Source organism: Squalius cephalus (genome assembly GCF_949319135.1).
Source record: "Squalius cephalus genome assembly, chromosome: 8".
In the NCBI taxonomy this organism is placed as follows: Eukaryota; Metazoa; Chordata; class Actinopteri; order Cypriniformes; family Leuciscidae; genus Squalius; species Squalius cephalus.
Genome location: NC_137129.1, coordinates 19894313 through 20038491, shown reverse-complemented (window position 1 = coordinate 20038491; position 144179 = coordinate 19894313).

Genomic DNA, 144179 nt, shown 5'->3' with positions numbered 1-144179 from the left:
ATCAAGTTTTAAATATAATTCTTTTGAAGCATTGGTGCTTAATGTAAAAATATATAGTGTAAATGATAAATCACGTTTGAGATTTATGCTGGCTACTGTATACAGGCCACCAGGGCACCATACAGACTTTATCAAAGAATTTGCGGACTTTCTATCAGAATTAATATTGACTGCAGATAAAGTACTAATTGTTGGTGATTTTAATATACACATCGATAATGAAAAAGATGCATTGGGATTGGCATTTAAAGACATTGTAAATTCAATTGGAGTTAGACAACACGTGTCAGGACCTACTCATTGTCGTAATCATACTCTAGATCTAATATTATCACACGGAATAGATGTTGATGCCGTTGAAATTCTGCAGCAGAGCGATGACATCTCAGATCATTATCTAGTCTCGTGTAATTTGCATTTAGCCAAGGCTGCAAAGCCGACTCCGTGTTTCAAATATGTGAGACCTATCACTTCTGCTACTAAAGATTGCTTTATTAATAATCTTCCTGATCAGTTTCATCATCTCAGCATCCCAGATAGCTTAGAAGAACTAGATATTACAACAGAAACGTTTAACTCTCTCTTTTCCAGCACTTTAGACACAGTTGCTCCGTTGCGCTTAAAGAAGATTAAAGAAAATAGTCCAACGCCGTGGTACAACGAGCACACTCGGGCCCTTAAGAGAGCAGCCAGAAAAATGGAGCGCAACTGGAAGAAAACAAAACTAGAGGTATTTCGCATTTCATGGAAGGAGAGCTCAATTACTTACAGAGAGGCTTTAAAAGCTGCTAGATCTGCTTATTTTTCAATCCTATTAGAAGAAAATAAACATAATCCTAGGTATTTATTTGAAATGGTGGCTAAACTAACGAAAAATAAAGCTTCAAGCCCAGAAGTTTCCAAGCAACACAGCAGTAATGATTTTATGAACTTCTTCACTTATAAGATTGATAATATCAGGGACAAAATTATAACTATACAACCGTCTACTACAGTATCGCATCAGGCAGTGCATTGTAGTCTCCCTGAGGAAAAATTTGATTCATTCGTTGCTATAGGAGAGGAAGAATTTACTAAACTCATTAAATCATCTAAATCGACAACATGTATGTTAGACCCTATACCAACTAAGCTACTGAAAGAGATACTTCCAGAGGTCCTAGATCCTCTTCTTAATATCATTAATTAATATTTGTCTCTAGGATACGTACCAAAAAACTTCAAGCTGGCTATGATTAACCCTCTGGGGTCTAAGGTGTTTTTGGGGTCCTTGAGATGTTCTGACATGCCCTGACATTTTTGCTTTTTTCAGTTGCTTATAAACATATTAATGGCAAAAAAAAATTACACACTATTTAGCACAAACAGGACTACCATGAAATGTGAGCAACAAGAATGTACATGTCTGCATTTTTGAGAGAATAATGTTTATGCGTGGTTATTGAAAAAACTAACAACTAAAGTTTCTGAAATAAGGCCATAAAACACATTCTAAATATGTGCCAATAAGACTATTGTCGAAAAGATGTCATCGCCTAGTGTTTTTTCTTCAAAATAAAGTGAAAATCACCCTGCCTTATCATTCACATAACACAATACATTGATTTGAATTTTGCAAAGCACTTTCTGTTTGGAAAGGCCATATGCGGAGTGGGCGTCAACGGTCATGTATATGTAGTGGTTCACACCTGAGGAGACAATGGGGCCCGCATACTTAATGAGCCATTCATTCAGGTGAGTCACTGAGCCACAAGAATGCAAGAGCAACAGTTGGAACCATCTCAATTCTTTTTTATTTTTCCTCATATTGTGCTTGCAATTTGGCCTATAATATCCAAGGAAAACATGTCTAGTAATTGTGCAGTTAATTCTCATACTGTATTTTCAGTTTTGGAATATTTATGCTCTCCCCAGATTTGTCAATAATAAAACACAATAAAAGTTATTTAAAGAAAAGGCTTATATTTACCTTTTAATAGTTTGTTTACATCTACCTTGTAAATATATTTTTTTATTAAAAAGGTTACAATTACAACAACAATTCAAGTGTAATCTTTCTTTGTAAAAACTAAAGTATACATTTTATCATACATATTTCAAAGTTAAGGATTTGATTGATTATTTGATAACTTTATTTTTGACAAAACATATTATATTTAACATAAGCAAATATTGGCAAACAAAAGCTTATTTGAGGTGGCAGATATTTTACATTAAAAATGTATAATCTATCCAAAACTAATCAACGAAATGTTGTCTTTCATATGTCTGTAACATAGGTCTTTCCATTTTATTATAAGAAATATAAATGTTAATTTGCAGTTTAAATCCAGGAAATTTGTTAATGAAAAAATTATTAAAAGTAAGATACAATTGATACAAAACGAAATTCGTTTTAAAGAAAGGATTTGTACTTTCTGTTTTGAGGTCTCTGTGAAAGATTGAAAATCTTTTAGTGCTTTTTTTAGAGCGCTCACGTCCATAATGGAGAACTGTCACGTAATATTGTTTTTTCCTCATACATGCGAACACGAAAAATAAAAGACAAAAGACTTTTAAGTAAAACTTACTCCGAAATTGTGTTCTCGGCGGAATTTGCTCTTCAATATGCTGCCGTTCGTCGTCTGAGTTACAATCTTCCTCTGAGGAAAAGGTGCATTCTTCCTCGCTGTCCAGAATCATCTAAAGGGCATCTTTATTACCGGAGAAGCGTGTCATACTCAAAACACGATGAACTATCAGTAAGTCTGATGAAGAAACTTTTTATGGCATTGATCGAGGGGCGTATGCGATGCATACTAGATCATCTAACTATTTACATGTGAATCGCGCCGGGGGCGGAGCGGCCTCAGCACATTATAGAGATAATGAAGCAGAAGGAAAAACGGTACCTCTCCTTGCTTTCAAACGGATTACATGAGTTGAAAACATTAGTTTTTTATATAAATTACTTCATTTAAAAGAGGAGATTTCAAGCTTCATAAAGACATATCTCACGTGCCTGTGTGAGAAGTATTCGCTGAGTTATGATTCATTTTCGGACGCGTTTCAGAATGGACTACACAGACAGAGAGAAGGCAGAACTCGCTTCGTGTTTATTTTTCTTTATTTGGCGAAAAGCACAACACTTTGTTTTTATTGTGAGTGTACACAAAAATAGTACACACTTAACAGGATAGATTGATGTATAACACAAGCATATAAGATAAAAATTTATATTTTTATTTTATTATTTTTTTGCACTCATACGGAAAAAAACGAGCCTATCGCGCCGGCGCGATAGCCGACCTCAGGGGGTTAAACCGTTTGTTAAAAAAACGCAACTTGATCCTACAGAATTAGTCAATTACAGGCCGATCTCGAATCTACCTTTTCTGTCAAAGATATTAGAAAAGGCAGTATCTTCACAACTGTATTCCTTTCTTGAAAGAAATGATATCTGCGAGGATTTCCAGTCCGGATTTAGACCGTACCATAGTACCGAGACAGCTCTCGTTAGAGTCACAAATGATTTGCTCTTATCATCCGATCGTGGTTGTATCTCGCTATTAGTGTTACTTGATCTTAGTGCTGCATTTGACACCATTGACCACAACGTTCTTTTAAATAGATTAGAACATTATGTTGGCATTACGGGAAATGCACTAGCATGGTTTAAATCATACTTATCTGACCGTTATCAGTTTGTAGCAGTAAATGATGAGATGTCTCATCGATCACAAGTTCAGTATGGCGTACCACAAGGCTCAGTACTAGGACCATTGCTGTTCACTCTGTACATGCTACCATTAGGAGATATCATTAGGAAACATGGAATTAGCTTTCACTGTTATGCCGACGATACTCAGGTCTATATTTCTTCAAAACCTAACGAAACTTATCAATTCACAAAATTAACGGAATAACGGATATAAGAAATTGGATGACTCGTAATTTCCTACTTCTAAATTCTGAAAAAACAGAGTTTCTAATTATTGGACAAAAAACTTCCTCACGTAATAACCTAGAATACTGTCTAACACTCGATGGCTGCTCTGTTAAGTCTTCGTCGTCGGTTAGGAACCTGGGTGTGCTCTTTGATACCAATCTTTCATTTGAAAGTCACGTGTCTAGTATCTGTAAAACTGCATTTTTCCATCTTAAAAGTATATCTAAATTACGCCATATGCTCTCATTGACAAATGCGGAACAATTAGTTCATGCGTTCATGACCTCAAGGCTAGATTATTGTAATGCTCTACTGGGTGGTTGCCCTGCAAGCTTAATAAACAAACTACAGCTGGTTCAAAACGCAGCAGCTCGAGTTCTTACCAGAACCAGGAAGTATGACCATATTAGCCCGGTTCTGTCAAAACTGCATTGGCTCCCTATTAAACATCGTATAAATTTTAAAATATTGCTGATTACTTACAAAGCACTAAATGGTTTAGCTCCGCAGTACTTGAGCGAGCTCTTAACGCATTATAGTCCTTCACGTCTATTGCGATCTCAAAATTCCGGCCAGTTACTAATACCGAGAATATCAAAATCGACTGCTGGCGGTAGATCCTTTTCCTATTTAGCACCAAAACTCTGGAACAGTCTTCCTACCATTGTCCGGGAAGCAGACACACTCTGTCAGTTCAAAGCAAGATTAAAGACACATCTCTTTGACCTAGCATTCACATAATACATTATAGACTTCTATAATTTAATGTTAGGCTGCATAGATTAGGTCAGCCGGAACCGGGAACACTTCCCATAAATCCTGATGTACTCGTTACATCATGAGAAGAATGGCATCTACGCTAATTTTAGTGTCTGTGTTTATCCCGAGGTTTTCCTGCAGCCTGCCGGATCCAGGCCGTATCCAGATCTGACGAAGGACCTTCGCCTGGACCGATGACAACGCAGTGCTGAAGTGCCAACTAGTCTCTCCCTATGGAGGATCCCTCTACCACTATACAGATAAGGCGTTGTCGGGAAAACTCGTTTTGCGTTCCTACCCCAAATCAACAAAATAAAATTAAATTCTTCATCAAAATTTATAAGGAAAGACAAGTACTTTGTTTAGGCTTGGCTTGTAGGGAATTCCAAACCTGCGTATTTTCAAACGCACATAACTATAGAACCCATTCTAAATGCGCATGTGAACGCCATCAGCGTTTCTCACAGGTTCGCGTTTAACCCTCTGATGGTTTATGGGGTCTTTTGGGACCCCAAATGACTTTTGCTCAAATTAAAAAAAAAGTTCCCTTTGTCCAAATGGTATGAAACCTTCTACGGCTCTCAACACTTTCTAGATCTACAAAAATAAAAATAAATTGGAATGATATCTGTTTTTATGTTAGCGTGACAAAAATTGTGACACTCGTGGTCTTCGGGGTCTCTGGAGACCCCGCAATCAAAATAGACAAAATTCATCATCAAAATCAGAAACAACACAGAACACATCGACAGAAATGGCACAAATAAAGTGGCACACTTCCACCAATGCAAAAAACATCCACAATGCTAAATTATATTGCTCACAACACGTGTGTATACACACACACACACACACACACACACATATAGAGGAATACATTTTTGAGACTATAAAAACTGTTCTCTTATCATTTGTAAAATAAAATCATCCAAAATGCAATACCACCACAAAAATAAATTGGTGACACTGACACATTGAAAATGTACACACGCACACACACACACACACACACACACACACACACACACACACATTTGTAAGGCTATAATTTGTCAAATAAAATCATCCAAAATGCAGAACCAACACAAATATAAAGTGGTCACACTGACATCGACAATGTGTACTCACACACACACACACACACACACACACACACACACACACACACACACACACACACACACACACACACACAGACACACACACACATTTGTAAGGCTATAATTTGTCAAATAAAATCATCCAAAATGCAGAACCAACACAAATATAAAGTGGTGACACTGACACCGACAATGTGTACTCACACACACACACACACACACACACACACACACGCACGCGCACACACACACACACACACACATTTGTAAGGCTATAATTTGTCAAATAAAATCATCCTAAATGCAGAACCAACACAAATATAAAGTGGTGACACTGACACCGACAATGTGTACTCGCACACTCTCTCTCACACACACACACACACACACACACACACACACGCACGCACGCACACACACACACACACACACAGGAACATTTGTAAGGCTATAATTTGTCAAATAAAATCATCCAAAATGCAGTACCACCACAAAAATAAATTGGTGACACTGACACATTGAAAATGTAAACACACACACACACACACACATACACACACACACACACACACACACACACACAGGAACATTTGTAAGGCTATAATTTGTCAAATAAAATCATCCAAAATGCTAAACCACTTCAAATATAAAGTGGTGTGGTGACACTGGCACATCGACAATGTGTACTCACACACTCTCTCTCTCTTTATCTCTCAGACACACACACACACACACACACACACACACACACACACACACACACGCAATTGTGTGTGTCTAGAATCTAGAATTAGATTAAAAATAAATGATTGAAATAAATGATAAAATCTTAAGACTCCAACATTTCTCTTTGTAACATTTTGTTCAGGTTTGATTCTAATCATAATGTAACATTATTGAAAAACTGGGGGGTTTTTTGGTACAAAAAAATGCTAAACTTTGACAAAAATATTTTATTTTTGTTATAATTGTGATTTTATAATATTTAGATATGAATCCAACTGAATCCAACTTGTGAAAAGATATCTTTCAGGTAGTCTAATAGCAAATAGCATATAGTGGAGCTCTATAGCCATCTAGTGGTTAAAATTATTATTTTTTATTTTAAAACTGCATTTTCCAAAAAATGGGCAAAAATGTTACATTAAACCATTTAAAATCATCCATGTTATCCCCATGAATGAAAGTTAGAAATCTGGGTCTTTTATAAAGTGAATTTTACATCAAATGCTGTTTTTTTGTAAAAAGGCTATTTAAATATTTATTTATTAATTTATTTATAGAAATTTAAAAAATATCATAAATTCTCCAAAAACTGCACAAATGTTGAGTAAAAACATTAACAAACAGAATAAAATTACATTTGTAAAAAAAAAAAACTATTATCTTGTTACAAAATTAAATGTTATTTTCTGGGGTCTCTAGAGACCCCAAAACCCAGAGTGTAGACATAAATAAAGACCATCAGAGGGTTAAAGTCTGTGTAGAGGGAATGGTGTCGTCTTAGCGGCCCCTGGTTTAATAACAAATGATCGTTGCGACGGAAGCAAATCAATCAAAACTAGCTTTAGATGGAAAATAACTCTGCTGTAAAGCCAGAACAATCTCTGTTACCTTAAATTATACGCTTATCTCTGTAAAGCTGCTTTGAAACAATCTACATTGTTAAAAGCGCTATATAAATGAAGATGACTTGACTTGACTTGACTTAACCGAGACGTTCCCTCTTCTAGAGAGAACCGAGGTTACGTTAGTAACCGAGTACGTTATGTTTACGCAACTCGACCCCAGGACATGACAAAGGTCTAATTCGAACACCACAGCTCTGACCTTTTTACCTTTCAAAGTTTACATGTTAAATGCTTTTGTTAATTAATTATAAAATAAAGGTAACATGAAGGTAAGGGTTTGTCAGTTGTCTTATTGTAGTGGTGTGAATTCATTGACCCAACCAATGTACTTTTGTTAACCATTCAAAGTCATGTTTAAAGCACAGCAACCAAAATTGTTACTTCAGTCCTCAGATCTAAGAGTGGTTTGTAGTCATGAAGTTATGAACAAAGGCTGTATGCCCAAAACATATCTTGGTGACTTGAAGCAAATTAGCTCAAAGGGAAATATGAATAGTTAATTATAAATATCTGGATCAGCTAATATAATTAACTTGATGTAACAGAAATAATATTACAATCAAATAACCTGTTAGTCCAGGCGAACACTCCGTATTAATCATCTATCAGCTCTCAGAAAAGTTATCTTTACGTGGCCACATAACATTAATGGTTTCTTACTGGGTACAGTACTAGTCAGAGTATGTAGCCAAACTCTACATGATTCAGAGGATCTTTGATGAATGGAAAGACAAGGCCACAGCCTGCCACTTAGGGGTCCTTAGGAGACTTCTAGCTCAGCATCATCTTCACGTCAGAATTTCGTGGTCCTGTGATCAGTGATCTTTTAAACCAGAGGTCTTCAATCCTGCTCCTGGAGGGCCACTGTCCAGGAGCAGGATTGAAGACCTCTATTTTAAACCCAAAATATGTCACACCTCCAGGGGGGATCAGTGAGCCAATGGTAACTTAAAATTTTGGAGGGAACGTTTATGATCCTTTGTCTTCGAGAAAACCAGCCTTATCTTGATGATTTGTCTTTGTTACTATGGTAACGAGTACCTGGATCTGCCTCTGAGGCGTTTGTTGCTCTTTGGAGGCAGTGCCTTAGAACCCTACATCATGGCTCGCTTGTTGGGTGAGAAGAATTGTGTGAATACTGTGGAAACGTCCTTTCAGTCTCTGGGACAGACTCTGGACTTTCAGTCTCTGAGACAGACTCTGGACTTTCAGTCTCTGGAACAGACTCGGGACTTTCAGTCTCTGGAACAGACTCGGGACTTTCAGTCTCTGGAACAGACAAGGATTTTCAGTCTCTGGAACAGACTCAGGAATTTCACTTACTTGGCTGGTGGCTGTGGCTGGCATGCTGGCATGCTGGTTCTCTCCTCGATCTCGCTGATGGTAAAGGGGGAAACATTGCAGAGGAGTACCCAGTCCACGTACTCCCTAAAAGCCTCTTGATGTCCGTGTTCGGGAAACAATAAACACAATCACTCAGGAACAAACCCTTTGGCAGGAACAAAACAACCAAGTTTAGCACAACAATAACAGACAACTGAACTGAACCAAACACAGGGCTTAAATACACAGCAAACTAATCAAAGAAACGAGACACAGCTGACATGACTAATACTAATATACAAGTAATTAACAAGAGTAATTAACAATACAACAGGTGAAAGGGATACATCAATGAAACACACTGGAAAACTGGGTCAAACAGGCAAACAGAAATTGAACACAATGAAAACTAAATCGTAACACTTAACTACAAACTTTTGTTGTGGTGCTTCTGTGACAATTTGAGTGTCTGTGATATAAAATAAACACATCATGCGCCTGTAAATACTGTTTGTGTAGCTAGTGTAAATATGAATGACAGCTGCTTATCCAGCTCACCTCTTTCTCTTTCTGTGTTTTGTTGTGGAAATAATTCTATTTGAAAAGTTAGGAGGAAGGAGACAAGTCGAAACCTTTGAAAAGTCAAAGTATCAAAAAATGTTTATTTCTTGCAAGAAATTTTTTGGCATTCACATACAGAGAGCATCTGATATGAGAAGGCAAAGGGTCAGTCCCTTTGCCAAGGTTATATACCCTTAACACACCCTGAATAGGCTGCCTCTGTCTCAAAAAGATCGCCTTGTTTACCTTAAAAGGAAAACGTCTTTGTTCAAGATCTCTTGTCTAACATAAATTCTATCTAGACAGGACAATACCATGTCTGCTACAGGTTCCTGTTTTTTAGCTGCTGCTCAAATTCACACATTTGGCTTATCTCTATTTCTATCAAAGCTGCGCACATATTTTTCACACTTGAAGTACCCAGAAGGTCACTTAAAGTACACATTGTCTCTTTGTTAGTTAGTCTCCCCTATAACCCAGAACATTTTGTTTCAGCAAGCTTATCTTAACTTATGCATTTCTAAAACTAGGTTACATATCTTCAATAATGCACTTTAGCTTATATGGTTATATTTCTTTAAATGCTTATGAGTAAAAATAAATGTTCAATGTTAATACAAGTTAACACACCCAGAAGTAAAAACACATCTAAAAGTAAAATAACACATCTAAAAGTAAAAGAACACATCTAAAGTAAAAGAACACATCTAAATGTAAAATTTCCATTACAGTTTCCACCTCTTTCTGGCAGTATGTGATGTCACTGTACATTCTAAAATCCCATTTGTGGATGTTGATAAATTGACTCAATATCCTCAGTGTTTGAAAAACACCTGCATCTTGGGCTCTTTTACTGAATTTCCAATAGTAAGAGCACACTGCAAAACACTTGCCTAGCACAAATACATAAAGCTATGATCTATCTAAAACTGAGATCTATTTTCTTTATAATATTGTTGGTGAATGTTTATGTCCCAAAGGCATACTATTGAAGTGGTTAGCACCCTGTCTGTGAGTGTAGTCTATCATGATCTTCAATAGCTTGCTTAACCTGCCTATACTGATGTTGTGGAACATTGTGAAAAATAATTAATGTTATTTTTTTGTGCTTATCACAAAAGTAAGTGTAAATAAAGAGAGTGAAATAATAAAAGGTGTCGGGTATAAAAATGTCTGAGTTCAAGGTTGGAAATGTGGATCCTGTATAATGGTAAAGCTTCATCTTTAATAAAACCACATACTTGTAAAATTGACTAGTAATATAGTACTTGTAAATCGACTAGTTGTTGGGTGGCCTGAACAACTAGTAGCTACAAAATACAGACTATGTTAAGTTGACACACATCTTACAAATGCGACATTTGTGTCACTAATGCATAATAATGTATATGCCTGTTGGTTGGTGAAAAGACATTAATTGCATTAGTATTAAGTAGAGCTGTGAATCTTTGGGTAGACGGCGAATCGATTCGATTCACGATTCATAGGTTTTCGATTCAAGAAAGATTTTTGCTAATTCAGACCGATTCGATTCAAGACGATTCACATTAAAATCCGATGCGAATCGATTAATTCGATTCGATTCTGCATTTTTTTTTATATGCATTCATAGGATTATTGAAATGCCCAATGTGTCTTAGTGAGGGTGTGAATTATACAGCGGCCTTCGGGGGATCAGAGAGTGGGGAAAAAATAACAACAACATTTTGTCTATTGTTAATGTTTGTTCATGTTAGTTTTTAATGATGCTACTATTATTAACTTTATTTTAATAACCTATAAATTGGCATTTGTAGAAATGTACATAAGCCAAGATTTAAAAAGGCTTTAAAAGTATTGTTAGTTCATGCTAACTATTGTGTAGGATTGTGTTAATGGATACACGACCTTATTAAAGTGTTCCTGGTACTTTAAACATACTTCCATGGAGAGACTACCTAAAAATAACATGCACTTTCCCAACTAAACCTAAACAATTTTTTCCTCATGTAATAGTAGAAAAGCCCTCTTTGTTCTCTTTATACAGAACATTTTCCTAATGATTATGAAAGAAAACTCACCGGGTGTCTACTTTTGCAATAGTAACGAACGCAACTTTAATGCGCATCTGATTGATAGATAAACCACGCACTCTTATTTCAGTGTTATTAATGTTTTAGTTATTTCAGCAGTTTCCTTCGTACATTCAGTTTAACGACATTAAGTTAAATTTAATTTATCATTCATGATTCATCGGAACTGTGAGTATATTTTAGACACCTAAAATGTTTGCTCTTTCCATGCAATAAATGCAGGCCCTTGAATAAGTGGGGTTTTACTTCAGCTGCTCAGGACGGGTTATGTCAATGGTATGACCCATTTCTGTAAAACTTAAGTATTTTATCTTAAAGAAAATAATGGTGATGTTTCCACACAGTGAAAGCGTTTTATTTTATAGTGCCCTTAAAGAAAATAATGGTGACGTTTCCACACAGTGAAAGTGTTTTATTTTAGAGTGCCCTTAAAGAAAATAATAGTGACGTTTCCACACAGTGAAAGCGTTTTATTTTATAGTGCCCACGCAATGACTTGGCAGCTTTATCAAAGGTTTGAGCAGTTTGACTTGGACTATTGCTGTCTCAATAGAGAGCTGTCATCTGCTTATGGGAACAGCAGTGGCTGTCCTGAGGAGAGCTCAAACATGGACTGCTCAAAAATGTGTAGATGAGAGCTATAGGGACAGAGTACGAGCGAAATCCAGTGAAAGACAGTAAAGACTTGCACATGAAGTCATTTAATGTTGATATATTTTAAAGCACTGAATCATTAATTAGCCTAAATTCAGTTGCTATTTATTTTAAAATATAATAATCAATGCTCAAATAACAAATTGTATGCAAACATGTAAACTGCACATGAGACATAATTTGTATTAATTAAATGTAATTATATGTTTTACTCATATTCATTGTTGAAATATAATAATTTACAGACTGGCTGTCATTTTCATGACATATTTTAAACATACATTGAGTAATCAAGACATCACTAACAGGTTAAATAAAATATAATGTATATGTAGGTTAATACAGCGCATATATTTAGCGACGATGAAGGAGTTAATTTCTCTAGCTGACTAACCAGCTGTGGACACTGAATGACTTGCCTGAGGTAAATGTAATGTAAAAGACACGTGACATCGATGTGACTTGTAATGTCTAATCAGCGTCTTAAGTTTGCTTATGAAAAACCACGCTTGTGCATTTTTTTCTCTGATTCGATCATAAACTTGCGCATTACGTACCGTTTCACAGCATCATCACTACGACACGGCATTATTACGGCTTTTGTTCACACAGCGCACATTCCGGGACTAAACACGGCAATGTTACTAGGTCCCCAACCCGGCACCGATCCCGGCATCAATCCCGGGTCATGTTTGCGTTCACACAGAAGGCACTCTGGCAATTTGCCAGCAATTTCCCGGGTTCAATGCTCTGTGTGAAAGGGGCTTTATTGTCTTATGTATAAATGTATCAGACATACTGTATGGTGCAGAACAATTTTCCGAAAGGATAAATAAATCTCTATCTATCTATAATACGTTTCAGTAAGTTGTACCTTATCGTTCAACATACCTTCATTCATGTTTATTAGGAGGAGATGATCGCGTTGTGAATGGTGGTTAGGCTACAATGTCTTGTAGACATAAGACACACAGAAATTTGCGGGACCAATACATGTACACCCCTAATTACTAATCAAATATCAAGGAAGAAAAATTTGTTTTGTGACATAAGGTAAACCTCAACAATTGGCTAGGGCTGGGCGTGTTCGTGTACGCCATGAGAGTATTGCGATACGCACTGTGGGTGGTGTATCGCGTTTTCCGGGTTCGGTTATTGTTACACCCCATACATATATATACATACACACACACACACACACACACACACACTCAAGCCAAATATTATTCAGACACCAGAAATAATTTGATATTTTTTTTACTAGTGGGTGCAGGAAATAGTACATTTATGAGAATAGCAAAAGAAAGTAAACTGTGACATATTATACCCAAAAATTCTTCATACAGTGGACTACCATTAAAATGTATACAAATGTGGGACCAAAATTTAATCAGACACTTTGACCTGACCATGTTTTGCTTAAGTGTCCGAATTAAGTGTTTGCCATCTTGTCCGAAGACACAGGCGTAGAGACGGTCATCTTGTCTGAAGACACAGGCGTAGACACAGGTGTAGAGGCGGCCATCTTGTCCGAAGACACAGGCGTGAAGAAGGCCCTCTTGTCCAAAGACACGGGCGTGGCAGCGGCCATGACGGGACGAGACTCTGGAAGGGCGGCCATGACAGGACGAGACTCTGGAAGGGCGGCGATCTCAGGCAGAGATGAACTCAGGCGTGGCGGTAGCCATCTTGGCCGAAGACAAACTTTCAGGCGTGGCGGCCATCTTGGCAGGGAGCTCGCAAGCTGGAGCCGAAGTGTGTGCTGCCCACACACACAAAACAGCTGTGGTTATTTTCATGAGTGCTGTATCCTCTGGACCTGTTTCAAGTGCAGCGGCCACCTTGTCTGAAAACACAGGGACAGCTGACCTGGCGTGAACGGTCTCTGGCTCGGCAAACATGACGTGAATAGTCTTTGGCTAGGCAGACATGACGTAAACAGTCTCTGGCTCGGCAGACACAACGTGAACAGACTCTGGCTCGGCAGGCACGACGTGAATGGTTTCTGGCTCGGCAGGCATGACGTGAACGGTCTCTGGTTCGGCAGGACTGACGTGAAGCTCAGGTTCGGCAGGACTGATGTGAAGCACAGGCTTGGCAGGACTGACGTGAAGCACAGGCTTGGCAGGACTGACGTGAAGCACAGGCTCAGAGGATACTGTGAGCTTGCAGGGTTCTTCATCTGCAAAGCCCACAGTAAATGACAAACCACTCAAGAAAAGGGCCAAGTCAATATAATGCTCAAGAATCCAGCTAGGGTCATGTAATGGCATAAGGTAGCTGAGCGGCTCAGATAGTCCTCCATGAAAAAATATCATTAAGCGTACCTCGTCCATACAAGTCAGGTGAGCCAGCTCTAAAAAGTCCATCACAAATCTTTCAATGAGTCGATCTCCTTGACGTAGATGCATAATTTGTGCTGCTGGATTCATCTTGGTGGTCGGTCGTTCTGTTACGTCTGAGCAGGCATGAGATGGAGCGAGAATCCAAATGCAAACACAAAGGTTTATAAAGAAAACAGGAACACAGATAATCCAAGAACCAGAGCATAATCCATACAGAGCAGGCAGGAGAGCAACAACAGGAACACACATACAGGAGCAGCAACGGACAAACAAAAACCGAAGCACAAAGGTTAAATAGACTGGTTAATAAGGGGTTGACGAGGGATAGTTGTTTGGTCATTAATGTCACGGGAACTAATGAGTGTAACTATGGTGACAAACAAGGTACAAGGTAAAACAGGAACCAATCACAGGAAGTGAACACAGAAACAATGGGGAACGTCTCGGTTACATATGTAACCCTCGTTCCCTGAGTACAGGGAACGGAGACGTGTCGTCGGGGAGTTCCCTGACGAATTGGGATCACGCTAGGGAGCCAATTGCCTTCGAGAGAATAAAAACAAGCCAATGAATATTGGCATGCAAGATTTGCATTCCGCGACCCGCCTACTAGCGCGGGTATAAAAGGCGGAAGTAAACATTGCGCAATGCTTTTCGCTGAGGAGCCGAACAGTGTCCAGTCCTCCGCGAAGGTACAGCAACATGGCGACGGGGCGACACGTCTCCGTTCCCTGTACTCAGGGAACGAGGGTTACATATGTAACCGAGACGTTCCCTTTCGTCCTGGGAACTCCAACGTGTCGTCGGGGAGTTCCCTGACGAATTGGGATCCCAAGTAAAACGCCATGGTGCTGGCCCCTTCCAGCGCCCAGCTAAGCTACCCTGCAGCAGTTTCTTGAATAAGTTGCGGGAGCTAGCTAGGGAATCACACTGCTGTTCCGCAAGACCCGCACAGTGGATTTTGGATAACACTGGGAAAGCGTGCCCTATCCCCCAGGGGGGGGGGGGGGAACGCTGCGGAAGCCCAGCCCGCCTGAAGAAGGCCAGGAATACACATGTGTACTAACCCATTTGGGGTAGTGAAACACATGGCAGTCCCTGAGGTAGTCCCAATCCGAGGGAAGTGGGAGCGTACTCAACAGGGACGACAGAATGAGTCTGTCAAGGGGAAGACACGGCTGAACTGCACGTGGCATCATGGGTCACCGTAGAGACCACTGGAACACCCAGTCTACTAGCAACTCCCTACTGGAGGTAGCAGACCTGGCGCCAGGCGGTCCGCCACGCCTGGCACCGGAGGGGTGATGGAGGAACTCACGAGGCTCACTGACGTAGGGCGCCAACGGAGCAAAAGTCGCACGTATGGCGTAGCAAGCCGACACAACCTATTCCCTCGCACCACTGGCCGTAGCGAGTACTCAGGAGGAAACAGGTTCCACACGTAGACTATAGAACCTAGCGAACGTGTTCGGTGTCGCCCAGCCCGCAGCTCTACAGATGTCTGTCAGCGAGGCGCCTTGAGCCAAAGCCCAGGAAGCGGCAACACCTCTAGTAGAGTGAGCCCGCAACCTGGGAGGACAAGGCTCACCCAGAGACTCATATGCTCGGGTGATAGCATCCACTAACCAGTGCGCTAGCCTCTGCTTGGAGACAGCCTTCCCCTTCTGCTGGCCTCCGTAACAGACAAAGAGCTGATCTGAGGTTCTGAAGCTTTGCGTTCTGTCAATATAAACCCGCAGGGCGCGGACGGGACAGAGAAAAGCAAGGGCTGGGTCTGCCTCCTCCTGGGGCAGCGCTTGCAGGTTCACTACCTGGTCCACGAAGGGAGTGGTAGGAACCTTGGACACATATCCGAGCCGGGGTCTCAACACAACATGAGAAAGGCCTGGCCCGAACTCTAGGCACGATTCGTCGACCGAAAAAGCCTGCAGATCCCCGACCCTCTTGAAAGAAGCCAATGCCAACAGGAGCGCTGTCTTAATGGACAGGATATTCAACTCAACTGTTGACAAGGGCTCAAAAGGAGGACTTTGAAGAGCTCTAAGAACCAGAGCTAGGTCCCAAGAGGGTACAGAGTGCAAAACACGAGGTGGATTTAACCTCCTAGCACCCTTAAGGAATCTGATGATCAGGTCGTGCTTCCCCAAGGACTTACCTTCTACTGCATCGTGACGCGCTGCTATTGCAGCGACATACACTTTGAGGGTGGAGGGAGACAGCCTTCGCTCCAACCCATCTTGCAGGAAGGAAAGCACGACTCTGATCGGGCAAGTTCGGGGGTCCTCCTGACGGGAGGAACACCAATCGACGAACAGGTTCCACTTCAACGCATAGAGGCGCCTCGTAGAGGGGGCTCTAGCGGAAGTGATGGTATCTACCACTGATGTGGCAGGCCATCTAGAACCTCCGCGTCCCGTCCAGGGACCAGACATGGAGTTTCCAGAGGTCTGGACGCGGGTGCCACAGAGTGCCCCGTCTCTGAGAAAGGAGGTCCTTCCTCAGAGGAATCGGCCAAGGAGGGGCTGTCGCGAGGAGCATGAGTTCCGTGAACCAAGTCCTGGTGGGCCAATATGGCGCCACTAACAAGACCTGCTCCTCGTCCTCCCTGACCTTGCACAGAGTCTGTGCAAGAAGGCTCACTGGGGGAAACGCATACTTGCGTAGGTCCCGAGGCCAGCTGTGAGCCAGGGCGTCCGTGCCGAGGGTCCCCTCGGTCAGGGAGTAAAACAACTGGCAATGGGTCGTGTCTGGAGAGGCAAACAGGTCTACCTGTGCGACTCCGAAGACACTCCAAATCAGCTGGACCGTCTGGGGATGGAGTCGCCATTCTTCTGGCAGGGGAGGCAACCGTGAGAGCTCGTCTGCCACACGGTTGAGCTCCGCTGGAACATGAACGGCACGAAGCGACCTCAGATTCTTCTGACTTCATAGGAGGAGGTGGGAGGTGAGTCGCGACATACGACGGGAGCGTAGACCACCTTGATGGTTGATGTACGCAACGGTCGCAGTGCTGTCCGTACGGACCAGTACATGCTTGTGTCTGAGAAACCCCTTGAGGCGACACAAAGCTAAACGTACTGCTTGCAACTCTAGGCAGTTGATGTGCCAATGCAGCTGGGGCCCCGTCCACAGACCCGAGACTGCATGCCCTTTGTACGTGGCCCCCCAACCCATGGCAGAGGCATCCGTGAACACCACAGCATGCCTGGAAACCTGGACTAGGGGCACTCCGGCCCGTAGAAACCCAGGGTCCGACCATGGGAAGAAGGTTTGGCGGCAGCGCGGGGTAACTTTGACACGGAGCATATCGCTCTGCCACGCCCACCTCGGGACTCGATCGTGAAGCCAGCGCTGAAGCGGTCTCATATGTAACAGGCCGAGCGGCGTTACTGCGGCTGCCATATGCCCCAGGAGCCTCTGAAACTGTTTCAGTGGAACCGCTGTCCTGCCTCGAAAGGACTTGAGGCAGGTGAGCACTGACTGGACGCGCTCCTCTGTGAGGCGCGCAGTCTGGGCGACCGAGTCCAGTTCCATACCGAGATAAGAGATCCTCTGCACGGGGCAGAGTTTGCTCTTGTCCTAGTTGACCTGAAGCCCCAAGCGACTGAGGTGCCGGAGCACCATGTCCCTGTGATCGCACAACACATCTCGCGAGTGAGGTAGAATAAGCCAGTCGTCGAGATAGTTGAGAATGCGAACGCCTTGTTCTCTCATGGGAACAATGGCCGCCTCCGCGACTTTCGTGAAGACACGAGGCGACAGGGCCAGCCCGAAGGGTAGGACTTTGTACTGATACGCTCGACCCTCGAACGCAAACCGTAGAAACGGTCTGTGTCGAGGAAGAATCGAGACATGAAAGTACGCGTCCTTCAGGTCGATCGCTGCAAACCAATCCTGGGGACGGATGCATTCGAAAATGCGCTTCTGCGTGAGCATTTTGAACGGGAGTTTGTGCAGGGCCCGATTCAAAACTCGCAGGTCCAGGATTGGCCGTAACCCACCGCCTTTCTTGGGTACAATGAAGTATGGGCTGTAAAACCCGGACCTCATCTCGGCAGGAGGGACCGGCTCGATCGCGTCCTTCACCAGCAGGACGTGGATCTCTTTCCGCAAGACAGGGGCATCCACTGACCGCACACGGGTGAAGTGGACGCCCCTGAACTTGGGAGGCCGGTGTGCAAATTGAATTGCATAGCCGAACCGGATGGTACGGATGAGCCATTGGGACGGAGTTGGGAGCTCTAGCCAGGCCTCCAGAAACCATCCCAACGAGCCCACCCGACCCACCGGCGTACCCGCGGAGGGGCAGCGAGGGGGAAGACAGGGACCCGGCTCTGGAGGCATTGTAGCGACCGAGAGTGGGGTCTGGGCGTGGAACTTGACGCCAACCTGTTTCCCCCGGTGGGCAGACGGCAGAGAAGGCCCGTGGACATTCTGCTGCGGGCTGCCCAGTGGCGAGGGGAGGGGAAGAGACGAGGAATGAGGCCCTGCCTCCTCGTAAACTGGTCTCTGCGCCTCCGGGCCCAACCGCAGACAGGAGCGACGCACCAGAGGCTGCGTCGCTGCTATCCGCAGACTGGAAAGAGGGGAACGGGAGCGATGCTGCTCCAAGACGGCATCCACTGCCATTCTGGCCCTCTTGGGTGGAGGAGACTGTGTGCCCACCAGTCTCGACCGTGGATGACCTGAAGGAGGAGGTAGAAACTGCTCTTTTACTGAAACTTTGGGGCGGAACAGAAACAAAAGGGAACGAAAAATTCTCCGCCCGGCCCTCCCCCGGGGGAAGGAGGTGTGCAGAGGCACCCTCCCAAAGAGCAGCAGCCCGAACCTCCCTCAGGTCGCCCGTCTCAGGAACGCTTCCCTCCCTTCTTTTTACGGGAAGGGGCCGGGGGCGCCTGAGCGGGCTGGGCCGTCCTCTTGCGACCAGACTTCCGGCCTCCAGGGTTAGACTGCTGCCCTGAAGGAGGAGCTGGTGCAGGAGGACGCCCTCGGCGACGGGAAGCAGCCGAAGGCTCTACGGCAACAGTAGACGGGCCAGCAGCAGCCCGTTTCCTGTGCAGGACATGCCGTATTGCCTCAGACTGCTTCTGGGCGGCGGAGAACTCTTGGGCAAAGCTCTCCACCGCGTCGCCGAAGAGGCCGCCTTGGGATATGGGGAAGTTGAGAAGTTTGTTCTTCTCAAAATCGCGCATATCCGCAAGGGTAAGCCACAGGTGGCGCTCCTGGACCACCAAGGTGGACATCGCCCGACCCACCGAACGTGCGGTGACTTTCGTCGCCCGGAGGGCGAAGTCCGTCGCCGCACGCAGCTCCTGCAGCAGGGCTGGGTCGGGACCACCCGCCTGCAAGTCATGGAGTGCTTTAGCCTGATGGACTTGGAGCAACGCCATGGCATGCAGGGCGGAGGCGGCGTCTCCACACGCCATGTAAGCATCCCTGGTCAAACCAGAGGAAAACTTACAGGCACGGGAGGGGAGTGAAGGGGCACCCCGCCAAGCGGAAGCGGTCTTTGGACACAGCTGCATCGCAACCGACCGCTCCACTGGGGGGATTCCCTCGTACCCGTGCGCCGCCCCGCCATCAAGGGTGGTGAGGAAGGAGGAGCGAGGTTGCCTACGCCTGGTCACCAGAGGGGCCAGCCAAGACTTCCTCAACTCCTCATGCACTTCAGGGAAGAATGGTACTGGAGCGGGCCGCGGGGCAACAGCACGGCCCCCTCCAAGACACCAATCATCCAGCCGTGAATGTTCGGGACCCGGTGGAGGGTTCCACAAAAGCCCGACATTCGCGGCCGCCCTTTCGAGCATAGCGGCCATTTCTGGATCCGGCTCAGCCGCAGCCACCACACCCGAAGGGGGTAGACCCGCTGAGTCATCACCAGAGGATGACCGCTCTTCCTCCGATGCCGCGATCGACATCTGATCCTCAGGCGGCGCCCCGAAGGAAACAACCGGGACCGCACGAGACGGCCCCGGAAGCTCCGCCGGGACAACCAATGGCAACGAGCTACTAGAGGAGTGAGAAGCCCGATAGGATCTTTCACCAGTCGGAGCATTCGCCACTGTAATCCTCATACGCTCACCAGCAGGAATCACCGAAGTAGCCGCCTGCCGAACTGAACCGGCCGACGAACTAGATCGGGGATTCTCTGAAGGGACTCCCCCATGTTTCAGGGTTCGCAGTCTTGAACGCAGCATCGCCAGAGTCATGTTCCCGCAATGAGAACATAACTCATTCACAAACGCTGCCTCAGCGTGCCCTAAGCCCAAACACGAGAGGCAGTGTTTATGACCATCTTCCTGAGGGAGAAGTCGTCCGCATCCAGAAACACACGGGTGAAACGACATCCTGAAAAGGACGCGAAACGCCCGTGCTGCTCTTTTAGAAAAAGAAAGAAAATAGAAAGAGAGAGAGAGAGAGAGAGAGAGAAAGAGAAGAATGCTCAATATGCGCCGAAGCGCCGATGGACCACCGCGGCAGACACAACGGGGAAACTGCAAGCCCGTGTGCTGCACTCACCCAATACCAGCCATGAAAACGGCTTTTTTTTTTTTTCAAAAAAGGACTCGACCGGCAGCAGGACGCGGTGATCGCTTGAAGCGCCGTCACACCAGCGACAGAGGATCTTCTTCCTTTCTCTCTCCAATAATTCCTCTTCAGGCAAACACGGCAGCTCACACAGACACACTGGAGGCTCCGAAGCGAAAGGCATTGCGCAATGTTTACTTCCGCCTTTTATACCCGCGCTAGTAGGCGGGTCGCGGAATGCAAATCTTGCATGCCAATATTCATTGGCTTGTTTTTATTCTCTCGAAGGCAATTGGCTCCCTAGCGTGATCCCAATTCGTCAGGGAACTCCCCGACGACACGTTGGAGTTCCCAGGATGAAAGGGAACTAAGAATATACTATTCAACATAAAACAAGTCTTACAAAACTCAAGACAGTACCGGGATCGTGACACATAGCACTGACGAGGTAAGTATAATAGTAACTTATTTTATTTTTTAACTGCTATATGAACTATATACTATTTAACCATGACTATCTCACTGTATTACATTCTTCTTCTCTTACATTTCTTTCTCGTTTCCCTTTTTGCTCTTTCCCTCACGAGCGCCCTCTAGCACAATTACTCAGAACACAACCCCCCCCCCCCCCCCTTACATAAAGTCAGTTGATGACCCATTCAACATTCTAGCCACAAAACAATAAGTGCTTTAAGACATTAACAATAACAGTATTAATAACACTTATTAGAATACAAGAACATTATATCCCTTACTGTCAATGTGACAACTTAAATAAATTCATTGACCTAAAAAGTATTATTTAGAAATACAACCCTGAGTACCAATCAAATCTGTAGTAGCTAATCAAATGCTATAACACAACATGACAAGTTATGACTTTAAGTCACAATAGAACAGGCATATGCTCATTTTCTTTTTTTTCTTTTTTTTCACATTCACATACTCTGAACTTTGTCTTTCACATTCATGCTGTCTTTTGATTAACCCTTTCGCCCGTACGATCACACCGGTGTGATCAGTCTAGGCTGGTCCTTGGAGCGTACAATCACACCGATGTGATTAGAACGGTCAGCGCATCACGTGATCAACTGCTAAATTCAAATGTGCTTTTGCGCGTTGGCTGGCACTGAGCCAGAGACAGGCATGCTCAGAGCTGTCATATATCACAACTTTTCAGTGTTTTCAACCACATAATGTTTATTTTAGGTTTCAGACATATAAATTCACATAAGTACTAAAAAACAATACATTTAGAGTTTGTATGATACACACTGATGTCTATGGAAGAGGCAATAATAACCCTTTCTATTATAATTAGACATGTTTTATTCATATCAGATACACATTGTGTAAGTAACTTAAAAGTTTACTCTATTCTTCTCCCAGTTCACCAGCCACTTACTTTTATGTATTTCGGGAGAAGTGGATGAATTCACGTGTTGTAAATCCAACAGATTTACAGTTCTGTATTATTACAGTTCTCTGAACTGCGTCTGCAGCACAAACTAACATGTCGGCGCCCATCGCGCACACAGCTCAACAAATGCGATCGTTATAAAGGTGTTTAAACAACAAAACATTTCCACTTGCATATATTTGACAATCGGAATATCAGATATTTCACGAAAAATGACATAAAAGCAGATCATCATTCATTCAGTGCTGTTGCTGCTGCGGTGTGTCATGTGACAAGCAATGACGGGTCACCATGGAAACCATAAAGTAACGTTCTAAATAACGGTCACCTTGAAAAACTCATGCTGGGGGGTCAGCCAGAATATTTAAAATTTACTTGTGAAAGGGTTAACTTCTGAAATCCTTCATCCACACAGGTGGTTTAACATATCTTCTACTCCTCCTGGGAGTACTTGGGAAATCTTGAGCAGGCTGGTTTGAACTCTGAACAGACTGGTTTGATCTTTGAACAGACTGGATTGATACAGCTTCCTCAGTTTGACCCGGAAACTTGGTAAGTCTCAGTCCATTCCATTTCCTTCCATCACGGAGCAAGAACGAACTTGGTCCAATCTTTTCACAAATAGACAAGGGTAGGGTATACATTTGGGGACATGATCAGGCTTTCTGACTCTCACTTGTTCCCCAACCTTGAAAGAAACAGGCTTAGCTCTTCTCTTCATATCTGTGTATTTTTTGCTTGTCCTCTGCCTTTCCTTGAAAACATCTCGTACTCCAGCGCATTTGTCAATTTTCCCCCTCACAAGAAAAATATCCAGTTTCGTTCTCATTCTCCAGTTGTGGAAAAGTTCAGATGGGGATATCACAGTCATAGAGTGAGGATTTGCATGATCATTTTGCTAAAATTCTGCCACTGATGGTCTCCAGGCTTTGTGCATTTGTTCTGCTGATAGAGTACACTCTTTTAGTACTCTATTCCAGCGCTCGACTGTCCCATTGCATTGAGGATGGCAAACGCTCGTGCGTAGATGTTTGATACCTCTTTCAGAAAGAAAATCAGAAAAAGCAGAGGATAGAAACTGAGGCCCGTTGTCGGTGACAACAGACAAAGGATTGCCTTCTCATGCAAACACAGAGTGCAAAAATGAAGTAACAACCTCAGTGGAAACATACAAGGCGAATGCCAGTTCTGGCCATTTGCTGTAATAGTCCACCAATGAAATAGGGAAGCGACATCCTGATGCAGCATATTCAAAAGGCCCCACAATGTGAAGACCCAGTTTTTGCCAAGGTCCATCCGGGAAATCTACTGGTTGTAATGGAACAACTGTCTTTGCAGTTTTATCATTGAGCTGGCATGTTTGGCAGTTTGAAATCACTGAGTGGACTAACAAATATTTTTTTGGCTACCAGTACAGTTCATGTAAACTTTGCTTGGTTCTGACCAGACCTTGGTGGGTTTCGTGAGCCAGATTTACTAGAATTGAATGGAGGGAAACAGGAACAACAAAACAATGCTCACCTCGCATGATCAGTCCATTGTGCACTGACAACTTATCACAAATTAAAAAGAATGATGACAGGGCTGGATCAACATCCTTCCTGTTGTGTGGCTATCCCTTCAGTATTTGCGTGCTAAGCAAATTCAGCTCAGGACAGGACTCAGAAGCTGTTGTGAAGTCCTCTATGGACAGAGAGTGTAATTTCGAGGTCCTCAACATGCTCAACCATTACTGGTAAGGACATTCTCGATAAGCAATCTGCAGCCTGGTTTTGAGCACCAGGGCGGTACACAATTTCACAAAGAAAGACACAGCAGAAAACACAGCAGCCGAGTTGACCACCTCGCCACTCTCATTCCAGCACGTCCAATTCCTTTCATAGCAAGCAAAGTGGTTAGCGCTTTGTGATCTGTTCGTAGCGTAAAGTGATGCCCCCACAAGTAAGATCACCATTTCTCTACGGCAAACATACTGGCTAAAGCCTCTTTTTCTACTGTGGAGTATTTTCTTTCAGCCACAGTGAGCGTATGTAAAGCAAAGTTAACCGCGCATTCTACACCATCTGCATGGACTTGTGTCAACACCACGCCAAGACCAGTCTGATGCATCAGTTGACACGATGTTTGGAAGAGAAGGATCAAAGAGTGTGAGAACTGGGCTCTCCAGTTTATTAAAGCATTTGTCTGCTTCTGCAGTCCATTCAAACAAAGTCTCAGTTGCATTTCTCACAAGTGGTGAAAATCTCAGTGGTTCCATCTCTGTGGCAAAGTTTGGGAAAAATTTACTGTACCAAGAAATTAATCCGAGGAACGAACGAAGAGAAGGTAAGTCGTGTGGGGTTGGAGCATCGACAATGGCTTTGATGTGAGCTGTATGTGGCAAGATCCCATCTTTTGAGATCACATGACCCAGAAATTTGAGAGAAGTCTGATTAAATGTGCGCTTCTGCATGTTCAGTGTCAGGCCAGCATCCGTCAACTTCTGAATGACAGTGTGTAGTATTTTGTCATGTTCAGTCTGTGAGGCGGCGTAAACTATTATATCATCTAAATAGTTCCTTACACCAGGTACATCCTTTAGCACAGTCTCCATAATTTTTTTGGAAAGCTGAGGGTGCAGAGGCTAACCCATAAGGAACATGACAATACCTGGAGAGGCCCTCATGTGTAATGAATAGGGTTGGGTATCGTTTTTTTTTTTTTCGATACCGGTGCCAAATCGATACTTTTAAAACGGTACCGGTGCCTAAACGGTGCCTGAACCGATACCGAGAAAAAAATAAAAAAAAAAAAGCCTCAAACCGATGGTGAATGACATTAAAGAACGGCTTTTTTATTGAAAAATAATAAAATAGAAAATTATTAAAATCGAACATAAAACTAGATTAAAACTAGACTTTGATAAAACTAGATTAAAGACGCATCTCTTTAGCCAAGCATTCACATAATACTTACCTTTTATACTACAGCTGAATCAGATCGAATGCATTAATATTATGAACAGCAGCTGTGCTAATTATTTCCCATCTGCTTTTCTGTTGTTATCTCGGGACGCTAGTTCCCAGTTCGTCAGCTCCAGTTTGTATCCAGCCTCTCATGGAAACTTCAGATGCCCCAACACCCGTTAAGAGACAACTTGATGCCTGTGAAGAGACGACTCGACGCCTGTGAAGAGATGACTCAATGCTGGCGATATGTTATGCCCTAAATTAATACATGATTAACTAACTGTATTTTTCTATGTACATTTCTGAAATGCACTTTCTGTAAAGCTGCTTTGAGACAATATGTATTGTGAAAAGCGCTATACAAATAAATTTGAATTGAATTGAACAATATTTTCAAATTTAAGTATGCTTAAATATATTTAAATAAGTAGCCTAAATAGAAAACACAACAAATTCACAATAAAACCTAAGACACCTAACCCAACTACAATAATTTAACACTAAATAACACTAAAAAACAGTTACAGCACTAATAACAGCTAAGTAGTTTGTATTCTTGGATTGCTACAAACCAGCTTTACATTTCAGCATTTCTTTTGCAAAAATATGACCACATTTTTATTAGGATATTAGGATAGAGCTTAATTTAGTTTATTAGGATAGATTTCAATTTCATTTTTTCATGCAATATGTTTGTCTCCAAGTTTAAGAAATCACTTGTGATTTGGTGGGAGTGTAACTGCCTCTGCCGCCAGTTTATTTCTGTATTAGCACTTTTACTATTTTGTTTCTTCTGAATTGAATGTTAACAGCAAGACGGAACTAATTATTGGTTTTCCGGCCGGAACACCAGGGAAAGATGCTGTATGTTATAGCATGCTAGGGCATATGAAAGATGTGTCACTGGAGGTAGTATTAAGGCTGATCAATATGATATGGAATGCAGGTAGAATTCCACTTGAATGGAAACAGTCAGTAGCCGCGTTTCCATTACAGATTTGCGCAAATGTTTTGCGCTATTATCTAAATATCGATAAAAAACTATTGCGAAATGACGGCGTTTCCATTAACCGATGTTATGCGACTAAAACGTATTTTTTTCTCTCGCGATAAGTCATTCCAAAAATCACGGCAACGGACGTTGGTTATAATATCACAGCCACCGCATTAGACATTATTATTATTATTAATGGAAGGAGACATGGCGTGTTATTCAAGCATTAATAACAGGGAAAGACCCCCGAACGACACATATAAGGAGTTTCTGGGTGTTTTGCCCTCATTTCTGCTCCGAGGATTTGATTGTGGCATTTCTTTGAGATTTAGAATCCAGTATTCCTATAGGCTAATTATTGTTTCTTTTATGAATTTAATAAAGAATTCTGTATTCTGTCCAAACGATCCATGTAGGCTACTTTTGTGTCTATTTGTTTTTCCTTTTTTAACCCCTAATTGAAAAACGAAAAATTAACGGTTGTTGTCTTTTTAAAACGCAAAGTTGAACACCAAAATTTTAATTTGAACTGGCTACACCAACTGCTGCGCTTTGTTTATGACTTTTTGCCCCTTTATAAAACATTTAAAATATTCACAAAATTAATATGGAAAACATGTCGATTTTACTGGTTTTCTAAGGCCAAATTAGAAACTGGAATTGATGTCTTTCCCGCAGTGCTGAATGAGAAGAGCCATTAATATAATTAATAAACTATTGTTTTCTAAGTGTCGGCTAAAATCACATCTCCATCTCCGCTGTTAAGCAGATGCGCTTTTAGAGAGAAATGCAACTTTCATACGGATTAGCCTACATAATCAGAAGGTATTAGCTTTCGATTCGAATTTGTTCGTTTTAAAGTGGACATTTCAAGCTTTAGCCTACATAGGCTATATTTTGTTTCAGTTCTCGCGCTCCAGTTTACGGAGATCATGAAAGTGCTGATTGTTTTCTTTTATTTTACAAAAGCACAGCGTTTTCTTGTTATTGTGAGTTTACACAAATAAAAGTGGTTGAGAATAATGTATTATTATTTTCTGTCTGACCAGAAATGATAGAGTATTTTAAGTTGTTTCCACTGTTGATAGGAAAATGCAAGTGTTCGCGATCGCGCCTCCGTGCCATACAGTGCGCGCTCCACGCTCAGCTTTGTTCCTTTTTTGCATAAAAGCGTCTTATAAATATAGCCTATTAAATGTTATAATAAAATAATATAAAATTATTATTATTTGCGTAGCTATACATGGACTTCAAACACACTGCGTCTTCTAAGTCAGGTGACTGTAAATGCGCAAAAACTGTTTCCATTGCAGTTTTGCGAAATATTCCTTTTTCGAATTGCCTGAAAAACCACCTCATGAGAGCGTAAAAACTTTTTTGCGATAAATGGGAGTTTTTGCGAAATTGACGTGTTTCCATTAAGCGTATTTTCAATTCGCAATTTCAATTTGCGCAATTTGAAGGGTAATGGAAACGCGGCTAGTGATAGTGCCAATACTCAAACCCGGTAAAAATGCGGTAGACCCGTCAAGTTATAGACCTATTGCGTTAACATCACAATTAGGGAAAAGTGTGGAAAAGTATGGAAAGGATGGTAACAGATAGGTAAGTTATTATATGGAAATTAAGGGTCTTTTTTCAGCGTATCAGTCTGGATTTCGTAAGGGTAGGGGGACAATGGACTCTATTTTGTGCTTAGAAGCAGAAGTTAGGAAAGCACAAACTAATAAGGAAAGTGTAATTGCTGTGTTCTTTGACGTCGAAAAAGCGTATGATATGCTGTGGAAGGATGGACTACTTATAAAACTTGACAGATTAGGAATAAAAGGTAAATTATTCGGGTGGGTATTAGACTTCCTAGACAGAAGAACAATAGAAGTTAAGGTTGGTACAGAGTATTCAAGTAGGCATATTGTGGAAAATGGTACACCACAAGGTAGTGTTTGCAGCCCTATACTATTTAATATTATGATAAATGACATTTTTGATCAGGTAAGCGGAAGTGTAGGTAAGTCACTTTATGCAGACGATGGAGCACTCTGGGTTAGGGGTCGCAATGTAGAATATCTAAGGAAAAAAATGCAAAATGCAATAGAGAAAGTTGAACAATGGACTTATAAATGGGGATTTAAACTTTCAATCTTAAAAACTCAAGTTATATGTTTATCTAAGCACCATAACCCTCTGGGCTTCTTCATAATTGGGTCACACTTAGCTTCCTCCCGCCCGAAAACGGGCGAAGCCTTAAAATTGTACTTAACTTTGTCCTAGGATAACCAATCAAATATTGTTTTGTTCTATAATGTTTTCTGATTATTATATAGAATTTTTAGAATTTTTTATGATACTTTGCATTAATTATGTAATTTTTATGAGCTATTTTTTCCATTAGAATTAATATATATATTTTTATTTTATTTATTTTATTTTATTTTTCAATAAATGCAACATTTCACATCAAATTAGAGTGCAGGCCTAAAAAAAAAAAATATTTCAAGTGAGAAGAGCGCCACCTAGTGGCTTCAAAATTTATTAATTTGTGTCATGTCCTATAACCGCCCATAGGCGGCCTATAGCTTTTTTATTTATTTATTTGATTTATTCCCATTCGGAAAGAAAACAATTTATTACTAATCAACCACTGAATAGAACAACACAAATTATATATCATTTTAAAGCTTAGAATCTCAGCTTTTTAATGCATCTAATTAAATGTATTAATTCCAAACGAGTGCTGAGTAATCCCTCTAAAACCAAGTGTACCGCCAGCAGGCGCCACCTAGCTGCGAAAATATTTATTACCATATTTTTCAAAAATCTTGCCTTGATAAACACAAAGTTGATGTCATTTGAAAGCTTAGAGTCTGAACTTTACAGTGAATGTATCCACTTTGAAAAACTCTTAAGTATTGCTGAGTTATTTGCTGATACATAGAATTTCTCTTTTTTTCATAATCTATAAAATAATGTACTGCAATGTGTCAAAAACATCATACAGCTCATGAAACATTCTCAGATAATTGAAAATGGCACTTCATTTTTTACAGCATATTATTACAATTAAAATGAGCCCAAAATTAACATAATCTATTGCTTTTATGACAAGATATTCTTCATGGAGAAAAAATTGCCCATGAGGGGGTGTGAAAGACTGTACAAAAAGGCTATCTCTTTTCAAAATGCTGTAATTTTTGATTCCTTTATCCAAAAATTATTATTTTTTTATCCAGATGCAGCTAACATGTAGGGGGACTTCACTAAAAAAGAATTTTCCTCCTACCTTATTTCCTTCCTGAGTTATTCCATGACAAATATGAAAGATATGCAAAATCATAATAAAAATTATATATATATATTGTCTTTTATCCACCGTTTCTTGGCGGGACAATGTCCAAATGTAATTTAATTTATATTTTCAAAAAATTTAAAAAGAGTTCTTTCAAACGATACCTACCTTTTGACTCTCCTTGCTATAGTTTTGGAGTTATTATGATTATATAATTTTTATATAGTTTGGGGCAAAATTTGCTGTTTCAGTCTTACCAGTTCATTTCTCTGTGTGTGTGTGTGTGTTTGTGTGTGTGTGTTTGTGTGTGTGGGTGTGTGTGTGTGGGGGGGAGGGTGTCTTTTTTGCACTCTTGATGTTTTAGAGTGTCACCCCTTCATTGCTGTACACTTTTTTTCAGCACAGTGGCTGATCTGTAGCTTGTACCACCAAAAGTTTCTCTGAGTTTTCCTATTTTTTCGTACTTCCCATTCATTTCCTATGTCGCCCGTTTTCGGGCGGGAGGAAGCTAAGTGTGACTTTTTTTTTTACGACCCTTTAACATATCAGAATCATCTCCTTGATTTTTTTGTGTGTTCATATAGGTAATAAAAGAAAAGTCACCAAGTTTCACCCCCATCCGATGAAGCAAAAAAATTAAACAATTCGAAACGTTCAAGTTTTCGCCCGTTTTCGGGCGAAGAAGCCCAGAGGGTTAAAGTAGTGCCACTGAAATTGTATGGACAAGATTTGGAACAGGTTAAGATGGTGAGGTTTTTAGGAGTTCTCTTTGATGAGAGGATGACTTGGTGTCAACATATTGATAAGGTCAGAAATAAATGTAAGAAGATCAATAACGTGTTGAGATGTCTATCAGGGCATGACTGGGGAGCGAGTAGAGCATCGCTAATAAACATTTATCAGGCTCTCATGAGAACTTCCTCTGATTATGGTTGCTTAGCGTATATGTCAGCATCGGAAACTAACCTTAAAAAACTTGATGTGGAACAGGCACAGGCACTTACAAATCCGTCCGGATTTGTACTAGAGCATTTAAAACATCACCAGTAACTGCAATACAGGTGGAGGCAGGAGAGATGCCGCTACGTATTAGGAGGGTCAAGATCATGTTGGCGTATTGGACTAATTTACAAGGACATAGTATGGTGCACCCCACAAAAACTGTCTTGCAGGAATGCGCAGAGCATAGTAAAAGCAATTTTTACAGTTTCGGATGGGTGGGGAATGCTAAGGCTCAAAATGTAGGTCTCAATCAGTTGCAAATAGGACCCACTGTGGCAATATCAACGATACCACCCTGGAAATGTATAACACCATCTGTGAATATAAGCTTACAACAAATACTAAAAGAAAACTCAAAAATAATGCCAGAGTGGATAATAGTTCAAAACTATGTAAAACAGTATCAAGAGGAATTATTTATATTTACGGATGGATCAAAGCAGCCAGAAACAGGCCGTACTGGTGCAGCCTTTTTTATTCCTCGGTATGAAGTAGCAGTCAAAAAGAGGACAACAGATTACCTGTCAGTTTACACGGTGGAGTTAGTAGCAATTTTACTGCCGTTAGGGTGGGTGGAAGAAAATAGTCAGGACCAAGGTGTCGTTATAGCCTCAGACAGTTTATCAGCATTATTAAGTATTCAATCTGGGAGAGCATCATGTAGACAAGACCTCATTCATCAAATACTTCACTTGCTTCTTACACTTCATAATAAAAGAATAGCTGTCTCCTTCCTTTGGGTTCCTGCTCATGTAGGGGTGGAAGGAAATGAAGCTGTAGATATGCTAGCAAAAAACTCTATAAAGCATGAAACAGTACATGTGCGCATACCAATATGTAGAGTAGAGGTTAAAACCATTATAAAGCAACATTCACTTAAAAAATGGCAGGAATATTGGAACACAGCAGATACAGGACGTCATTTATACAGTTGTAACACAAAGCAGATGATCAGTTCTGCATGTGATTAAATTACTTAAATCCTCCCGTGATCAACCCCCTATAGTCTCTGGGACTTGATTAAATTACTGGAATCCTCGTTTTCAAACACCCTCTATTCTCTTGGACCGCGACATTCAGAGCAAATGGGACTGTTCGGCTAAGATTTGCTGACCAGCGAGGCGCCAGGCTGGCTGGAGATCCCGCTGAGCCTCCAGGGATTTCAACAGCATCTAACACCTCACACAAGCCACGATTGTTTAACCGATGTTCGACCAAAGTCCACTGATTGTAAACTCATCAATTCAAGACACGCACATACATACTGATCTCCCCTGAGGGGGGAGAACGCGAGTTCACCCAGCCGTGTGAACTTTGAATGACTTTACACACACAAAACACAGAGACACTCTCATCCCTGGACACTATGATCAAAATTAACCTTAACTGTATTGAAATGTATTTGTGTTGTGTTTCACGGTCTCCGTATGACACATTGATATAACTATAAGCTTTATTGGTATGTAAGCCATTTTGATATGCGTTCAATTATGCAGAATCATGTTTCTTCTTGTTATTAACTCACAGAATCACCATCCGTGGTATCGTTTTGTTCAAGAGAACCCAACGGTGTTGAATTCTTAACTCAAAGTATAAAATTATGCATTCTGTCATTTATATCAGTTTATAACAGATTAAATCTCTGCTGCACCTCTTCCCAGAGGGCTGTACTTGGCGAACAAAGAAAGTTTTGGCGCCACACGTTCTCCCAAATGATTGGTCTAGGCACGGGAGGAAGGTGTGACTGTGGCTCCTTCAAAACACGGTGCCATCTCTCTCTTCCTTGCAGTTCTACGCCAGAGAGAGATCCACCTTCTTCACTACAAGGTTTTCGTTTGTTTTCTAAATTCGTTTTATTCTAAGTTTTTTTCTTTGTATCTACCTCAGTTTGATATTTTACTTCGTTCAGTGTATCCACGAACGAAATGAATTTAAGACTAATCATCTTTTGACAAAGTTTGCATACGCGCTGTAGCTGAGTCACCATCATCTAACTCCGCCCGGAAGAAAACTTCGGACACGCGGCACGCGCATCTTTTCCACACAGCTGCACAAAAGGGGCCATATCAAAGCAAGTAACTTTACAAGTCTTAATATCACAATCTGACAAGAAATGCTGTCTAAGGTTGTCTAGAAATTACTAAAAGCCTTTGGGGTCTCATTTTGAAGTAACTGTTTGAATTGTTTTGTCTGAGAAGATCTTTCTCTTTCTCTTTCTCTTTCTCTTTCGCTCTCACACACAGACTCTCTCTCTCTCATACACACACTTTTTCTCTCTCTCACCCATTCTCTTTCTCTCTCTCTCTTTCTCTCTCTCTCTCCAATATTTCGTATTGCGATCGTTTTATATCGTTTTGTTTTGCTATGCATATTTACTCCTGCGTGATTGAAATAGTACATGTAACCTTTAGTTTGTTTTATTAAATTCCATAATCTTTTGAGTTGAATCTGTCTCATTGTTCCATTACTGAAGTCCCTGAGAATTGCGATCTAAGCTATAAGCCCATTACCCCTCATTTGAGTTAATAATTCCCTAAACAAGTCATTGTCGCTACACAATATTCAAAATCAAGTAGTCACAAGCATGAGGAAGGGCAGAAGCCCAAGGGAAGAGATGTTAGTTTCACGTCTTAGAATGGGTCACACTGGTTTAAATACAACATTGTACAGAATAGGAAAACACCCCACTGGACTATGCACTTATTGTAATGTACAAGAGACAGTGAAGCATATATTGTTAGACTGCAAACAATATGAAAAAGATAAGGTAGAATTAAAGACACAAATGGATGAATAAAGCATTACACTTGAACATTTATTAGGGAAAACATCTGGGAAAATACACAAAGTATTAATTTTGTTCTTGAAATACACTGGGTTAAGCGTAATAATTTAATAGTTTTTTTTTTTTTTTTTTTCCTTTGTTGTCATTATAATGCCCACACTCCAGTCTAGTAGGTGGCGGTAATGCACCTTTGAGATGAGTTGCCAACCACCATTAAAACCTGAAAGAAGAAGTAGCCGGGCGCTTTTGAGCGATGCACTGAGAAAACTTTACGGCGAAAGAGACTGATTATTCCGCTGTTGTCGTGTTTAAGTGCATAAATTTACAAGAAAATAGACAGAAGAAGATACGGGAGATTTGAAAGGATGTTTAGCACCTCTATGTGATAAGCAGCAATGAGGTTTGTTGACCGTTTATTTTGCTGTGAGGGTGTTTGTGTTTACATATGTTTTCATGTGTAATTGTTTTGATGTAAATGACAAGTGTCTAGCTGTATATGGGCTTGATTATGACACAATATGTGTGAGACATGCATATAGCATTATTTTTTGTTAATTTATATTTTCTTTCTTCAACCAGTTCTCACGGGTTGACCAGCATTAAAGCCCTGTATTCTAACCAAGACCTCTTGCCTCATGCCTGTCATTGGAGGAGCTACATATGCAGTTAATTAGGGCCCGAGCACCGATGGTGTGAGGACCCTCTTGGAATTGCTCTGTTTATTATTATTATTATTATTCTTCTCCGCATTTAATTGCATTTTTGAGGGCCTAAACATGCTCGAAAACTCACAAAACTTTGCACACGCATCAGAACTGTCGAAAATTTACATCTGATATAGGTTTCAGAATTGGACGGGGCAAAATGGCTCGATAGCGCCACCTATAAAATTTCAACGGAGTGCGCCTCCCGCAACGTTCCACGTACGTGCACGAAATTCGGTACATACATGTAATGACCTAATACCTACAAAAAAGTCTCTTGGAGCATAGCCCTAAACACAACAGGAAGTCAGCCATTTTGAACTTCCTCTCAGATTTTTGTGCAGTTTTTGCCATTTTCAGGCCTCGTACTTTAACGAACTCCTCCTACAGTTTTAATCTGATCATCTTCAAATTTGGTGAGTGTAATCTTAAGGCCTTTGCGACGTTAAATTGTGAAGATCTTGAGTTTTCGTCAAAGGGCGGGTCCTCGGCGGCCTGATAAATTTCGATGTTTCGCCATGAAACAGGAAGTTGTTGTAACTCAGGCATGGAATGTCCAATCTGCCCCAAACTTCACACGTTTGATAAGAGTTCTGTCCTGAACACATGACCATGCTCATATTCAGTTATAGTCATAGCGCCACCTGCTGGCAACAGGAAGTGACATGTTTAACACTGTTATGGACTCCTAATAACATATAAAAAAGTGCCAGCAAGTGTTAAACATGCTAACAACATACTAGAAACATGCTAAAACATGCTAGCAAACTCTTAGCTAAGTGCTAAAGCATGCTATTATTGCAATTAAATAGGAATTTGCTGTAACTCAGGCATGGAATGTCCAATCTGCCCCAAACTTCACACTTTTGATAAGAGTCATGGCCTGAACACATCTACATGAGAATGTTCAGTTATAGTAATAGCGCCACCTACTGGCAACAGGAAGTGACATGTTTAACACGTTGATGCCGTTCTAGCAACATGTTAAAAATGCCATTGAGTTCTAAACATGCTAGAAACATATTAAAACATGCTAGTAATGCTTAGCTAAGTGCTAAAGAATGCTAATTCAATGAAACATGACTTTGTTGTTACTCACGAAGGCAATGTCCAATTTGCACCAAACTTCACAAGTTTGATAAGAGTTCTGTCCTGAACACACATCCATGCTCATATTCAGTTATAGTCATAACGCCACCTACTGGCAACAGAAACTGACATGGTTAACACAGTAATGCAGTACTAACCACATAATTATTGTGTACTAAGCATGCTAGAAACAGACTAAACATGCTAGCAACACTTAGCTGAGTCATGAAGCATGCTATTATCACCATTATACAAAACATTTTGTAACTGACTTTGACATACTCTTACTATATATACCTCCTTAAATGTACATTTCCCAACCATGCTCTGTCTTCCTAAAGCCACCGAGTGTTGATGGCACGGGTGCGAGGGCCCTTTCATCGCTGCTTGCAGCTTTAATTAGGGCCCGAGCACCGATGGTGAGAGGACCCTATTGTTTTTGCTCCGTTTATTATTATTATTATTATTCTTCTCCAAAGTGAATCGCTTTTTAGAGGGCCTAAACATGCTCGAAAACTCATGAAACTTTGCACACGCTTCAGAAGTGGTGAAAATTTACGTGTGATATGGTTTTCAAAATTGGGTGGGGCAAATTCGGTAAATTATTGCCCCCACATTTTGCCCCGGCTCCTGGTTTCACGCACAGGTATGAAATTTGGTACATACATGTAATGACCCAATACCTACAAAAAAGTCTCTTGGAGCATAGCCCTAAACACAACAGGAAGTGAGCTATTTTGAACTTCCTCCTAGATTTTGGGCATTTTTCGTAATTTCCTGATGTTGTACTTTAACGAACTCCTCCTACAGTTTTGATCTGATCCTCTTCAAATTTGGTGAGTGTAATCTGAAGGCCTTTGCGACGTTAAATTGCGAAGATCTTGAGTTTTCGTCGAAGGGTGTGCCCTCGGCGGCCTGACAAACGTTCACCCAATTTCAGCCTTTTGGTGATATATGCATGATCAGATAAGTTCAATAATAATGTTGCTTGCAGTTCCGATGTTGCTAGGCAACCACAGACAGCCTGCAGTAACTCAGCCATACATTTTTCAATCTGCCCCAAACTTCACATGTTTGATAAGAGTCCTGTCCTGAACACATGACCATGCTCATTATGGTTATAGCAATAGCGCCACCTGCTGGTAGCAGGAAGTGTGGCAAATACAAAACGTGCTCGAAAAATCATGAAACTTTGCACACGCTTCAGATGTGGTGAAAATTTACGTGTGATGTGGTTTTCAAAATTGGGTGGGGCAAAATGGCTTACTTATTGCCCCTATATTTTGCCCCGGCTCCTGGTTTCACGTACAGGTATGAAATTTGGTACATACATGTAAAGACCCAATACCTACAAAAAAGTCTCTTGGCGCGTAGCCCTAAACACAACAGGAAGTCAGCTATTTTGAACTTCCTCTCAGATTTTGGGCAGTTTTTGCCATTTCCTGATGTTGTACTTTAACAAACTCCTCCTACAGTTTTGATCTGATCCTCTTCAAATTTGGTGAGTGTAATCTTAAGGCATTTCCTAAAGGCGCCGGGTGGCGGTGGCAGGGGTGCGAGGGCCCTTTCATCGCTGCTTGCAGCTTTAATTAGGGCCCGAGCACCGATGGTGAGAGGACCCTATTGTTTTTGCTCCGTTTATTAGGGCCCGAGCACCGATGGTGAGAGGACCCTATTGTTTTTGCTCCGTTTATTAGGGCCCGAGCACCGATGGTGTGAGGACCCTCTTGGAATTGCTCTGTTTATTATTAGGGCCCGAGCACCGATGGTGTGAGGACCCTCTTGGAATTGCTCTGTTTATTATTATTATTATTATTCTTCTCCGCATTGAATTGCATTTTTGAGGGCCTAAACATGCGCGAAAACTCACGAAACTTTGCACACGCGTCAGAACTGGCGAAAATTTACATCTGATATAGGTTTCAGAATTGGACGGGGCAAAATGGCTCGATAGCGCCACCTATAAAAGTTCAACGGAGTGCGCCTCCCGCAACGTTCAACGTATGTGCACGAAATTCGGTACATACGTGTAATGACCTAATACCTACAAAAAAGTCTCTTGGAGCATAGCCCTAAACACAACAGGAAGTCAGCCATTTTGAACTTCCTCTCAGATTTTTGTGCAGTTTTTGCCATTTTCAGGCCTCGTACTTTAACGAACTCCTCCTACAGTTTTAATCTGATCATCTTCAAATTTGGTGAGTGTAATCTTAAGGCCTTTGCGACGTTAAATTGCGAAGATCTTGAGTTTTCGTCGAAGGGCGGGTCCTCGGCGGCCTTACAAATTTCGATGTTTCGCCATGAAACAGGAAGTTGCTGTAACTCAGGCATGGAATGTCCAATCTGCCCCAAACTTCACACGTTTGATAAGAGTTCTGTCCTGAACACATGGCCATGCTCATATTCAGTTATAGTCATAGCGCCACCTGCTGGCAACAGGAAGTGACATGTTTAACACTGTTATGGACTCCTAATAACATATAAAAAAGTGCCAGCAAGTGCTAAACATGCTAACAACATACTAGAAGCATGCTAAAACATGCTAGCAAACTCTTAGCTAAGTGCTAAAGCATGCTATTATTGCAATTAAATAGGAATTTGCTGTAACTCAGGCATGGAATGTCCAATCTGCCCCAAACTTCACACTTTTGATAAGCGTTCTGTCCTGAACACATCTACATGAGAATATTCAGTTATAGTAATAGCGCCACCTACTGGCAACAGGAAGTGTCATGTTTAACACGTTGATGCCATTCTAGCAACATGTTAAAAATGCCATTGAGGTCTAAACATGCTAGAAACATGTTAAAACATGCTAGCTAATGTTAAAACATGCTAGCAATACTTAGCTAAGTGGTAAAGCATGCTAATTCAATGAAACAGGATGTTGTTGTTACTCAAGAAGGCAATGTCCAATATGCGCCAAACTTCACACTTTTAATAAACGTTCTGTCCTGAACACATGACCATGCTCATATTCAGTTACAGTCATAGTGCCACCTGCTGGCAACAGGAAGTGACATGTTAAACACTGTTGTGGACATATAAAAACATATAAAAAAAGTGCCAGCAAGTGCTAAACATGCTAACAACATACTAGAAACATGCTAAAACATGCTAACAAACACTTAGCTAAGTGCTAAAGCATGCTATTGCTGCAATTAAATAGGAATTTGCTGTAACACAGGCATGGAATGTCCAATCTGCCCCAAACTTCACACGTTTGATAAGAGTCATGGCCTGAACACATCTACATGAGAATATTCAGTTATAGTAATAGCGCCACCTGCTGTCAACAGGAAGTGACATGTTTAACACTGTTGTGGTCTCCTAATAACATATATAAAAGAGCCAGCAAGTGCTAAACAGGTTAGCAACATACTAGAAACATGCTAGCAAACACTTAGCTAAGTGATAAAGCATGCTATTACTGCAATTAAATAGGAATTTGCTGTAACTCAGGCATGGAACGTCCAATCTGCCCCAAACTTCACATGTTTGATAAGAATCATGGCCTGAACGCATGCCTATGCTCAAATTCAGTTATAGTAATAGCGCCACCTACTGGCAACAGGAAGTGACATGTTTAACACGTTGATGCCGTTCTAGCAACATGTTAAAAATGCCATTGAGTTCTAAACATGCTAGAAACATATTAAAACATGCTAGCAATACTTAGCTAAGTGCTAAAGCATGCTAATTCAATGAAACAGGACTTTGTTGTTACTCAAGAAGGCAATGTACAATCTACCCCAAACGTCACACGTTTGATAAGAGTTATCTCTTGAACACATGTCCATGCTCATATTTAGTTATAGTCATAGCGCCACCTGCTGGCAACAGGAAGTGACGTTTAACACTGTTCTTGACTCCTAATAACATATACAAAAATGCCAGTAGGTGCTAAACATCCTACCAACATACTAGAGACATGCTAAAACATAATAGCAAACACTTAGCTAAGTGCTAAAGAATGATATTACTGCAATTAAATATGAATTTGCTGTAACTCAGGCATGGAATGTCCAATCTGCCCCAAACTTCACACTTTTGATAAGCGTTCTGTCCTGAACACATGACCATGCTTATATTCAGTTACAGTCATAGCGCCACCTGCTGGCAACAGGAAGTGACATGTTTAACACTGTTGTGGACTCCTAATAACACATAAAAAAGTGCCAGCAAGTGTTAAACATGCTAACAACATACTAGAAACATGCTAAAACATGCTAGCAAACTCTTAGCCAAGTGCTAAAGCATGCTATTATTGCAATTAAATAGGAATTTGCTGTAACTCAGGCATGGAATGTCCAATCTGCCCCAAACTTCACACTTTTGATAAGAGTCATGGCCTGAACACATCTACATGAGAATGTTCAGTTATAGTAATAGCGCCACCAACTGGCAACAGGAAGTGACATGTTTAACACGTTGATGCCGTTCTAGCAACATGTTAAAACATGCTAACAATGCTTAGCTAAGTTCTAAAGAATGCTAATTCAATGAAACATGACTTTGTTGTTACTCAAGAAGGCAATGTCCAATTTGCACCAAACTTCACATGTTTGATAAGAGTTCTGTCCTGAACACACATCCATGCTCATATTCAGTTATAGTCATAACGCCACCTACTGGCAACAGAAACTGACATGGTTAACACAGTAATGCAGTACTAACCACATAATTATTGTGTACTAAGCATGCTAGAAACAAACTGAACATGCTAGCAACACTTAGCTGAGTCATGAAGCATGCTATTATCACCATTATACAAAACATTTTGTAACTGACTTTGACATACTCTTACTATATATACCTCCTTAAATGTACATTTCCCAACCATGCTCTGCCTTCCTAAAGCCACCGAGTGTTGATGGCACGGGTGCGAGGGCCCTTTCATCGCTGCTTGCAGCTTTAATTATTATTATTATTCTTCTCCGCATTGAATTGCATTTTTGAGGGCCTAAACATGCGCGAAAACTCACGAAACTTTGCACACGCGTCAGAACTGGCGAAAATTTACATCTGATATAGGTTTCAGAATTGGACGGGGCAAAATGGCTCGATAGCGCCACCTATAAAAGTTCAACGGAGTGCGCCTCCTGCAACGTTCCACGTACGTGCACGAAATTCGGTACATACGTGTAATGACCTAATACCTACAAAAAAGTCTCTTGGAGCATAGCCCTAAACACAACAGGAAGTCAGCCATTTTGAACTTCCTCTCAGATTTTTGTGCAGTTTTTGCCATTTTCAGGCCTCGTACTTTAACGAACTCCTCCTACAGTTTTAATCTGATCATCTTCAAATTTGGTGAGTGTAATCTTAAGGCCTTTGCGACGTTAAATTGCGAAGATCTTGAGTTTTCGTCGAAGGGCGGGTCCTCGGCGGCCTTACAAATTTCGATGTTTCGCCATGAAACAGGAAGTTGCTGTAACTCAGGCATGGAATGTCCAATCTCCCCCAAACTTCACACGTTTGATAAGAGTTCTGTCCTGAACACATGGCCATGCTCATATTCAGTTATAGTCATAGCGCCACCTGCTGGCAACAGGAAGTGACATGTTTAACACTGTTATGGACTCCTAATAACATATAAAAAAGTGCCAGCAAGTGCGAAACATGCTAACAACATACTAGAAGCATGCTAAAACATGCTAGCAAACTCTTAGCTAAGTGCTAAAGCATGCTATTATTGCAATTAAATAGGAATTTGCTGTAACTCAGGCATGGAATGTCCAATCTGCCCCAAACTTCACACTTTTGATAAGCGTTCTGTCCTGAACACATCTACATGATAATATTCAGTTATAGTAATAGCGCCACCTACTGGCAACAGGAAGTGTCATGTTTAACACGTTGATGCCATTCTAGCAACATGTTAAAAATGCCATTGAGGTCTAAACATGCTAGAAACATGTTAAAACATGCTAGCAATACTTAGCTAAGTGCTAAAGCATGCTAATTCAATGAAACAGGATGTTGTTGTTACTCAAGAAGGCAATGTCCAATATGCGCCAAACTTCACACTTTTAATAAACGTTCTGTCCTGAACACATGACCATGCTCATATTCAGTTACAGTCATAGTGCCACCTGCTGGCAACAGGAAGTGACATGTTAAACACTGTTGTGGACATATAAAAACATATAAAAAAAGTGCCAGCAAGTGCTAAACATGCTAACAACATACTAGAAACATGCTAAAACATGCTAGCAAACACTTAGCTAAGTGCTAAAGCATGCTATTGCTGCAATTAAATAGGAATTTGCTGTAACACAGGCATGGAATGTCCAATCTGCCCCAAACTTCACACGTTTGATAAGAGTCATGGCCTGAACACATCTACATGAGAATATTCAGTTATAGTAATAGCGCCACCTGCTGTCAACAGGAAGTGACATGTTTAACACTGTTGTGGTCTCCTAATAACATATATAAAAGAGCCAGCAAGTGCTAAACAGGTTAGCAACATACTAGAAACATGCTAGCAAACACTTAGCTAAGTGATAAAGCATGCTATTACTGCAATTAAATAGGAATTTGCTGTAACTCAGGCATGGAACGTCCAATCTGCCCCAAACTTCACATGTTTGATAAGAATCATGGCCTGAACGCATGCCTATGCTCAAATTCAGTTATAGTAATAGCGCCACCTACTGGCAACAGGAAGTGACATGTTTAACACGTTGATGCCGTTCTAGCAACATGTTAAAAATGCCATTGAGTTCTAAACATGCTAGAAACATATTAAAACATGCTAGCAATACTTAGCTAAGTGCTAAAGCATGCTAATTCAATGAAACAGGACTTTGTTGTTACTCAAGAAGGCAATGTACAATCTACCCCAAACGTCACACGTTTGATAAGAGTTATCTCTTGAACACATGTCCATGCTCATATTTAGTTATAGTCATAGCGCCACCTGCTGGCAACAGGAAGTGACGTTTAACACTGTTCTTGACTCCTAATAACATATAAAAAAATGCCAGTAGGTGCTAAACATCCTACCAACATACTAGAGACATGCTAAAACATAATAGCAAACACTTAGCTAAGTGCTAAAGAATGATATTACTGCAATTAAATATGAATTTGCTGTAACTCAGGCATGGAATGTCCAATCTGCCCCAAACTTCACACTTTTGATAAGCGTTCTGTCCTGAACACATGACCATGCTTATATTCAGTTACAGTCATAGCGCCACCTGCTGGCAACAGGAAGTGACATGTTTAACACTGTTGTGGACTCCTAATAACATATAAAAAAGTGCCAGCAAGTGTTAAACATGCTAACAACATACTAGAAACATGCTAAAACATGCTAGCAAACTCTTAGCCAAGTGCTAAAGCATGCTATTATTGCAATTAAATAGGAATTTGCTGTAACTCAGGCATGGAATGTCCAATCTGCCCCAAACTTCACACTTTTGATAAGAGTCATGGCCTGAACACATCTACATGAGAATGTTCAGTTATAGTAATAGCGCCACCAACTGGCAACAGGAAGTGACATGTTTAACACGTTGATGCCGTTCTAGCAACATGTTAAAACATGCTAACAATGCTTAGCTAAGTTCTAAAGAATGCTAATTCAATGAAACATGACTTTGTTGTTACTCAAGAAGGCAATGTCCAATTTGCACCAAACTTCACATGTTTGATAAGAGTTCTGTCCTGAACACACATCCATGCTCATATTCAGTTATAGTCATAACGCCACCTACTGGCAACAGAAACTGACATGGTTAACACAGTAATGCAGTACTAACCACATAATTATTGTGTACTAAGCATGCTAGAAACAGACTGAACATGCTAGCAACACTTAGCTGAGTCATGAAGCATGCTATTATCACCATTATACAAAACATTTTGTAACTGACTTTGACATACTCTTACTATATATACCTCCTTAAATGTACATTTCCCAACCATGCTCTGCCTTCCTAAAGCCACCGAGTGTTGATGGCACGGGTGCGAGGGCCCTTTCATCGCTGCTTGCAGCTTTAATTATTATTATTCTTCTTCTTCTCCGCATTTAATTGCATTTTTGAGGGCCTAAACATGCTCGAAAACTCACGAAACTTTGCACACGCGTCAGAACTGGCGAAAATTTACATCTGATATAGGTTTCAGAATTGGACGGGGCAAAATGGCTCGATAGCGCCACCTATAAAAGTTCAACGGAGTGCGCCTCCCGCAACGTTCCACGTACGTGCACGAAATTCGGTACATACATGTAATGACCTAATACCTACAAAAAAGTCTCTTGGAGCATAGCCCTAAACACAACAGGAAGTCAGCCATTTTGAACTTCCTCTCAGATTTTTGTGCAGTTTTTGCCATTTTCAGGCCTCGTACTTTAACGAACTCCTCCTACAGTTTTAATCTGATCATCTTCAAATTTGGTGAGTGTAATCTTAAGGCCTTTGCGACGTTAAATTGCGAAGATCTTGAGTTTTCGTCAAAGGGCGGGTCCTCGGCGGCCTGACAAATTTCGATGTTTCGCCATGAAACAGGAAGTTGCTGTAACTCAGGCATGGAATGTCCAATCTGCCCCAAACTTCACACTTTTGATAAGCGTTCTGTCCTGAACACATGACCATGCTCATATTCAGTTACAGTCATAGCGCCACCTGCTGGCAACAGGAAGTGACATGTTTAACACTGATATGGACTCCTAATAACATATAAAAAAGTGCCAGCAAGTGCTAAACATGCTAACAACATAATAGAAGCATGCTAAAACATGCTAGCAAACTCTTAGCTAAGTGCTAAAGCATGCTATTATTGCAATTAAATAGGAATTTGCTGTAACTCAGGCATGGAATGTCCAATCTGCCCCAAACTTCACACTTTTGATAAGCGTTCTGTCCTGAACACATCTACATGAGAAAATTCAGTTATAGTAATAGCGCCACCTACTGGTAACAGGAAGTGACATGTTTAACACTCTTGTGGTCTCCTAATAACATATAAAAAAGAGCCAACAAGTGCTAAACAGGTTAGCAACATACTAGAAACATGCTAGCAAACACTTAGCTAAGTGCTAAAGCATGCTATTACTGCAATTAAATAGGAATTTGCTGTAACTCAGGCATGTAATGTCCAATCTGCCCCAAACTTCACACATTTGATAAGAATCATGGCCTGAACACATGTCTATGCTCAAATTCAGTTATAGTAATAGCACCACCTACTGGCAACAGGAAGTGACATGTTTAACACTTTGATGCCGTTCTAGCAACATGTTAAAAATGCCATTGAGTTCTATACATGCTAGAAACATGTTAAAACATGCTAGCAGTACTTAGCTAAGTGCTAAACCATGCTAATTCAATGAAACAGGACTTTGTTGTTACTCAAGAAGGCAATGTACAATCTACCCCAAACTTCACACGTTTGATAAGAGTTATCTCTTGAACACATGTCCATGCTCATATTTAGTTATAGTCATAGCGCCACCTGCTGGCAACAGGAAGTGACGTTTAACACTGTTCTTGACTCCTAATAACATATAAAAAAATGCAAGTAGGTGCTAAACATCCTACCAACATACTAGAGACTTGCTAAAACATACTAGCAAACACTTAGCTAAGTGCTAAAGAATGATATTACTGCAATTAAATATGAATTTGCTGTAACTCAGGCAAGGAATGTCCAATCTGCCCCAAACTTCACACTTTTGATAAGCGTTCTGTCCTGAACACATGATCATGCTTACAGTCATAGCGCCACCTGCTGGCAGCAGGAAGTGACATGTTTAACACTGTTATGGACTCCTAATAACATATAAAAAAGTGCCAGCAAGTGCTAAACATGCTAACAACATACTAGAAACATGCTAAAACATGCTAGCAAACTCTTAGCTAAGTGCTAAAGCATGCTATTATTGCAATTAAATAGGAATTTGCTGTAATTCAGGCATGGAATGTCCAATCTGCCCCAAACTTCACACATTTGATAAGAATCATGGCCTGAACACATGTCTATGCTCAAATTCAGTTATAGTAATAGCGCCACCTACTGGCAACAGGAAGTGACATGTTTAACACTTTTATGCCGTTCTAGCAACATGTTAAAAATGCCATTGAGTTCTAAACATGCTAGAAACATGTTAAAACATGCTAACAATGCTTAGCTAAGTGCTAAAGAATGTTAATTCAATGAAACATGACTTTGTTGTTACTCAAGAAGGCAATGTCCAATTTGCACCAAACTTCACACGTTTGATAAGAGTTCTGTCCTGAACACACATCCATGCTCATATTCAGTTATAGCCATAACGCCACCTACTGGCAACAGAAACTGACATGGTTAACACCGTAATGCAGTACTAACCACATAATTATTGTGTACTAAGCATGCTAGAAACAGACTAAACATGCTAGCAACACTTAGCTGAGTCATGAAGCATGCTATTATCACCATTATACAAAACATTTTGTAACTGACTTTGACATACTCTTACTATATATACCTCCTTAAATGTACATTTCCCAACCATGCTCTGTCTTCCTAAAGCCACCGAGTGTTGATGGCACGGGTGCGAGGGCCCTTTCATCGCTGCTTGCAGCTATAATTCTTATACTGTATTTTCAGAATGTTTTGGAATATATCCTCTCCCCAAATGTGTCACTAATAAAAAAAATATATAATAAATAATTTAATGAGAAGGTTTATATTGACCTTTTAAGATGTTGCTTACATCTACCTTGTAAATATATGTTTTGCTATTTTATTAAACAGTTTTCACATATAAATCAACAACAATTACAATTTTAACAATATTTCAAGTGTAATCTTTCTTTTAAAAAGTATACATCTATTTTATCATACATATTTCAAAGTTAAGGATTCATTAGTTTGAATATTGGAACAAACACTATAATAACATCTTAGTTGATAATTCAATATACCTACTTTATTTTTAACAAAACATCACATACTATATATTTAACATGTGAGCAGAAATATTTGCATATACATGTTAATTTGCAGTTTAATACGTTGCTTATACAAATACATTTTATTTCAACATATTTTAGTCGATGTTTACTCATCTCAGTATAGCAATATAGTTTGGTAAAAGCTAAACTAGTAGATGTGTTCATGTAAAAATAACATGTTTACTAATGTAAGTGCAAGTGTGAATGAACGGCACAGATGCGCGCTGTTGTTTACTACAGCTGTGCCGTTCATTCATTCACACACAGACTGATTCATATTTAAACAGTCCTTTTGCAGTTTACTGACACTATTGCATATCACGATTAGAACAAAGCACTTAAGAATAAAAAACTTACTACAGTCCTCTGAATAGCTGGATCTGTTGTTCCTCGATGTGAAAATGAAGCTAGCGCAAGTTCTGCCAGGAAGACTCAATCGTTCGTGTCATTAATTACCTCCTCATCTATCCAATCATATAATTTACTGTAGCTTAAAAGGGCAGTGCTTACACACGTCTGAGTTCGCATATGCTGTCGCTCCAGTAACTCAACTGCTAGCGCCAGTAGCCGACCAAACATGTCTCAGGATAACCAATCCATTTGTGACTACTCAGATTCAGACAATTTCGTTCAGCCATCCCCTTCTGCTACACGCCGGAGTACCCAAATTCAATGCCGCACCTCTTCATGGGCGAGCTGCTCTTCTGAACTCATAATAAACGCTCTCGAGGACGCCGGCATCCCTGCTAGCGAAGGAATTTCTAGAGAAGATCTTCTGCTCTTGGCCCAGAACACACTGGGCAATCCTCCTGCATCTACTTCTCCACATCCAGACGCCGCCGCAACCACTGCTCAACCAAAAAAAGCCAGCAGAAAAAGATCTGCAAAATCTACACCTCGTTCAGCTAAAAGAACATCACTACCGGATCAAGAGATATCTCCTTCTCAAATCGCCGACCCACCCGATACTAATCTGCTGCTCCTTTCCGCAGTTCAAAACCTATCCCAAACGGTCAAAGGATTACAGTCCAAGATGACAGATTTTGAAAACTCTTTCTTCAACCCTGACTGCAGCCCAGATCCCGCTACAACTCGGCCCTCTTTCTCTGGTAATATTTCAGCAAGCTTACCTTCTACATCGACCTCTCTGCCCGCTCCTCTTCTCAGGATCCAGCCGTCATTCCAAAATGTCTCAGCTCCACCGGCTTCTCCCAGCTTTAATCTATCCTCATCTACACCAGCTCAAGCTTTCGGTAGGCGTTTCGTTCCTCCCGCCGCCGCTACAGTCTCTCCACATCTCAGGTCAAATATTATCCAAGGTAAGGACATCAACCTGGCTTCTTTACTTCTCCCTTCGCCTGCTGCCGACAGGAAAATGGTGGAATGTGGTGACGTGGCAGTGCTCCTCAAAACTTCTGATCCATGCTTGCAACGCAATCTTTCGTTCGGAGAGTTCGTAATTGCATTTAGCATTTACAGGGACACACTATGCCAAGTTTTTCCAGATAGGAGGGAAGAATTAGACCTCTATCTATCCATGATGGCAGACTTTAATCAAAGGTATGGGGGCACCTTATTCTATGAGTATCATAAATCCTTTTCCGCTAAATCCGCGTCTTGCATTACACTCTACAATTCAAGACTCGACTGGTCCATCACGGATACTGAATTGCTAGTTCGCCATTTCGGCGGTCAAAGAAGTTTGTCGTGTTCTATATGCAGCGCTCACGGACACTCAGCTGCTTTCTGCCCGAAAGCTTTTCCTAGCCGCGATCAGGCCGCTGTCCGCGGTACTGAAAATGTAAGACGCAGCTCCTCCAGCAGAGGACGCCCCGCTGAAACATTTAATGACAATCCTATTTGCAATCTGTTTAACGAAGCTGTGTGTACATTTAATAACTGTCGTTTTGCTCATATTTGCAGCCTGTGCAAAGACCCACACCCGAAATCAGTCTGCCCACGCCGATACAAACCTCAAACCAGAAGGAAAGCCCCTTTTCAGAAGAAATTCTGAGCAAACATCCGTCCACACCTATCAACATTTCAAACCTCTCTAGCTACCTCTCTTCTCACCCCGATCCATCTTTCGTCGACTATCTCATCACCGACTTGTCTCAAGGGTTTAGGGTGGGAATTCTCTCACACTTCATCCTTTTCAGCAAAAAACTTGCAATCAGCTATGAACGAGCCCGACGTTGTTTTTACACTGCTCGAGAAAGAAGTCAATAAAGGCTATGTTATCGGCCCTTTCGCCTTCCCTCCTTTTTCCCCTTTCAGGATTAACTCTATTGGTGTCGCTACCCGTAAATACTCATTTTTGACATGTCTTCTCCTCATTCCAGCAAAATTCTAAGCGTTAATGAATGCATTCCCCTCGAACCATTCTCCCTTCATTACGCTTCGGTGGACAACGCTATACAGTTAATCAAGCTAGCTGGCCATGGTGCTTGGCTGGCTAAAGCAGACATAACAGATGCTTTTAAAACCATGCCAATACACCCTGCTGACTGGCCACTTTTCGGCGTTAAATGGGATTCAAAATTCTATTTTGCAGTAAGGCTCACTTTCGGGTGTAGGAGCAGCCCTCATATCTTCAATAGTCTGTCGGAAGCTTTGTGTTGGATCCTGCTGAACGTCTGCAAACTCCCGTTCGTTTTGCATTTACTTGACGATTTCTTGCTTATCGATTTCCCTTCTCCTCATTCTTCCGTTCTCGATATCTTAAAGCAGGTTTTCAGTGACGTCGGCGTTCCCCTCTCTTCAGAGAAAACTCTGGGCCCCTCCACTAATCTTGAATTTTTAGGTATCTCCCTCGATACGGTTAAGATGCAAGCTTCTCTTCCCCTAGAAAAGCTTATAAGAATCCGATCTTTCCTGGAAAATTTTTCCTCTCTACCAGTCGTCTCGAAGCGCGATCTATTGTCCCTGTTGGGCCACCTAAATTTCGCGATGAGCATCATCCCGCAAGGTAGGGCTTTCATTTCGCGTCTACTAACGGCTGCACATTCCGTGCCCGAACTTAGTAATCCGGTTCAGTTAGACGAAGGTTGTCGGTCCGATATTACATTCCGGTCTCGCTTACTAAATGATTGGAACGGCATTTCTTTTTTCTATAACGAGAACTTCGAATCATCCGCAGATTTACATTTATTCACCGATGCTGCTCCGTCCGTCGGGTTCGGGGGATATTTCCAAGGGCACTGGTTCGCAGAGAGATGGCCGAATGATTTTCCTAGATCTACATCTAGTTCACTCTCTTCAGCGCTATACGAACTCTATCCTCTAGTCGTAGCCAGCGTAATCTGGGGTCCTGAGTGGTCTAGGAAACGCATTCTTATGTTTTGCGATATCGAAGCCACCGTAGCTATTATTAATAAAGGCAGATCATCTTGCCTGATGATCATGCCTTTTCTGCGTCGCTTAATTTGGCAGTCAGTCATCCACAACTTCATTATTAAAGCTGCTCACATACCTGGCCACTTCAATGTTGTCGCTGACGCTCTATCTCGCTTTCGTTTTCAGACCTTCAGACGGCTCTGCCCCGCAGCCAACAAGGATCCAACACCCTGCCCTCCCCTGTCAGCCACAACGTTATACTAGAAGATTTGCTTTGCTCAGCCAGACTTTACATGTCTAAAGGCGTTGCTCCATCGACTCTCAAAGCTTATACTTCTGCATGGTATTCGTTTTCAATGTTTTGTTTAGCCTTTCAACTTCCTTTATTCCCTATTTTGATTTCGACAGTTTGCTCCTTTTCTCGCGTTTAATTTCGACAAACGTACTTTAAAAATCTCTTCCATTCGTAGATTACTCGCAGGTGTTCAATTCTACGTCAAATATTATAACCCCGATTCTCCTAGCCTATTCACTGCTACTCCTATTCGCCTCATGCTCAAAGGCATGGCTAAAACTTCTATTGTGTCCCCTGACAAAAGGCTGCCTTTGACGCTACCTTTAATTCATAGGTTAATCATTGCAGTTCGCAACGGCCTCTTTTCCAAATATATCAACACTCTGCTAGAAGCAGTATTTCTTACAGCTTTCTACGGCTTTATGCGTCCAGGAGAATTTACTTCACCAACCAATACATTCGATCCAGCACGCGGTCTTTCCTTTTCAGACTTACAATTCTTTCCTAATTTTTTCACACTCTTTCTTAAACATTCCAAGAATGACTCTAAAGGCTCTGGCATTACTTTAACTATCTCTAAAATAAGTAGCGATTTCTGCCCCTTCTCCTCTATGACTAAATTCCTAAAAATCCGTCTCAGACATTCTGCTAGTTCTCCCCTCTTCATTCTACCCAACGGAGCACCTCTCTCTCAAAACCGGTTCAAGTTCCATCTCAACTCTGTTCTCAAAAGCTGCAGCTTATCTCCCTCTCAATTCACCGGACATTCCTTCAGAATTGGAGCTGCCACTACAGCAGCCGAGCGCGGCATCTCTACAGCAGCTATCAAAATCTTGGGCAGGTGGTCCTCCTCGGCATTTGAGTCCTACATAAGACCAGATTTAAAATCCATCCTCGAAGCCCAGCAAGCTCTCCAGTCTTGATCTAGGTAAATTCCTATTTACCTACTGGTGGTGGTGTTTTTTGCCAAAGCGGATTGGCATTTTATGATCGTATGGCTAGCCTAGATGGCCTGTGGGTTTCATGTCTGTTTAAACAGTTGTTACATGTTATGGTTTCAAGTGGCTGCGGCCAAGTGTACTACCAAAAGTGGCTGTGGCCCATGTGTTCTATCAAAGGACGGCCAGCGGCCTATGTGTCCTCTCAAAAGATGGCCTGCGGCCTATGTGTTCTATCAAGGACGGCCTGCGGCCATGTGTTCTATCAAAGGACGGCTGTGGCCATGTGTCCTATCAAAAGATGGCCAGTGCCCATGTGTTCTATCAAAAGATGGCCTGTGGCCCATGTGTTTTATCAAAAGATGGCCTGTGGCCCATGTGTTCTATCAAAAGACGGCCTGTGGCCCATGTGTCCTATCAAAAGATGGCCTGCGGCCCATGTGTTCTATCAAAAGATGGCCTGTGGCCCATGTGTCCTATCAAAAGATGGCCTGTGGCCCATGTGTCCTATCAAAAGATGGCCTGTGGCCCATGTGTTATATCAAAAGATGGCCTGGGGCCCATGTGTTCTTTCAAAAGATGGCCTGTGGCCCATGTGTTCTATCAAAAGACGGCTCGTGCTTATAGGTCCATCTAAAGGCGGCTCTGTTTTACGCGTGCAACCAAGGATACCAGCAGCATATGTCCATGTATCTCGATAGTTGATATATATTTTCATATTAAAAATAATAATAATATGTTAGAACCACGACGGCAGTGGCTTTTTCGATATAACCAAGGATGGTACTCGTCTAAATCTAACTTTTTTTTTTTTTTTTTTTCTCTCTCTCTACCTTTCTCATCTATGTTAGGAACTCCAGGATTCACGGCCGGTGAGTTAATTTTTTAAAACGTTCTTTGGGGGTGGGCCCCGTTCCGGTGGATCTTTAATTCCACCTATCTTTGGGGGTGAGCGGCGCCCCCGCCTTCGTCTTCAGGCGGGACTCGCAGATTCAGTACCCTCTGAATGCGAGTTACGAACGGGGCCAAAGAACCTGATTGCTTGCTGAGCTCCTAAATAAATGTTATTGTTACAGTATTAATTCTCCCGAGTCTTTCTGGTAGAAATGAAGCTAGCGCAAGTTCTGCCAGGAAGACTCAATCGTTCGTGTCATTAATTACCTCCTCATCTATCCAATCATATAATTTACTGTAGCTTAAAAGGGCAGTGCTTACACATGTCTGAGTTCGCAGACACTGGAGAGAACATGGCGGCGCCGGGTGTGGCAGGTATAGCTGCGGCACTCTTTGCTTATGCACTCCTCGCAAATAACTTTCTCTACATAGATACTGGTCAAATTCTGAATGACTCTTACAGTTCTAATAGCATTAAGCTTATATCAGAGGACACTACAAAAATCAAAGCCACCAAACATTTTGGACTTGGAAGATACGTTCTGGCTGTTACGTTCATTTATCCACATTTGCACAGCAAAGTAAGAAAGCACTCCAAATCGGTCCTAAAATCGCAGCAGAGCCTCGCTCTAATAATTACCATCTGCCTTCTACTGTCCGGGGACATCCACCAATGCCCCGGCCCGACAACTGGGCCAACATCAGATAGCCCCCAAATCATCGCATCAAATCACAGCAAGAGTACAGCAGGAAACTTACAGGTACGCACTTTTACTTTACGCCACACGTTTGAGTTAAACACTCACCTCGACTCTTCTATTTCCCCGGAGAGCGCGGCGGCACCGGTGAATAGTTGGACGGATCCATCAAGGAGTAGCGGCGAGTCTACCGGCTGCGCCGCACTGCCCTCTCCACAGCTCGGGATGCCCTCGTCAACTGGTTACTTGGACGAGGATGCAGCATTCCAGGATTGCCGTGGATCGCTATCTCACCGGAGTTCATCGTGTACATCAGAGGACGATATAGCGAGTGAACGGGCTTCGCCTGTCGCTGTAACGGGATCCAGTCGGGTGAAACCTACAAAGTCCATCTGTGGGTTTGCTGAAACAGCCGGGGCTTCTGCCTCCGTGGTGAGGCGGCAGCTAGTTGTCCAAACCTCGAACGAAGAGACGTGTGTCGGCCCATACCGCCTGATGTCTCCTGGTGCAACGGAGCCGCGGGACACATCGGACATCGTTTGTCTCACTACGCCGGTGAGTTTTGATCCATCCAACGATCATATTGTCGGGGGGTCAGGCACCCTGCTGTGCTGCTGTGGCATGTGCGGAAAGTACACAAAGACGGTGTCCCCCAGGTGTCAAAACTTCAAATTGCGCAACAGTGAAGCAGAGGCAGCTCAAGTTTTTCCAGACTGTAAATCATGCGCAAGTCATATGGAATCCGCAAACAAAACCCAAAGGAATACTAGGTGGACACCTCAACGTTAGAAGTATTCTTCCAAAAATAGACCAAATACATAATTTATTAACTGACTCGAATTTGGATTTCTTATGCATATCTGAAAGCTGGCTAAATCAATGTACTTCAACAAATCTAATTAATATACTAGGCTACAAGTGCTTTAGAAGAGATCGGGAACAAGGAAGGGGCGGGGGGGTGTTAATATACATCAGAGATCAGTTTCAATGTGAAGAGGTTACTACTAATGTGAAATTGGAGGGCCTTGCATTACGAATTATTTTTGTCTACAACTATGTCATTTAATTTATGTGTTATTTACAATCCACCCTCACACAGTGTGCATTTTTACAATGAACTCAAGAGTTTTCTTTCAAATATGGATTGCTCTGAAAGCATAATATTGGGCGACTTCAACATAAACTGGCTGGAAAAAAGTAGTAAAATTAAATTAAAAGCTCTAGTAGATAAATTTAAATATAAACAGCTTATAGATAAACCTACCAGAATCACTAGAAGTAGTAAGACGCTGATTGATCTGATTTTTACAAATAGGCCTGAAAGAATAACAAAAACCTATAACCTCATTACTGGGCTCTCGGATCATAACATGACCTTAATTGTTAGGAAATTGGGCAAAAAACGATTGACTTATTATAACCAAGAAACAAAAATACAGAAAACAGGAATTCCAAAAGCAAAACAAAATAACTTTGAAGAAGAACTGAACCAAATGAACTGGGATAATGTTACGAAAGAGTGTAATGTGAACAAAAGTGCTGATATCTTTGTCACTACACTGAGTAATACGATAAAAAAGTTCACTAAAACATGGACAAGTAAACCAAAAAAACACTCCCTTCCTTGGTTTAATGCAGATATTTGGCACATTATGAAACAACGTGACACTGCACGCAAAAAGTCTCTGAAATCAAGAAACAGAACAGATCATCTAATCTATACCGCACTTAGAAATCAAGTCATAAGCAATTTGCGTAAAGCCAAAACCAACTTTTTTACTAAAAAAATAGAAGAGGCCAATGGCAGTAGTTTTAAATTATGGCAACATATTAACAATTTAACCAACCCTGCAAAGAAAAAGCACAACATAATAGAGTCCATCAAAGTGGATGGCACTCTTGTCAATAACAATGAATCAATGGCAAATGTTTTTAATAATTATTTTATTGACTCTGTGCAGGAATTAGCAAACAAATTTAAAAATAGGGTGACGTGTTGAAGATTTTAACTTAGTTAACGTAGGCATGTTTAAAATCCAAGAGGTCTCTCCTGATAAAGTTAAAAAGATAATCACAAATATGAACAACTCCGCGGCAAAAGACATCCATAATTTAAGCATGACCTTGATTAAAAAACATCAGGACAGTCTGCTACAACCAATTACATATTTAGTTAATCTCTCTATTCGATCAAATACATTCCCAAAGTGCTGGAAGCCCGCTGTAATAACACCCATCCACAAGTCAGAAGGAAAGGATACACCCAATAATTACAGGCCTATTGCAATTCTACCTGTCGTGTCCAAAATCTTGGAGAAGGTAATTGCAGAACAACTCATTGAACATCTTGAGTCAAACCAGCTGCTGCATCCACAACAGTTTGGTTTTAGGCGCAAATACAGCACCGAAACAGCTAATTGTTATTTGATAGAGAAAATTAAGGGGCCTCTAGACAAAGGGCAGGTAGTTGGTGCTGTATTTCTAGACCTAAAAAAGGCCTTTGATACTGTGGATCACAAGGTGCTAATTAATAAACTCCAGCAATTTAAAATGTCACCTAGTTCTCTGGCCTGGTTGCAATCATATCTGGAAGGAAGGCAACAGTGCGTTAAGGTTAATGGGGTGAGGTCAGCTCTTTGCCCTAATAACATGGGGGTTCCTCAGGGATCTGTACTGGGGCCACTGTTGTTCACAATGTACATCAATGACTTCCCTGATAGCTGCAAGGGTGCCAACTGCCAGTTGTACGCAGATGATACAGTTATCCATCTATCTGCAAAAACACCAGCTCTGGCAGCACAGCAGTTGACACTTGCCCTAGTAGACATCTCTAAATGGTTAGAGTCTTCCCATTTAACTTTAAACGTGAAGAAAACTGTTGCTGTCTGCTTCACAGTTAAAACAAGACCCTCTGACAGAATATTTGAAGTAAGCATAAATAATGAAACTATTCAAGAAGTAAAAGAAACCAAATATCTGGGAATTATTCTTGACAACAACCTTAAATTTCAAAGTCAAGTCAAATATGTTTGTAAAAAGGTCAAGTCCAATTTGAATTGTTTTCGTTTTATCAGGAGGGATCTGTCTAATCAGGCCGCCATGTTATACATGCATTCAATGATTTTATCACATCTGTCTTATTGCATCACATCCTGGTCACAAACATCTGCGTCCACACTCAAGCCGGCTGTTTCATTGTACAAGCAGGCAGTCAAGATATATGCCAGAAAACCTATGAGATCGCATAACTGTGACATTATTAGTAGACATAATCTTTTTACTTTCGAAAACTTTATACATTTTAGTACTCTGAAATTGGTTTTTAAATGTTTGAACAATCATGTGTCGCCGCTGTTTTCAGCTCTCATTATTAGACGTCAGGGCTCACTCAGACCGTCCACCAGAGCCTCAGTCAGTGGTGACTGTGTAGTGCCAAGATTTACTAAATCCTTTGGTCAGTCCAGTTTCTCCTTTAATGGATCGAGACTATGGAATTCTCTGCCCAGTGACTTAAAACTGCAGACAGACATGATTACCTTTGATAGAGGTTTGAAACGGTGGCTGAAATCAAGTCAAATTTGCACACATGGTAATGCTGTATGAAATGAATATTGATGATGTGTATTGTTACTGTTTTGCACTATGTTTTGTATATCGTATTGTTGTGTTTTATGAAATATGTAGTCTCCTATGGACAAGTGTTGCAAATTAGCAGTATTGCTATAACACTTAAAACAATGTATCTGGTGCGTCCAATGCTATTGTTATGTCCATATCAAATAAATAAAAAAAAAAAAAAAAAAAAAAAAAAAGAAAAAGATGCTGTCGCTCCAGTACCTCCATCCTCCCCGCCTCCACCAAGATGGGATATTTCCTCCAACTCCTCTACTCAACCAAGCTGGGTCCTCCCTCTATCAACCTCAACACCATCAGTCAGGCTATCCCTTCCGTCCTGAAGACTTCAAATGTCTTTTCCTCCATCTACCCCACCACCACCAGATGGCCCCTTGCCTTACTCCGCCGGGGGGTGAGCGGCGCCCCCGCCTTCGTCTTCAGGCGGGACTCGCAGATTCAGTACCCTCTTTCAGTACCTTTACCTACGCCAAAGAACCTGATTGCTTGCTGAGCTCCTAAATAAATGTTATTGTTACATTATTAATTCTCCCGAGTCTTTCTGGTAGAACTAAATTATTCCTAAGGATTATTCCACACAGCGAAGCAAGACGACAAAGTGCACGAGTCTGATAAAACTCGCGGTGTGTTTTATCCAGCTGATTGTGGGCTGATTGTTTGTATGGATTGCCTCAGATCATTTGCGTTTGAATAGCGTGCGCTCTCCGTGGGCGGGGTCACATTAAAACTTAATGAGCTACAATGAGCTGAGATGAGAATGGCTGACATCTCTCTCTTTTCATACAGATTAGATAAACTGAGAATATTTGTTTTTTATATAAATTACTTCATTTAAAAGAAGAGAATTCAGGCTTCATGCCTGTGTGCTTGTTTGAGTATTCGCTGAGTTACAGTTCATTTTCGGATGCATTTCGGAATGGACTTCACTGACAGAGAGAAGGCAGAACTCGCATCATGTTTATTTTTCTTTATTTGGCAAAAAGCACAACACTTTGTTTTTATTGTGAGTATACACAAAAATAATAGACACTTAACAGGATCGAACGATGTATAAAACTTGTATGTAAGATCAAAATCGACAGAGTATTTTGAGTCTCTTTTGCACTGATAAGAAAAAAAGTGAGCAGATCACGCCGGCGTGATTGCCGACCCCAGGGGGTTAAAGAAGTTTCTGTCTATATAAAGAAATGCAACAAGAGGCTCAGGGCAATTTGTAATGAGATCGGCCCATTATCAGACACTCAGCATCATGTATTTCTTGAGTCAGGTGTAATGTATTGTGTTGCCACTAGAGCGCGCTGTTACGTTGGCTGGGCCAGTTCCTTTGTGTGGACACCAGCAACAGGTCGAGGTTCCGTGTTCTTCAGTAAAGCAGTTATCGTGCAGTCACACTCGCTGTCTTTATTGTCTCCAGTATCTTATATGGTGTCAGAAGTGTGTCTACCCCGCAGTTTGAGCACCCGAAGATTGACTGGGAGGCTGCGGATTTATATCAGGAATTCGACCGTTTTCTGAGTCATGTTACGTTTGTTTTTGATGGACCACTATCCAAACTAACTGCAAAGCAGCAAGCCGGCTGGCTGGGTACGTGGATAGGCGGACAAGGCAGAGAAATTTGAAAAAAGCTCACCTGGGCTGAAGGTGAGAAAGAGGATCCCGAAAAAGTGCTAGAAAAGTTTGAGAAATATATCAGACCAAGTAAGAACAAGAGGATAGCTCGCCATCGTTTCAAGCAGAGGAAACAAGACGTAAGTGAGAGCTTCGACCATTTCGTTAAACATTTACGGCTACTGGTAATGGTTTGCGCATATGCCGACCCTGATGACATGTTGATTGACGCGATTATCGCAGGCGTGCGGGCGTGTGTGAAAAACGAGTGCAAGAAAGACTACTAGACAAAGGAGAGGAATTAACGCTAGCCAAGGCCATTGAAATCCCTCAGCAATATGAGATGTCTCAGAAACAATTGAAAATATTCTGAGATGATGTTACATGCTCTCAGGTGTCCACTGTAGCAGAAAGTGTTCAAACTAAACCTTCTGGCCAAAGCAGGAAAACTCACTATCCAAATCGCAAGTTCACTCAGTCAAAGCCCCCAGCTTTCTGTGCTAGCTGCGGTAAACATCCCGATCACAAATGGAACGAGGGCAAGTGCCCAGCCAAGGGCTCAACGTGCTGTTACTACCACAGACCCAACCACTGGATGGCAGTGTGCCGTAAACGTGCTGTCCACACACTGAATGTAGAGGCGCTGGTGGAGATTGATGTTGAAATACTGAACATTAGCCTAACAGACATTGTGTCTTTCACAGAGAGTTCAGTTCAAGATAGATACTGGTGCCAAGTCTAACACTTTGACTCTTGACAGCTACCAGCAACTCATGCACACTGGTGAATTGAAGCGTTCTAACAAGCTGTTGCGCTCCTACTCTAATCATAAGCTCAAATCAGTCGCTGCCATAGATTTATCAGTGCACTACAAACAGTGTGCCACCAATGCAGAATTTGAACTTGTGGATATTGCACAGGAAAGTGTGCTCAGCGGAGCCACGGCTGAAGCTTTAGGTTTGATAGCAAGGCTGAACTCCATACAAAATGCTGCTGAAACTGAGGCTGACTCGCCTGTGGAGGGCATTCTTGAACAAGACATTGTTCCTCAAGGCCTTCGTGACTTTCTTGAGCTAATACGCACCACAGCGACTCTACCAGGGAGGTACACAATCAAAATAGAGCCCAATGCTTAAGGTGTTGTCCACCCCGTGCGCAGACAGCCAGCTGCACTCAAGGGTCCAAGGGTCAAGGGTCAACAGCCCACTGAGTGGGTCAGTTCAATGGTGGCGGTCTCTCGGCGAGACAAGTTATGAATTTGCATAGACCCCAGAGATTTAAATAAAGTAATCAAAAGAGAACATTACCCCATGCACACTGGTGAAGAGGTCCTGTCATCTATGCCTGGAGCACGAATATTCTCAGTCCTCGAAGCCAAGTCGGGATTCCTCCAGATTGAGTTAGATGAAGAATCATCATTCCTTACAACCTTCAACACACCCATTGGTAGGTTTAGGTTGTTGAGGCTACCGTTTGGAATAAAATGTGCCCCCGAGATCTATCAGCAGATCATGAATGGCATGCTAGAGCGCATTATGGGAGCAGTGGCCATTATGGATGACATCTTGATTGCGGCCCCCACTGTGAAGATGCACAGTGAAATCCTACACAAAGTCATTGAGAGAGCAACAAGCTACAACTTAAAGCTTAAATTTCAATAAGTGTCACATTCGGCAAGTCCCATATATTGGCCATTTACTGACTGCAGATGGCCTGAAGCCTGAGCCAGCCAAGGTCCAAGCAGTCAGGGGCATGCCGGAACCTTTTGACAAGGAAGGGGTTCGCCGTTTTTTGGGGCTTGTGACTTATTTGTCAAAATCCATACCAAATCTCAGTGAGGAAGATCCTGAAAAGCAATGTGGAGTTTGCATGGCGACCGGCTCAGAAAAGAGTTCCAATGCTCAAACAACTGTGTTCACACCCCCCTGTACTGAAGTACTACGACCCATCAGAGCCAGTTGAAATTTTATATGATGCAAGCAGCAGTGGATTAGGTGCTGTGCTCTTGCAGGACAATCACCCTGTTGCATTCTCCTCCAGGTCTCTGACCGACGCTGAGACTATGAACAGATAGAAAAGGAGATGCTTTCTATTGTCCATGCATGCACAAAATTTCATCACTATATCTTTGGAAGTCAGTCACTGCGTATAATGACAACAAACCAGTGGAGGACATTTTTAAGAAATCACTGCTTTCCACCTCCATGCGCATATAGAGGATGCGCCTGCACATCCAATGGTATGATTTGACTGTCAGGTACAGGAAAGGAAATGATATGGAGCTGCCTGACACACTATCCAGGGTGCAACTGTCACACAATACTCCAGAATTGGAACATTTGGAATGTGTATCCATGCTGAACTATGTGACTGTATGTGAAGAGAAGTACACTGAGCTACAGGAATGCACATAAAAACAACCAAGCTCCTTACAACACATCATCCAGCAAGGTTGGCTGGAGCACAGGAGAGATGCCTCAACTACTGTTCAGCCATATTGGGACTCAAAAAGTCAACTGACCATATGTGATGGAGTAGTGTACAAAGGGCTGCGTATAGTAATACCACCCACTACGAGACAGCACATGTTAAAACTCATACACCAGTCTCATTTAGGGATTGTGAAAAGCAAGCAGAGAGTGCGTGAAGTGCTCTACTGGTCTGGCATGAGTGCAGAGATAGAGGAGGTAGTGAAGAATTGCAGAAAATGTGCCAAGTTCCAAAACAAACTAACAAGATTGCCTCTAAAGCCAACTGAAACCCCAGAACTGCCATTTGAGCTAGTGGCCTCTGATATCTTTGAATTTGATGGCAAGCACTTCATTCTTCTTGTGGATTACTTTTCAAAATACATTGAAGTGGACAAGCTTAAAGATCAGCGAAGCTGTACTGCCATTGAAATACTGAAATCACAGTTCAGTCATCATAGGATTCCTACTGTCCTACAAACAGACAATGGGCCCCAGTATGTGTCAGAGGAGTTCAGAGACTTTTGTGAGAGCTATGGCATATCACATCTCACATCATCACCTCACACACCTCACTCAAATGGAGAGGCCGAGCGTGCAGTACAAACAGTGAAAAGACTTTGGAACAAAGCTCCAGACAGACATTTGGTATTGCTGGACTTCAGAACAACCCCGCTAGAGACAGAAGCGCAGCTGCTCATGGGCAGAAGACCCAGAAACAAACAGTGTGCCTTAGACTGTCCCTGCAGCTCAACAACTGCTTGTCCCAAAAGGCCTACAACTCTTTGAAAGTCAGACACCTGCTCAATAGGTTCAAAGCTTCCCAGTAGTACTACTACGACAAAGGCAGGACGATGCACACTCGCCCTGTGCTGGTGCCAGGTGAAGAAGAGAAGAATGCAGCCCTACCCCGGCCACTCCAAGTGGTCTCCAGCTGTTGTCATCCAGCAACATAGCAGCACACCCAGGTCTTACATCGTCAACTCTGGTGGCATGGAGTTCCGCCGGAACGGTCAGCACCTTCACAAAAGCACTGCAAGAGCGAATCAGTCCCGTCACCTCATGCAAGATGAGCCTTGGTAGGAGTTGCCTGATGTCCTTCCAGAACAAGAGGAACTGATTCCTCCCCTAGTTGGGACTTCAGCATCACCTGCCAAGGAACTGAATGTGGGTCAACCACAGCCCTCTCTGCCCTACACCACTAAGCATGGCAGAGTGGTTAAACCCCCTGAAAAACTGAATTTGTAGTTGCTACCTGTCAGGAGTCAGATGAGTCCAGTAGTGAAACAATCCAGTAGGCCTAATTGTTTGTTGATGGCTTTCAATAGTTGGTAATGATCTCAAGTTGCTCCTGAATAAGAAATATGTCAAGTGTAATAATAAGATGGAAGGTACCTTGAGGATTGTTTATTTTTGCCTTTAAATTTGCTTAAGAAACCTTCAGTTATTTAGTCTGCTATCTATGGTATCACAACAAATAAGCTGAAGAAGGGGAGATGTAATGTATTGTGTTGCCGCTAGAGCGCGCTGTTACGTTGGCTGGGCCAGTTCCTTTGTGTGGACACCAGCAACAGGTCGAGGTTCTGTGTTCTTCAGTACAGCAGTTATTGTGCAGTCACACTCGCTGTCTTTATTGTCTCCTTTGTCTATCTTTGTCTATCTTTGTATTATGTCAGGCAAATGTATCATGCCAATTTCATAATCAGTTCATTGTTACATTTGATTTTATTCTGAATTACTCTGAAATTATTTTCTCAAGTAGATTAAGTGAAGTCTTATGTTTCCGCAAATCTGCGTCTAGGGTTAAGTACATACTAGATTCTAGTTTAGATGGAGCGTGAGGCACATCTGGTGGGATTCTAGATTCCTGACTAACTGCGTGATTTTAACAAAGTTGTTATGCAGTCGCAAATAGGGGGCTAGATAAAAAAACTATTGAGGTAATAGCAAGCGTTAAAGCAGCATTAAAGTCGGCATGAGACGGAAGTTGAGATTGTAATTTTTTCCTTGTTGTGACGTATATCCGAGTGAAACGGCTTCTGAAATTAGAAAAAAATGTAGGGCGGGGCTTGATTTCGTCCTTCGGGAATTGATTGGATCGTTGGAGGTTGGGCGTTGCAAACAAAATGGAGGCAGATTTGAATGCCAGTTTACATTCAGTTGTGGAGGATTTCTCTCCACCGGACTCCCCACCGTTACCCTCCCATGAAGGATTTTTTATTTTATTTTATTATTCCTGCGAACCAAGATGAGTCAAGTCAAGTTATCAGCCTTATTAGACATTCTCTGTTATCAGTCAAGTTCACCCTCGAGAGCATCTCGATAGCCGCACCCTCATCGGCTCTGGCCGCACCCTTTAGCCATGGCACGTGACCGAAAGAGAAGAGAGGTCGTTTCGAGGGGGGAGGGAAGGGTAATGTATTTGATTAAAGATTATAAGGGTACATGAATTTTAAAAAAATAACGAAGTGCACAGATAAATCATTTATAATAAACACTACAATATTACATATAAAAAGAAGATTTGTCAAATTTGATTTCATGCCGACTTTAACCTAATGTACTAGTCATAATCTCTGGTTATTGTTCTGGCTTTAATTAAGTTGGACGAATGTAGGGGGCTACATGGGTACTTTTTAATAATATCAAACGTGTATGCGGCATTGTTGAACTGCTTTAGCCATTACCTCTGGTTATCTATCAGACTGGCGAATTTGTGATCGTGAGATCCACGTAAATGGCCGGCGCGAGACTCTCTGAGTGACGTGGCTTCCTAATGAACGTGTAAAATATAAAGTAAAGAGTTAAATAGAACAATCAAATGTATTGCTAAACTATTATATAATTGACCAATAACCAATTGGCAATCTAACCTAAATTCAAGGTAAGTCTGCTCAGGCCCAAACACAAGATCCTCATTGGAGCATGGAATGTTCAACCCATGTTCGAGGCATCAAAAACAGCCCAATTCCTCAACGAGATGAATAAATATGGACTGGATATCTTGGGCGTGAGTGAGTGCCGATGGACAATCTCTGGGCGCCTTGTGACCGGTGATGGCTTAGTTACTCTGTACTCTGGGCATGAAAATCAACATCGTGTTGTGGCCTCATAGTTTCAAAGAAGAGGGTCAGCACCTTGTTACAATGGGATCCTCTCAGTGAAAGTATGGTCAGAGTAAATTTTGATTCAAAACACTTTAAACTTAACATCATACAATGCTACGCACCAGCAAATGAAGCAAAAGAGGAGGACAAAAACGACTGCTACAACAATCAGTCTGCTACAGTCTGTAGCATTTTCCAACATAAGGTCATCCACAAGCTGACATGAAAATCATCCGATGGTAACATGACCAACCAGATTGACCACATCCTTATCAACAGAAAGTGGCGCAGGTCTCACCAAGATGTCAGAGTGTGTCGAGGTGCAGATTTTAACAGTGATCACTACCTTGTGAAAAGTACTATTAAACTCAAACTTCGCAAGGTGAATCAGGAGAGTCAGCAACATAAACAGCTAGATGTTGCCAAGATCAAGTGTCCTCAAACCAATGGGACTTGAGGGACACCTAGAACTTGAGGGAAAATAGTGGAAAGGAAACAACTTAAAGCCAAGATGCTCAGCATTAAGTCACCAAGGATCCAAGAGCAAGTCCAGAAAGCCTACAAATCCAAAGATAAGGAGGGTGAAGAAGAGTGCCAGGAAGGTTAAAAGAGCCTTTGTAGAGGAGATATATTGCAAGGCTGAGTGTGCCACAAAGAGAGGTCAATTCAGTGCTGTATATAAGATCACTAAACGGCTCTGTGATGGAAACAAGAACCAGTCTGCCCCAATTAAAGATATGAACGACAACATCCTCTCAACTGAACACGAACAAGCCAACAGATGGGTACAACACTTTTATTAAATACTCAACAGGCCTGTAAAATTTGTTAAAACCATTCCATTTATACTTGGCCAAATAAATGCATCTTGGCAAAACAAATACTATTCCAAACATTGGTTCCCGCTCTGTATGCAAATTCAACAGAATTTCACCAGCCGTGGCTTGGGCGGTTGGCTTTTGGATCACTAGCATCGAATGTTTTATTTTTATTTTTATTTTATTTTTTTTATTTAAAGCCCAGAATCATTTAGGTGTCTTAATAGTGTTGTCAAAATATTGATTTTCAAATACATATCTGTACTGAAATATTTGAAACGTTTCAATACCGCTTTTCCGCAGTATCTATACACTGATACAAGATACCATCTCACACAAGTCTCACAAGTTCATGCACACTGCAGTACTACATAGTCACGCCTCCTTTCATTCACTAAGTGTCACTCGTCTCGAGCCCAGAGATCACACTAGCAGTGATATGCATCAACAAAATTACATGATCCCATTAATTTTCATTGGTGAGCGTAAATTTAGGTAGGGCAGATTCTGGGATTCTTAGCGCTAGTTTATGATAAACATTTTGTAAGCTTTGAATCCTTATCGCTGAACACATCAGTCACACTTTTGACATACCTTAGTAAACAAATGCATAGAATATCATCATAAGCCCTATTCGCACAGGATTAGTATTATCTGGGGACCTCGTGTGAATATAAAATTACCCACCCATGTCAGAATTTCATGTGGCGCATTCGCACGGGATAAGCGAAGTCTGTGATTGTACTCGAATTTACTGACTTATCTCCTGGAACCCGTATATAACGCAGGCTTTGCGTAACATCCGCTTTCCTTGTTTCTCAAAATGGCTGCTAGTGAGAAAAGTTGGACTACCTGAGAAGAAAGTACCGTGATAGCCTCAAAAACAACAAGAAGATCAGATCAAACCCCATTAAATGTCCATATTTTGATGAACTGGACGCTGTTCTCTGTAAGATCAATCAACATTTCCCTTCTAACGTTATCTAACATATAGTAAGTTACTGTAAAATTAACATTATGCAAAAATATGCTACAGTACAAGCCAGTTTAGCAGCAATGTACAGCGGATAACGTACAGTAACGTTAACTGTATGCTAACTTTAGTAATGCCACACAATTTAGACAACCATTTGCCAATTGTTGATCCATAGCAAAGCACAGTAGCTTTACATTAGTTTTCTATTGTTTTTTTTTGTTTTGTTTTTACTGGTTGCCGACCTATGAACAACCCCGGAGACATAAGGATGGATAATGGGGGGAGTTCAGATGAGGAATCTGACTGTGGTAAGCAGCCTACACTGGCCTGTACACTACATAATACTGTAACGCTATATTGTGTTGTTAATTTATATGTAGATGTTGTATATTCTCTATAGTTAAATAAAGAAATAAGTAGAAGCATAATAAATCATTACTGAGTGAACCTGCTCTATTTTATTTTGTATTCAGCAAGTTCATCTGAGAGCCCTAAGGATCACAACACCTCAAGGGAAAATGATGCAGAGGATGAGGCATCCAGTCATGGCTCAGCCCCTAAAGCACCCCCACCTCCACCTCCTCCTCTTGCTGAACTCAAGCCACAAGGTGGGCTCTCATGTTGGTAATAGTTTTCAATAAGGTACACAAATGTAGGTAGTTACTGAGGAGCGAATGGATGATATGGTTAGCTGTACTATGATACTTAAAAGTATCAATATTTTGTGAATGTACCTTTGGGCGATACTTCTTTTGGCTACATCCGTGTGTCGGAGGCAACAACACTACCACACACTAGGTTCAGTTCAGTGATGCACCTGCTACGAGCAGGAAATTGTATTTTAGCTCCCATAATAACTTTTATTGTTTTTTGAAACGAGGCTTGTCTGGTCTATGTTGTGGTGGATGGCAATAAACCTGCACTTACAAAATCCCACGGCAAGTCTCCCTCACCCTACTTATAGTAGCCTACCACCAATACAGCATAATATACAGACTACACACCACAGCATCACTTTAATTGAGAATAAAAATAAAAGTAATTATGAGAGCTCATAATTTTCTTAACAGGTGCATCTCTAAACTGAACTTTGGCACATTGCGTTGGGCACTGACATTGCCAGGCACACAGATGTAACCAAAACAAATATCCTAAATGTATATTCACAAACCATTAATTTACCTTTATATAGCTCTTACCAAATTAATTTAAATTAATCACTGTAGCATTGAATGTTCCCGGTATTTATAGGTTTTAACATTGGAATTTGCTGAAATAAATGTTTTGTCTTTGCAGCACATTGCCGAAGAAAGGGGCGAAAAACACAGATAATGGAGGCAATGGACAAGGGTCTGGACCGTCTCCTGCAAAATGAGAACACCCATGACTACGACAGGGAGGATTTTGAATGGGATAAAGAGATGGAGAGAAATAGAATGGAGCTGGAAAGGAAACGTCTTGATTTTGAAATGAAGAAGATGGAAGCTGATGCAAAGAGAGCAGAAGAGAAGAGGGTGTTAATGCTCCAGATGTTTCAGTGCTTTAGGCCCCAGTCCCACCATTCACCTTTTTCAGCCCCTCATTATTACCCTTATACACCACCTCCCCAACGCACATCAGCTGAGAGCATGTTGTTTATTTTACATCAAAACACTGAAAAAAAAAAAAAAAAAAAAACCTTTAACAAAAGTTCAAACTTATGTGAATTGCCAAGTTCAGAAATGAATGATGCTCTGCACTTTAAATAAATGTTTGATTTCAATTTCACGTGCGTCTTGACTGCATAGTTTGGGTATGAGCTTCCAAAGCTTCCCTGCACTTTACTGATTTGTATTTTGGCCTCCTGGATGTGCTCTGCTGGGGAGAGAGCAGGTACATCATGCTGCTCTAGTCCTGCCTCTGGCTGATCCAACACATCTTCCTGGGGTTCCTGGTAAGCAACTTTCTGCATTTCACAGAAGTTGTGCAACACTACACAAGCAGACACAACATTCTTCACATTTTGGATTTGACAGTCATTTCTTTTCATAATGCATCTCCAACGGCCCTTGAGGCAACCAAATGCGTGTTCAATGTGGATACGAACACGGCTCAAGGAGGCGTTGTAGGCTGCCCTGGGTCCCCTCGATGTACCTCCCGGGAATGGCTTTATTAGGTTGCTTCCTGTGGACTGGAGGAAAAAAGGTACCATCCTCCAGCTTGCGGCACAGACGGGAACACTCAAAAACATATGCATCGGGGCACTTCCCAGGCCAGCCAACATCAAAATCAAGGAAGCAGTTAAGTGTGGTCTACAAGTCCTTGAAGAAGAACACTGTACCATCCTTTTCTGTTATAATAGTCGGTGGGATAGTTCGCTGGGGCAATGATTGGGATGTGCGTGCCATCCAAAGCCCCAGCACACATGGGGAATCCCGTCTTCCTCTCAAATCCTGTGATGATGGCTTAGACTTCAGGGACAGTTTTTGGCCTCTTCACAAAAACCCTCCTGAGTTTGCTCAGTGCCTCACACACCACAACATTACTGGCAAGCTTGTAGATGGTAAGTGCTACCCTCTTCTCTAGAGGTACTGGATCCAACATGTTGGTAGTTTGGGTGTTGATGTATGGGTGCAGCTGGTCACAAAGGATATTGAAGGCCTCTTTGGGCATTCTGAAGTTGAGGTACCAATCATTGTCTTGAAAAATCTGGACCACCTCTGTTTCCCAGAAGGAAGGGCCACACAGATGTTCAATTAATAAAAATCAGGGGAAGGCCTACATTTTATTACAAATTTAAGTACCTAAACTACAGAAAACAATTCGCATGAGAAAAGTGACATCAAAAGTATTAAGAAATTTAAGAATGACATTTTGATTTTCAGGTAATCTAAAGTTAATACCTAAACACAGCCCTGACTACACTGCATAACTATAAAAAAAGACCACTAGAAAACACAACTGCCAATATTGCTTGCATTTGTATAGCATATTTTTATTACATATCTTTACTGTAGTCTGTATTCTTCACTGTATCTTTACAGTTTACACATGGGCTAGCAAGATTGAGTTCCCTTTCAAGGGAACTCGCGTTGCGTCGAGATTGACGCTATGGGAACGCATTGCGTGATTGCATCATGAAGCACTTGTAAAATCAGTCCAATGGCGTATAGGCGGGTGACGTCATGGCAGGAAGCTATAAAGCGCACCCAGACCAAACATTGTCAGCTTCTGTGTCTTCAGCAAGCGCTCTCTGTGAAATCTGTCTCTGTCTATTTATTGTTGTTTGTCCTCAAGCATATTATATATCTAGACAGGAATATAATGGCGAGCAAACAGCATTTTGGATCGCGTGTTCCTCCCCGCTCTCGCTTCATTACGAGTGGGGATACACGCGATTTATGTGTTGTTTGTTTGGGAGTAGAGCATGCACGGTCAGCTCTAGTAAAATGGGGCTGACAGTGTCCATTCATAATTCCTGACGTGTAACATATGCACTTCGAGAGTTTTAGCTCTGCTCCTGTTGGCTTTCTTCTCGAGGGAAGAAAGTCGAGAAAGATTCTTTGGCTTGGATCTCGCGTTCGCCGAGGCAGCGCGTAGATAGGCTACGGGTCTGCAATAAAGATTCTGTGACTCGATCTCGGATCTCGCGTGTGCTGAGGCAGCGCGTAGATTACGGGGCTGCAATAAGAATCTAATGGCTCAGATCGCGCGTTTGCCGAGGCAGCGCGTAGATTATGAGTCTGCATCTCTGCATTAAGAATCTAGTGGCTCAGATCGCGCGTTTGCCGAGGCAACGTGTAGATAATAGGTCCGATATATTTATACACACACAGGGAACTGAGCAGACGGGAATTTCCTTTTCTCTCTTTCTCTATTATGATTGTTTGCAAACTATTATGTGTTTGTAAACTATTATTGTGGTTCTTTTTGTTTGAGAATATAATATGAATTTAATTCGGAGAAATTAAATATTTGTCTGGCTTTGAAAGATGATGTATGAAAATAATATATTCTATTTTTCATCCAGACCAAGGTCTATATTAATGTAGTATTCAGCCTTTCATCCAGACTGTGTTTACTTGTCTGGTTGATATTGGCTGCATTTAATTTTTGAGAGAATTAAATATGTCCTCATCTGATCTCTGAGGAGTTATTTCTATATTAATATAGTATTCAGCCTTTCATCCAGACCGTTTCTACTTGTCTGGTTGACATTTGGTTGCATTTAATTTTTGAGGAAATTAAATATGTACTTATCTGATGTCTGAGGAGTTAGATTTCGGTATTAATATACTATTCAGCCTTTCATCCAGACCGTGTTGACTTGTCTGGTTGGTCTTTGGCTGCATTTAATTCTGAGGAAATAAATGGTGAAATTCCTGTGGGGAAATTAATTACAGTGAATTCTAGTCTCAGACGAGCCTTTATCTCACTGTCCGCCCGTAAACGTAGCGGCGCTGGGATGCTTGCCCCCTCCGAGGAGGGTCTCAGAGCAATCATTTTGGCTGTTCCCTGCCGGTGCGCCGCTTCAGGGCAGCGAATTGGTCGCTTGAGTAATACCAGAGACCAGTCTCGAGAGGCTGGTTCTCTTAATTTCCGGTGGGAAGTGGTTAACACCTCACTATACGGAGCCCATTTCCCTTCGATGTCTTTGGGGGGGCCGTTCTGCCAACCCCGCCACCTCGTGTGCCTCGGGGCGCAACGGTCTCTGACGAGCCCACATCTCCGTGTCTGCCCGGAAACGTAGCAGCACTGGGATGTTCGCCCCCTCTGATGAGGGTCTCAGAGCAGTGAGTTCGGTTGTTCCCTGCCGGTTCGCCGTACAGGGCACCGAATTGGTCGCTTGAGAAACACCTAGAACAGTCTGGAGAGCCTGGTTCTCTTAGTAGATTTTTTGGCAGCGTGGGAACTTCTGCCAAACATATCTCAACAGAAACAGTGTTTGCTCCTGATCCCCCGATAAAAGACTGGGGTTGGGTTGGAACTCTCAACTGCAGCCTTCAAGGGGTAAGGCGGATCTGAGGACCGTTATTATTTCCAAGAAGGCTGTGGAGAAAAGGTCCTGACGCCTGAGGGGTCAGGCCAATGAGGGCAATCTCCTCTGAAGGAAAGCGGTTAACACCTCATTATACGGTGCCCGCTGCCCTTCGGTGCCCTCAGGGGACAGTTATGCTAACCCCGCCACCTTGTGTGTTTCGGGGCGCAGCGGTCTCCGGCGAGCACATATCTCAGGGTCCACCCGGAAACGTAGTGGTCCTGGGATGCCCGCCCCCTCCAAGGAGGGTTCCAGAGCAGTCAGTTCGATCGCTCCCTGCCGGTTCGCCGTACAGGGCACCGAATTGGTCGCTCAAGTAACACCTACACCAGTCTTGAGAGACTGGTTCTCTTAGTAGATTTTTTGGCAGCGTGGAAACTTCTGCCAAACATATCTTAACAGTAGCAGTGGATCTGCTCCCGAGCCCCCACTAAAGGACTGGGGTTCGGGCTGGCACTCTTAACCACAGCCTTTAAGGAGTAAGATAGATCTGAGGACCATCATTATTTCCAAGAAGGCTGTGGGGAAAAGGTCCTGACGCCTGAGGGGTCAGGCCAACGAGGGCAGTCTCCCCCGAATTAAAGCGGTTAACACCTCATTATACGGTGCCCGCTGCCCTTCGGTGCCCTCAGGGGACAGTTATGCTAACCCCGCCACTTTGTGTGTTTCGGGGCGCAGCGGTCTCCGGCGAGCACATATCTCAGGGTCCACCCGGAAACGTAGTGGTCCTGGGATGCCCGCCCCCTCCAAGGAGGGTTCCAGAGCAGTCAGTTCGTTCGTTCCCTGCCGGTTCGCCGTACAGGGCACCGAATTGGTCGCTCAAGTAACACCTACACCAGTCTTGAGAGACTGGTTCTCTTAGTAGATTTTTTGGCAGCGTGGAAACTTCTGCCAAACATATCTTAACAGTAGCAGAGGATCTGCTCCCGAGCCCCCACTAAAGGACTGGGGTTCGGGCTGGCACTCTTAACCACAGCCTTTAAGGAGTAAGATAGATCTGAGGACCATCATTATTTCCAAGAAGGCTGTGGGGAAAAGGTCCTGACGCCTGAGGGGTCAGGCCAACGAGGGCAGTCTCCCCCGAATTAAAGCGGTTAACACCTCATTATACGGTGCCCGCTGCCCTTCGGTGCCCTCAGGGACCTTTATGCTAACCCCGCCACCTTGTGTGTTTCGGGGCGCAGTGGTCTCCGGCGAGCACATATCTCAGGGTCCACCCGGAAACGTAGTGGTCCTGGGATGCTTGCCCCCTCCGAGGAGGGTCCCAGAGCAGTCAGTTCAGTCGTTCCCTGCCGGTTCGCGTTACAGGGCGTAGGACTGACTGTTCAACACCAACTAAATCCAGAAGCCAGTCTCAAGAGGCTGATACCTCTGCTAGAATATTTTACAGCGTGGAAGATGCTGCCAAATATTTCTTGTTGGGTCCTGCAGACCATCGGGTCTCGCCCACCCAGGTTTATGGGGGTCCTATCCACCGTGGTGGGCCTCAAGCAGGTTCTGGTAATGGAACAAGAAGTGAAAACCCTGTTGGAGAAAGGGGCCATAGAATATGTACCTCCCTCCAGCAGGGACACCGGGTTTTACAGTCGGTATTTCATCGTTCCAAAGAAGGATGGGGGGTTGTGTCCCATTTTTTGATCTGAGTGTTCTGAACGAGTCAGTCATTTAGCTCAAGTTCAAAATGTTAACACTGAGACAAATCATGCCACAGATCAGATCCGAGGACTGGTTTGTCACGATAGATCTCAAGGACGCATACTTCCACATTTCCATCCTTCCATATCACAGGAAGTTCCTGAGGTTTGCTTTTGGGGGCAAAGCATACCAATATCGGTTGGCAGTTCGGCATCGAGATGTCGATCTTGCCCACAGGAAAGAGTTGCGGTTACAGCTAAACGCCAAAAATAGTGTGCTTTCTCCACTACAGAGGACCACTTTTTCTAGGCGTGGTTGGGACTTAATGTTGATGCAGGCATGCCTCTCACCTGCACGCATAGAGTACATCCTGTCAGCTGTGAAGAGAATAAAGCTAGGCCAGTCACTCACTGTGAAACAGTTTCAGAGACTGTGGGGTCTGATGGCAGCAGTGTCCAACGTGATACCTTTTGGCCTGTTGTACATGAGACCCCTGCAGTGGTGGCTCAGGACCAAAGAGTTTCCCCGAGGGGAAACCCCTTTCGCATGATCAGGGTCACGCGGCAATGCTTACGTGCCCTAGTTATGTGGAAAAAGCCTTGGTTCTTGTCCCCAGGATCCTGTGCTGGGAGCTCATTGTCGTCGCTTACGCTTACGACGGATGCTTCCCTCACGGGCTGGGGTGCGATCATGGATGGTCGCTCGGTGCCCGTGGACGGGTCACCATCTCACCTGGCACTTAATCACCTGGTGATGATGGCTCAGGCTCTACGTCCCTGGGCACTAGATTCAGGGAGCAGACATCCTGTCGAGGCAGGGGCTGAGGCCCAGGGGAGGGAGACTCCACCCCGAGGCGGTGGAGCTCATATGGATGCAGATGTGGCAGTTCAACATCTGTACATGGTTTCCCTGATTGTTCTACTTCCGGGAGTTCTGGAGAACAGAGTTATGGGAGTATGGGTTTGGCCCCTGAGGGGGGCCCAACTCATAGACTCGGGTCTCTCAACTGAGGTTGTTGAGGCCACAATCTCTCTAGAGCTCCCTGCACAGGAAACAAACCGGTTTCCTCCATGGTGCGTTGAAGCAGGAGCAGTATGGCGGCTTTGTAGCCTTGTATTAGGGGTATCCCTACAAGAGGTGCTAGATGCGGCGGGCGGTTCCTTTCCGCACACACTCATGGGGTTTAATACCTACTTTTGGGCTTCACTCCTGTGTCCCAGGTTATTCTGTCTTTGTTGTGCTCGCTTGATTTCACACAGGACAGGCACTGGTCACTATGGTGGCGTTGGTATAGACGTTCCCATAGCGTCAATCTCGACGCAACGCGAGTTCCCTTGAAAGGGAACGCCTCGGTTACGACTGTAACCTCGGTTCCCTGAAGAGGGAACGAGCGTTGCGTCACCTTGCCATACTTCCGGCATGCCTGTGACCGACTTGCTTCGACCTATCAGAAGTTGACAATGTTTGGTCTGGGTGCGCTTTATAGCTTCCTGCCATGACGTCACCCGCCTATACGCCATTGGACTGATTTTACAAGTGCTTCATGATGCAATCACGCAATGCGTTCCCATAGCGTCAATCTCGACGCAACGCTCGTTCCCTCTTCAGGGAACCGAGGTTACAGTCGTAACCGAGGCGATTTTTATTTATTTTTTTTATAATAATTGTTACGCTATTATCATTTAAATGTGCCATGTATTAGATACGGATATCAATAATACATAAACAAAACTACTTAACAAAATAAACTATAACCATATCAAAATAGTTTATACCCGTATTATATTTCTTCTAGCTCAGTGGAAATGTGTTTTCAGTGAGCGACAAGATGGCATGTGCACTTTTTGCGTATGGTTGAGGGTCCGGTTAGATGGATAAAAAAACCGTTTCACCAGGTTAAAATCTAATAGCTCAAGCTTTACGCTTGATTTATTTGTAACATTACCCTCGAATTATGATGTGAACCCCCTCGCTTGATTGTGCATTATTTTTGATAGGCTATTGCTTTGAAATGTCTTGTCGTAGTCTTTAGATGTATGATATAAACAGAAGAATGTTACTTACCGCATGCTGCTATACATGTCATCCATCTCTATCTAATCATTCTTTTTGTCTTCGCTCTTCTGGTGATTTTCATCTTTCTCTTTCTGCTAATTGTATATGGTGTATAGCGATGTGACCCAGCACCCAAAACACTGTCAAAACACTCCAACACAGCCTCCATTTTTCACAAAAGATGGATAAAAAGGCAAAGGAAATAAATATCCCCGCCAAAATCCTGCCCAAATCACAGAGATGCCGATTCGCACGGGACTAATATTATCACAGGACCTCGGTGTTTGGCGAAATATGGTAGGTCATTTGCGGGGGAATTATTACTTTACAAATTACAGACTGCATAAAGGCTATTCACATGAGCATGTTTAAATTAAAGGGTTTATACTTTTATTAATTTAAGTCCGCTACTCCACATAGGAAGAACAGACATGCTAGTTACTGACCTGATGGAGACACATAGCTGAAGCGGACTGATATCGTCTTGGTCTGGAGCGAGGTTTTCGTGAGGTAACGTGAAAATAAGCAGGGCAGTATGAAATCTGCCCCAATGGCTCTCAATTAGAGCACGCTGCAGATCCCCGCTTAGTTTCATTATACATGCCTGTGGAGTCCATGCAGTACATTTTAATATATCCAGCTCATTACACAACTTAAAATAGTTAAAAAATTTGAAAAATATTTGTTGCAGAATGCTTAACACATTTACAATTTATTATTAATTCAGTGTATATAGAGGTCTATGTTTAGATAAATATGTTATATATATATATATATATATATATATATATATATATATATATATATATATATATATATATGCCCTTACAGACAAGCCGTGGCTGGAGCTGGCGACTTCTCTCGACACAATCGACAGCAACTGTTGGCGACTGGATGTGTCCAGTAATGCGACAAGGTTGACAAATGTTTACCTTTATGCAAATGAAGAATGACTTTCGGGAGAAACACACGTGATCTGTAAGTTTAGGCTTACAACCAGGGTTAGTTCCTTCTACATCAGTTATACCACATTTGAAGAAAATAGTAGAAAAGTAATTAAACATTTTAATTGAGAACATGTGGCCTTTAATATTTCTCATCTGTTTTACTTGCAAGGACACTATCGGATGAGAACTAAACTGAGCTGGACGATGACATCACTGTTTACTGCTTTATAGTTTAAATAAAATCTTTACATCAGAACTGAATCAACACTAAACTGACTTCAGCTGAACAATGACACTATTTTCTTTTAGAGCTGCTGAACATCCGAAATTAACTCTGCTTGCATCATTGAATCATTTTCCTGTTATCACTGTAAAACTGCTTTGAAACAAACTGTATTGTATAAAGCACTATATAAATAAAGGTGACTTGACTTGACTTGACTAGGTGAGTGTGTTGGACCTTGTATATCAGCCTGTTGTGAGTTGAGTTGAAGTGATCTTGAAAAAGATCATCTGAAAAGATAAAGACAAGATAATTCATGCTAGCTTTAGAATGACTTTTCCATAAAACCTCATGGGTAAAAGGAGCCCAATAGCTGCTCCTCAGGACTGAGAGTTAAATGCTGGGTAGAGGTCAAATTCTTAATTTTACCTTCAGAGCCCTACGGAGATGGGGTCACAAGCGTTGTTTGGTGGGGGCGTGCAATCCCATGCCATTTCACTTTACTTGATTAAGATTTGTGGCAGAAAGAGAAATGGACGGAGAAGAGAGGCACTTTCATTTGTATTCTAAGTCCTTGGGAGGGTTTATGCTCTGATATGAATGACAAACTCAAATTAAAAAGCATAGTCAGACAAAGTGAGCCCTTACATCTGACTGAAATAACTAACAGTAGAAGAGAGGACAACAACAACAGAGAAAGAGAAGAAGAAACGGCTAAATTTGTAAATTTCTCCTGATACTGGTTTCAAGATATCATAGGAGTGGATCAACCAAAAACTAAAAATCCTTCCATCATATCATTCCAAATCAGAAAATATTCTTGCAGCACTAACAATAATGTTAGTATAGCTCTCATTTTAATTAAAATGGAACACAGAACATCTTTATAAAGCACTGCCTAGTTAGGGTCTGCTTGTAACTGACCCAGAGGTGTGTGCAGTGAACATGACATCTTCACTTTGTACAGATTTTGTTTGAACTGTTACAAGAGGGAAACTGAAAAAAAGTAAGGTACAACGGGGCTAAAGGCACACCTTATGCTGGGGCCACACCACAAGATATTCGGGCTGATTTCTTCCCTTCCAACAATCCTAAGTGAAGTCCAGATTATCTTGATGGTTCTACAGATTATCTTATCAGATTTTCCTGTGGTGTGTGAGGTGTGTTAAAAGTGACTAAACCTGCTCGGTAGAACGTTGGAGCCGGCTTCAACGTCAAACATTTGAATATTTACGATCAGAAATCCTGATTTGTGGGGGGAACCCCGAGGACAAACGCGCACATACTCTATTGATTGTCAGGTGGAACGAAACTATACCCAATCAGAAAGCGAGCTGACAGAAGATGGAAGCATAACAACCGCAGTATGGCGCAGCACAGAGTGAAATGGATATAGACATCAGAGATGGAGGATCAACTTGTCGATTTGTGGCAACAGCACAAGTGTGTAAAACATACCACAATAAAGTTGACAATTTCATAGCAATTTCTTCCTATCGTTCGCCATGTGAGATTTAGTAAGATTTTCCGTGTTCACAGTCAAGACTCTGGTTGAAAATGTGTTTGTGTGTGGTGTGTCTTCACATCGTGGCACACCACACACTACAGGAGCAAAACTGTTAAATCTAGGATTTTTTGTCCTCATGTTTGTGGTCTCTCACATTTTGAAAATCGTATAAGATTTTAAACATCTTTTGATGTGGCCCCAGCATTAAGAAAAATGTGTCAGACAAATTGCAGACAAAAAAAATAGATATAGATATACACTCACCTAAAGGATTATTAGGAACACCATACTAATACTGTGTTTGACCCCCTTTCGCCTTCAGAACTGCCTTAATTCTTTGTGGCATTGATTCAACAAGGTGCTGAAAGCATTCTTTAGAAATGTTGGCCCATATTGATAGGATAGCATCTTGCAGTTGATGGAGATTTGTGGGATGCACATCCAGGGCACGAAGCTCCCGTTCCACCACATCCCAAAGGGTTGAGATCTGGTGACTGTGGGGGCCATTTTAGTACAGTGAACTCATTGTCATGTTCAAGAAACCAATTTGAAATGATTCAAGCTTTGTGACATGGTGCATTATCCTGCTGGAAGTAGCCATCAGAGGATGGGTACATGGTGGTCATAAAGGGATGGACATGGTCAGAAACAATGCTCAGGTAGGCCGTGGCATTTAAACGATGCCCAATTGGCACTAAGGGGCCTAAAGTGTGCCAAGAAAACATCCCCCACACCATTACACCACCACCACCAGCCTGCACAGTGGTAACAAGGCATGATGGATCCATGTTCTCATTCTGTTTACGCCAAATTCTGACTCTACCATCTGAATGTCTCAACAGAAATCGAGACTCATCAGACCAGGCAACATTTTTCCAGTCTTCAACTGTCCAATTTTGGTGAGCTTGTGCAAATTGTAGCCTCTTTTTCCTATTTGTAGTGGAGATGAGTGGTACCCGGTGGGGTCTTCTGCTGTTGTAGCCCATTCGCCTCAAGGTTGTGCGTGTTGTGGCTTCACAAATGCTTTGCTGCATACCTCGGTTGTAACGAGTGGTTATTTCAGTCAAAGTTGCTCTTCTATCAGCTTGAATCAGTCGGCCCATTCTCCTCTGACCTCTAGCATCAACAAGGCATTTTCGCCCACAGGACTGCCGCATACTGGATGTTTTTCCCTTTTCAAACCATTCTTTGTAAACCCTAGAAATGGTTGTGCGTGAAAATCCCAGTAACTGAGCAGATTGTGAAATACTCAGACCGGCCCGTCTGGCACCAACAACCATGCCACGCTCAAAATTGCTTAAATCACCTTTCTTTCCCATTCTGACATTCAGTTTGGAGTTCAGGAGATTGTCTTGACCAGGATCACACCCCTAAATGCATTGAAGCAACTGCCATGTGATTGGTTGATTAGATAATTGCATTAATGAGAAATTGAACAGGTGTTCCTAATAATCCTTTAGGTGAGTGTAGATATAAATATAAATATAGATATAGATATAGATATAGATATAGATATAGAACATGTATTAAACACTGCTGGGGGCAAAATATTTTGTGTGAAAATAAATTATAAAAGGGGTTTATTTAAAAATCTGGTGGCAAGGTGGGCCTTTATTTATTTTGATAAATAAAATAATTGATGGTCACACTTTAGATTGTTGTACAATTCTCACTATTAGCTCCTAATTACTCCTAATTAACTCCTAATTACTGCTTAATAGTAATATTAGTCATTACAAAGGTAGATGTTAAGTTTAGGTATTGGGTAAGATTAAGGGATGTAGAATATGGTCATGTAGAATAAGGCATCAATACTCTATGTGCTTTCAAGTACTCTGCCGTGCAAAGGCAAAAGACCGTAACTTTGTTTTTGGTCGAAAATGAGTTATTGAGATTTTTGGCACATTCAAGACCTCCTTTATCATGTGGATAAGTATCTTGAGTCAATTCCATTGTTTTTTCGAGAAAATAATGGGTTGTCTTAACAGTTACTTCCAAAAGCCCATGAGAAACCAAGGCAGAACACCAGTTACCACTCTTTGGCTTTGTTTTGGAACGCTCAAATTGAGTTACGGTACTCTGCCTTTGTTTAGCTGCGCATTAATATGAAGTTACTGTGCCGGTGTTCTATCAAATAATAATACATATCACATTAAACGGTGTTCTGCCTTTGTTTTACTGTCCATTAAAATTCATTGAAATTAGGCTACGGTGTAACTTGTACAGCTTCCATCAGTACCTGTAACTTGTAGCATATATGGGCTATGAATCATTCGTTCGTTTGTTCTGAATTAACAAATTCGGACTCTCTGTGTTTTCTAAGCACATTTATTCTGAAACCCAAAGCCTTTTTACACTCTGAACTGAGATATGTAAATCAAGACTCTCGACAATCTAAATTACCATCATGGCTCCGACATGGCTGGGTTTAGATTGCTTTCTGAAACGTTTACATCTCTCCCAACACTCTATGGCACCCTGGAGTATTACCAGAACAACATACACACACACACACACACGCAAGCCTCAAAGAGATAAGGACTCTCTCTCTCTCTCTATGTGACATTCCAGACACAGAGCATTACACACACACACACACACACACACACACACACACACACACACACACACACACACACACACACACACACACACACACCTTTGTATTAGAACTTAGCAATATCCTTTTGATATATGTACAATTCCATTATGCATGTGTGATTAGTTTTTGCTTTATAATAGAGGTATTGTTTTCTAATGTGTAATCTTGAATCAAAAGTGTTTTAGTTTAAGAATGTCACCAACATTGTCTGGCAATTGCCTTCCCCCCACTTTGTTTTTATTGCCCTAACGGAATGTCAAGCAAGCTGAGATTCTAGGAGAGGAGTAGGAATAAAGTGTTAATCCTACAGTTTCCATATGTATAACCACTTAAGAAATGTATAAACATGGATTTGATTTTCCCGTGTCATAGTAGCCGATATCAGGGCTTGATAGTCGTGTGAGGAAACTTTAAATGTGTGTAATTCTGCATATCTCGTGTAACTTTGCATTTCTATAACCTTCATGTGATGTGTTTGATATCTCTGTAATTCTCTCAATCTAATGGAGTCGAATTCCGATAGCAGAATGCAGTAATGTACATTGTTTTACACATTTCATATTTCTGGAGCCGAAAGGCTTAAGTCAAACACCACTGTAACTCGAGTCAGGAGGCAGTTCCAAACAAACAAAGGAATCTTCACGCTGGAAAATCTCGACAGATGATTTGCCCTTCCCGTAAAAAGGGGCGGGGACGGGATTCCTTCAAAAGACGGAACTTGCCTGTTTCTCTCTCTCTCTTCCCTTCGACAAACTTTGGAAACCCAAGTCCGGACCGGCTTCGGCCTGCTTCTCATCTCCGTTTTCTTTTCTTTACTAAGTTTTATTTTCATATTCGCCTCTCCCTCAGCGAGGGAGATGAACTCTGAATCATGTTTTTGGCAACTTCACGTTCGGTGAACCTTTAAAACTTCGCGCGAGTCTGCTCGCCCGGAAGACACGAGAACACGCACGCCTTCACTCAGAACGACACACGCGCCTTCTTTCCTCAAGCAAATACAAAGAGAACCATACGCAAGTATTGATTTGATTTGATTGATTTGATTCCTTGTTGTCTTTCAAAAGGTTACTGTCTATAATTTTTGCCATATTGTGATCTCCGATCGCAGATTTTGCTTTCACTTTCGCTCGCTCACCCTCTCTCCCTCTCTCTCATTCTTTTCCATCCTCTCTCTTTCATCTGTTATTTGTTTAGTCTTGTATTGTGTTTACGTGTTCTATATATATCTATATGCATATATTCTGTGTGAATCGTAGTATGTATTCCTTAGTTTGCATTTATTAAAACCCAATATTCCTGATTGATTCTGTCTGTCTGCTCATGTTACGAAGTCAATGAAAATGTTCGATCTTAAGCTACAAAGCTGATTTGTTACTTTTCAGTAACCTAAATTTTATAAGGACAGGAGAATGGTTTCATGGCCAGAAACAATTTTTTCCTGAAATTATAAGAAGTGATAACTTTACTGAGAAGTTGATAAGTTAATCTTACGGCCGTTTTGCTGGACAAACCGATTGTTCGATCATAAACGTTAAAAGTTATCTCATAAACTCGATCTGAAATAAGACTATTGATATATTAATGACTAACCATAACCCGTTGTGGTAGTCATTCATATCGATCTATTTTCAGCTTCGATAATTTAATGTAACTGTAATATGCAATATATTAATCATATTCATGATTAATTATTAAAATTCCCTATAGATCAATTGAGCTAATGTTAATGATATACCCAGTGCGGCTACAAACTTGATGTCCCCAGAGCTTTGTCCTGCACAAACGCGGTCAGAACATTATGGTCTGAACCCGCTCCATCGACAAAAGTGCAAAATCGATCGCGAAGGAAATATGCAGAGTTGACAGAAAAGAACGCCCCGCCTCACCCAGTTCGGGTACCGGACCTGGTTAATACCAACCTGGTCTCACAGAATTCCGTGAAATGAACACGGCCCCTTAACTCAAAATCTGTGGCAGTTTCACAGAATCGTCGAAAATTCCATGATGGGCCCACGGAAGTGATGCCTATGTAAGTCAATGAAAGGCAGCATCCATGGTCCACACACGGATTCCCTGTTCCAACATCTGCGCTCCCCCAGTTGACGTCGTTTTATAGGCTAATTTGGAACGTATCGCTTTATTCTGGGTTTACTTTAAAAAGTACTTCACTTTAAATATTTATTTTTAAAGTGATTTTAACTTGATATTGCATTGTTCTGTCGTCCTTTGATCGCTAGGATAACTTCTGTTCACCCTGTTCCGTGACGGTACCACATAATATTCAGTGGTTGCCACAGATTGTTTCACCTTCACTGGACGATAATCAAGCCAGTCTCAAGGCAGTTCGTGATATGGTCACGTAATTTAATCTATTGATTTGTGACACGGACACGTTTATTTTGTTATTTTCGTGATATCAGCACGTATAGTTTTTTAAACTAATGTATTTCAATGGGAAGCATCTTTCGTGATCACAGCACGATTCTTTCTGCCTGTCGGGCTGCAGCAGAGAAGCTGTTTAATCAACATTTATTCACGAGATCTTATCATAGTTTATGTATTTCTTTTAATGTTATTATTTAGGTCTTATTGCCAGGGAAGCTGGATTGCTTTGCTGTTTATTGATATTTTTTTAATTATATTTTATCAGTAGGAAATCGCGCTGAAGAAGTCTCATTCTGAACACAACGCGATATTTGGCATCAGTTCACATGTGCCAGATGTTGGTAGGTAGTCGTAAACACACTGTCCTAATAATGTTTGATATAATGTATTTTCTGTTTGTCGATATTAGTCAGATTAGCTCACATTCAGTCACTGCATTATATCTGCACGGAGGCTTTGCGTTTTATTGCTTTTTAATTCAAAATAGGGTGATTAAACACTGTCTGTCACGTGACGTGCTATAGACCTAGACCTTCAATCAGTTAATCATATTCATATCAGGTTTAAAGTAGTACAATTAGTTCCAAAGTTGTATTTGTAGTAGAAGCACAGTAAAAACAACACTTACCATGCTTATACCACAGTAACATTAGTTTTACTGTGATAAGTGTAGGAAAAAGACAGTAATCACAAAACTTACCATGCTTTTACCACTCTATTGGTAGTTCTCTTACGAGAGGTTCTCTCGTACTGCGTAATAGCTTACGCTAGGGGAAAAACTCTTTTCCACGAGATATTGAAGCCAAAAATTATCCTTAATTTTGTAATATTGTAAAACGCGTTGCGGCAGCATGCAGACATGGGCGAGACAGCTCGCGCGCCCATTGGCTGCTCTGCGGCAACTACACCAGCCTATCGAGAGAGGCCCCTCATGACGTCAGATCCAATGAGGGCGCTTCACGCCCACTGCGTCACGTCCCGCTGAAACGGGTGGGGCCTTGGGCTATAAATATAGCCTCGGGAGGCTGGATTAGCTGATTTTTCATCTCTTCAAGCGAAGCTCACGCATCGCTGGATCCCGAGAGGAAGAAGCCGCGCCGTCTGATAAGCCTTCTGCGGGACGAGCCTTTGCACCTGAAGCCGCTGGTCGACAACTCGCCGCCTTCAGTCGCCGTTCCTGCTAACGCTTTCCGGCGTTATATCCTTTTCTCTGCTACTGTGTTTTTGTGTGTGTGTGTGTTCGCCGGCGTGACACACACTCTCATTGCACTAAAAGAGCCGGGTGTCTTTTTCAAGACACCCCTTTTCCTGGTGAGGATCACGCAGCTCTCACGCTCGCTGACGGCGGCCTTCTCCGAGACTGCACCTCCGCCCGCCGCGGTACCGAGCCTTAAAAAGCGCCGTGCTCAACAGGTCCCGGAACCTCCCCCAGCCCACAACGCTTGCCGGTGCGCCCGCCTGCTTCACCTGCTTTGTCTCTTCCTGATGGACAGCGGCCGCCGTCTGCCGCCGCTTCCATTGTGGACATCGACCAAGAAGCCGCGTCTGTGGGGGATGATACCTGCTCTCCCTCTGTTCGAGCCGCGCAAACTGCGCCGTTCACAGGGGATGTCAGGAGCGGACGGTCACGGGGCTAGCTTTCTCTCTCCCTCTGTTCGAGCCACGCAAACTGCGCCGTTCACAAGGGAGGCCGGAAGCGGACGGTCACGGGGTTAGTTTTTTCTTTACTTTACAAAAAAAGCTACCCCGCCCTAGTTGCGCCCCATTCACGCGTCACTCACCGGCGAAAGGAGAAAAGAGTGTTTTTAGTCCCACCGAGGCCGGACTAACCTCCATTTCTCACACATTTCTCAGTCCCCTCTTAAGCTCAGGCGACTGGAAATATCAATATTGCAGCAAACGAGCCTGTTACAATACACGCACGCCTGCAAACAAATGCCGAAGCAAAACATGATGACGCTCTCTCTCTTCCCGTTCTCTCTCCCTTTGCTCATGCTGCGCAAAGTGCGCCGTTCGCAGGGAATGTCAGAAACGGACGGTCACTGGGCTAGTTTCTTTACGTACAAGAAAGCTACCCCGCCCTCGTCGCGTGCGTCGCTGGCGAAAGGAGAAAAGAGAGTGCTCTTAGTCACACCGAGGCCGGACCAACCTCCATTTCTCACACATTTCTCATTCCCCTCTGAAGTTCAGGCGACTGGAAATGTCAATATTGCATTAAACGAGCCTGTTGTAATACATGCACGCCTGCAAACAAACGCCGTCACAAGACATGTTGACACTCTCTTATATGCTTGCGCTAATTGAAAGCTTATGTGTTCCCCCCTGTTGCTCAGTGGCGGAATTTTAGGCTTTCGCACGAGAGACCCGTGTTTGAATCCCGGGTCTGCCGGCAGATAAAATTATGCCGTCAATGCTTTCGTTCTGTCAGTTCCCTTAAAAAGGCGACTGCAGATGTGTATTTTGCAGCCAACGAGCACATTGTACAACCCGCTCGCCTGCACCCAAACACCGTTTCTATGGCAACTCAAAGTCTTCCTAGCCAGTCTAGGGAAACGACGGTGTTCAAGTCCCGCTGCGGCCGGACTTCCACCAAAACTTCTCGCTCCTTCAGTTCCAGTAAATGCAACTGTTCCAGTGTATTCTGCAGTAAACAAGTCGGTAACACAGCCCGCTTGCCTGCACACAAACGCCGTTTTTACGGCGACCCAGATAAATCCCATAAAGAGTGTATTTTCTGGTATTCCGGCCACGGCCGATGGTGTTACGAGTGTAGTAAAAATGCCCACTGCCCAGTGCTCATTCCTACACACAAGCACAGCCCGCCACACACGGCCCGCACAAATAAAATCGACTCACGTCGAATGTGCACTAGATGTAGTGAATGTGCCAACGTCCCAGTGCCCACAAACACTACACACTGCATGTCTCACGGTTTCTGTAAAAACGAAAGCAACGCACATACAGTCTGCCCAAGCAGACAGTGTTTTCAGCGTTATGAATGGGCCGGCATTCCCTCACAGACATGATAAACCCTACGGGGTTCGCCCCGCTCGCTCTCTCTCAGCGCACCGCTATAGGAGAGCAGAGCGCAGACAGGCTGCCCGCTGTTATCAGCGCGCCCCCGGCCTCACACGCTGCAAGCACGGCGTTTATGTTACAGCACACCGGTGCTCTCCGCTCACCACTAGGTCGCGACCAGTGCCCAGATATCATTCTACCCCTAGCTACCCACGCGAACGCATGGGCAAAGCTTCCCGGGATATCAGAGTGACTGCTGAACATTATAAAAAGAGGCTATTCGCTACAGTTCGTTCGACGCCCGCAACGTCACGCGGCGCGAACCGAACCGAAACTACGGTGGAAAAGGAAGTAGCACACCTACTTCGAGCCGAAATAGCGAAACTATTGAGCAAAGGGGCTATAGAACCCTTATCACAAGCTAAGAGCAAAGGAGGCATGTACAGCAGATACTTTCTGGTACCCAAAAAAGACAGGGGTCTCAGACCCATTTTAGATCTAAGACAGCTGAACAAAGCACTTCTGAAACGACAGTTCAGAATGCTCACAACCAGGAAAATCCTCTCGCAAATTCGCCAAGGGGACTGGTTTGTGTCAATAGATCTGAAAGACGCTTATTTCCAAATACAAATAGCGTCACGTCACAGGCGATTTTTGAGATTCGCCTTCGAGGGCCAGGCATATAAATACACAGTCCTGCCGTTTGGCCTGTCTTTAGCACCTCGTACATTCACGATGTGCATGGATGCAGCGCTCGCACCCCTGAAACTCCGGGGCATACGAGTTCTGAATTATTTGGACGATTGGCTGGTTCTAGCTCGATCACACTCAGAGCTCATAGAACACAGGACCATATTACTCGATCACCTAGAGAATCTAGGTCTCAAAGTCAATTGGGCGAAGAGTTCGCTGTCTCCCAGTCAGACAATATATTTTCTGGGTACAGAACTGGACTCGCTGTCTATGACAGCACAACTGTCGCCACAGCATGACAAAAAGCATTTTAGTCCCGCTCAAAAAGTTTCAAAAGATGCTGGGTCTCATGGCTTCAGCATCTCCAGTGCTTCAGTTGGGTCTGCTTCAGTTGGGTCTGCTTCGCATGCGCCCGCTGCAGTTCTGGCTAAAAGCGCGTGTACCGCGCCGAGCGTGGACCTCCGGTCTCTTACGCCTCAAGGTCGATCATAAATGTGTCTCAGCTCTGAAATCTTGGACAGCGACCGATTGGTACCGGTCAGGTGTAAACCTGGGGACTTCCTCGAGTGTGAAGGTGGTGTCTACGGACGCCTCAACCTCGGGATGGGGAGCGCTGCTCGAGGGCAGACCATTCTTCGGCCAGTGGTCAGAACGGGAAAAGCTTCTACACATAAACTGCCTGGAAATGGTGTCAGTCGACAACGCGCTGAGGCGCTTTTGTCCCCAGATAAAAGGACACCACGTCTTGGTCCGTTCGGACAACATGTCGGTGGTGGCTTATATAAATCGCCAAGGAGGCATCAGATCCAGAAACCTCCACAGGCTGACGGAACGCCTCCTGATCTGGGCTCAGCACAATCTGCGCTCGCTGAGAGCAGCGCACGTGCCAGGTCACTTGAATGTAGGACCAGACAAACTGTCCAGGAACAATGTTCCAGCAGGAGAATGGTCTTTACATCCGCAGACAGTCCAACTGCTGTGGAAAACATTCGGCAGAGCGAAGATAGACCTATTTGCGTCTCAAGAAAACGCTCACTGTCCGGAGTTTTTCTCCAAGAGCAGGGATGCGCTGGCCCAGGTCTGGCCCCGCTGCCCGCTCTTTGCGTTTCCCCCTGTCACGCTCTTGCCCCAGGTATTAGAGCGAATCAGAGAAAACGGATGCTCAGTGCTACTCGTGGCCCCGTTCTGGACAAACCAAGCCTGGTTCCCAGTTATGATGCAGCTGACGAGTACTGCCCCATGGCCGATACCAGTGAGGTGGGATCTCCTCTCGCAGGCCAACTGCTCGATCTGGCATCCTCGCCCGGAGCTTTGGTCCCTACATGCGTGGGCCATCAACGGGTACCCGTTAACCTCCCAGCGGGAGTATTAAACACGATCACGCAGGCTAGAGCCCCATCTACTAGGCGGCTCTATTCCTCAAAATGGTCTGTGCTCTCTAGCTGGTGTACAGCTCGGGACATATCACCCTCAGACTGTGGGGTGTCGGAGGTTCTTTACTTTTTACAAGAGCTACTGGATAAGGGCAGAGCCCCATCCACGCTCAAAGTTTACGTGGTGGCCATAGCAGCGTTCGCTGAACCAATGCTTGGCCAGTCACTGGGCAGGAATGATCTGGTCATTCGCTTCCTTAGAGGAGCTAAGAGGCTGAATCCTCCCAGACCTCCCTCTTTCCACGGTTCTGGAAGCCATGAAAGGCACCCCATTCGAGCCAATTCAGTCAATAGACCTAAAACACTTATCTTTCAAGACATTGTTTCTTCTGGCTCTCGCTTCAGTAAAGTGCATAGGGGACTTGCAAGCGCTCTCAGTGAGCGTGACGTGTATGGAGTTTGGGCCTAATGACTCAAGAGTCATACTCAAACCAAGGCACGGGTATGTTCCTAAATCCCTCAACACACCATTTAGGGCACAGGTGATTTCCCTGTCGGCCCTGCCGGTCTCTGAAGAGGAAGGGGACGCGGGCTTCCTTTGCCTGGTCAGGGCGTTAAGAGCCTATGTGTCTCGCTCATCTGTTTTTAGACAGACGGAGCAGCTCTTTGTTTTGTTCAGCGGATGTTCTAAGGGACTAGCTGCGTCAAAACAGAGTCTATCCAGGTGGATAGTTGATGCTATAGCGCTAGCGTATACATCTAAGGGCCTGCAATGCCCGTTAGGTGTCAAAGCGCACTCCACGAGAGGCATGGCCTCGTTGTGGGCTTGGTCTAGTGGGATTGCCTTACAAGATATCTGTATGGCGGCAGGCTGGGCCTCTCCATCTGCATTTATAAGGTTTTACAACCTAGAGGTTCCCGCTTTGCAGGCTAAGCTGCTCTCGGTCTAATAATTCAGTATTATCTGCCCGATGCTATCGGCTCAGGATGCTGAAACTGCTAGAGCGTTGATCGCTGATCGACTATATACCTCTGTGGGCAGTGTGTAAGTCCCCTAATACTTATCAGTCCAGGCCGAGTTCGCCCTGGCTGTGTGGAACACTTGATATAATCTGCTCTTAATAGAGCACTATATTCTACAGGAATGATGCTATTCTAGCCCCTCTTACCGGATTCTCTGTGAGTCCCTTATGATTATGCACTGTATGAGCCCCGGGCACCTGCCCTTGGGACCTTAGTGTTGAATCTCAGCACGCACGGGGTTTTACACTGTGTTCCCTTAGCGTAAGCTATTACGCAGTACGAGAGAACCTCTCGTAAGAGAACGTACTAGATTACTAACGTAACCTCGGTTCTCTCTAGAGAGGGAACGAGTACTGCGTATCTTGCCGTGCATGCATCACGCTCTGGTTCGCTTCGGCGATGAAAAACCAGCTAATCCAGCCTCCCGAGGCTATATTTATAGCCCAAGGCCCCACCCGTTTCGGCGGGACGTGACGCAGTGGGCGCGAAGCGCCCTCATTGGATCTGACGTCATGAGGGGCCTCTCTCGATAGGCTGGTGCAGTTGCCGCAGAGCAGCCAATGGGCGCGCGAGCCGTCTCGCCCATGTCTGCATGCTGCCTCAACTCGTTTTACAATATTACAAAATTAAGGATAATTTTTGGCTTCAATATCTCGTGGAAAAGAGTTTTTCCCCTAGCTTAATCTATTACGCAGTACTCGTTCCCTCTCTAGAGAGAACTGAGGTTACGCTAGTAACCGAGTACGTTTTAATGTGTTCTCTTTTTTCAGCTGAAAAGACCAAAAGAGCCTTTCAGACTCAGTCAGCCCATTATTGTTTGAGGAGAAGTAAACGGAGGAGACAGACAGCTGCAAAGGCAAATATTCGCAATGGTATGTATGTGTTGGTTTTAACCCTAAATCAAACATTTTATCAAGCATTTGTTGTTAAACCTTTTCTCACAAAACAAATAGCCCAGTCAGTACGAACATAATCTCAAAGTCTTAATAATTCACAAGATTTAACAAGTTGTCAAATTCGTACAATACTCGTACATATTTGTATACTCGTACATAATCCTGCAGCTTTTACTCCTAGTGCTGTCATTGGCTACTGCCTCAATTCCTGTACATATTTATCGCGATATTTGTAAATCAGTTGCGCCCATTCTTGGAAAGTAGTCGGATGTCCCACACACTGTCAGAAAGTTTTTATTAATTGCATTGTATTCATTCAAATTATTACAAATTGGTCCCTGTCTGTTCATGTTCCAATGATACATGATGTCTCTCCCCACCTCATAACCTACCTCTGTTTGCAAGAGTGGAAAAGCTAATTTGACTTGTCACATGACATCAGATACTCGATTATTTTGTCATAATCAGATCAGTTACACTGCTGATAACTGTCCCGTTTGCACGTAAATCATGTTATTTTTAAACAAGTTCATATGATTATTGCTTGCTATTAAAGACATACTTTTATTCATAGAAATGCCCACATATCAGTGAACTTATTACATAAAAATGCTTTTAACATTTAATTATGCAACACTTTTTACAGAAATAAATCATATAGTTATATATAAACTGACTACTTGCAAGTAATGTATTAAAATTACCTTCCTTTCTGTTTTCGTGATCAGCCCTTCCCAGGTAAAGTTCATAGAATATTTAAATCAGAATTTACTTATCAAAAGCTCTCTCCTAAATCATATGGTAAATTGAATCTCACTTGTGGACTTTTCTGCATGAGGGATGAATCTGGGCTTCCAGTCTGAATGAAACAGTTGACATGAGAGTGTTTAGCGCCCCATATCATTATCATCTTCCCATTTTGGGTAAAAATAGAAAAATGATATTAAAGTACTTTGTAACGTAGTTACTTGAGTAGTTTTTAAGAAAACTACTTATTTACTCTTACTTGAGTTGTATTATTTTTCAGTACTTCTACTTGTACTCAAGTAAATTATTACTTAACCCTCTGGGGTCTGAGGTGTTTTCTGGGCCTGGAGGTGTTCTGACATGCCCTGACATTTGTGCTTATTTCTGTTACTTGTGACATTTTCATGGCTAAAGTCTGATTACACTGTATTCTGTACTACAATAATATGTCAGCAGCAAGTATGTAAAAGTTTGTAGTTTTGAGATAATGACATTTATGCGTGGTTTGTGAAAATACAAAAAAATAATTCTCACTGAAATAAGGCCATGAAACCCATACTGATTATTTCTTCACAAGACTTTTGAAAATTGTATCACGTAGCCTAGAACAGTGATTCCCAACCCCCGGTCCCCGGACCGGTGCCGGTCCGTGGACCCGTTAGTACCGGGCCTTGAAATATTCCCAGAATAATGTTTCTTTTTTTCTTTTTTCTTTTTTTATAATAATAATAATTTTCTTTTTTATATGCTTTTTTAAGTGCTATGACGTCATGTTATTTAATCCAAAACCTAAACAATAAATAGATTAAAATGTGTTTCTTTGAGCGCCTTGCGATTGCTTAGCAACGCGTCATATCTGAACGGACTGCAAAAAAGCGCGCTGCACCTGAAGTGACAGGGAAGTGGAGAGATGAGCGGGCCGCGATATTTTTTTCAATGGCTAATTTCATTGCGGACAGTTCTGGTAAAAGGAAAGGCGATGACCAACTCGAAAATAGCGAGAGAGAAAAAGTCACGCTTCATAAATACGATACCTCATACATTAGGTATGGATTTATGACAACAGGCGATTCCGTGGCGCCAAATCCGTTGTGTATTATTTGTGGTGAAAAACTGTAAGCTGGTTTTTGTTCATATTTGTAAAGCAGACCTTTTTAAATTTCGTTTTATTGTATCCTGGAATTTTTGTGCATTGTTTTGGATGCATATGTTTTTTATGGATGCTCAGGAAGAACAGCTGGTCTTGTGCACAGCTACAAATATAGTAATATCAATAAGCAGTTCATGCTAACATTAAAATAGTTTTGTTCTCATTGGTCTGATTTGGTATTTTTTGTTAAAGGTTAAAGTTTAATCTCTAATTTTATAATGATTGGCTGAAATCACTAAGTTATGTGTTTGCTATTGTATTCTGAAACTGTCTGATTGTTGAAACTGGCACTTATTTTCATACAATTAGCCTTTGTTGTCACCTGTTGGTGTGTGAAAACACTAAGTTGCTGTTGAAGTGATTGTCTTTAGTGGTTCTGGAGAGATTTGACAGGTGAAATGGACTGGTATTTTCATACAATTTGCCATTACTGCCACCTGCTAGTGAGTGAGTGCTGTGTGAGTTGCTTTTGAAGTAGACCTAATTGTATGGCAGTAAAGGGAAATATTTTGTGAACCGGTCTGAAAGTTTAAAAAGATTGGTATATTCATACAAGTAGCCTTTGTTGCCATCTAGTTCATTATGCAAATAAATGATAGGCTGTTACTGTTTTACACAGTGATATGTTCCAAACGATGCATCTTAAAATTGACAACTGGTCCCTGGAATTTTTTTTTATGAATATGCTGGTCCCTGGCACAAAAAAGGTTGGGAACCCCTGGCCTAGAATATTTGCTCCAAAACTATGTGAAAATCACCCTGACTGCTCATTCAGATAAGACAATATATTGATTTAAAAATTGTAATACGTGTTTTGTGTGAGAAAGCTTTATGCAGGAGGTGTGATCACATCATTAATAAAAAGCTTTTCACACCTGAGAAAGACAAAGGCCCTCCCCTAACGGCCCTATTAGGAGCTATCAGGCCCTATCATACTGAGCAACCTTGCACAAAGAATGAGGAGATTTAAAAAAGAATGGCTTTTTGATTGTTTGGATTTATTTACAACACAACATAATCCAAAGATACAACACAAATGACAAAAAAGCACTTATTGAAAACAATGATCCAAAGACAGAGACCTTTGTGCCATTCCTAAAAACATTGTACATACCTTTCATTTCCAAGGTGTTTGATTTTCACTTTACCATGTTCATGTACAGAGACTCATGTGAATGTTGAAGTCAGCAGGACTCAGTGGCATCTGGTCCCTGAAAGAAAAAGAAAAAAAGTGAACATACTGATATCAAGAGAAAGGCCTGCATGATTTTGGGAATAAATTTTAGATTTTTCTGGTTAAAATAGCTTTTTAAAATTCACAGAATACACACACACACACACACACACACACACACACAAATATTTCCAAACAATATATAATATAATGAACACCAGGTTTGTTGTGCCTTGTAGGCATAGGCTATGCGCAGTGCTGCATAAAATAATAATAACAATAACCTATAGCAGCCTATAAATCTTCCAAAAGATTTCAGTAACAACTACGCTAGAGAAAAATATATTGATTATCATATGTTACTTCAAATGTTTCCATTCGTTATGATGATATGAAATGAGATAATAGTAAAAACATAAAGCTGTTTGGTGCGTTTTGCTTTTCAAACGCGATCGCGCTCCAAAATATGAAACATTCAAACGCGATCGCGCTCCAAAATATGAAACATTATGGTTACCATATACATACGTTTGAGAAGATATCCACAAACACAGTAACAGTAAACACGGGTCTAAATATTATAATATTCACCATATATCTAGCAACAGTTCAACTGCAATGTGAAATTTATGCAACAATAACAAACTAATATGTAAGAATTTCTTACCTTACATCTTTCTTGTCTTCAAATCGCGTTCTTCTTCTTCTGAGGTAAATCCAATGTAAGCTCACGGGCGTCTTTCAAACTCGACGAAAAGCAGAGACTTGTGAAGTTTTTTCGTGCTTTGTTTTTGAGGTAATGAGTGTGTTCGCGTTCCATGTGGAGATTTGCATGTGAATCTCTTTTGCGCGCGAGGGCGTGGTCAAATTAAAAATAATGAGCAAGCGTTTGAGATACTGGACATCTTGTTGGTTTTATACAAATTACTTAAACAGAGAATATTTATTTTCAGTTTGAATCCGATCATTTAAAAGTACACACTTAAATGTTTATAAAGGTATATGGCTCATAAATGTGTGACAAGTATTCGCTGAGTTTTGTTTCAGTTTATAGACGTACTCAAGAAAAAAAAGTTCACCGCGACGGGGAGGCAGATAGCACACCCTGTTTATTTTCTTTATTTTACAAAAGCACAATGTTTTGATTTGATTGTAAGTGGACACATACAAAAGTAGAAATATCACAGATTCTTTTTTTATATTTCTTTTTTCTGTATGACCATAAATGACGGAGTAATTTAAGTTTATTGTGCTACAATGTGAAGAAAATCCAGCAAAACGTGCGGGCGCGTTTGCCGACCCCAGAGGGTTAAGTAGCAATACTTTTACTTAAGTACAATTTTTTTTTTGTACTCTTTCCACCACTGCCTGGCTGACAATACTGTAGTTTATTTTTGGATGCTTTGTGTCCCCCTTGGGTTAATTTTGTAAGTACTTTTATAGAATCTTTGTGACACTGTTCTCGTGTTGATGAACAAATCATCAAATCATCTACATATTGTATCAAAGTGCTGTCTATCATAAGGTCCTCCAAATCAGCCTTAAGAACTTGATTGAATATATGTGAAGAATGTTTAAATCCCTGTGGCATTTGTGTGTAAGTATATTGTTTATCAGCATATGAAAATAAATATCTACTTTTTTCTTCCACAGGTAAACTGAAGAAGGCATTACATAAATCAATTACTGTGAAATATTTAGCATCAGGAGGTACATTTGTTAACAGCATGTGTGGGTTTGGAACATCAGCTGGCCAATCTTCTGCTATTTCATTAATTGCTCGTAAGTCATGTACAAGGCGCCATTTGGATTTGTTTGCTTTAATTACAGGTAAAATTGGAGTGTTACAGTAGCTATTTGTTTCTATTAACACTCCTGCTTTTACCAGACCTTCAATTGTATATTTTATGCCTGCTTCTCTTTCAGGCCTTAAAGGGTACTGTGATTTACGAGGCAGGCGCACACCTGGCTTGAGTTGTATTGTTATTGGGCTAGCTGATTTAACTAATCCCACATCGGTGTCATGTTGAGACCATAACTCAGTTGGTACTTGTTGCTCAACTTCCTTAAATAGTTCAACATCAATAGTCTCTATTGATTTGTAAGTTGTTATCATTTGTTTTTGCATTTTTTGATTAATGACGATCTCCTGAGGAGACCCCATTCATTTTGTTGTATACAAAATTTTTATGAAATTCTTGTCAACAGAATACATTTTTTTTTACGGATTTATTGTTGGCTCCCACTGGTATTGTTCCACTTTTTTCATCAATGGCCCTAAATATTTTGTCTCCCATTTTTTCCTACATACAAGGACACATGTGGCACAGAATCTGGTACATTAAATATTTTTTTTATAAATTAATTTTCTATTATGCTCAATGCTGCTCCCTGTTTACCTATTATGATGTTTTTCACGTTCAGTTAAATTTTTTGGCTTTCAGTTTTTTCTTGCCATGTTTTTTTTTTCTATTTTTTTCATTTCTTTCAGAGTCATATATCATAGTACAATTAAATTCTGACTTTGGTAACTGTGCTTCAAAAATTTGTGCTTCAATGAACTTTCCCCATGTGTTAATTATTTGTCTTATCTCATTTTCTATTTGTCCTATCCAGTATACATTTGCTTTTGGTTCAGAGATTATCATTTGAGTTCTTATTCCTTGCAGGTCTATATACACTCCTTCTGGAGAACACCAAATTTGAAGTCCTAATTTACATAATGCATCTCCTCCTAACAAATTAACAGGATTCTGATTTGATACGAAGACAGGTAGTGTCACACATTTATTTTTAGTTTGTAGGCAAACTGGAGCAGTCATATGAATTAGCTGCATTTGTCCCGAGAATCCTATTGTCTTTGCAAATTTTCCAGACAAAGGGAGATGCAAGGCTTAATTTGTATTTACACGTTTAAACTCGTCCGGCATCTCGAAAACACCGCGCTGATATTGATTCTCGTTTTAGTTCTCCTTTTTTATCCAAATTCTGCTTGCCATGGTCCATAATGTTTGAACGAAACAACAACAGCGTGCAGATAGACATTACGAACTACACAGTTGTCCACGTCTGTCACCTTGGTTACTATCAGAGGGCTCTGGTTACTATGGCAGTACGAGCGGCAACCAGGGAGAATGCGGATATGACGCCATTGACGGCGACAAAACGAAAATAAAGAAACGGTCCGTGTCTTCGAATTAAATTACAAATTTCTCCTGGTTTGAAAGTTGTTGGAAACAGTCAGGATAATGTAAGTACACAACTAAAAAAAATATATAACATAGATATAGTGATTTTTGCTATTTTTAAAGCAAAACAACTACATATTGTACCTTTAACCCTTTAGGCACAAATTAGAAAAATGTTGGGGATGACTGAAAGTTTATGTGGGGTGTAAATATACTCATCTAATTTGCATATTATGACGTCATCAGGGGGCGGCCCTCTTGAATTTCATAATATTCAGGAAATAGTACACAGCAAAAAATCCAGTGTTAAATAAACACTCCTGGGAGTGTATATGAGTCCACTCTCAAGAGTGTAAAGTGTTAAAATATGAGTGTTAAATTAACACTCAAGAGTGTTAAAGTTAATGAGATAATTAAGTGATTAATTGAGTGATGATTGGTGTCATTATTGAAGACACCTGATGTTAACTAGCATAATCACTGAAGGAGAAAATCTCAAATAGTAAGCCACCGTTATGGAGATCAGTGTCTGCTTTAGTTGGGCTCTTGACTCTTATATGTTTACTTTAGATTGTGTGTGACTGTTGTATCTGAGTTATACCTGACAGATGAACAAAGAAAAAAAGTGATCTGATGATGTTGGTTATATTATGACAATCATCATTTGAAATTGATCACTGAACTCAATAAGATCCTTATTTCTGACGTAGATTTATATTGTTGATTACAGCATGACTGTGATTCTGTGTAAATATCCAGAATTTTTTATATATTACAAAGGATTTCTTAAAAGTTGTTTTGAAAAAAAAAATCTTTCTTTTAGGCACACACAGACGTCAAGATTCAGTCTATGCATCTCAACAATGGTGACGAGCAGAATATTTAATTAGGAAAAGTAAATTACATAGACAATTCAGATCATAATTTATTCATACCGCAATGCATGATGGGAGCCATTAATGAGTTGTGATTGGTGGCAGCCACTGCAACATGCTTTATTATGGTAACCATTGTTGAGATTCACAGGCTGATTATTGATGTATGTGTTTCTAAATAAATTCATTTGAAAGTCTTTTGATCAGAACAAAGTTTATTAAATATTTTGGATTATATGAAACATACTGAAAATCATATGCTGTAGAATCTCAGAGCTGCTGTAATTAACAAGTTAAACCAAACTGTCTCAATAAGTTTCGTTTTTCGGATCACAACATGATTATGTCAAAACATAACCAACACCATCAGATCACATTGTCTCTTTGTTCATCTGACTGTTATAAATCAATAACAGCAGACAAGCTAAATTTAGAGTAAACATATAAGGGTCAAGAGTCCAACTAAAGCAAACACTGATCACCATAATGTTGACTTACAATTTGAGATTTTCTCCTTCAGTGATTCTGCTTGTTAACCCTCTGGGGTCGACGTGCCGGCGCGTTTTGGTGGATTTTTTTCACATAGCAGCAACATAGACTTAACAAAATCTGTCATTTATGGTCATATAAATAAAATAAATACATGATTATAAACTATAGAGGGTATTCTTTTTTTGTGTACACTCACATTAACATCAAAACCTTGTTTTTATTTTTAAATAAATAAAATAAACAGGGTGTGCTTTCAGCTCACTCTGTCTCCGCAAAAATCTTTCTGAAACAAGTCTGGAAAATGAACTGAAACTCAGCTAATACTTATCACACAACCATGAAACATGCGTCTAAAGAAAGCTTTAAATTTCTACTTTTAAATAAAACAATTTTCATTCAAAACAAATATTCTCCTGCAAAGTAATCTGTATGAAACTAAAGAGAAGTACAGTTTCTCCCGTCTCATCTAATTATCTGTAATGAGTTTACACCCACTCGCAGAGCGCGCTATTCATAAGATAATGTGCTAGGCGATCTATGCAAAATAGGTAAACGCCCCCTGAAATGCCTTGAAACCAGCAAGTTTCATTCATTCACTTTCCTGCACCGTTGCCATTTTTAAAAATGATTTAAAAAAAAAAAAATGACATTTTACAAACCTACGTTTTGCGCATGTGCTCCTGCACGCACTCTTTCAGTCACAACACAGCAATCAGAGGAGGACTCGCTGAAAACTGTAATGCGGTTCTCTTCCTTCATAACTCGTACTGAGAAGGTTTGAGTTGCAGAGGAATTTGTGACTGTTTCACCTGTTCAACCACATCAAAGTTTCGCAATTAGTAAGTCCGTGCTTTTTCTCTTTTTTTCTTATGTGCTGAAGGGCCGCTGTGCCTGGTGAAACGGTGTTTGTACGTGAAGAGCTCTTTTCCAAAAGGCCATAAACCTAAAAAAGCTGCCTCAAAGAACCAGCAAAAGTAATGATTATGAATATGTAAAATATTGCAATAAGACATTTTAATTGTTTATTAATTTCTGTGTTGGCTGATAGGCTATAATGACTCGCGATCTTCGCAGTAGGCTAGTGAACGCACCGGAGAAATGCACATTTATTAGGCTACATAGTTTTATTTTGTTTTGGATGGTTTTGTTTAGAACCAGCTTTCTGTAAATATATTTCACATTTTTTAGGCCTGTGAGGCGAGTAGGCTACGGTTCGGTTCAAGATGATACAATCTCCAGTTCAAGCACCTTATGTTGTGATTGCTAGCCTATATTTACTTTTATGTATTAAATCCAGGAAATTGGTTAATGAAAAATTTATTAAAATTAAGATACAATTAATACAAAACGAAGTTTTAAAGAAAGGCTTTGTGCTTTCTGTTTTTAGGTCTCTGTGAAAGTTTGAAAGTCTTTTAGTGCCGCTTTCAAAGCGCTCGCGGCCATAAAGGAGAACTGTCATGTAATATTGTTTTTTTCCTCAAATGCAAACACGAAAAAATAAAAGACAAAAGACTTTTTTAAAAAGACAAACCATCAATTTTTTGGAAAATAACTGATGGATTTATAGCGTTTTGGGGGAAAAATTGATGGATTTATAACGTTTTGAAAAGAAAATGTTTTACTTTGAATTTATCATCAACAATATTTTTGTTTGATTTAATAATCACTGCTGCAAGAGGTGCCTAGACCTTCTTTGCCAGTTTGCACATATTTCTTTGAAGGATGCAAAAATATTGTCAGCCGCTCCCATTCAGAAAAAAAAAACACTGTGCTGTCGTCATGACAGCGCTTCAAAAAACAACCCTCAGGGCTTTAGCTCAAAAATGTGCAGATTTGGAGAAATATTGATAGATTCTCATAGATTTACATCATATTTCTATAGACAGGAATAATATTTACTGAATTTATACCCAAATGCGTCGATATAATCAATATGAGCGCTTCATACTCTGATCTATTGTGTTTTCAATCCATACCAGCAGCCTGAGGGCGCTATATGCACAATAATAGTCCATTTATGGAACATGAAGAACCATAATCATGTGACATTCCAGGAAAACCACTTAATATGCATGATCGTTGACGCCCATTACGCATATTGCCTTTCCAAACAGAATGTGTTTTAAAAAATTTAAATCAATGTATTGTTTTATGAGAATGATTAGGCAGGATGATTTTCACATCATTTTGAAGAAAAAACTCTAAGCCTTGTGGACACATATTTAGTATGTGTTTTGTGGCCTTATTTTAGAAACTTTCATTTTTATTTTTCCCAATAACCGCGCATAAACATTATTCTCTTAAAAATTCAAACATATACATACATGTTTTTTCACATATTATGGTACCCCCATTTGTGCTACATAGAGTGAATTTACACCTTTGCCATTAACATGTTTATAAATAACTGAAAAAAGGACAAATGTAAGGGCATGTCAGAACATCTCAAGGACCCCAAAAACACCTCAGACCCCAGAGGGTTAACTAGTGTGGAAGAGAATTTTATTTTAACTTTGATTTTAATTAAACACAACTGACATTTATTCTCCTTACATGGATAACATGGATTTATGCTTTTGAATACTGAATGTCTCTAACACTTGGGCCAGAATTACTGTGTGTCTGGAAATAACAAAAGGGGAAATAAAACTTGACAGGTGTCCAGTTTTCAAATTCATCCTTATGATCGAGGTATCCAAATTTGCTTCTAATGTTGAAGATTTTATAATTTAGAAAATAAGTAATTTAGCTATATATTTGTACACTATTATTTCCTATGTGTGACTTTGGTTTGACTTTTGGGGGCCTAAAGAAAGGTCGGAATACATTCTATTTTAGTTTGTCACATGGTACAAGATATTTCTCAAAATATCTATAGGATGCGTTACTATCTTTGGAAAAGGATGTATGTATATATGTGAGAAGCTGGGCACTGATCTGGAGCGACTTTCTGCAGGAGACGCTCGGCTTTGTTGTAAAATAAAGTCTAATATTTCTGCCATCTGAGAAGTGATTTCCCAAAAAGACTGAAACCACAACAAATTGGCACCCCAAATGGGACTCGAACCCCAGTCCACTATACTAACGAGAAAAGGTGGACACAGGGAAGAGAAAAAGGAAGGCTTAGATATCTGGCAAAACAACTCACAATTCTAATTAAGGGTACAATAAAGGTCAATATGTGCCCTGGGCCTCACAAGACCTTGAAGGGTTGGTCACTTGCCTCCCAAACATTCATGATGGAGCTGGAAAGTGGATCAGAGTGTTTGAAGAAAAAAAACAATGGGCAAATTATTATCTGTGGGGGACATTAAAGCACTTCTGGCAAAAGTTGTAGGTGGATCAAAAATGGAAGAAATCCTCCAAGATTCTGAATTCTGAGCTGTTGACTCTGGACCTCCCTCCTGGGACTGTTTTTGATGAATTCCGTCCAGCAGTATGGCAGGCACTGCGTGATGAGTATCCAACCAGAATAGACCCGAAGGCAGGGGAACAACTGGGCGATACAGAAAGCCCAATTGCATATATATAGAGACAATTAAAAAGATGGAAGCAAGAGACTGAAGGGAATCCAGAAGGAGACCCATTAGTGGCTACATTGTTCAGAAATGCTGTGGTAGATGCTATGCCACAAACTGTAAAGAGCAAGCTGGAGGATGTGGTCAGTTAAACTCCAAAACACACAAAAAGAAGCTGGTAACAGCCTTTTCAGGGTCCGTGTCAAGGCCCAGTAAACCCTTGGGTGGTCCAAATCAGGGATATTACGGGTGCCCAGAGAATCCTATAGGGGATAATCAGCTGCTAATAGTTCAGAGCGTCTGAGTAAATTGTGAGATTTGTGAGAGAAAATCATCAAATGGCTAATAAAAACTTGTACCGTGAGGATGTGTTACAAATGTTATTCGCCGATTCTGACTCTGAAGGGGAATATTTGCCTTTTGGAAATGACGATCGGCCGTCTAATGATCGCGCTTCTCCCGGTACATCTTTGCCACGCAATGGTGTCGCCCGCGCCTCTCCCGGTACATCTTTGCCGCTCAATGGTGTCGCCCGCGCCTCTCCCGGTACAACTTTGCCGCGCAATGGTGCCACGTGCGCTTCTCCCGGTACATCTTTGCCGGGCAAGGCGCGAGTGTTCACGAAGCACAAACAGATCATTTTGACCATTTGCCCAACGGGGATGGGGGTGGCAGGGGTGGACGTGGTCTTAGTGTACATAGGAGAGCTGTTGCTAGAGGTAAAGGCAGCAGGGGTAGAAGAAATAGGCTGGAAGTAGCGATAGCTCTTTGGATCCAGTCAGAACGGCTTGAGGTGGGAGTGGCCGAGGAAGACGTGGGTGTGCTGTGCGTGGGAGAGCCGGGAGATGTGGTAGAGGCAGCAGGGGTGATCTGGCTCTAAATAGGGATGGAAATAGCGATGACAATAGTGGCTGGGTTTTTTTGAGAAATGAAGTGTATCAGGACTGGATCAAACGCTTTGATGAGCCTGTTGGTTATCTAGGGGAGAAAGATTTTACCAGTGCTGCACCCTTAGACTTTCTGTCCCTTTTTCTCACTGATGACTTCTGGAACCTCATTACAAATGAAACCAACAGATATGCTCATCCGTTTCTAAACTCCCAACAGCTGAAACCCAATTCCAGATTTCATAATTGGTATGATGTCTCTGTCTCAGAGATGAAGGCCTTCCTAGCACTGCATTTGTGTATGGGGCTGGTAGAGAAGGCAGAAATTGAGGATTACTGGGCAGAATTTTGGCCAACTTACACACCTGGGTTTGGCAAAGTAATGTCTAGGAACAGATTTGAGATCATTCTGTCTTTCCTCCATTTCACAAACAATAGTGAGTATGTGGGGAGGGGTCAACCAGGTCATGACAGGCTGTTCAAGGTGCGTCCAGTAATTGACCTGATAATTCCGCTTTTCTCAGCCGTTTATGGTCCACTCAAGGAGCTTTCTCTGGATGAAATGACCATAGCATTCAAGGGAAAGTCCACCTTGAAACAATACAACCCTAAAAAACCTGACAAGTATGGCTACAAGGTGTATGTTTTGAGTGAGGCCAGCTCAGGTTATGTTTTGCAGTGGTCCATGTACACTGGCCAAAATGCTGATGCTAATGCTGATTTAGGTGCCACCCATCTAATTGTTCGTCAGCTGATGGCCCAATACACAGGGAAAGGGCATGAGGTGTACATGGATAGTTACTACATATCACCAGCCATAGCAAACGAGCTGGCACATAATGACACTGGTATGTGTGGGACAGTGAACTGCAAAAGGCGTGGTATGCCGAGGTGTCTGAGACAAACTGAGTTGCCTTTGAGCAAAGGAGATGACCCAGTGTTCATGAGACATGGCAAACTGTTAGCTTGTGCATGGCATGACACAAAGCGTCTCACTATGCTCTCGTCTCTTCATGGGAACTCATGTGTTCGGAAACGTATCAGGTCAAAGCAAAGCAACACAGGTTTTCGTGAGATAAACAGACCTGTGTGCGTTGACAGGTACAACACCTTCATGGGAGGAGTAAACACCTCTGATCAGAGGATGAAAACCTACCTCTTTCCACACCGTTCAAGGAAATGGTACAATCGCATATTCAATGCGATTCTGAGCATCAGTGTAGTGAACTCCCATATAATTTACTCCAAGTGTGCATCTGGTCCGCACAAGCCACTGAAGGCCTTCATTCAGGACATTATTACTGCTTTGCTTGAGGGCTATTCCAAGAGGGAAAGCAAAAAAACAGGAAGGCCTTCAGTGTGTGTGGGGGGGGGGGGGGATGCCACAGAGGCTCACTGAGAGCCACTGTCAGTGTGGGGTAGGTCTTTGCGTGCAGTCAGTGTGGGGTAGGTCTTTGCGCTGTGCCATGCAATGAGAGGTACCATACTCTCAAAAACTATAAACTGTGTCACCTAGATACCTGATTGGGCAGATAGCTGGTCAACTGATCAAAAAATAGGCACATGCATTTTACTATGGCATAGTAATAAAGTAATAATTTACTATAGTTACTTATAGTTTTACTGTTGATTTCCTCTTTTCCTGATCTTTTGGAATGAGGATAAAAAGACAAAAAAAAACAAAAAAAAAACACTCCATATATTTTTTTTTCCTGAATATTACTGATGAACTGATCAAAAAGTAGGCTACTGTTCACATGTGTTTTACTACTAAAGTATTGTAATATAGTAATAATTTAGTACTTTCTCCTATTTTATTGTTGGTTTCCTCTTTTCCAATCATTTTGAATGAGGATAAAAAGACAAAAAAAAAAAAAGCATGTAAATAAATTCCAACATCAATTCAATATCTACTATTTCCTGAATATTACTGATGAACTGATCAAAAAGTAGGCTACTGTTCACATGCGTTTTACTACTATATAGTATAGTAATAAATTAGTACTTTCTCCTGTTATTGTTGGTTTCCTCTTTTCTCATCATTTGGAATGAGGATAAAAAAATAAAAATAAAAATAAAACATGCAAATAAGTTCAAACATCAGTTCAATATCTACACAGCAAAAACTCCAGTGTTAAATTAACACTCCTGGGAGTGTATATGAGTCCACACTCAAGAGTGTAAAGTGTTAAAATATGAGTGTTAAAGTTAATGAGATAATTAAGTGATTAATTTAGTGATGTTTGAGCATTATTGAAGACACCTGATGTTAAGCAAAAAAAAAAAAAAATATATGGTTCCTTTTTTGCAGACACCAGTCTTCTTCTTTGCAGTCTTCTTGCTAGACTGTGAACTCCTATTGTAATGATAATGTTCAATTAAATGAGAGATGTGTGTAAAATAGGCTGTAGAAATGGTCAAGTTAGTGCTAATTGCTTTCTAAAAACATTTCCGCTGATGTAGCCAGTAGTCTGCACCTGCCCTTATCAGAGATCTGGGCCCGTATCCCTAAAGATTCTGAGAATCCTCTCAGAGAGCTCCTAACTTAACCTAAAAATTCCTTGCCAGGAGTTTTAGCTTAGAAGTGATTCCAGAACATATTCAGTGAACTCTGAGCAAGGAATGGATGGAAAATCCTATCTTAGTGAGGAGGTGTGGTTGACCCCGTTGCTAGGTATGAGTCATCATTTCAAAAGCCGTGATTGGTTGATCCTACAAGTTTGATGAAAATGAACTTTTGTTGATAATGAGCAAAGGATGTACCCTCAAATCAATAAACATAATTATACACTCTAATCTTATGCGGACTGTAATTGTAAATAATATTTCACATTCAAGAAAATATCTGGAAAATGAATAGTAATCTGTAGGGGTTATAGCCTAACATTAGAATCTAAAATATGTGAAAACTTAAGCTCATTACACCCTGTTCAAATAATGATTCGTGTCTTATTTGCTCATATTAATATCCTAGCTGGCATATTTTGTACTTTCACTCCCATATGGACCCCATTGAAAACAAGATGGCCTATCTCAAGGGGCTGTCCTTAATGAAGTAGAAATTGCAACGTTACAACTCAGTGTGGTCTTAACGAGGGTAACACGGCTCAGCTTTTATCAATGTCTGTGATTGCTGGCTGGTCTATTTATGAAGGCTTGTTAACAAATATCCTACAAACACAGAAAATGGAGAAAAAAAGGAATGTCATCCAGTGTTTGCAGGACATCTCTCCTGCCTCCTCTGTTGGCCATTTTGTGCAGCTGCTTAGGGGAACTCCTAAGCCACTAAAAGTCCTCTTCCCTGCTCTTAGCAGATCTCGCCTTAGGAGCCCTTTTAAGCGCTAGGAATCTTGAGGAATAGCTTTTATATTAACTGGGATTTTCGTGTCACTTTTAGGGGAAATTCTAAGAAAACATCATGACTCTGAGAATTTTCTTAGAATTTGGCCGCTAGGAGCCACTTTTTGCACAAAAATTCTTTAGGGATACGGGCCCTGGGTATTAGCTGTACAATGTGTCAGTCTCTAATCAGTGTGACAGAGTCAACAACATCGACAGCACCAGACCTCTACACTACTAATCACCGTCACCTGTTACCAATCTTCACTGCTCATCACCCAGCACTATTTAACTCTTTTCACTCTAGTTCACCATTGTCTGGTCTTGTCGTTCCTTCAGAGAGCACTACCTGACTCCTTACCTTTGTGATATCTTCCTAGACAATTTACCCTCAGCCATCTGTTTCCTGCATCCATCTTCAGTCATCTGCTACATTCATCTGTCTTCAGTCATCGGCCTCTATCCCCATTTCGTAACCTGCATCAGATAATATCCATTATCATCCAGATATCCATGCAGTAATCCATCCAGTACTCAATATTCTTCTGTTACTTACCTGCTTCCGTTGTTGTGATCTCATACTGTACTTCTGCAAATAAACCTGTTATTCACTTTACAGTGAATTCTTCTGTTTCATGACAATCAGTGACCATGATTTACTTGTTCACATGATAATTAATTGGATTCAGTTATTACAGCGGTAATAAAAAGAGTATGCAAAAAAGTATGCATGTGGGCTCCTCCATTACGGAGAGCAAAAGAAAAAAAAGCCCACAGGAAGTTCAGAAGTGGATGTCAAGGGCTCAAGGTCAGGGCTTAGCCCAGACCCCTTTTGGATGGATGCAGAGGTCTGGGCTATTGAATATAGCAGTTATCATATAAAAAAATAACATAAATGAATTAAAAATGCACATTCCATTTTGTGGTGAATAATCTTGAAATGTTGTGGATAACACGAAATAACACATGGACAAATACTGTCCAGCATGTTCACAATATCAAATTCAATTTGTGAAGAAAATAATTATGTATTTCATCCACAAAAGGGACAGTCTGGACCACAAAATGCATTTTGTTCACAAAGTGAGGAATGAGGACTGCAGATGTGGCCAGAGAAATAAACTGCAATGTAAGATAAGACTACAGGGAGACAGGAAGTACATTTGCTGGAAATAAAAACAGTTGAAAGAAACAGACCTCAAACAGCCTTTCAATCTTCCTGTCACAGTTTACATCCTCATTTACACACTCCACATTTTATTTAATTAAATTTCAAGAAAACAGTTCTTCCTATTGTATTGGTGAGGAAAAAAAGTGGCATGTTGATCTGCCAGTAGTGTGCCATTCATGCCGAGAACTCTGCTCATGTTTTCTTTTTTTTCAAAATATTTAAGATGGATAATATATAAATTGGGACGCAGGGTTGCATTCTGCTCCCAAGTCTTAAATGTCTTAAAATATCTTAAAAAGTCTTCCAAGTCAACAATGATTGAACACCATCAGATGTGATTTGGATCAGTACACAATCACAGACCACACACAGTCTGTTTACTGACCGTCTGACTGCATATTATACACAAAAATAACTGATTGCTTAGAAGCTTTACCTTTTTTGACAGAACTATTTTACAGAAATTAATGACATAAATGTGTGCATTTGTACAAGGTTTCCAATATAAAAGATACAGTGAGAACCCTGTCATTTCCACATACTCTCAGATCGCATTCTTATGCTACTGCAGGCAATGTCCCAGCATGTCAGACCATCCTCTACAAATCCTCTCTGACTGAGGTGTATGGAATTACAGCGTCATGTCAAAGTGTATGAGAGATAAGTCATCCACAAGCAGAGGAAAAGAACCAATATCCTGTCAGAACTGCAAGGGATTTAGGGACATTTATTTTTCTCAGTGCCATCTCTTCTGCAGACAACTGCATATGGTCAATAGACAAGAGATAATTAAATATTTAGCTGAATGAGAGAGAGAGAGAGAGAGAGAGAGAGAGAGAGAGAGAGAGAGAGAGAGAGAGAGAGAGAGAGAAACCCACACATTTTGTGGTTCAGTGAATTAAGAGGAAACGATTGTCTACATAATGTAGGGTGACCAGGTTTCTCATGGTGGAATACGGGACAGAATGGTTAAGTTCACTTGTGCCATAACCAAGTGTATTTACGTGAGATACTCCACATGATTGAATTCGGGATCGCACACTTCTGGTGTCATTCAGCGTGATACTACATTGAGTTCTTTTTTCACAACTTACAGCGCATAAAAACTTGATAAACTATTTTTGAAGATCCTTGATAAATGTAGCTACTCAGATGCTTCTTTGACATCTTTGCGTCTCACCTCCTCCATGCTCTCTAATATCCCACCTTCACTAACTGCAAGTTAATCGATAACGAATTGTGATTGGAATTGGATCGGACTGGAAATTTTGTTCTGCAAAATGTACAATGACGAGATTGGCTATACCTTTGATTAGGCTATTCTGGCATGACAGAGGACTGCTACTATGATCACCTAGCAAAGACAATTTAGGAAAGAAAAATATGGGACAAAACATGATTTTTTTCATAAAAAGTCAGAACACTAAAAATAGAGGTGAAATATGGGACAGTCCCGGGAAAAATGGGATGTCTGATATATACAGTTATTTCTGGTTCTCGAATCTGATTAGCGGAGAGCCTTTTCCAGTCGTGCGTTATTCACAAAGTAACAGCACTCTCACCATTTCACCGTTTGTATCACTCCGCTTGCGGCGACTGTCATGGTGGTCGAGCAAATCCATCATTTGTTTTTGTTTTTTAATACTACTTTTGTTGTGTCACGAAATGTAGTTTTAAGAGTTTTTCAGGTGAGAATGTTGTTATTTAGACCTCAAATATGTGACTAATATATAATCATAGTGCCTATATTACAATCTGTTTACACGCTTTCGCAGATGCGAGCTCCAGGACGTCAGAAGCCATTCAGCTCTCATGTAACCGCATAGAACAGCGTCATCTCGGCCAGTCCTTCGGGAATTTGCCACTGGCTCTACTATGTAGATAGTGGTTAAACATGAGATATAATTCAACTGGGGTATATCAAACGGGCAATCTTTGGTCTTATTAATCTATTACTTGTCCCAGAGCAAATCGATTTTGGTTAAGGGGAAAATTAAGTTACATAACTTTATATCTAGGCTATATTTCACTTAAAGGAGCTGTATGTAAGAAATGTATTTCAATTAATCATAAAATGGCCCTGATATGTCACTAGACATTAAGAAATCATGTTCATTTCAAATACTTATATCACTGACAAAAGTAGTACGGCCAGGATATTGTCATTTAAAAAGTGAAGTTGCAGCCCTCAACTGATGTTGATGTTGTCATCTTGTGTTTTGGCCTGAAGCGCCGCCCTTCATCTATCTACCAATCACGAAGTCAGTAGTGTTTCTGCATCCGGGTTGCCAGCTCTGCTCTAGTTACCACAGCTGCAGCTACAAACTGCAGCCTACGTTCCTGCTGGATCCTGCAGCCTATCTGGCAACCTCGAGTCAGGGGGAGGGGGAGGGGATACACCGCTCTATACAGTAATTTGAAAGTGATTGCAGTACCAGTTTTGGCCACAATCTTACATACAGCTCCTTTAAATACTGTAGTCTACTAGAGTGCTGCTTGTAATTTTGACTGAATTGTTTGCTTGTGTTTTTATTAGTGTATTTTATAATGGCTATTGTTGTTAATTTAAAAGTTGTTGCTTAACACGTCTCTTGTGACACTTTTGTTTGCTCCCTGATGTACACTTTCATGTGTTTTGAAGGAAGCGTGGCTTTGGTGGGACCAAAGTGGAACCAAAATCTGTTAAAAGTGAATACATGTATACTTCAGAGGTTCCTGTGTAAACAAACATACACTGGATTGAATGTTACACATTCAGAAAGCAACTATTTTTAATAATCCCAAAATGAACATTCTGAATCATCTACTCACCCACATGTCAGCTTGAACATTCTGCTAACATCACCTTTTGTTTTTCTTGAGGAAATAGTCATACAGGTTTGGTGCGACATGAGGGTGAAAAAATTACTGAATAAATGACTACCTTTAATGTTTTCACCTCTTCCTGGTTCATTCACATCCTCAAGACATAAACATTGTAATTGGCTGGTTGTATGATGTAATTTATTGAAATGCTTTGCCACAGCAAATGTGACATCAGCCGCAAATTGCAGATTTATGTTGAGCTTTACATATTTTTAAACGTGCATGCAACCAACATGTATATGTGTATACATATATATATATATATATATATATATATATATATATATATATATAGTACCACTGTATATAGTACCACTGTCTGTCTGGACTGACTTCCTGTTGTCGAATGCGCATGCGTCGCGTCTGAACGCGTTGTTGTCTTTGGAGCTCCATCGATTTGATTTATAATTCTTGATTTTACTCTTTAAACTTACTTATAACAAACATTTTCTACTTTTCCTCACTGAGAAGCACTACTGCTCAAACCTCATAGTTACAACGCGGACTGTTGAGCAGACGCGTCTCAAGCCTGTTAGTGATCCAACGCTGGATACTCTTATAGGTTACGTCCGTGGATCATGGCTGAACGCGTCTTCTCAACACTCACTTACAAACATTTTTCGCCTATCGTGCGTCTACTCTACACCCGTACCACTAAAAAGACGAATTATATCTAAGACTTCAGTCATAAATTAGTATTAATATTATTAGCATCACTGGTAGCGTAGTTGCTAACTTACTGTCCATCTGTTAAAATGGCGAATATATCAGATGTAAGTAGTCTACCTTTTGGTGCAGGTGAAGACACATTTGAGCTGCACGCGGTGCAGTCTGAGCTGGAAGCTGTTGAGAAACAGATCCACGACCTTTTAGTGAGACAAGCCGAACTGATAGACCGGCGGTTAGCTCTTGAAACATCACGCGCCGATGCACACAAATCAGAGATTAACGTTACTAACCCGCTGATTCCGACCTCGTCTACTCCGTGCGTTACTCAGCATCGGTCCCGAGCGCCGAGGTCGCGATCAGCCATGGTCTCGTTCACTCCGGCTCCAACACGCCACCACGAAGCCTGGATATTTCCGCAGCGGAAGACGCGAGTCAGGTCTAGACCAAGACCCTCTCCGACCCTCCCGGTTTTCGAGTTATCCACACAAAACCGCTTCTCCCCTCTTCGCGAAACCGAACGCGATGCTGTGATCATCGGCGATTCCATCGTTCGGCACGTCCACGCTACATTAGGTAAGAGTAAGGTGCACAGTCACTGCTTTCCTGGTGCTCGTGTTTCTGAAATCGCTGCTCACGTTCCCGAGATTCTGAACGATAACGAGCGCGTCGGAACTGTGGTCTTGCACGCGGGAGTGAACGACATCAGGCTGCGCCAGACGGAAGTTCTGAAGAAAGACTTCAGGAATCTGATCGATACGGTACGCAGCACATCGCCTGATATAACGATCATTGTGTCAGGACCGCTTCCCACGTACCGTCTAGGACATGAAAAGTTTAGTAGATTATTCGCGCTAAATGAATGGTTAACGTCATGGTGCAATGAGCAGAAACTGCTCTTTGTAAATAATTGGAATCTGTTTTGGGAGCGTCCTAGGCTTTTCCGTGCTGATGGCTTACACCCAAGCAGATTCGGAGCGGATCTTCTGTCGGATAACATCTCCAAAATGTTAAATACCTTTTGACTAGTGTGTGAAAGCAAATTTATTAAAATGTTTAATATAGGTTTACATTGAATTTAGCATGTTAAGGTTAGGTATAAATTATGATTATCAGAGTTTTCTAGCAAAAGACTCTGGTCAGTCCTGTTTTACTGAAACTCTTGGAGTTTGTGTTTTAGCAAGAAAGTCCAGCCAGTCCTGTACTCGGGTCTCAGTGTTTGAATAGATATGCTGAGTGGATTAGGGTGGGCAATGCTCTGTCTAAAACCGGTTCCTAAACCTGTCTTTTTCGGTTCCTGCCCCTAAATGTATATAAACTGTAAGAGAACATTTCACGTCAGACTTGGTGACTGCAGCTACCGACAGCTCGTGTTCTCAATAAAGAATCCTGCTGAAGAAACAACCAAGTCTCCTGGTCTTTCGATTCTAAGTTCACAACAACTTGGTGCCGTGAACCCGGATGGAGAAAAAGGAAACTCAAAGAACTTCAAGCTCAAAGACCTGAATCCAGATTGAAACAGCAAGCTCAACAAAAAATCTGCTTTCCAGACTGCATCTTTTGGAATCCAGAGCGAAACTTCCAGCTAAACAAAGATTACCAGACTGAATCTTTCCAGCTTCCTCCAGATTGAAACTTCAAGCTCAAAGATCTCAAAGCCTGACTGAGTTACAGAATCTTCCTTTACTACCAAGGGTTGGTGAGTTTTCACTTCATTCAAAGAACCGCTACAGACCAGTATATGTGTTTTTTCCTCTGCGCCGTTCAGAGAAGAGTTAACAGACAGCTGCAGGGTTTTGTTAACTAAGTTATCCTCTAAAAAAAGTTTTGTTTAGAGATGAAAGATACCCTCTGCCCGTCAGGGAAGATTAACATTACAGGTTAATATTGTGTACCCTTTGCTTTAGACAGAGAAGAATTAGCTTTACGTGCTAGTTATTTTCGGTTGATCCTCTGTTTTTTTGTAGGCAGGGAAGATTTTAGCATATGTGCTAATATTTTGGTTTATCCTTTGCTTCAGGCAGAGAAGAATTAGCTTTACGTGCTAGTTATTTTGGTTTATCCTCTGTTTTTTTTTTTGTAAGCAGGGAGGTTAAGTGTGAAGTGTTGGTCATTTGGAAAGTTAGCAATAGCTGATGTGTTAACAAGTGTACCCTAGAGAAGTTTTAGTTTTTTTTTGTTTATTGTGTGGTAACAAAGAAAACTCACAGAAATGTTTAGAAAAAATGCCAGACTGATCCCCACAACGGAAAAAGGTGGCTTTGCGACTCCATCGTGGTCAGAAAGCGAATTCAAAAATATGTTAAGAGAACAAATGGACCTTATAGTCACTGAAAAAGTTAGACAGGAACTAACTCAGAAATATGAAATTCACCCAGACAAAACTTGGTCAGTAGATGAGTGTAAAAAGGTGCTTGGAGCAAGCATCCGCAAAAACAATATGAAGGGCATTATTTGTGTTCATAGAGAATTTGTCTTAGCAAAAGCCACAGAACAGTCTAAGCGCAACTCAGAGCTAGAGAAACAGGTAAATGAGCTACGTGCTAGAATATCTTCGTTGACTAAGAAATTGAGCTGCAACAAAGCTATAGAAAAAACTGATGTAGAAGTTAGTCAGCCAGATAACATTTACCCTGACTTACAAGCTTTTTTTGAAACAGATGTAGCCATCCAATCAGTAACTGATAAGCCAGTAGATTCAGTGAAGGTGTGTGGCGCTAGGAGAAGGTCTCAGGGAATTGAGGGAACTGAAAGTGTTCCTCTCAACTCTTCTGTTGTCCAAGTACAAACTGTTGCCAAAGCGCTAGGACCCAAAGATATCGAGAGACTATCCCAGAGCTTACCCTCAGCACGCACAGAATTTTCTGAATTTAGAAGAGCATTGATAAGTAAAATGCGTCTTTACGACATGTCGTTGCCAGAAGTTACACAGCTAATGTCACAAATTCTAACTGAATCTGAATTCAACAGTTTTGAGTCTGCTGTTACGTCTGAACTACAACATGCCAGTAAAGGCGATTTGAAAGAAGGTGTTTTGAAAATCCTAAAGAATCTCTTAGGACCCAAAATAGACTGGTCAAAAGTTACTAGATGTGTACAAAAGAAAGGAGAGACTATAAGTGAATACACTGAAAGATTTTCTCAGGCAGCTGCCACGTACAGTGGAATAGTGGAGGATTCTGAAAGTGTACTAGATGATAGAGGAGCTCTAATCCGTATTTGGGCAGATGGTCTTATAGCTGAATACAGATCAGCCTTGCCATTCCTACATGTTACGTGGGCTAACGAAACTCTCAGAAGTAACCTAGACAGGTTAGCTACATGGGAAAGGGATGCTGATGTTAAAACCCAAGTGAGAATAGCAGCAGCTACGTTTAACCCAATGAAACAAGACAATAGATGGACTAAAAAAGAAAGCACATGCCACTACTGTGGAAAATCAGGGCATTGGGAGAAAGAATGTAGGAAGAAGTTGCAAGATAATAAAAGAAATAGAATGCATAATTCTGCTCCTTCTCAGCCTGCCTACAATCCTGATGTAGTTCAGCAAATGTCCACTGAAACTTTAGGACAGCTCGCGCAGGCTCTTCTAAGAGCACAAAAAGAACAGGAAAAAAACTAATTGTTGGGGCTGTGAGTAGCTACCTTTCCCCTGTAATCCATCATAATGACAAAAGAATTTTTGTGAAAGGTAGCATAAAAGAAAAAGAGATTGACTTTTTGCTTGATACAGGTGCAGAGATTACGATAATTCCTACAAAATTGGCTAAAGGTTTAGACATCCCGTACAAGAAAACCAAACTTTCTTTAACTGGCGTAATAGGTGAAGATTCTGTTTTGTATGAAACCCCGCCCATAGAGGTACAATTTGGCCCGAAAACTCTGACGACAAAATTGCTATGTGCTCCATTGAATACAGGTGCAATTTTAGGCATGGATCTTCTGAGACAAGTACATCTAACTTTAGACATGTCCTCAGAATCTGCTAGCATTAAAATTTCCTCAGCAAACATTTCTACCAATAATGCAATCCCTCCAGAGTATGCTTTCTTACTGAATCATCCAATTTGGGCTAATGACAAGGATGATTGTGGTTTATTGACAGGTGTAGAACCAGTCAAATTGACAGGAACTCCACCCCTGGTTACCAAACAGTATCCGATCAGTAAGGAAGCCATACAGGGAATCAAACCTATTGTAGAAAAGCTGCTGACGCAAGGAGTGCTAGTTAAAACCAACAGTCCCTGTAACTCACCCATATGGCCAATCAAGAAATCCAATGGGACATGGAGACTCACCATAGACTACAGAGTAGCCAATAAAAACATTGATAAAATCACCCCGCTAGTGGCAGATCCATCTACAATTTGTAATGGCTTACCATTAGATTGTAAGATTTTTTCAGTAATTGATATGTCTAATGGATTCTTTTCTGTACCATTGCACTCTGACAGCCAGCCGTGGTTAGCTTTCACAGTTGACCATGAACAATATCAGTGGACCCGATTGGCCCAGGGATTTCAAAACTCCCCGACCATATACCATCAGGCTGTCAGACGTGATTTGTGTGACCCAGAATGTCCAGTAAAACAGTCCACTATGATCCAATATGTCGATGATATTTTGATTGCCTCAACAGACCACGAGGTACATCAAACTGAATTGGCATCATTGTTGGACTATTTGCATAAAAAAGGACACAAATGCAGCTTTCACAAAGCTCAAATTGCTAAAAAGCAAGTCACATTTCTGGGTCAAACAATTGGTGCAGGAAATAGATCTATTACACAGGATTGAGCGGCTTCAGTCAAAGCCATACCTCCGCCTACTACCATTAAAACACTACGCTCATTTTTAGGAACTGCAGGTTACTGTAGACCGTGGATTGAAGAATATGCCTCGATTGCTCAGCCTCTCTATGACTTGTTGAAAGGCCATGGTAAAGATTCAGATATTGTTTGTATGGAAGAGTTTCACCTCAAAGCATTCAATGATTTGAAGAGAGCACTAGCCTAACACCAGCATTAGGAATTGCCCAATCTAATAGACCCTTTGTGCTTTATGTCCATGAACACTTGGGCTTTATGACTGCATGTCTAATGCAAGATCATGGGGGCAGTTTACGTCCAATTCATTACTATTCTGGTAAACTTGACATAGTAGCTCAAGGTATGGGACCATGCCTCAGAGCAGTACAGGCAGTTCATCTAGCGCTTCAGGCTTCATCAGTAATGGTGTTAGGTCAGACGGTAAATGTAAAATGCCCTCACGCAGTGTCCGCACTAATGAATCAAGCAAAAGTCACTTCTGTCACTTCCTCTCGTTGGGGAAATTGGTTAACTACTCTCACAGCCCCGAACATTGTTTTACAGCGTGCACCAGTCACGAACCCCTCATCATGTATGATGTCTGCAATGACTGAAGTTGTGTTAGAGGATGAAGGCGAAATGACTCATGATTGTGTTACGCTTACATACGCAGCGACAAGTGAAATAGCAGAAACTCCCATAGAAAATGCAGAATTTGAGTTGTTTGTTGATGGTTCAGCTCAAGTAATTGAAGGGAACAGACAAGCAGGTTATGCAGTAACGTCCACCACTGAGGTGGTAGCTTCAGGTCGTCTTCCAGATCATTTTTCAGCTCAGGCTGCAGAACTGGTAGCTTTAACTAGAGCATGCACACTAGCTTCAGGATCAGTTGCAAATATCTACACAGATTCCAGATATGCTTTTGGGGTTATTCATGATTTTGGTGTCATTTGGCAAAGCAGACAGTTTCTAACTTCTGCTGGATCCCCCATTAAGCATGCTGAATTAGTGAAAGATCTTATGTTTGCCATGAAACTTCCAAAGAAATTAGCGGTGATCAAAGTGAAAGCACATCTCACAACTAACACTACAGAAGCTAAAGGTAATGCTCTTGCAGATGTAGCAGCTAAACAGGCTTGTTTCTATGTAACTGTACAAGTATGTTCAGGTAGTACAGCACAGAAGACAATTCATGAATCACAGGTTCTCAAATCAATGGTGGAATCCAAAATTCAGAAATGTAGCCACAGAAACAGCCAAAAGGTGTGTTACATGTCAGAAAAATAATGATGTACCAGCAGCCATTACACCAGCAGCACATACCCCAGCTCCACCAGGACCATTTCGTCATTTGCAAGTTGATTACATATCGTTGCCTCGTTGTAAGGGAAAAACTGACGTTTTGGTAGTAATAGACAAGTTCTCAAGATGGATAGAAACTTATCCAACAGGGCGTGCTACCGCTACACATACTGCTAAATGTCTTGTCACTGATTTCATTCCCAGATGGGGTTTACCAGATTGCATTGACTCAGATCAAGGTACACACTTCACAGGACAGGTAGTTAAAGAAGTGTCTAAAATGTTGAAGATTATGTGGAATCTGCACTGCCCCTACAGGCCACAAGCATCAGGACAGGTTGAAAGGGCAAACAGAACAATCAAAACCAGGCTAAGCAAAATGCATCAGGAAGGAGTGTCATGGGTTGAAGCACTGCCAGCAGTACTGTGTAGTATGAGAGCGTCACCTAACAGATCAGTAGGACTGAGCCCTCATGAAATTATTACAGGACGCCCAATGCAGATGCCAGGTGTGATTGATCTTAGAAATGCTGATGTACACATTGCCTCAGATGCCCTGATTGCTTACTGTGAAAACCTCACAAAGGCAGTACAGAGTGCCAAAGAGAGAGTTGAGTCTTGTTGGCAGACTCCACCAGAAGGTGGACACACAATCGTCCCAGGTCAATGGGTCATGATAAAGTCATTCAAAAACAAACCATTAGAGCCTAAGTGGCAAGGACCACATCAAGTTATGTTGATTACAGCAGCTGCAGTATTGTGCCAGGGAAGGAAAACCTGGACTCATGTGTCACATTGCAAAGTGGTTCCTCCCCCTACAGGGATAGGATAGGACACATGGACCAGTGAGGAGCCCAGGAAGAACTGGAAGCAACAGGCTTTCGGGGGCCAACCCTGTGGTGAAGATTCCCTTATAGGCCCTTCCCAACCATAGTCCCTCCTCACCTCACTGTTCCTTTTTAGGTGTCTCATAAATTAAGAAATAGGGAAAGAAGGAACCACAATTAGCAGACTCAGATTGAATAGAGGATACAACCCTAATGTTTGTAGTCTTTACAATGAATACTGGTCTGTTGCAGTTGTTCTTTGTTTGTTTGTTTTTAACCATATGCACTGACCTACACACCTGCATATGAAGACCCAACCTCCAGAAAACAACTAGACCAACTGCAGAGACTACAACCAACACAGAAGAAAAAAATATACAACGCAGACTCACCTACGGGAACTTCAGTCATCCCTCATCATGATCAAGATTGTCGTACTACTACTAACCATCATGGACATCGCACAAAGTGTGGACCCCAGAAACAATATCTTCTTAGAGCTGATGAATATGTCAAGAAATGACTTGTTTGCTGGAAAGCACGTTTTGCATGCCACATGCACCTTCAGTAGGAGCCGGAATCCCATGGGTTGCACACCCTATCTCTGTCTACAGCATCCTACCCAGCCAATTCAACGGCAGGTGCACCCTGGTTTATGTTCTACCAGCTATCAGAGAAAATACACACTCCACCCCAAGCTCTCCACAGCTACAAAATTCAGCTCCTTCTATCAACAAAGATGGCTGCTTTCCAGGCCTCACTAGTGTTCAAACGTGGTGGTCAAGAACTCTTGGAGAATTAATCCCATCGTATGGTGTACCTGAGTGCTGCACCGGGTTAATGGATCCAACAGAGAATTTGAACAAAATCCAACAAGACATTCTTGATCTTTCAACAAAATTACACCAGATGACTGAAGACAATTCTTCATGGTTCGGAAACTTGATTGGTAAACCCTGGCTGTGGATTAAAGAAATAGCAATGCTGCTGTTATTTCTCCTACTGGCGTTCTACGTATGCTTCCACAGTATCAAGTGTTTCATTCAACAAATGACTCACGCCTCGCACGAGAAAATGACTGGTCCAACCATAAAAGAATATTACCCGTAAGAACTTCACGGACCCTAATTGCATGTTTTGTTTCTGTGTCAGCATGCGATTACAGATGAACAACACAGATCATGCTTTGTGCCGGTAACTTACACAAGTTACAAGATTGAACTTGCTTTGTGCCTGTAACTTACACAAGTTACAAGATTGAACTTGCTATGTGCCTGTAACTTACACAAGTTACAAGAATTAACTTTTAAGTGTATAAATTTGTATTTTGTGAGAGTTTTTTTTAAGACTCTCAAAGGGGCAAATGTGGGAAAGCAAATTTATTAAAATGTTTAATATAGGTTTACATTGAATTTAGCATGTTAAGGTTAGGTATAAATTATGATTATCAGAGTTTTCTAGCAAAAGACTCTGGTCAGTCCTGTTTTACTGAAACTCTTGGAGTTTGTGTTTTAGCAAGAAAGTCCAGCCAGTCCTGTACTCGGGTCTCAGTGTTTGAATAGATATGCTGAGTGGATTAGGGTGGGCAATGCTCTGTCTAAACCGGTTCCTAAACCTGTCTTTTTCGGTTCCTGCCCCTAAATGTATATAAACTGTAAGAGAACATTTCACGTCAGACTTGGTGACTGCAGCTACCGACAGCTCGTGTTCTCAATAAAGAATCCTGCTGAAGAAACAACCAAGTCTCCTGGTCTTTCGATTCTAAGTTCACAACACTAGTAACCAAAAGCCCAAATCATAGTCTCTGCTGCACCAAATTAACTGATATAAATACTAGTGTAGAACATTGCATAGAAATTGTGTCTATTCCTCGTTTAGTGCGATCAAATCATAAATCTACTGCAGGATCTAGGAAAAATCTAATTGTTATTAAAACAGAAAATGTTGCTATTAGTAAACAAAAAAAAAATTCTAAAGCTAGGTCTTTTAAACATTAGATCACTCACACCTAAGGCAGTTATTGTAAATGAAATAGTCACAGATAATAGCATCGATGTACTTTGCCTTACTGAAACCTGGCTTAAACCAAATGATTATTTCGGTCTAAATGAGTCTACTCCATCAGGATACTCCTATAAACATGAGCCCCGTCTGATTGGTCGTGGCGGCGGTGTTGCAACAATCTATAGAGATTTTCTTAGTGTTACTCAGAAAACGGGTTATAAGTTTATTTCATTTGAAGTACTTGTACTAAATGTTACGCTCTTAGATGCTAAAAAAACATCCCTATTATCTTTAGCCTTGGCTACCGTATACAGACCGCCAGGGCCTTACGCTGATTTTCTAAAAGAATTTGCAGATTTTCTCTCAGACCTATTGGTCAATGTCGATAAAGCATTAATTGTTGGAGATTTTAACATACACGTAGATAATCAAAATGATGCGTTAGGGGCTGCGTTTATAGATTTATTAAACTCCTTTGGGGTTAAGCAAAACGTTACCGGACCAACTCATCGTTTTAATCATACACTCGATTTAATTATATCACATGGAACCGATCCAACCGATATAGATATCATTCCACAAAGTGATGATGTCACTGACCATTACATGGTAACTTGCATATTACGTACTCCTGTAATATATCATGCTGCGCCGCGTTATCGATTAGGCAGAACAATCCTTCCATCCACCATAGATAATTTTTCAAATTGCATATCGGATCTGTCTCAGATGCTCAGTGAACCCAAACAAACAGATGAACTAGAGGAACTAACCAGCACTATGAGCACCATTCTCTCTGGAACACTGGATATTGTTGCACCTATTAGACTAAAAAAGGTCAGAGAGAAAATTAAAGCACCATGGTACAACAATACTACGCGTGTTCTAAAGAGAGAAACCCGTAATTTAGAGCGTAAATGGAAACAAACTAATCTACAGGTTTTTAGAATCGCTTGGAAAGACTGTACGTCACGTTATAAAAAGGCCCTAAAAGTAGCCAGGGCTGAGCACCTCCGCAATCTAATAGAAAATAACCAAAACAATCCTAGGTTTTTATTTAACACCGTGGCTAGACTAACAAATAAACAAGCGTCACCTGAACAAAATATTCCGTTACAGTTTAGTAGTAATGATTTCATGAATTTTTTCACTGAGAAAATAGAAAACATCAGAATCACAATTGTAAACGTTCAATCCTCAATCGCGCCTTATAACTCAGCCTCGATTATCACCCCGCAAGAACAATTACAGTGCTTTACAACTGTAGAACAAATAGAGTTAAATAAACGTATCACTTCCTCTAAAACAACAACATGTTTATTAGATCCCATACCAACTAAACTACTGAAAGAAGTGTTACCTATAGTGGAAGAGCCTCTCCTCAATATTATTAACTCGTCTTTAACTTTAGGTCATGTTCCAAGAACATTTAAACTGGCAGTTATAAAACCACTCATTAAGAAACCACAATTAGACCCAAATAACCTAGCAAATTATAGACCAATTTCAAATCTTCCTTTTATGTCTAAAATACTAGAAAAAGTGGTGTCTGCCCAACTAGGCTCTTTCTTACAAGAAAATGACATCTATGAAAAGTTTCAGTCTGGATTCAGGCCGCACCATAGCACTGAAACTGCGCTCGTTAAAATCACAAATGATTTACTCTTAGCTTCTGACCAAGGCTGTATCTCAATACTAGTTTTACTTGATCTTAGTGCTGCGTTCGATACTATAGATCACACAATACTCTTAGATCGACTACAAAATTATACTGGTGTTCAAGGACAAGCATTAAGCTGGTTCAGATCATACCTATCTGACCGATACCATTTTGTCTATTTAAATGGAGAAAAATCGATCATAACTCCAGTAAACTATGGAGTGCCGCAAGGATCTGTGTTAGGCCCTCTATTATTCTCAATATATATGCTGCCACTTGGAAATATTATAAGGAAACATGGAATTAGTTTCCATTGTTATGCTGATGACACTCAAATATATATTTCATCACGGCCGGATGAAAACGCTAAATTATCCAAATTGACAGAGTGTGTTAAAGATATAAAAGATTGGATGACGCGCAATTTTCTTTTATTAAATCCTGACAAGACAGAGGTAATACTTATCGGTTCAAAAAACCGCCCACAAAACCTCTCACAATACAACTTTAACATAGTAGGATGTCCTGTTACTTTATCCTCTACAGTAAAAGACCTGGGTGTTATACTTGACTGCAACCTGTCTTTTGAAAATCATATTTCATATGTTACAAAAACAGCCTTTTTCCACCTTAGAAACATTGCTAAGCTACGTAATATGCTATCTGTTTCTGATGCAGAAAAGTTAGTTCATGCGTTCATGACCTCGAGACTAGATTACTGTAATGCTTTTTTAGCTGGTTGTCCTGCATCCTCAATAAACAAGCTACAGTTAGTCCAAAATGCCGCCGCTAGAGTTCTTACTAGATCAAGAAAATTTGACCATATAACACCAATTCTATCATCACTACATTGGTTACCTATAAAGTTCCGTATTAATTACAAGGTATTGCTACTGACTTATAAAGCCCTAAACGGCTTAGCTCCAGTTTATTTAACGGATCTTCTATCGCCCTATAATCCATCGCGCTCTTTAAGATCACTAAATTCGAGGCTTTTGGTCATACCTAGGATATCCAGATCATCCAAAGGAGGGAGATCATTTTCACATTTAGCTCCAAAACTCTGGAATAGCCTTCCTGATACTGTTCGTTGCTCAGACTCGCTCTCCCAGTTTAAAACTAGATTAAAGACGCATCTCTTCAGCCAGGCATTTATATAATATTTTTAATCTTACAGTTAAATCCGGTCTCTAGTTCATAAACGCCAGAGGAGAACTGGCCCCCGACTGAGCCTGGGTTCTCCCAAGGTTTTTGTTTCTCCATTAGGTCACCTGATGGAGTTTTTCGGTTCCTTGCCACTGTTGCCTTTGGCTTGCTCAGTTGGGGATACTTAATTTAATCAATCAATCAACAATACTATTGATCAGCATTACCAAACGTGGACGTTTTACACTAGAAACAAACACTGATGTACTATTTTATTTAATACTGTGAAGCTGCTTTGATACAATCTGCATTGTGAAAAGCGCTATATAAATAAAGTTGACTTGACTTGACTTGACCACTGTACCTTCATGGTGTATCTTCCATCCATTGAACTGAATCCCTCTCTACCCTCAAAATGCCCGAAGACACAACTCTTCTGTGAGTGACTCACTCAACTATTAATGCACTAATTAAATGCTTTAAAAGCTCATCTCTATACTTTTTTTTTTTTCAGAACAATTCTAGAATGTTGGATTGTCTAGAATTTATTCAAGCACTTCATCATGTCACCCTATGAAATCCAAATGATAAGTATAACTATGAGTAATCTAAAACCTAATAGGTCTACAGTTCCTACACCAAAATGCATGGACTGAATTAGTATCATAAACAGCTGCATGTGAAACACTCATGTATAGATATTTAAGCATTTGTTTTTCAAATGACATTGGATTAAACCAGTGTGTCTGACAATTATTATTACTGTTTTAAAATAAGTCAATACATCTATGTTTATAAACAATTTTACTGAATGCATCGTGGCTTAAACTGAAGCAAGCAAGAAGCTGAAGTTCTTGTTAAACTTCCTGTGCAAAAAAAAAAGTATAAGAAACGATTTATGCAAAACAAAATCAGTGAGTGCAAACTTTGTGGAACACTATGAAAAGATGTTACCAAGAACATGCGAGACAATGCATCAATGTTCCTATTAGTAGCTGCAGGAAAGGATGGAAGCCTTGCCTTGTAGATGCGGCTATTGTGTGAGATGAAATAGAGAGCAACCAGGTTCTGTAATCACTTTCAAACAGATGCTGTGCACTTCATACTGCATCCTTCCAAGACATACAAAGGAATACTGTGGACTAGAAACAATTAATTTGGTAGCTTCTTAAAACTTTTGTATAATTCACCACAAAATAATTATATATACATATTTGTGGCCAAAGTGACTTTTTCCTAAACTATTTCCGCCAAACAATAATAATGTAATGTTTAATTATATATTATAGATTCATAGTATTTTTTTGCATCATGAAATTAATCTGTTCATAAACCCATTATGTTCCCCCAAGAAACTTTGCATCTGCTCTCAAAACATTTGTGTTCTCTTGCAAAAGTATCTCATTCCGAGAAACTTTGCATTCGCTCGCAAAAGCACTAGCACTTGTGCAAAGGCACTAACAGCTCACAAAAGCACTTTCTTCACTTACTATTTCTTTACTGAAAGTATATTTTCAGTAAAGAAATAGTAAGTGAAGAAAGTGCCGCAGCCACAGCAAGACGAGTGAACACGCAAGAACGGGCAACTTTTTGAACTTTTGCCAACCAGCATTCTGTCTAAAGTCAAACCTCCAGTTTGTGAGGCTCCTCGCTCTTCCTCATTGACCTGAAGCATCTACCTCTCCCTACAACCTGTCCCTGGAGTATATTTGATACTATAACCGCATGCAACAAGAAAACATTACGTGTTATCTCACATAGAAATACACAACTTTACTTCGTAACGCTACGTCACAACACAATGTCAGTAACATTTCACATTTACCTGGTACAGCTTCACCAAATTACTGGTTGTTATGTTATCTCATGCCATCTCACTTAAACATACACACGACATATTCACTGCGATGTGTTATACCTTATATTACAAATTCACACCTAAGATTTACCATTACTTACTTTACAGTTAATGTTAACAGAGTTATAACCAGTGATATGGCTAAAGCTAAAGCTAGCTATGGCAATTTCTTATTTACTTACCTTGGTAATTGTGGATAAACTCTTTGTGGAAGAATTTATATCCCTTGTCCAGTTTGTTCCCTTTAGTGGACAAATGTATCTCCACACTCTTCACCACATCGGTGCTGGTGAACTTCGGAAGACAAGTCAGGCTAGTCGAAAACACTCTAGCTATGAAAACATTTGAAATAACGAATTTGTACGTGCATAAAACGCGATATGCTCCTTACAGGCTTGCGAGTTAACAATAATGCCTGACTGCTAATTACAAATCATAACACAGATCAACTTGTCTGAACTAGCAAATAATCAGCTGCATGTAGGGGTTGGGGTTTCAACAAAGACAAATGTTGTCTGGTGAGATGAGACAGAGAATGCAGTCATTCATCTAACCTTATCAGACAATTCTAAATAAACAGCATAGTGGGAAATAAGAAAGAGATCAATGCACAGCAAGAGTCATCCATCGCCACCACTGAAAGCCTCTGGCCTGTTCAGTTATTTGATAAAAAGTCCATTAAAGCATGTCTAATTAAATGATAAGCACGAATGAAATCACAGGTTGGAAAGGTTTGCAGTAACCATCTCATGGGTGGTGTGTTGGTATAAATGGATTGTAGGCCATCTAATAATCACAAACAAACACAAGTATAGGCACAGAAGCATGTGATAGTCACCAGACAAATTGACTTCGCTTTTATATTGAAACTGAGCTGCGAGAGGATAATTGGATTATATGATGTGTCGTGACCCATCAAATTGTGGCTTGTTTTGAGATATCAGTGCTGTACAGCTAAGATATGTGAGCAAAGAAGGCCATGATGGAGCAGAGAAACTAAAGTGAAGAGACTTATAATAATAATAATAATAATAATAATAATAATAATAACTAGATTAAAAAGTTCGTCGAGACAAACTTTAAGTTGGCTTGAGAAAGCCGGACCAGAAAGTTTGAAGAAGTTTAAAATAGTTTGGAGTTTAAAGTAGTTTGAAATTTAAATTAGTTTAAAGTTTAAATTAGTTTAAAGTTTAAAGTAGTTTAAAGTTTAAATTAGTTTGAAGTTTAAATTAGTTTGAAGTTTAAATTAGCTTAAAGTTTAAATTAGCATAAAGTTTAAATTAGTTTAAAGTTTAAATTAGCTTAAAGTTTAAATTAGTTTAAAGTTTAAAGTAGTTTAAAGTTAAAAAGTTGTTGGTGGTTTTCTAGTGAGTTGCTAAGGTGTTCTGGGTGGTTGCTAGGCGGTTGCTAGGGTGTTCTGGGTGGTTGCTATGGTGTTGCTAGGCGGTTGCTAGGGTATTTCCTGCTGGTTGCTAGGCGATTGCTAGGGTGTTCTGGGTGGTTTCTATGGTGTTGCTAGGCGGTTGCTAAGGTATTCTGGGTGGTTGCTAGGTGGTTGCTAGGGTGTTCTGGGTGGTTGCTATGGTGTTGCTAGGCGGTTGCTAAGGTATTTTGGGTGGTTGCTAGGGTGTTGCTAGGCGGTTGCTATGGTGTTCTGGGTGGTTGCTAGGCGGTTGCTAGGGTGTTCTGGGTGGTTGATATGGTGTTGCTAGGCGGTTGCTAGGGTATTCTTGGTGGTTGCTAGGCGGTTGCTAGGGTGTTCTGGGTGGTTGCTAGGGTGTTGCTAGGCGGTTGCTAAGGTATTCTGGGTGGTTGCTAGGCGGTTGCTAGGGTTTTCTGGGTGGTTGCTATGCTGTTGCTAGGGTGTTCTGGGTGGTTGCTAGGCGGTTGCTAGGGTGTTCTGGGTGGTTGCTAGGCGGTTGCTAGGGTGTTCTGGGCGGTTGCTATGGTGTTACTAGGTGGTTGGTAGTTGTCACAGATGTTACTATGGAGTTTTTATAGAGTTCTTAGCATGATCTTGGCATGATTTAGCATTTAACTAATCGCTATTAGCATGTAGCTATTCACTGCTAGCATGTGTAGCATGTTGGAAGTGCTGTTTGCTAGCATGAGTCAAAAGAGCCAAACCTCATCTCTATAGAGCTGGTAAGTCCCGCCCCCTCCGCTAACACCGCTGGACCTCTAGGTTGAAAAATCGTCAATGCAAGTGAATGGGAGAAAATAATTATTTTCTGGTCCCGTTTGAATTGTGCCATGAATGTGAACATATGTTGTCTGTGAATTTTTTATATAATCTTTCGTGTGAAGAATGCTACAATTTAGCGGGTAGAAGTTTGATACGGTTAGACTTTGTGTGAGAGCACTTTGTGGACTACAACTCTCGCTGCTTTCGACGCGTTTGAAGCGTCACCACCATTCGCACACGGACACTAGCTCACGGATCCCGCTAAACATGGCTGTGTCTTTGGTGCACTTCACCGCCTTCTTTCAGGGAGAGGACAAAATCGTTGCGGTTGGCGAAAACCACGGGTAAGTCAACTTTATGGGGTGACGTCACATAGGCGACATGTAGTCTTTCTCGTTATGTCTTTTCCACAACTGCTAGCCGAATAATCATACCATATACTGTCAAACTCGTAACATGAAAGATTATATAAAAAATTCACAGACAACATACGTTCACATTCATGGCACAATTCAAACGGGACCAGAACATTTTCTCCCATTCACTTGCATTGACAATTTTTCTACCTAGAGGTCCAGCGGGGTTTTACGGAAGGGGCGGGACTTACCAGCTCTATACGATGTTCTGATACAGAGATATAGGTCTTGCAAAACGGTTGCTAGGGTACCCAAGTTTGGTTGCTATGGAGTTGCTTGGGAGCTGGAAGCTTTAAACTTAAGAAGTTTAAAGTGGTTTGAAGTTTAAAGTAGTTTACAGTAGTTTTTGAGTTTTGAGTTTATAAGTTTAAATGAGTTCACACACACACACACACACACACACACACACACACACACACACACTCAGAGTTTATGAGTTTAGAGTTTAGAGTTTATAAGTTTATAAATGGATGAGTTTATAAGTGTACAAGTTTTTGAGTTTAGTTTATAAGTTTAAATGAATTTAGAGTTTATAAGTTTAAATGAGTTTAAGAGTTCAGAGTTTATTAATTTATGAGTTTAAGAGTCCATAAGTATATGAATTCATGAGTTTATAAGTTAATTAGTTTATAAGTGTATGAGTTTAGAGTTCATTAGTTTAACACTAGAACTACCGGAATTCCATACCTACTAGAACGACCATAGCGGTCATTCTGACCGTTCATACTTTGACGTTCATATGGCCGTACTGAACGTCATTTTCGTCATGTAATATATATTGTACATGTTAACCTTCTCTTTTCCAATGAAGCTTTTAATTCCTGTCGTCATAGCCCTTAAAACAAGCACAAAAGAAAGATTGCCCCGACAGGTGCTGTCTCTATTTGAGGAACATTTTGCATCAAAATAATATTTTTTTTCACCGCACTCACCACGTGAATAGACACGCACAAAAGTTAGGAAACGTCAAAGCTTCATACAGTTAGTACAGCCCTGTTTGTAAATAAGTTCAATAATCAATACAAAATCTAAAAATAAATGGATCTACAATGATAGGTAATGATAAACAGGACACACAATTTTAATTCAAATGAATGTGAAAATGTACACACACAAACAGGCTAAGAAAAAAACATGAACATTAGCTAAACAAGAAAACGAACTGCTTCAGAACGATTAGTTTCAGTGAACAAAAAATATTAACGAACAAAATCAGGTTAACTGCCCATTTGAACGGCGCAAACATACCGCATCATTGACGCTTACGCACATTCCACACAGGTAAACACCGCCTTTCGCGTGCAGCTCCCACACACGTTGTGACATTTGATACATCTCCTTGGTTTTATTTTGTTTGCAGTTCCTCCAGTTGTATGGCTTTTGATTCCATGTGGTCGGAGTGAAGTTCGCTCGCCAGTCGTATGATGAAGTCCCTCTGCGAAACTTGCAATGTAGCGGACTTATGATATCTATAACGCGTGCGGTCAAAATGACCGTTATGGTAGTTCTAGGTAGAAATAGTCAGAACTGTTGTGTGTTTTATGATTTTACGAAAATAACAGTGTCAGAATAAAATATACACATATTTAGGAAAAGTCAGAGTCCTACAGCCACATTTATTTTATTTTAACAAAGTTATTACATTGTAAAATTTAAAAACGGTCAAAATGACCGCCTTGGGAGTTCTAGTGTTAAATGAGTCTCAATGGCTCATATAGTATATAGAACGGCAGTTTGGTTTAGTCTTCAAGGTGTTTAGATTAAATTTTTTGTCGGTTGGTGAGTTTGAATCTAGATTTGAATTTTTTAGAACTCCCCAGTGTAAGTCAATGGGAGTTTTTCCGAGTTTTGATCGTCATTTTTAGGAAAACCGTAAGTCCGATCAGTCTGAAAAGATATAGCAACTAACTTCAGATCAGTTTGAGTGTCTGAGCCGAGTTTGGAGTATGTAGAGTTAAAGCTCTAGGACGAGTTTGAGTCAACAGTTTTTCACAGAAGATTAATAATAACTAGATTAAAAAGTTCGTCGAGACAAACTTTAAGTTGGCTTGAGAAAGCAGGACCAGAAAGTTTGAATTAAGTTTGAAGTTAGTAGTAGTTTGAAGTTAGTAGTAGTTTGAAGTTTAAATTAAATTAAAGTTTAAAGTAGTTTGAAGTTTAAAGTAGTTTGAAGTTTAAAGTAGTTTGAAGTTTAGATTAGTTTAAAGTTTAAATTAGTTTAAAGTAGTTTGATGTTTAAAGTAGTTTAAAGTTTAAAGTATAGTTTGATGTAGTTTAAAGTTGCTAGGGTGTTTGTAGTGGGTTGCTAAGGTGTTATGGGTGGTTGCTATGGTGTTGCTAGGCGGTTGCTAGGGTGTTTTGGGTGGTTGCTATGGTGTTGCTAGGCGGTTGCTACGGTATTCTTGGCGGTTGCTAAGGTATTCTGGGTGGTTGCTAGGCGGTTGCTAGGTGGTTGCTAGGGTGTTCTGAGTGGTTGCTATGCTGTTGCTAAGGTGTTCTGGGTGGTTGCTAGGTGGTTGCTAGGGTGTTCTGGGTGGTTGCTATGGTGTTGCTAGGCGGTTGCTAGGGTATTCTGGGTGGTTGCTAGGCGGTTGCTAGGGTGTTCTGGGTGGTTGCTATGGTGTTGCTAGGCGGTTGCTAGGGTATTCTGGGTGGTTGCTAGGCGGTTGCTAGGGTGTTCTGGGCGGTTGCTATGGTGTTGCTAGGTGGTTGGTAGTTGTCACAGATGGTTACTATGGAGTTTTTATAGAGTTCTTAGCATGATCTTGGCATGATTTAGCATTTAACTAATCGCTATTAGCATGTAGCTATTATTCTAGGTATTCTGGGTGGTTGCTAGGCGGTTGCTAGGGTGTTTTGGGTGGTTGCTAGGCGGTTGCTAGGGTGTTCTGGGGGTTGCTATGGTGTTGCTAGGCGGTTGCTAGGGTGTTCTGGGTGGTTGCTATGGTGTTGCTAGGCGGTTGCTACGGTATTCTTGGCGGTTGCTAGGCGGTTGCTAGGGTGTTCTGGGTGGTTGCTAAGGCGTTGCTAGGCAGTTGCTAGGGTGTTCTGGGTCGTTGCTATGGTGTTGATAGGTGGTTGCTAGGATATTCTGGGTGGTTGCTAGGGCATTGCTAGGCAGTTGCTAGGGTATTTTGGGTGGTTGCTATGGAGTTGCTAGGCGGTTGCTAGGGTGTTCTGGGTGGTTGCTATGGTGTTGCTAGGCGGTTGCTAGGGTATTCTGGGTGGTTGCTAGGCGGTTGCTAGGGTGTTCTGGGTGGTTGCTATGGTGTTGCTAGGCGGTTGCTAGGGTGTTTTGGGTGATTGCTAGGCGGTTGCTAGGGTGTTCTGGGTGGTTGCTATGGTGTTGCTAGGCGGTTGCTAGGGTGTTCTGTGTGGTTGCTAGGCGGTTGCTAGGCGGTTGCTAGGGTGTTCTGGGTGGTTGCTATGCTGTTGCTAGGTGGTTGCTAGGGTATTCTGGGTGGTTGCTAGGCGGTTGCTAGGGTGTTTTGGGTGGTTGCTAGGCGGTTGCTAGGGTGTTCTGGAGGTTGCTATGGTGTTGCTAGGCGGTTGCTAGGGTGTTCTGGGTGGTTGCTATGGTGTTGCTAGGCGGTTGCTACGGTATTCTTGGCGGTTGCTAAGCGGTTGCTAGGGTGTTCTGAGTGGTTGCTATGCTGTTGCTAAGGTGTTCTGGGTGGTTGCTAGGTGGTTGCTAGGGTGTTCTGGGTGGTTGCTATGGTGTTGCTAGGCGGTTGCTAGGAAGTTCTGGGTGGTTGCTAGGCGGTTGCTAGGGTGTTCTGGGTGGTTGCTATGGTGTTGCTAGGCGGTTGCTAGGGTATTATGGGTGGTTGCTATGGTGTTGCTAGGCGGTTGCTAGGGTATTCTGGGTGGTTGCTAGGCGGTTGCTAGGGTGTTCTGGGCGGTTGCTATGGTGTTGCTAGGTGGTTGGTAGTTGTCACAGATGGTTACTATGGAGTTTTTATAGAGTTCTTAGCATGATCTTAGCATGATTTAGCATTTAACTAATCGCTATTAGCATGTAGCTATTCACTGCTAGCATGTGTAGCATTTTGGAAGTGCTGTTTGCTAGCATGAGTCAAAAGAGCCAAACCTCATCTCTATACTATGTTCTGATACAGAGATATAGGTCTTGCAAAAAGGTTGCTAGGGTCCTCAAGTTTGGTTGCTATGGAGTTGCTTGGGAGCTGGAAGCTTTAAACTTAATAAGTTTAAAGTGGTTTGAAGTTTAAAGTATTTCACGAGTTTTGAGTTTACAAGTTTAAATGAGTTTAGAGTTTAAGTTTAAATGAGTTTAGTGTGTGTGTGTGTGTGTGTGTGTGTGTGTGTGTGTGTGTGTGTGTGTGTGTTCACACACACACACACACACACACACTCAGAGTTTATGAGTTTAGAGTTTATAAGTGTATAAATTGATGAGTTTATAAGTGTTAGAGTTTTTGAGTTTAGAGTTTGTTTTAAATGAGTTTAGAGTTTATAAGTTTTAATGAGTTTAGAGTTTATAAGTTTAAATGAGTTTAAGAGTTCAGAGTTTATTAATTTATGAGTTAAAGAGTTCATAAGTCTATGAATTCATGAGTTTATAAGTTAATTAGTTTATAAGTGTATGAGTTTAGAGTTTATTAGTTTAAATGAGTCTCAATGGCTAATATAGTATATAGAACGGCAGTTTGGTTTAGTCTTCAAGGTGTTTAGATTTAAATTTTCGTCGGTTGGTCAGTTTGAATCTGGATTTGAATTTTTTAGAACTCCCCAATGCAAGTCAATGGGAGTTTTTCCGAGTTTTGATCGTCATTTTTAGGAAAACCGTAAGTCCGATCAGTCTGAATAGATATAGCAACTAACTTCAGAACAGTTTGAAGGTCTGAGCCGAGTTTGGAGTATGTAGAGTTAAAGCTCTAGGAGGAGATAGAGTCAACAGTTTTCACAGAAGAATAATAATAACTAGAATGTACATTTCCTGAAGAAAATGTGAAGTGGTGCTTGCAGTGGCAAAACTCGCCACTCGGTTGCTAGAGTGTGGTACATGATTGCATACAAGTCAACAAACATGTCTGTATGATGTTCTGGTGCTGAGATATGGCTTATTCATGTTGTTCAGGTGGTTGCTAGGGTGTTCTGTGTGGTTGCTACGGTGTTGCTAGGTGGTTGCTAGGGTATTCTGGGTGGTTGCTATGATGTTGCTAGGCGGTTGCTAGGGTATTCTGGGTGGTTGCTAGGACGTTGCTAGGCAGTTGCTAGGGTTTTCTGGGTAGTTGCTATGGTGTTGCTAGGTGGTTGCTAGGGTATTCTGGGTGGTTGCTATGGTGTTGCTAGGCGGTTGCTAGGGTATTATGGGTGGTTGCTAGGCAGTTGCTAAGGTGTTCTGGGTGGTTGCTAGGGCGTTGCTAGGTGGTTGCTGGGGTGTTCTGGGTGGTTGCTATGGTGTTGCTAGGCAGTTGCTAGGGTGTTCTGGGTGGTTGCTATGGTGTTGCTAGGCGGTTGCTAGGGTATTCTTGGTGGTTGCTAAGGCGTTGCTAGGCAGTTGCTAGGGTGTTCTGGGTCGTTGCTATGGTGTTGCTAGGTGGTTGCTAGGATATTCTGGGTGGTTGCTAGGGCATTGCTAGGCAGTTGCTAGGGTGTTCTGGGTGGTTGCTATGGTGTTGCTAGGCGGTTGCTAGGGTATTCTTGGTGGTTGCTAAGGCGTTGCTAGGCAGTTGCTAGGGTGTTCTGGGTCGTTGCTATGGTGTTGCTAGGTGGTTGCTAGGATATTCTGGGTGGTTGCTAGGGCATTGCTAGGCAGTTGCTAGGGTATTTTGGGTGGTTGCTATGGAGTTGCTAGGCGGTTGCTAGGGTATTCTGGGTGGTTGCTATGGTGTTGCTAGGCGGTTGCTAGGGTATTCTGGGTGGTTGCTAGGGCGTTGCTAGGCAGTTGCTAGGGTATTCTGAGTGGTTGCTATGGTGTTGCTAGGGTGTTCTGGGTGGTTGCTATGGTGTTGCTAGGCGGTTGCTAGGGTATTCTGGGTGGTTGCTAGGCGGTTGCTAGGGTATTCTTGGTGGTTGCTAGGGCGTTGCTAGGCAGTTGCTAGGGTGTTCTGGGTGGTTGCTATGGTGTTGCTAGGCGGTTGCTAGGGCGTTGCTAGGCAGTTGCTAGGGTATTCTGGGTGGTTGCTATGGTGTTGCTAGGCGGTTGCTAGGGTATTCTGGGTGGTTGCTATGGTGTTGTCAGGTGGTTGCTAGGGTATTCTAGGTGGTTGCTAGGGCGTTGCTAGGCAGTTGCTAGGTGGTTGCTATGGTGTTGCTAGGGCGTTGCTAGGACGTTGCTAGGGCGTTGCTAGGCAGTTGCTAGGGTATTCTGGGTGGTTGCTATGGTGTTGCTAGGCGGTTGCTAGGGTATTCTGGGTGGTTGCTATGGTGTTGCCAGGTGGTTGCTAGGGTATTCTAGGTGGTTGCTAGGCGGTTGCTAGGGTGTTCTGGGTGGTTGTTATGCGGTTGCTAGGGTATTCTTGGTGGTTGCTAGGGCGTTGCTAGGGCATTGCTAGGGCGTTGCTAGGCAGTTGCTAGGGTATTCTGGGTGGTTGCTATGGTGTTGCTAGGTGGTTGCTAGGGTGTTCTGGGTGGTTGCTATGGTGTTGCTAGGCGGTTGCTAGAGTATTCTGGGTGGTTGCTAGGGCGTTGCTAGGTGGTTGCTAGGGTGTTCTGGGTGGTTGCTATGGTGTTGCTAGGTGGTTGCTAGGGTGTTCTGGGTGGTTGCTATGGTGTTGCTAGGCGGTTGCTAGAGTATTCTGGGTGGTTGCTAGGGCGTTGCTAGGTGGTTGCTAGGGTGTTCTGGGTGGTTGCTATGGTGTTGCTAGGCAGTTGCTATGGTATTTTGGGTGGATGCTAGGGCGTTTCTAGACGTTGCTAGGGTGTTCAGGATGGTTGCTAAGGTATTTTTTTAGTTGCTATGGTGTTACTAGGTGTGGATGCTAGGGCGTTTCTAGACGTTGCTATTGGTGTTCAGGATGGTTGCTAAGGTATTTTTTTAGTTGCTATGGTGTTACTAGGTGGTTGGTAGTTGTCAAAGATGGTTACTATGGAGTTTTTATAGAGTTATTAAAATCTTTAATAACGAGTGCCTTCAGTACGGCACTCGGCCTGCGGCCTCGTGCCTATGGCCGAATAGGCACAAGCATGGAGCAATATCGCAAGGCCACGAGTGTAATATAGCGTTAAAAAATACAAAAAAATGTAAAAAAATTTTTTTTTTGGTTTAGGGTGGTTGCTAGGGAGCTCTTAGTGGTTGCTAGGGTGCTGAAACTGGTTGCTAGGGTGTGGCTATGAAGATTTTAGGCCATTACTTATTGGCTGCTTGATAATATAAATCCTCTGAGGGAGAGAGAGAGGGAGAGATGCAGGGGTGTCAGGCCCTTTGGAGTCTGTGTGTGTGAAAACGGCAGTTGGGATTCAAATGTTTTTAGAACTCCCAATGTAAAGTCAATGGGGACTTTTTTGGCCGCTTTTTCGTCCGTTGTGCGAACATCTTACACCCGATCGCTTAGAAAAGTCATAGCACACCTCTCCTCAATGAGCCGGTCGATTTGATGCCTCACTCAGGGGTCTGAGACAAACGGTGCGGGGCGCATTACGCGCCGAAAAGTTGTCCAGAATAATAATAATAACTAGAATGTACATTTCCTGAAGAAAATGTGAAGTGGTGCTTGCAGTGGCAAAACTCGCCACTCGGTTGCTAGGGTGTTGTACATGTTTGCATTCGAGCCAACAACCATGTCTGTACGATGTTGTGGAGCTGAAATATGGCTTCTATATGTTGCAATATGGTTGCTAGGTGGCTCTAAATGGTTGCTAGGGTGTGAATACACAGTTACCATGGTGATATTTACAGGCTGTTTTACAACTGAAACTAATGAGCCAACCCCCATCTCTATACAATATTCTGATGCAGAGATGTAGGTCTTGTAAAATGGTTGCTAGGGTACTCTGTTTGGTTGCTATGGAGATGCTTGTCAGCTGCTAATGATGAAACTACAAAGGCTTCTTGTTAGCATGAATGATATAAACCAACTCCCATCTCTATACGATGTTCTGATGCAGAGATATACGTTTTGCTAAACGGTTGCTAGGGTACTCTATTTGGTTGCTAGCGAGTGGCTTGTCAGCTGCCAATCATGAAACTCCAAAGGCTTCTTGTCACTATGAATGATATGAACCAACTCCCATGCCTCTGCGACATTCAGAATGGAAGATATGCCTCTTTGGATTTTGGTTGCTAGGGTACTCTGTTTGGTTGCTAGGGAGTGGCTTGTCAGCTGTCAATGATGAAATTCCAAAGGCTTCTTGTCATTATGAATTATATAATCCAACTCCCATGCCTCTGTGACATTCAGAATGTAAGATATGCCTCTTTGGATTTTGGTTGCTAGGGTACTCTTTTTGGTTGCTATGGAGTTACTTGGCACCTGCCAATGATGCAATTCCAAAGGCTTCTTGTCACTATGAATGATATAAACCAACTCCCATGCCTCTGTGACATTCAGAATGGAAGATATCCCTCTTTGGATTGTTGTTGCTAAGGTGCTCGACAATGGTTGCTAGGGAGGGGCTAGGAAGTGTTGAGGTGATTTATGATTGGCCGTTTGCTGCCCTGAGTCAAACTTGTGTTAACCCCATCTCTTTATGATGTTCTGATGCAGAGATATAGGTCTTGCAAAATGGTTGCTAGGGTACTCTGTTTGGTTGCTAGGGAGTGGCTTGGCAGCTGCCAATCATGAAACTCCAAAGGCTGCTTGTCAGTATGTATGATATAAACCAACTCCCATGCCTCTGTGACATTCAGAATAGAAGATATCTCTCTATGAATTTTGGTTGCTAAGGTGCTCGACAATGGTTGCTAGGGAGGGGCTAGGAAGTGTTGAGGTGATTCATGATTGGCTGTTTGCTGCCCCGAGTCAAATGAGACCACCCCCATGTTTCTATGACAATTCAGTCCTGAGATATCCCTTTGATCTCTTTCAATGGAAGTCTATGGGACTTGTTGCTAAGGTGCTCTAAATGGTTGCTAGGGCGTGGCTTGATAGCTTCACAATGATCCTGAGAGACTGATTGGTCATCTGAGTAAGATGAGCCCTCCTCCTTGTCTCTATGACACTGTGATCCAGAGCTACGTTCATTACAAAATCCCTATGCAATTTACCATAGTAGGAAAAGCATGTGTGTTTCACGGGACATTCCTTCCCCATAGTAAGTCAATGGGACAACTTTGGGACGCTCCTGCCCCCCAGGGGTGCAACTTTTACCCCATTGTGAGGTATGTTCTTACAGAGCCTGTCAGCCTCTTCAAATGTGGCAAATCACACGTTTCTGCAAAATCCTCGCTCAGAGCTATGAGTGCTCAAAGTTCGTCGCAATGTTAAGTCAATGGAACTTTTTGGGGCGCTTTTTCGCCCCTGGGGCGAACACCGCACCCCCGATCGCTTATAAAAGTCATAGCACACCTCTCCTCAATAAGCCGGTCGATTTGACACCTCATTCATGGGTCTGTGACAAACGGTGCGGGGCGAGTTACGCGCCAAACTTTTGTCCAGAACAATAAGAAGAAGAAGAATAATAAGTATGAGCAATAACAATAGTGATGCCTTGCTTTCAGCAAGCACCACTAACTAGAATGTACATTTCCTGAAGAAAATGTGAAATGGTGCTTGCAGTGGCAAAACTCGCCACTCGGTTGCTAGAATGTGGTACATGATTGCATACGAGCCAACAAACATGTCTGTACAATGTTCTGGTGCTGAGATATGGCTTATTCGTGTTGTTCAGGTGGTTGCTAGGGTGTTGCAAGGGTGTTCTGGGTGGTTGCTAGGCAGTTGCTAGGGTATTCTTGGTGGTTGCTAGGGCGTTGCTAGGGTGTTCTGGGTGGTTGCTATGGTGTTGCTAGGCGGTTGCTAGGGTATTCTAGGTGGTTGCTAGGCGGTTGCTAGGCAGTTGCTAGGGTATTCTGGGTGGTTGCTATGGTGTTGCTAGGCGGTTGCTAGGGTGTTCTGGGTGGTTGCTATGGTGTTGCTAGGCAGTTGCTAGAGTGTTCTGGGTGGTTGCTAGGCAGTTGCCAGGTTTCTGGGTGGTTGCTAGGCAGTTGCTAGGGTGTTCTGGGTGGTTGCGAGTGCCTTCAGTACGGCACTCGGCCTGCGGCCTCGTGCCTATGGCCGAATAGGCACAAGCATGGAGCAATATCGCAAGGCCACGAGTGTAATATTGCGTTAAAAAATACAAAAAAATGTAAAAAACATTTTGTTTGGTTTAGGGTGGTTGCTCGGGAGCTCTTAGTGGTTGCTAGGGTGCTGAAACTGGTTGCTAGGGTGTGGCTATGAAGATTTTAGGCCATTACTTATTGGCTGCTTGATAATATAAATCCTCTGAGGGAGAGAGAGAGGGAGAGACGCAGGGCTGTCAGGCCCTTTGGAGTCTGTGTGTGTGAAAACGGCAGTTGGGATTCAAATGTTTTTAGAACTCCCAATGTAAAGTCAATGGGGACTTTTTTGGCCGCTTTTTCGTCCGCTGTGCGAACATCGTACACCCGATCGCTTAGAAAAGTCATAGCACACCTCTCTTCAATGAGCCGGTCGATTTGATGCCTCATTCAGGGGTCTGAGACAAACGGTGCGGGGCGCATTACGCGCCGAAAAGTTGTCCAGAATAATAATAATAATAACTAGAATGTACATTTCCTGAAGAAAATGTGAAGTGGTGCTTGCAGTAGCAAAATTCGCCACTGGGCAGATGCTAACACAATTACCATGTTGTGATACCATGATATACCACGTTTTAGCATTATTTACCACGATTTACCATGATTATAAGATGATTTACTACGATTTACCACATTCCAGCATGATTTACTATGATTAACATGTTGTTAGAATGATGCTAGCATGATTAGCATGTTGTTAACATGATTAGCATCTTGGTCGCATGATGCTAGCTTGATTAACATGTTGGTAGCATGATGCTAGCATGATTAGCATGTTGCTAGCATGCTTTTAACAAGATGCTAGCATGATTAGCAATTTGCTAGCATGTTTTTAGCTAGATGCTAACATGATTAGCATGTTGCTAGCAATATGCTAGCTTGATTAGCATGTTGCTAGCATGATGCTAGCTTGATTAACATGTTGGTAGCATAATGCTAGCATGATTAGCATGTTGCTAGCATGCTTTTAACAAGATGCTAGCATGATTAGCAATTTGCTAGCATGTTTTTAGCTAGATGCTAACATGATTAGCATGTTGCTAGCAATATGCTAGCTTGATTAGCATGTTGCTAGCATGATGCTAGTATGATTAGCATGTTGCTAGCATGTTTTTAGCAAGATGCTGTTGCCAGGTGGTTGCTAGGGTGTTCTGGGTGGTTGCTATGGTGTTGCTAGGCAGTTGCTATGGTGTTCTGGGTGGTTGCTAGGTAGTTGCTAGGGTATTCTTGGTGGTTGCTAGGCAGTTGCTAGGGTATTCTTGGTGGTTGCTAGGGTGTTCTGGGTGGTTGCTATGGTGTTGCTAGATAGTTGCTATCGTATTCTGGGTGGATGCTAGGGCGTTGCTAGGCAGTTGCTAGAGTGTTCTGGGTGGTTACTAGGCAGTTGCTAGGTGTTCTGGGTGGTTGCTAGGCAGTTGCTAGGGTGTTCTGGGTGGTTGCGAGTGCCTTATGTACGGCACTCGGCCTGCGGCCTCGTGCCTATGGCCGAATAGGCACAAGCATGGAGCAATTTCGCAAGGCCACGAGTGTAATATTGCTTTAATTTAAAAAAAAAAGCAGTTGCTAGGGTGTTCTGGGTGGTTGCGAGTGCCTTCAGTACGGCACTCGGCCTGCGGCCTCGTGCCTATGGCCGAATAGGCACCAGCATGGAGTGATTTCGGAAGGCCACGAGTGTAATATTGCTTTAAAAAATAAAAAAAAATAAAAAACTTTTTTTTTTTTTGGTATAGGGTGGTTGCTAGGGAGCTCTTAGTGGTTGCTAGGGTGCTGAAACTGGTTGCTAGGGTGTGGCTATGAAGATTTTAGGCCATTACTTATTGGCTGCTTGATAATATAAATCCTCTGAGGGAGAGAGAGAGGGAGAGACGCAGGGGTGTCAGGCCCTTTGGAGTCTGTGTGTGTGAAAACGGCAGTTGGGATTCAAATATTTTTAGAACTCCCAATGTAAAGTCAATGGGGACTTTTTTGGCCGCTTTTTCGTCCGCTGTGCGAACATCGTACACCCGATCGCTTAGAAAAGTCATAGCACACCTCTCCTCAATGAGCCGGTCGATTTGACACTTCACTCAGGGGTCTGTGACAAACGGTGCGGGGCGCATTACGCGCCAAACTTTGTCCAGAATAATAATAATAATAACTAGAATGTACATTTCCTGAAGAAAATGTGAAGTGGTGCTTGCAGTGGCAAAACTCGCCACTCGGTAAGGTGCTAGGGTGTTGTACATGATTGCATACGAGCCAACAACCATGTCTGTACGATGTTGTGGAGCTGAAATATGGCTTCTATATGTTGCAATATGGTTGCTAGGTGGCTCTAAATGGTTGCTAGGATGTGAATACACAGTTACCATGGTGATATTTACACACTGTTTTACAACTGAAACTAATGAGCCAACCCCCATCTCTATACAATATTCTGATGCAGAGATGTAGGTCTTGTAAAATGGTTGCTAGGGTACTCTGTTTGGTTGCTATGGAGTTGCTTGGCAGCTGCTAATGATGAAACTGCAAAGGCTTCTTGTCAGTATGAATGATATAAACCAACTCCCATCTCTATACGATGTTCTGATGCAGAGATATACGTTTTGCTAAACGGTTGCTAGGGTACTCTGTTTGGTTGCTAGGGAGTAGCTTGTCAGCTGCCAATCATGAAACTCCAAAGGCTTCTTGTCACTATGAATGATATAAACCAACTCCCATGCCTCTGCGACATTCAGAATGGAAGATATCCCTCTTTGGATTTTGGTTGCTAGGGTACTCTGTTTGGTTGCTATGGAGTTACTTGGCAGCTGCCAATGATGAAATTCCAAAGGCTTCTTGTCAGTATGAATGATATAAACCAACTCCCATGCCTCTGTGACATTCAGAATGGAAGATATCCCTCTTTGGATTTTGGTTGCTAGGGTACTCTGTTTGGTTGCTAGGGAGTGGCTTGTCAGCTGCCAATCATGAAACTCCAAAGGCTGCTTGTCAGTATGAATGATATAAACCAACTCCCATGCCTCTGCGACATTCAGAATGGAAGATATCCCTCTTTGGATTTTGGTTGCTATGGTACTCTGTTTGGTTGCTAGGGAGTGGCTTGTCAGCTGCCAATCATGAAACTCCAAAGACTTCTTGTCAGTATGAATGATATAAACCAACTCCCATGTCTCTGTAACATTCAGAATGGAAGATATGCCTCTTTGGATTTTGGTTGCTAGGGTACTCTGTTTGGTTGCTATGGAGTTACTTGGCAGCTACCAATGATGAAACTCCAAAGGCTTCTTGTCAGTATGAATGATATAAACCAACTCCCATGCCTCTGTGACATTCAGAATGGAAGATATCCCTCTTTGGATTTTGGTTGCTAAGGTGCTCGACAATGGTTGCTAGGGAGGGGCTTGGAAGTATTGAGGTGATTCATGATTGGCTGTTTGCTGCCCCAAGTCAAATGAGACCACCCCCATGTTTCTATGACAATTCAGTCTGGAGATATCTCTTTGAACTCTTTCAATGGAAGTCTATGGAACTTGTTGCTAAGGGGCTCTAAATGGTTGCTAGGGCGTGGCTTGATAGCTTCACAATGATCCTGAGAGACTGATTGGTCGTCTGAGTAAAATGAGCCCTCCTCCTTGTCTCTATGACACTGTGATCCAGAGCTACGTTCAATACAAAGTCCCTATGCAATTTACCATAGTAGGAAAAGCATGTGTGTTTCACGGGACGTTCCTTCCCCATAGTAAGTCAATGGGGCAACTTTGGGCATCTCCTGCCCCCCAGGGGTGCAACTTTTACCCCGTTGTGAGGTATGTTCTTACAGAGCCTGTCAGCCTCTTCAAATGTGGCAAATCACACGTTTCTGCGAAATCCTCGCTCAGAGCTACGTGTGGTCAAAGTTCGTCGCAATGTTAAGTCAATGGGACTTTTTTGGGCGCTTTTTCGCCCCTGGGGTGAACACCGCACCCCCGATCGCTTATAAAAGTCATAGCACACCTCTCCTCAATGAGCCGGTCGATTTGACACCTCATTCATGGGTCTGAGACAAACGGTGCGGGGCGAGTTACGCGCCAAACTTTTGTCCAGAACAATAAGAAGAAGAAGAAGAATAATAAGTATGAGCAATAACAATAGTGATGCCTTGCTTTCAGCAAGCACCACTAACTAGAATGTACATTTCCTGAAGAAAATGTGAAGTGGTGCTTGCAGTGGCAAAACTCGCCACTCGGTTGCTAGAGTGTGGTACATGATTGCATACAAGCCAACAAACATGTCTGTACGATGTTCTGGTGCTGAGATATGGCTTATTCATATTGTTCAGGTGGTTGCTAGGGTGTTGCTAGGGTGTTCTGTGTGGTTGCTAGGGCTTTGCTAGGTGCTTGCTAGGGTGTTCTGGGTGGTTGCTATGGTGTTCTGGGTGGTTGCTATGGTGTTGCTAGGCGGTTGCTAGGGTATTCTGGGTGGTTGCTAGGGCGTTGCTAGGCAGTTGCTAGGGTATTCTGGGTGGTTGCTATAGGGTGTTTCTAGGCAGTTGCTAGGGTATTCTGGGTGGTTGCTAGGCGGTTGCTAGGGTATTCTTGGTGGTTGCTAAGGTGTTGCTAGGCAGTTGCTAGGGTGTTCTGGGTGGTTGCTATGGTGTTGCTAGGCGGTTGCTAGGGTATTCTGGGTGGTTGTTAGACGGTTGCTATGGCATTCTTGGTGGTTGCTAGGGTGTTGCTAGGCAGTTGCTAGGGTGTTCTGGGTGGTTGCTATGGTGTTGCTAGGCGGTTGCTAGGGTATTCTGGGTGGTTGCTAGGGCATTGCTAGGCAGTTGCTAGGGTGTTCTGGGTGGTTGCCATGGTGTTGCTAGGCGGTTGCTAGGGTATTCTTGGTGGTTGCTAGGGCGTTGCTAGGCAGTTGCTAGGGTATTCTGGGTGGTTGCTAGGCAGTTGCTAGGCAGTTGCTAGGGTGTTCTGGGTGGTTGCTATGGTGTTGCTAGGCGGTTGCTAGGGTATTCTGGGTGGTTGCTAGGGCGTTGCTAGGCAGTTGCTAGGGTGTTTTGGGTGGTTGCTAGGGCGTTGCTAGGCAGTTGCTAGGGTGTTTTGGGTGGTTGCTAGGCGGTTACTAGGGTATTCTGGGTGGTTGCTAGGCGGTTGCTAGGGAATTCTTGGTGGTTGCTATGGTGTTGCTAGGCGGTTGCTAGGGTATTCTGGGTGGTTGCTTGGGAGTTGCTAGGGTATTCTGGGTGGTTGCTATGGTGTTGCTAGGTGGTTGCTAGGGTATTCTGGGTGGTTGCTATGGTGTTGCTAGGTGGTTGCTAGGGCTTTGCTAGGTGGTTTCTAGGGTGTTCTGGGTGGTTGCTAGGCAGTTGCTATGGTATTTTGGGTGGATGCTAGGGCGTTGCTAAGCAGTTGCTAGGGTGTTCTAGGTGGTTGCTAGGCAGTTGCTAGGTGTTCTGGGGGGTTGCTAGACAGTTGCTAGGGTGTTCTGGGTAGTTGCTACGGTATTTTTGGTGGTTACTAGAGCGTTTCTAGACGTTGCTAGGGTGTTCAGGATGGTTGCTAAGGTATTTTTTAGTTGCTATGGTGTTACTAGGTGGTTGGTAGTTGTCAAAGATGGTTACTATGGAGTTTTTATAATAGAGTTATTAAAATCTTTAATAACGAGTGCCTTCAGTACGGCACTCGGCCTGCGGCCTCGTGCCTATGGCCGAATAGGCACAAGCATGGAGCAATATCGCAAGGCCACGAGTGTAATATTGCGTTAAAAAATACAAAAAAATGTAAAAAAAATTTTTTTTTGGTTTAGGGTGGTTGCTATGGAGCTCTTAGTGGTTGCTAGGGTGCTGAAACTGGTTGCTAGGGTGTGGCTATGAAGATTTTAGGCCATTACTTATTGGTTGCTTGATAATATAAATCCTCTGAGGGAGAGAGAGAGGGAGAGACGCAGGGGTGTCAGGCCCTTTGGAGTCTGTGTGTGTGAAAACGTCGGTTTGGATTTGAATTTTTTGGAATGCCCAATGTTAAGTCAATGGGACTTTTTTGGCCGCTTTTTCGTCCGCTGTGCGAACATCGTACACCCGATCGCTTAGAAAAGATATAGCACACCTCTCCTAAATGAGCCGGTCGATTTGACACCTCACTCAGGGGTCTGAGACAAACGGTGTGGGGCGAGTTACGCGCCAAACTTTTGTTCAGAATAAGTATGAGCAATAACAATAGTGTTGCTTTGAAAAGCACCACTAATAAAAATAATAATAATAAGTATGAGCAATAACAATAGTGATGCCTTGCTTTCAGCAAGCACAACTAATAATAACTAGAATGTACATTTCCTGAAGAAAATGTGAAATGGTGCTTGCAGTGGCAAAACTCTCCACTCGGTTGCTAGGGTGTTGTACATGATTGCATGTGAGCCAACAACCACGTCTGTACGATGTTGTGGAGCTGAAATATAGCTTCTATATGTTGCAATATGGTTTATATGTGGCTCTAAACGGTTGCTAGGGCGTTGCTAGGGTATTCTGGGTGGTTGCTATGGTGTTGCTAGGCAGTTGCTAGGGTGTTCTGGGTGGTTGCTATGGTGTTGCTAGGCGGTTGCTAGGGTATACTGGGTGGTTGCTAGGCGGTTGCTAGGGTATTCTTGGTGGTTGCTATGGTGTTGCTAGGCGGTTGCTAGGGTATTCTGGGTGGTTGCTAGGCGGTTGCTAGGGTATTCTTGGTGGTTGCTAGGGCGTTGCTAGGTGGTTGTTAGGCTGTTCTGGGTGGTTGCTATGGTGTTGCTAGGGTATTCTGGGTGGTTGCTATGGTGTTGCTAGGCGGTTGCTAGGGTATTCTGGGTGGTTGCTAGGCAGTTGCTAGGGTGTTCTGGGTGGTTGCTATGGTGTTGCTAGGCGGTTGCTAGGGTATTCTGGGTGGTTGCTAGGCAGTTGCTAGGGTGTTCTGGGTGGTTGCTATGGTGTTGCTAGGCGGTTGCTAGGGTATTCTGGGTGGTTGCTAGGCGGTTGCTAGGGTATTCTGGGTGGTTGCTATGGTGTTCTGGGTGGTTTCTATGGTGTTGTTAGGTGGTTGCTAGGGTATTCTGGTTGGTTGCTAGGGCGTTGCTAGGCGGTTGCTAGGGTATTCTGGGTGGTTGCTAGGGCGTTGCTAGGCAGTTGCTAGGGTATTCTGGGTGGTTGCTATGGTGTTGCTAGGTGGTTGCTAGGGTATTCTGGGTGGTTGCTATGGTGTTGCTAGGCGGTTGCTAGGGTATTCTGGGTGGTTGCTAGGGCGTTGCTAGGGTATTCTTGGTGGTTGCTAGGGTGTTCTGGGTGGTTGCTATGGTGTTGCTAGGCAGTTGCTATGGTATTTTGGGTGGATGCTAGGGCGTTGCTAGGCAGTTGCTAGGGTGTTCTGGGTGGTTGCTAGGCAGTTGCTAGGTGTTCTGGGGGTTGCTAGACAGTTGCTAGGGTGTTCTGGGTGGTTGCTACGGTGTTTTTGGTGGTTACTAGAGCATTTCTAGACATTGCTAGGGTGTTCAGGATGGTTGCTAAGGTATTTTTTTAGTTGCTATGGTGTTACTAGGTGGTTGGTAGTTGTCAAAGATGGTTACTATGGAGTTTTTATAGAGTTATTAAAATCTTTAATAACGAGTGCCTTGAGTACGGCACGCGGCCTGCGGCCTCGTGCCTATGGCCGAATAGGCACAAGCATGGAGCAATATCGCAAGGCCACGAGTGTAATATTGCATTAAAAAATACAAAAAAATGTAAAAAACATTTTTTTTTTGGTTTAGGGTGGTTGCTAGGGAGCTCTTAGTGGTTGCTAGGGTGCTGAAACTGGTTGCTAGGGTGTGGCTATGAAGATTTTAGGCCATTACTTATTGTCTGCTTGATAATAAAAATCCTCTGAGGGAGAGAGAGAGGGAGAGACGCAGGGCTGTCAGGCCCTTTGGAGTCTGTGTGTGTGAAAACGGCAGATGGGATTCAAATATTTTTAGAACTCCCAATGTAAAGTCAATGGGACTTTTTTGGCCGCTTTTTCGTCCGCTGTGCGAACATCGTACACCCGATCGCTTAGAAAAGTCATTGCACACCTCTCCTCAATGAGCTGGTCAATTTGACACCTCACTCATGGGTCTGTGACAAACGGTGCGGGGCGCATTACGCGCCAAACTTTGTCCAGAATAATAATAATAATAACTAGAATGTACATTTCCTGAAGAAAATGTGAAATGGTGCTTGCAGTGGCAAAATTCGCCACTGGGCAGATGCTAACACAATTACCATGTTGTGATACCATGATATTACACGTTTTAGCATTATTTACCACGATTTACCATGATTCTAAGATGATTTACTACGATTTACCACATTCCAGCATGATTTACTATGATTAACATGTTGTTAGAATGATGCTAGCATGATTAGCATGTTGTTAACATGATTAGCATCTTGGTCGCATGATGATAGCATGATTAGCATGTTGTTAGCATGCTTTTAACAAGATGCTAACATGATTAGCATTTTGCTAGCATATTTTTAGCTTGATGCTAACATGATTAGCATGTTGCTAGCATTATGCTAGCTTGATTAGCATGTTGCTAGCATAATGCTAGCATTATTCGCATGTTGCTAGCATGATGCTAGCTTGATTAGCATGATGCTAGCTTGATTAGCATGTTGGTAGCAATATGCTAGCTTTATTAGCATGTTACTAGCCATATGCTAGCTTGATTAGCATGTTGCTAGCATGATGCTAGCTTGATTAGCATGTTGCTAGCATGATGCTAGCTTGATTAACATGTTGGTAGCATAATGCTAGCATGATTAGCATGTTGCTAGCATGATGCTAGCTTGATTAGCATGTTGCTAGCATGATGCTAGCATGATTAGCATGTTGCTAGCATGTTTTTAGCAATATTGCTAGCAATATGCTAGCTTGATTAGCATATTGCTAGCCATATGCTAGCTTGATTAGCATGTTGCTAGCATGATGCTAGCTTGATTAGCATGTTGCTAGTATGATGCTAGCTTGATTAACATGTTGGTAGCATAATGCTAGCATGATTAGCATGTTGCTAGCATTATGCTAGCTTGATTAGCATGTTGTTAACATGATGCTAGCTTGATTAACATGTTGGTAGCATAATGCTAGCATGATTAGCATGTTGCTAGCATGATGCTAGCTTGATTAGCATGTTGCTAGCATGATGCTAGCATGATTAGCATGTTGCTAGTATGATGCTAGCTTGATTAGAATGTTGGTAGCATAATGCTAGCATGATTAGCATGTTGCTAGCATTATGCTAGCTTGATTAGCATGTTGTTAACATGATGCTAGCTTGATTAACATGTTGGTAGCATAATGCTAGCATGATTAGCATGTTGCTAGCATGATGCTAGCTTGATTAGCATGTTGCTAGCATGATGCTAGCATGATTAGCATGTTGCTAGCATGTTTTTAGCAATATTCTGTTGCCAGGTGGTTGCTAGGGTGTTCTGGGTGGTTGCTATGGTGT